Below are 144,179 nucleotides of genomic sequence, written 5' to 3' on the forward strand. Positions count from 1 at the left end.
TCTCTCTTTTGGTAGCATGCGCATGGATTAAGAGGGTCAAGGATCATTAAGAATTGATCCTTGAACCTTAACTATATATTTAAGGCACATTGTCATCTGCAGCAGCCCTCAGCTAGGTTCCCAGAGGAGAGGGATCAATCACTTGACTGGACTGTGCACCTGCTCTTCCCAGTCCACTTCCAAGTGTAGGCCATGAGCCCAGGTTCCATTGGTTATTGATGAGATAAGATAGCTTTCGCTTTACACTGGGGAACTTAATGCACAAGACAGTCATCCTTGCATGTAGATGCCTTTGTTTTTTTTATTTTGTAGTCTTTATTTCTTGGCATTACAACTAGTGGATTACATATTTGAGAGGTTCCAATTCAGTGGATTTTGAGTTAAGAATTATTAGTTACACTTAAACAAGTTAAACTATGTAGGATTTATATTACCTTTCACTAAACCATGTGGGCTCTGCCTAATTACCTTGAGTTTTTTTTAAGTGCTCCACTCTTGTGTCTTGAATATGCCTGTGACAGACATGATACCAACTTTCTGTCTCCCGCATAGAGGAGTTACATTTGCTATTTTCCAACCTTAATGGAACCTTCCCGTCAGTGAAATTTGCCCAATAGGTTAGAGATCACAAAACACAGCTCGAAGTGAAATTGACAAACAGTTTATTGCAAGCAATATTGCTGGAAGAGAAATTGACTAGGTTGACATAGAACAGGTAGATCAGATTTCTCTTCCCAGAGCTGAGGAGGGGATCAGTTTTATGTAATGCTGCACAATGACACTGATTAAGAAATGGGAAACAACAGTGTATTTGGAATTGGAGTGATCTAGTTACAAGGATGCTAATTGGAAAACAGTTATCGGATGAATGTCCTGTTCCTTCACACAACGCAACATCCTGACAGTATCGATGGTTCTATTCACCTTCACAGGTAGGTGTTTAATGTCTCTTCTGAAGTGGTAAGGTGCTTCCATTGTCTTGTTCCTGGAGCATGACCTTGCTGGTGCCTGTCTGTCTGTCCTGCTCTTTGTGTGGATTTAGTATTGCGGGGTTGTGAAACTGCCCTTAGGGCTTTAAGATATCTGTGGTGCTCTGTCATATCCATGGGAGCTTAAAGTATGTTGTGGTTCTGTTTGCCGAGCTGGGAATTTGTGTTGCAGATGTTTCGTCCCCTGTCCAGGTGACATCCTCCGTGCTTGGGACCCTCCCGTGAAGTGCTTCTGTGATATTTCCTCCAGCATTTGTAATGGTTTGAATCTGTCGCTTCCGGTTGTCAGTTCCAACTGTCCACTGCAGTGGCCGGTATATTGGGTTCAGGTCGATATGCTTATTGATTGAATCTGTGGGTGAGTGCCATGCCTCTAGGAATTCCCTGGCTGTTCTCTGTTTGGCTTGTCCTATAATAGTAGTGTTGTCCCAGTCGAATTCATGTTGCTTGTCATCTGCGTGTGTGGCTACTAAAGATAGCTGGTCGTGTCGTTTCGTGGCTCGTTGGTGTTCATGGATGCGGATTGTTAGCTGTCTTCCTGTTTGTCCTATGTAGTGTTTTGTGCAGTCCTTGCATGGGATTTTGTACACTACATTGGTTTTGCTCATGCTGGGTATCGGATCCTTCATTCTGGTGAGTTGTTGTCTGAGAGTGGCTGTTGGTTTGTGTGCTGTTATGAGTCCTAGTGGTCGCAGCAGTCTGGCTGTCAGTTCAGAAATGCTCCTGATGTATGGTAGTGTGGCTAGTCCTTTGGGTTGCGGCATGTCCTCGTTCCATTGTCTTTCCCTTAGGCATCTGTTAATGAAATTGCGCGGGTATCTGTTTTTGGCGAATACATTGTATAGGTGTTCTTCTTCCTCTTTTTGCAGTTCTGGTGTACTGCAGTGTGTTGTGGCCCTTTTGAATAGTGTCTTTATGCAACTTCTTTTGTGTGTGTTGGGGTGGTTTCTTTCGTAGTTTAGGACTTGGTCTGTGTGTGTGGCTTTCCTGTATACTTTTGTGGTGAATTCTCCATTAGGTGTGCTCTGTACATCACGTCTAGGAATGGGAGTTGGTTGTCCTTTTATTCCTCTCTAGTGATTCAGATTCCTGTGAGTGTGGTGTTGATGATCCAGTGTGTGTTCTCTGTTTCTGTGTTTTTAATGATTACAAAGGTGTTTTCCACATATCTGACCCAGAGTTTGGGTTGAATTTGCGGTAAGGCTGTTTGTTCGAATCTTTGCATTTCCGCTTCTGCTATGAGCCTAGAGATGTGTGAGCCCATGGGTGTGCCGTTGATTTGTTCATATATTTGGTTGTTGAATGTGAAGTGTGTTGTGAGGCACAGGTCCAGTAGTTTGGGTATGCAGTCTTTGTTGATAGGTTCAACGTTCTGTTGTCTGTTCTGTATGTCCAGCAGGTTGGCTATTGTTTCTCTGGCTAGGGTTTTGTCAATAGAGGTGAACAGTGCCGTTACATCAAATGAGACCATGGTTTCTTCCTTGTCTATGTGTATATTTCTGATGATGTCTAAGAATTCCTGTGTTGATTGTATAGAGTGTCTGGATCCACTGATTAGGTGTTTCAGTTTCTGCTGTAGTTCTTTAGCCAGTTTGAGTGATGGTGTCCCTGGTAGTGATACTATGGGTCTGAGTGGGATGTCTGGTTTGCACACTTTAGGTATTCCATAGAATCTGGGGGTGTTGTTGTTTTCAGGTTTCATTCTTTGTAGATCAAACCTGCTTATCTGTCCGTTTTTTTGTAGGTTCCTCAGTGTGTTGTTTATCCTATTGGTGAGCTGTGGGGTGGGGTCAAACTCCCTCTTTTGGTAGGCGCAATTTCATCAACAGATGCCTAAGGGAAAGACAATGGAACAAAGACATGCCGCAACCCAAAGGACAAGCCACACTACCATACATCAAAAGCATTTCTGAACTGACAGCCAGACTACTGCGACCACTAGGACTCATAACAGCACACAAACCAACAGCCACTCTCAGAAAACAACTCACCAGACCGAAGGACCCGATACCCAGCATGTACAAAATCCCATGCAAGGACTGCACAAAACACTACATAGGGTAAACAGGAAGGCATCCGCATCCATGAACACCAACTAGCCACGAAACGACACGACCAGCTATCTTTAGTAGCCACACACGCAGATGACAAGCAACATGAATTTGACTGGGACAACACTACTATTATAGGACAAGCCAAACAGAGAACAGCCAGGGAATTCCTAGAGGCATGGCACTCATCCACAGATTCAATCAATAAGCATATCGACCTGGACCCAATATACCGACCACTGCAGCGGACAGCTGAAACTGACAACCGGAAGCGGCAGATTCAAACCACTACAAATGCTGGAGGAAAGATCACAGAAGCGCTTCACAGGAGGCTCCCAAGCACGGAGGATGTACCTAGACAGGGGACGAAATGTCTGCAACACAAATTCCCAGCTCAGCGACCAGAACCACAACAACGAGCACCCGAGCTACAAATCCTCTTCCAAACTTTGAGCTAAAAGTATATTCCCTTGTCTATGTGCTGTCTGATTCAGCTTGTGAGCTGCTTGGGAATTCTGGGTGTTCTAGTATAGTTTGGCCAATTTTGCCTTTGTGGGCCTATCGTGGGTTAGCAAATCTTTTCCCACATTTCCCAAAGCCAGGAATTTTTGAGAAATTAAAATCAACACATGAACGAGCCGATTCACCACTCTTTTTAAGATCCTAGGATGAAGGCTATTCGAGCATAAGAATTAATTAGCCTGCAAATTCAACCATTTGTTTATAACTAATTCTCTGGTATTTGTAATTTTCTTGCGTTGTTCTATCCCTTCCATTTTCTAAGTGTCTGCTACTTCTGGGATGTTATTTTTTATCTTGTATAGTGAAGACTAATGCAAAATGCTATATGACATTGTTGTGCCCATTGGAACTATCTGAGGGTTGGTTAACTGTCAATAATCTTTCTTATTGGTATTAGTTTAAGTTACCAATACAAATTAGAAAAGGATACCTACACGTAGTCTTCAGCAAAAGGATGTAAGGCCATGTTGAACAGAATTGTTTGGAAGAAAGTATTAATAATTATTTTTACTTCAAAAATGGATTGTGGCATTGCTCGCCAGCATTTATTATCTGTCCCTACTTGCCCTTGAAGAGACTTTGTAGAGGTTGGTACAACTGAGAGGCTTGTTAAGCAACTTCAAAGGGCAATTGAGAATCAACCACATTGCTGTCACATGTAGGCCAGACCAGGGGAGATTTCCTTCCCGGAAGGACATAGTGAACCAGATGGGTTTTTCCCAACAGTTGTTTCATGGTATTAGTAAAATTTTAATTCCAGATTTTCTTTATTATTAAATTCACATTCCACCATCTCCCGTGACAGGACTCAAACCCATGTCCCCAAAACATTTGGAGTAATAGTCCAGCAATAATACGATCGCTGAACTATCACCTCCCCTAAATTGTTACATTACATCTAAGTTACATGCCGGTCTCTTCTGAGACCTCAAGTTAGAGTCAGTTCACATGGTCACTGATGTCACTCGAAAAAGGCTGGTTCTTTGTCTCCTATCTGTGAACCAATTTTCTATCTGCATCAGTACATTACCCCAATTGCTTGTACTTAAGTTTTACATGCCAATCTCTAACATGAGACTTTTTTGAAAGCCTTCTAAAAGATGATGTAAACTACATCGTGAGCTATAGGGAGACGCTGAATAGGCTGGTGCTGTTTTCTCTGGAGCTTTGGAGATTGGGGGGTAGCCTTATAGAGGTTTACAAAATCATGAGGGGCAAGGGTAGGATAAACAGAAAATGTCTTTTCCCTGAGGTGGAGGAGAAAGATTTAAAAGGGACCGAAGGAGTAACTTTTTCATGCGAAGGTTGGTGCGTGTATGGAATGAGCTGCCAGAGGGAGTGGTGGAGGCTGGTGCAGTTACAATATTTGAAAAATGTGGTGCTGGAAAAACACAGCAGGCCAGGCAGCATCCGAGGAGCAGGAGAATTGACGTTTCGGGCATAAGCCCTTCTTCAGGAATAAGGCTGGTGTGCCAAGCGTCCTGAGATCTCAGTCCACTTAGCATATCAGCCTCATTCCTGAAGAAGGGCTTATGCCCGAAATGTCGATTCTCCTGCTCCTCGGATGCTGCCTGGCCTGGTGTATTTTTCCAGCACCACATTTTTCAACTTTGGTACTCCAGCATCTGCAGTCCTCACTTTCTCACAGTTACAATATTTAAAAGGCATCTCGGTAGGTATATGAATAGGAAGTGTTTAGAGGGATATGGGCCAAGTGCTGGCAAATGGGACTAGATTAGTTAAGGATATGTGGCCGGTGCGGACGAATTGGACCAGTGGGTCTGCTTCCATGCTGTACATCTCTATAACTCTATGACATTACTTTTTAGCTACATGGAACTTAGCACCAGAACAACAACTATCAAACTGGCAAGTTCCAGCCAGGAACATTCCTCATATCTGAATGGCTGAAGCTTACCTTGTAACGCAGTTAACCTTTACAGGTGTTCCAACTCATACAACACAAAATATATATTCAATTATAAGAGAGGGTTCAGAAGAGGGCTACCAGAATGTTGTCGGGTTTGAAAGTTTTGAGTTATGAAGAAAGAGCTGAAAAATGTGATGCTGGAAAAGCGCAGCAGGTCAGGCAGCATCCAAGGAGCAGGAGAATCGACGTTTCGGGCATAAGCCCTTCTTCAGGAAGAAAGTTATGAAGAAAGTCTGGATAGGCTGGGACTTCTTAACTAGAGAGTAGAAAGGTGAGAGGAAATCTGATAGAAGTTTACAAAATAGTGATGTGTATAGATAGAGTTAATGGTAGTTGTCTTTTCCCTAGGATGGAGGATTTCAAGACTAGTAGCACGTTTTAAGATGAGAGGAGAGATTTTAAAAAGACATAAAAGGTATTATTTTCACAGAGAGGGTCGTTCATATGTGGAATGAATTTCCTGAGAAAGTGGTAGATGTGGGTTCAATTACAACAATTAAAAGCCATTTGGATAAGTACAAGAATAGGAAGTGTTTGAAGGGATATGGGCCAGGAGCAAGCAGGTGGGACTAGTTTAATTTGGGATTATGTTCGGTCTGAACTAGTTGGACCGAAGGGTCTGTTTTCATGCTGTATGATTCTATGACTTTATTCTGACATCACTTTATTTTCCACTACTAATTTCTCAGAATTATTTTCTATAAGATTAACAATCACTTCGTTGACGCTTTTCATTTTAAAATATCTATAAGAACACTCTATGTTTTCATAACTCTACCTAACATTTTCTTATTCTGTACTTTTTCTTTCTTTTTAATGTTCCAGTCAAACTTCAACGTGTTTTTTTTAATATTCTGTCCAAACTACTGAACTTCTGTCCAACTGTGCACAATTGTGTTTTTTTCTTTAAGTTTGGTACTACCTTTAGAAATAGAATAAAGTTAAAAATCACACAACACCAAGTTATAGTCCAACAGGTTTATTTGGAAGCACTAGTTTTTAAAGTACTATTTCTTCATCAGGTGTTTATGGAGCAGAATCATAAGACACAGAATTTATAGCAACAGGATTGCAGTGTCATGGAATGTAATATTAAATAAAGTTAGCTTCAGTCTTTCATCTTTTAGAATGATCATGTTAGTTTTCATTCCTTCATATGTAAATCCCAAAACTTTTTAAAGTTACATTCTCAAGATAGCTTTAAACAAGAGGTGCCATCTCAGCTCAGATAATGCATTGAAGATGCATTATCGTGGGCGGCACGGTGGCACAGTGGTTAGCATTGCTGCCTCACAGCGCCTGTAGACCCGGGTTCAATTCCCGACTCAGGCGACTGACTGTGTGGAGTTTGCACGTTCTCCCCGTGTCTGCGTGGGTTTCCTCCGGGTGCTCCGGTTTCCTCCCACAGTCACAAAGATGTGCGGGTCAGGTGAATTGGCCAAGCTAAATTGCCCGTAGTGTTAGGTAAGGGGTAAAATGTAGGGGTATGGGTGGGTTGCGCTTCGGTGGGTCGGTGTGGACTTGTTGGGCCGAAGGGCCTGTTTCCACACTGTAAGTCTAATCTAATCTAAAAAAAAAGATATAAACGTAAAGTCTGTCTGTGTCCCAATGTTAGGTCAGACTGATTCTATTTCTAAAGTGGGACTTAAAGAAGCTTACATGGAGTTATGTAGTTTTTGAGCAAATTAAAATGTAATTCTGCAAGTACAAGTTCACCCCACAAACCTATATGTGTGTGCAGGGGAGATGAGTGAGTGTGTGCATGTAGATGTGTGTATAGGGGTGTGAGTGTCTTTGAGAGTGTGTCTGTATGTAAGTGTAATCGGGTATAAGTCTGTGAGAGGGTGCTTGTGTGAGTGAGAGTGCTGGGAATGTATGTGTGAGAGAGCTTGTGCATGAGAGAGGGTCTGTGTGAGTGTGTGTGGTCCAGAACATTCGGCCTCAGACCTTTGGGTGACCATTCTCTAAGGTGGACTTTGGAACAGATGACAAAACAAAGTGGCTGAGCAGAGGCTGATAGCCAAGTTCAGTACCCGTATGGATGGCCTCAACCAGGACCTTGGATTCATGTCACATTACAGGTGACCACTATTGCACTATACCCACACATACTCTATCATGCACAAGTTCTGAGTAGATTAGTGAAGACCAAAGTCTTGGATATAAAGCACAGATACAGCTATAATGAGGAGTTTTAGGGATATTCTGGTTTGGTGAGCTATGAAAGATCAAATGACCTTCCTTACCAATATGATTATGGGATCTTGTAAATTGTAAATGATCTACTATCATATTCAAATCATGCTGGCAGAGTTGATAACAAAATTTAACACCTAAGAGCATGATAAATCCTTTAATAATCACATTGAAATTAATGTTATAGAAAGTTAGATTCAATATGCCAAAGTACAAGTCTACAAAGATTTTGTATTTTGTCTGAGAGTTGCTGCAAATACCAATTAATTGGAATCACTAGGGTTTACTTGGAAGGATGAAGCAGACTGAGCAGAAGCCCTTCATTATGTTTTGTAGAATTTTGAAAATGTTCTTAGTGTGAATTTGGATTGGCAAATCAATGCGACAAGCGATGTTATTACATTTCTCTGCTGATGGACATTAGGAAAATTAAAATCAATGAAGGGAATAATTGAATGCAATCCAATGATGATGACTCCAAAATCTTATGAAGCACATGGACAGATAAAAATTTATAATATCATCTGCTCTACCAAGATTTGCAATTTTCACTTTTCCACTCTTTCCTTATAACACCCAAAACCCATGTCCTCCACCACTTTTAAATGTCAAGGGCAATAGGTGCTTTGAAAAACTCATGATCTCATTTCAAGTATCCAATGCACCATCCTGAGTTAGACTTGCATTGCTGTATTGAGCATCTGAAAACCTATACTTCATAATACTGTTGGAGTATCTTTACCACATCAACTAAGGAGTTTATAAAAATATCCCTGAGCCACCAGCTTCTAAAGAGCAGTTCAAACTGGGGAAATACACTAACTTTCCCAGAAATGTCTGCATTCACAAAATTAACAAGTTAAAATGATAGGAGAAAATTCTCAATTAATGTGTTAAGCTTATTTCTATCAGAATTCCGTGGAATGAAGAAGATTGTTTAAAACATTTACCAATGATTATATTATTTCTCAACATACCATAAGTCAATTGAATAATCCAACTGTTAAGCAATACCAGCAAGAATACGAGTGAACCTCTGTCTGAATGCAGGAATGTGTGACTATGATTACTAGTTAAAAATTGATACTTTTGGAACCAGTCCTTAGCTAATCAAATAATGATTATTTTTCCCTTTAAATGAATGCTGGGAACATAATGTAGAAGAAAACAAATTGTCAATTTTCACTGTTAACATCTCCACAGTGTTGCTGATTGGCTTTTTTAGAAGGAAACTAAAAACACTATAAGGTTGCAGTTTCAGGACTTAAGAGACAATTTTTGAAAAGAATGTATTTATTCATTTTGCGAGATATAGGTATTGCTGACTGAGCCAGCATTTATTGCCAATCCCTAGTTGCCCCCTGAGAAGGTGGTGGTGAGCTGCCTTCTTGAACCACTGCAGTTTACGTGCTGTGGGTTGACCCACAATGCCCTCAAGGAGGGCATTCCAGGATTTTAACCCAGCAACACTGAAGGAACGGCGATATATTTCCAAGTCAGGATAGTGATTGGCGTGGAGGGGTGGTGTTCCATATATCTGCTGCCCTTGTCCTTCCAAACGGAAATGGTCATGGATTTGGAAGGTGCTGTCTGAGAATCTTTGGTGAATTTCTGTAGTGCATCTTGTAGATAAGTACACACTGCTTCTACTGAGCGTCAGCAGGAGAAGGAGTGGATGCTTGTGAATGTTGTGCCAATCAATTAGCAATTCTTATCAATGACCAGGATAAGAAAACTGGCAGCTACAGTTAACATAGCTTCAGGAGTATCCCTCCTTAAGTGGAACACCATGTAGGAGCACTTATAAAATAATTTCAATGATAACCAAATGTCCCATGTGGGTAAAGTTAACACATCACTGTCCATGTCAGATTATATCTTTAATAAAAGGTGTTATTGTTTACTTTACATTTCTCTATGTTTGATGGCATTCTGTTAGTGCAGAAGTGGCACGGCTCAACCAAAGACCATGGTTTGTGCAGTCATGTTTGGACCATGCAGAAACACCAGATGATGGTCGGAGAAGAAGCCTGGGTTTATACCGGAGCAAATAGCAATAGTGGATGTTGAACATGGAATTTTATTTGCTTGGATGGTTGCATTAGGAATGTTCATATGAATGAAGTACTTCCTGTGTCTGCCTTGCACCTACATCTTGGAGCCTGCCATTTGGTTCTATTTAAATCAGGACATAGTGGTAGGTCATCAGCTTCCTCCTCTCCTGGGGATGTCATGCACTTCATTAATTCCTCAGTGGCCATGGTCTCTCTCCTCTGCAGTGATAGCTTGTTTTATGCACAGTAAATCAGCATCATCCAGGGGACCATTACTGGACTATATTGAATTGACCAATTGGTGTGGTCCCAATACTACACCGCAGTAAAATGTTAGAATATTGGAGGAGGAGTTGAGAACCCAGGGAGGGATGCAGCCACTCCCCTGCAGTAAAGACCTGAGTAATATTCTGCACAATCGGCCAACAAACTAAAAGACATTCAGCGTCATGCAGTACATGAGTTTACGTGCCAGTATAATGCTACTTATGTAGGATTTATGTCTTTAAAACAAATAAACCATACCAAATAACAATCCCTCTGACTACAGTGGACAGCATATCAACTCTTGAAATTTATTTTTTAACATTGTCCATCCCACTCTCCTCTCAGGCTCCCTTTGACAGATCTCTGTGCCACAAGATGCGAGGTCACTAGGTTCTCAACTCTGCCTTCTCTACCCTAACCGCTCTGGCCATCTTACACCAGTTTCTGAGGGTGTAAGTTGTCTGGTCTCACAGCTGCCAAATGCAGTGGTGACCTCAGGTACTGTTCCCCTCCTGATATACCTAAAACACGAACATCTTTCACATCACTCACATCCCTCAACAAAATTTGAATGGACCTCTAAGATGCTGTTTAATTGGTCTTTTGATTGGTAGTTTTGAAATAACATACTATGGTCTCACTAGACTTGCTATTCCACTATTGGTGAGATGTAGAGCCACTGCAGTGAAGTCAGAGGTCCATCCTGACATTACATCATGATGCTCACATGGAGACATTTACAGACACAATGGGCCAAATTGCCTCCTTCTGTGTCGGAACACATCAGTGATTCTGTGACACAACCTTCTTGTATAAGGATATTTAAGGGACGGGAAAGGATAAGAATGAGAAATGTCTTAAGTAGCAAATGGCATCATGTAGACTTCTGAGATCTCAGAAGAGTGAGAGTTAAGATCCGGGTCCTGCTCACACAGTCCGTAACAATGTCTATCAAACCAGTGAATTGCTATCATGAAATAACTTTCATTTTGTTTAAGATAAGACACTCTTCTCATTGGATTATTAAGTATTTTCCCTCTGTCACATTGAGGAAAGTCAGCATGGTTTTGTGAAGGGGAAATTATACCTGATAAATTTATTACAGTTCATGAGGAGCTAACTAGCAAGACAGATAAAGTGGAACATATTTGGATTTCCAAAATGTAAATCATAAGATACAGCCCAAAAATCTACTTAACAGAGTAAGAGTCCATGGTGTTGAGGGTAGTATATCAGTATGGGTAGAGGATTGGTTAATTAATAGAAAACAGACAGTTTGAGATAAATGGGGCATTTTCAGGAAGGATGGAGTGCCACATGATCAGTTCTGTGACCATAATTATTTACAATAACTATCAATAACTTGGATGAGGGAAGGGAAGGTACAACTGCCAAGTTTGACCAATGATACAAAAATAGGTGGGAAGGTAGGTTATGAGGAGGATACAAAGAACCTACAGTGGGAAGATACAGACTAAGTGAAAAGAATATAATATGGGAAAATATGGCTACGTGCTTTGGCAGCAAGATTAGAAGAGCCAAATATTACTGCAGCAAAGAAGCCTTCATGCAGCTAAATCACAAGTTATCATCCAAGCTCATTGGGTAATAGAGAAGGCAAATAGACTGTTGGACTTTATTTCAAAGGGAATGGAATATAGTCATAGGGAATCTTGATAAAAATTGTGCAAGACACCAGCCAGAACACACCAGGAATAATGTGAACAATTTGTGACTCCTTATCTAAGGATAGGTATATTGGCATTGGAGGCAGTTCAGAGAAGGGTCACTAGATTGATTCTGGGTCCAGAGAGATTGTCTTGAGGAGGGGTTAAGTAGACTAGGCCCGTACTCATTACAGTTTAGAAAAATGACAGGCAGCCTTATGGAAACATACAACTTTCTTAGGGAGCTCGACAGAGTAGATACTGAGAGATTGTTTCCCAGGTGAGGGAATCTAGGACCAGAGCACGTGAACCTAGAATGAAAGATTGCCAATTTAAGACAGAGGAGAGCTGGAATTATTTTCTGTCACAGGGTAGTTAATCAGTGGAATTATTTACTACAGAAGGGAATTGAGGCTGGGTCATTGAGTATGTTTAAGACTGATAGATTTTTAACTAGCAAAAAGTTTGAGGTTATGGTTGTAATTCAGGAACGTGGATTTGAGAATCATTTGACCAGGTTCAATGTCATGGAGTGGTGGAGTAGACTCGATGGGTCGAATGTCCTGTTTCTGCTCCTAGATCTCAAGCTCAGTACAACAATCAAATGGACACCAACACACAAAGCTCACAGGGACCTGCATTCTTCAGTCACTGAAAAATAATGTGTTTTCTGTAAAACAGTTAATCATTTTCAGAAACCGTGCTGCATTGGGACATGGTCAAAGAGTAGCAAAATGTCAAGCAACTGCTCACACAAAGAATTCCACAAAGTTGCACAGTCTACCAATGAAAGAAAATCCAATTGGATTCTTAGGTGAAATAGATGATCCAGACCTAACTTTCTGGCAATAATATGTTTTTGTTAATGGACATCTTACCAGTTTTAAGATTTATACAGGTTGAGGGTCACAATGTTATCTGAAAGTGGGCCATGGTGAAGCAAAACAGCATCCAGTTGACAGCATTGCGACTATTTTGCCCACAGGCTTAGCTATTAAGATTGACGATAGGCTACAAACAATTCTCCACCACAAGGGTGTCAGATAGTTGTTGAGAAGTTACACTTAGGTCACAATCAAGCGTTCTTCCTTGTGTGTGCATGATATCTTGACCTAATGTTTTTCAAATGGCTGAAGGAGTCAAATAAATTAAGTCGAAGAAACAATTTGTCCTGGAACAGCCAGCCACATGACAACAGATCAAGCAACTTTTGGGTAAAGAACAGCTGATTATGGAACATCTGATTAAATGACAGCTGGTAGAGGATTTCAGAGCGCTCTCTAGAAGTATGGTACAACACAAACTGAAGGCAACATCCAAGTGAGATTAGCTGTGTTGCCATGCAAAAAAAAAGCTTCATGTTGCAAGTTAAATGGAAACCTGCGACTACTAAGTTGTCAGTAATGTTTTCAACTGCTATCAATACTGAAGAGAGTTCTGCTGTGAGAGGCTGAAAGATTTTTAAGAAAACATAGTCAAGTTGCTGAAGAGTAGCACATAGCAGGATTTACACATATCGGGAAAAGCAAGGACTGATTAGAGATAGACAATATAGCTTTGTGCTTGGGAAGTCATATCTCACAAACTTGATTGAGTTTTTGAAGAAGTAATGAAGAGGATTTATGTGGACAGAGTGATGGGCGTGATCTATATGGACTTCAGTAAGGCATTCAACAAGGTTCCCTGTGGGAGGCTGGTTCACAAGGTTAGACTTCACGGAATACAGGGAGAATGAGCCATTTGGATACAGAACTGGCTCAAGAGTAGTAGACAGAAGGTGGTGGTGGAGAGTTGTTTTTCAGACTGGAGACCTGTGACCAGTGGACTGCCCCAAGGATCAGTGCTGTGTCCACTACATTTCATTATTTATATAAATGATTTGGATGTGAGTGTAAGAGGTAATGTTAGTAAGTTTGCAGATGACACCAAAATTGGAGGTGAAGTGGACAGCGAAGAAGATTACCTCAAATTACAACAAGATCTTGATCAGATGGGCTGAGGAGTGGCAGATGGAGTTTAATTTAGATAAATGCAAGGTGCTGCATTTTGTGAAAGCTAATCTTAGCAGGACTTATATACTTAACGGTAAGGTCCTAGGGAGTGTTGCTGAACAAAGAGACCTTGGAGTACTGGTTCGTTATCTCCTTGAAAGTAGAGCCACAGTTAGATAGGATAGTGAAGAAGGTGTTTGGTATGCTTTTCTTTATTGGTCAGAATATTGAGTACAGTAGTTGGGCAGTCACGTTGTGGCTGTACAGGACATTGGTTAGCCCACTGTTGGAATATTGCATGCAATCCACAGGGAACCTTGTTGAATGCCTTACTGAAGTCCATATAGATCACGCCCATCGCTCTGTCCACATAAATCCTCTTCATTACTTCTTCAAAAACTCAATCAAGTTTGTGAGATATGACTTCCCAAGCACAAAGCTATGTTGTCTATCTCTAATCAGTCCTTGCTTTTCCCGATATGTGTAAATCCTGCTATGTGCTACTCTTCAGCAACTTGACTATGTTTTCTTAAAAATCTTTCAGCTTCTCACAGCAGAACTCTCTTCAGTATTGATAGCAGTTGAAAACATTACTGACAAATTAGTAGTCGCAGGTTTCCATTTAACTTGCAACATGAAGCATTTTTTTTTGCATGGCAACACAGCTAATCTCACTTGGATGTTGCCTTCAGTTTGTGTTGTACCATACTTCTAGAGAGCGCTCTGAAATCCTCTACCAGCTGTCATTTAATCAGATGTTCCATAATCAGCTGTTCTTTACCCAAAAGTTGCTTGATCTGTTGTCATGTGGCTGGCTGTTCCAGGACAAATTGTTTCTTCGACTTAATTTATTTGACTCCTTCAGCCATTTGAAAAACATTAGGTCAAGATATCATGCACACACAAGGAAGAACGCTTGATTGTGACCTAAGTGTAACTTCTCAACAACTATCTGACACCCTTGTGGTGGAGAATTGTTTGTAGCCTATCGTCAATCTTAATAGCTAAGCCTGTGGGCAAAATAGTCGCAATGCTGTCAACTGGATGCTGTTTTGCTTCACCATGGCCCACTTTCAGATAACATTGTGACCCTCAACCTGTATCAATCTCAAAACTGGTAAGATGTCCATCAACAAAAACATATTATTGCCAGAAAGTTAGGTCTGGATCATCTATTTCACCTAAGAATCCAATTGGATTTTCTTCCATTGGTAGACTGTGCAACTTTGTGGAATTCTTTGTGTGAGCAGTTGCTTGACATTTTGCTACTCTTTGACCATGTCCCAATGCAGCACGGTTTCTGAAAATGATTAACTGTTTTACAGAAAACACATTATTTTTCAGTGACTGAAGAATGCAGGTCCCTGTGAGCTTTGTGTGTTGGTGTCCATTTGATTGTTGTACTGAGCTTGAGATCTAGGAGCAGAAGGACATTGTGAAACTTGAAAGGGTTTGGAAAAGATTTACAAGGGTGTTGCCAGGGTTGGAGGATTTGAGCTATAGGTAGAGGTTGAATAGGCTAGGGCTGTTTTCCCTGGAGTGTCGGAGGTTGAGTGGTGACCTTATAGAGGTTTATCAAATCATAAAGGGCAGGGATAGGATAAATAGACAAAGTTTCTTCCCTGGGTTGGTGGTGTCCAGAACTAGAGGGCATAGGTTTAGGGTGAGAGAGGAATGATATAAAAGAGACCTAAGGGGCAACTTTTTCACGCAGAGGGTGGTGCGTGTATGGAATGAGCTGCCAGAGGAAGTGGTGGAGGCTGGTACAATTACAACATTTAAGAGGCATTTGGATGGAATAGGAAGGGTTTAGAGGGAAATGAGCCCAGTGCTGGCAGGTGGGACTACATTGGGTTGGGATATCTGGTCGGCATGGAAAAGTTGGACCGAAGGGTCCGTTTCCGTGCTGTACATCTGTATGACTCTATGATCTCATTGAGTATTCTTATCTTATTTGATGAATCTTTAACTGTTCTAATCAATACAACACAGCTTGGTGAACAAATAGCATTGGCAGATTTAATTCTAATGTCAGATGTTGAGGTGATTCAGAAAACACAAGTGCAACCAAAGAATTATTATGTTCCTAAAGGAACCCTCAGTATCAGGGCCAGGGATTATGCCAAGCAGGAAGTAGTCTTCAAATTGTGTGACTGATTCAGTGAACATGTTGGTTTAACCAATAAGGCAATCACTGAGGCCAAATGAAAGTATCCAAGATGAAGTAAAATGTTTACACAGACCACCGCAGGTTTAACAGCAGATGGAGAATAATAATCTGTTGATACAGGTTAGCAGAAATAACATGTCCAACTCCATGAAAGCTATCACTGAGAGTGAATGATCAGTTCTCAGAGATTCAGAACACAGCCAAGAAGGAATTGGGAAATCTGATGATCCAAAATATTTCAACAAAGTAACAGTGCAACTGTGCTCCACAAAAAGATTTCATGAAATTAAATTACCTCCAGATTCTGTCCCAGAGTGTATTTCACGATGTCCTCCAAGAAGGAAATCCATGAGATGAAATATTTTAACACACTTCCAGCCCTCACACATTCAGGAACTGAATCAAGTCAAAGATCTGCCAACCTTCCAAGTTCAAAGAGAGAGTGTTTTGGGAGAACAATGAACACATGAATGTGTGAAGTCAAAGACTTGATGGGTTGCCAACTGGTGAATGTAATAACATAAGCAATGTGTAAATATGAACTAGAAGCAGAAATATCGGGGTGGGGGACGAAGAGATGTTGCAATGTTAAGGTCTCAAAGAGTCAAAGCTAAATATACCACCATGAGGTGAGCATATGAGCTTGTTGGGAGCAGAGCTCAGTAGGTGAAAGAAGTAAGACCTCCCAACGGAGTGTCACTTATAGTTTAAATATAACAATGTCTGCCAAATTATTGTAACTGTTTATAGTTGTTATCATGCAACAAATTATGTCTTGTTTAAGACAGAACTTCTTCTCATTCAAGTACAAAAACAGATAGGCCCTGTGTATGACCAAGCTAGAAAAGGATGGTAGCAGAAAATCAAACATCCAGTGAGCAATAGTACAGAGAGCTCATCCTTGATGAGCAATGGTATGCTCATGCAATACATCCACACTGTTTTGCATCTTTCTTCAGAGCTTCAAATTCCCTGTCAGCCTTCTGCCTCATTTATAGCAAATGAAGCAAGAGTAACTCAGGAAATTCCCATTATGTCAAGCAAGTCAAAAACAAGCAAAATTTATCAATCTAGAGAGACCAAAATTTCCTTGGATTTGCCAGTAAATGGAAAATGTTTTGACTGGAACCAAGTCTCACTATTTTCCTTTAGTCATTTGGTATCATCACTTGTCCTAGCAGCTCATGTTGTATTATAAAACCTTCTCCCATTAACGAGAATCTCCATAAGCCCAGGTTTTTTGGCCAAGCCTTTAGCTGCTCCCAAGTATCATCCTTCTTTTGTTCGTGCTTGTATTTCTGTGAAAAGACTGGGTTTTGGCCTGTTGCATATTAATTCAGGCTAAGTATATCTCAGACCGCCTGATGAAAAAGGAATGATAGCAAGTTAAGACTCTGTCCATTCTATGTTGCGATAATTATCAATATTTTCTTTAAACATATGTCTTGATCTTCTTACTAGAAACTTTCTTCCTCAGTAATTCCTCTCATAAGTTCAGTACATGGAATTTCCTTTGTATAAATGTGAGGTGTTAGATTTTGATAAGGCAAACCAGGGCAGGACGTGAACAGTTAATTAGCAGGGCCCTCAGGAGTGTTGCTGAACAAAGGGATGCAAGGATACAGGTGGATAGTTCCTTGAAAGTGGAATCACAGGTAGGCAAGGTGGTGAAGATGGTGTTTTGCATACTTGCCTTCATTGGTCAGAACATTGAGTATAAGAATTGGGTTATCATGTTGCAGCTGTACAGGACATTGATGAGGTCACTTTTAGAATGCTGCCTACAATTCTGGCCACATTTTTAAAGAAAGAAAGTTGTTAAATTTAAGAGGGTGCGGAAAAGATTTACAAGGATGTAGTTGGGGCTGGAGAGTTTGAGCTATAGGGTGAGGCTGAATAGGTTGGGGCTGTTTTCCCTGGAACGTTGGAGGCTGAGGGGTGACCTTATAGAGGTTTATAAAATCATGGGGAGCATGGATAGGGTAAATAGACAAAGTCTTTTCTCTGGGGTGTGGGAGTCCAGAATTAGAGGGCATAGGTTTAGTGTGGCAGGGGAAAGATATAAAAGAGACCTAAGGGGTAACTTCGTCATGCAGAGGATGGAACGTGTATGGAATGAGCTGCCAGAGGAAGTGGTGGAGGCTGATACAATTATAACATTTAAAAGGCATTTGGATGGGTGTACAAATAGGAAGGCTTTGGAGGGATATGTGCCAAGTGCTGGCAAATAGTGCTACATTAGGTTAGGGTATCTAGTCGGCATGGACGAGTTGGACTGAAGGGTCTGTTTCCATGTTGTACATCTCTTTGACTCTATGACTCTATAATGCATTCAAGTTCACTTAACTGTTTTTATCTTGAGTGCTTTTCCAATGACTCAGGCACATAATCCAGACTGGCACTTCAGTGTAATAGTAAGGTAGGGCTGCACTTTTGGAAATATTGTCTTTCAGACAAAGGAAGGCTAAGTGACCTGCAGATCTATCCTCTCAATCACCTGCTCCACAACCACATGATAAAGAAGTAGCACTTCAAAAGCTAGTGCTTCCAAATAAACCTGTTGGACTATAGGCTGGTGTTGTGTGATTTTTAATGTTGTCCATCCCAGTCCAACATTGACACCTCCACATTATATCTTCTTAACAGTGGTATTTTAACTCATGCTTTCAATCAATTCTGCTACCTGCACATGACTATACTGTCTGGAGTATCTTAGGCTATGGATGTCAACACATACATTGTCCCTGAGGCTGTTTAGTCCTTATCTCTAAGACTGATTCTTCAACTCCTTATGTACAGTAAATAAAGGAATATGACATCAGTACATGATAGGCTATCACATACACTTCTCTAGTGCAATTTTTGAAGATGTCTCTCTTCACTAGCTCTTACTAGGCTGGTTCTTCTCTCTTACTGTTGTCAAAGTCACATGCTGAGTTCCATCATTATGATTTTCATGAATCTCAATATACTAAACCCACCTTGCCTCTGCTTTTCCATGGCACATATAAATTAGTGAAGGGAAGGAATGAAGCCTTATGGCTTTGTAAGGGTCACAAACAGGCCTTAGGGTGGGTGACTTCTTTTTATTTTAAAAATAGATTTTATTCACTAAAAAAAAAGTCTTTATAAATATAGTCACTGAAGCCGTTTGGTTCTGTGCAGGAGCATATGAGGAAACATGCAAACATTGGAGTTTGACTCTATCCAATGAACAAAGCAAAGGCATCTATTACTGTACAAGATTATGTTTACATGTATTTGAGGCACTGGGAGGGCCTAATAACTGAATGGATTCCATTTAACTTCCTGGGAGAACTTCTTTTTTTATTTCGAAAATATACTTAATTCATAATAAATGTAACAAAGTAACTAAAACAGTTCAATTTTGGACAGTAATGCCTTCCTGGTCAACTGTAACATGGGAGACAGATTTGGGGGTGAGGTGTAGATTGGCAAGTAGTGGCAAGGCTGCCCACTCTGCTTTATGAGCCCCCACACCTTCAAATAGAGCATAAAACTCAGTCCCATTCCGAATGTGCAAATGCCTACTATGAGTACTCAAGAGCTATTTAAGCATTGTGCAACCAAATTATTATGTATGCACATCACAACAAACAGGCAAATTAAATACCAGTCAAACTGCCTGAAACAAGTACCAGTTAATCTGTTTTGTGACTCCTGTTTCACCTTTATCAATGGCAGACATCTCTGGTCTTTTTCACAAATTGCTTTATTTATTCTGACACCATAGCAATATTAAAAAGGCCAATTAATTTGCGGTTGTAAGCAAGGACTGTAATAACATTCAACCCCAAATAAATCTGTTTACTTGTATTGATGATGAATTCATTGTCTGATGGTTTGGGTGTCAGAAGTCTTGCTCACCTCTTTGTGATGCTTATTTCAGCATATTAAAGAGCAGCTCCTCTGTAAATAAATTAAGTTGGCTCTGTTTTCTGCCCTGCAAGGTTTTCAGTGAATAAAACTAATTATCCAATTTTCCCATGCTCACTGCTGAGATAAACAATTCACCTGCAAATTTTATAATACCAGTAAACACTCTGCAATCCCTTCACTTCATTTCACTTGAGCTAAAGAATTCCTGATTGATGTAAGAAACAACCTATTTTTCTTACTTCTCTGTTAAGCAAATATTGTCATGGTTTAAGATTAATAATGGGCTCTTGGATATTTTAACATTAAAAGGAATTAGTTTTGGATGTGTGTTGGAACATGCAGTCACTTTAGAATTCTCTGTCTCTCCAGTAACGTGTTTAATACACAATATGTACTCTGTGATTACACTTCAGTTATGAGGATCGATTGAGGAATTTGGGACGGTTCTTCTTAGAGAGAACGTTGTTGAGAGGAGGTTTTTCGGAGGCTTTAATAATCATGAGTGTGCTGGATTGGGAGAAGCTGTTCCCACTCGTAAAAGAAAAAAAAGCATGAGGGTTTGGATTTACAGTGATGTCAGAAAAAAAAGTTTCATGTAGGGAGTAGTTAAAGTATGGAATGTATTGCCTGAATGTGTGGTGGAGGCAGGTTCTACTGAGGCATTCAAGAGGACATTGGAGAGAATAATGGGTAGGGATATGGGGAAAAGGCAAGAGACTACGATTAGGTAATAGAACTGACACAGACACAATAAGCATAATGGATTCCTTTTGCATCACAACAATTCTATGATTCTGCTTAACTGTTGCAAATGGTGGAAAACAAGTGAAATCAAATTGCTTGCCCATTATACACTGTTGAAAATGTGTTGCTGGTTAAAGCGCAGCAGGTCAGACAGCATCCAAGGAACAGGAAATTCGACGTAACGGGCACAAGCCCTTCATCAGGAAACCAAAACGTCGAATTTCCTGTTCCTTGGATGCTGCCTGACCTGCTGCGCTTTAACCAGCAACACATTTTCAGCTCTGATCTCCAGCATCTGCAGACCTCACTTTTTACCCCATTATACACTGTCCCAAATTGGAAAAGATATATTTCAGGTAACTAATCAAATATGACCTGCTTCATTGGAGGACATCAGTTGTCTTTTCTTTTGACTTAACTTATGATTTGCCCAAATCAGCTCTGACCACAGAAGTCCATTCAAGCATTTTCTTGTTTCTCAAAACAGGGCAGACATCAGGAAGTGGCAGAGGATTCTTTAAAAGGCACAGGTATCCATCTTGTAGGGAAGGGGACTAGGACAAAATTATGCTATTGCTGTTTTTGCAAGTATTGTGTGAGTTTTGCATTTGGCAGAGAGTATTGCTGCATCCAGACAAGGAGCGCAGATGTGTACAAGGAGCATAGACATGTACAAGGAGCATAGACGTGTACAGGGAGAGTAGACGTAAAGGCTACCTTGGGGTTGGAGGCTGCAGTTGCAGTATCTCCAGATCTATAACACAACAGGGAAATGGAGCAGAGATAGCAGACAGGGGAAGTTCCGTGTCATGCCCAGAGGACAAGACAGTTTTGGTTAAAAACAAACAATATTATCTTTGTTTTCAAATGCACACATTGCAGGACTAATAGAACAACTACCACTGATTACATGATACTGATCAAACACAATTTTTGGAAAATTTTGATCAATAATATATGAATACATAGATAGATAGATAGATATACATAAATATATACTTATACCAACATATATATATAGTTTATAAAATAATGAGGGATTTTGATAAAGTGAATGCAGGTGTCTCCTCCCTAGGTTGAGGGATTTCAAGAGCCAGGGACATATTTTTAAGGGGACAGCAGAACTTCAAGAGAAAATGGTGAATGCAGATACAGTTACTTACCTAAATGTCATTTAAATGTACATGAGTAGGAAATGTTTGGAGAGATATGGGCCAAGCTCAGGCAGGTGGGAATAGTTTAGTTTGGGATTATGGTTGGCCTGGACTGATTGGACTGAAGGGTCTGTTTCCGTGCTGTATGACTCCATGACTCTAGTAACTAGAGGAAAAAGTTCACATCATCTTGCTGAAATGTCACAGTCCTTGCTTTGCAAATACATTTCAGCCAGGGCAGCATAAAGCAATCACAAACAACATTTCTACACCAGCCAGTCAGAACAAAGGGAAATATTGAAACACGTTAGAGATGGCAATAGTGTATCCACAATTCTCTGTTATGATACACAATGCATTTTGATGAAGAGCATCAAATTCACTTTTGGCAGCATTTGGGTTTCTCCAGAATTACTCTTTCTTTGAGATTTCCAGCATCATTAATATTTTGCTTTTATCAAATTCACTTCATTAGCTCAGTGTGCCTCAACCTAAAACCCAGCTAGGTATCTCAAATTGTTGGGTTTTGAACAGCTTCATAATACAGCTTTGACTGTGTTTTTGTCACTCTGCTTGTACCACTAGGGAAAAAAAAACACATCATCAAGCACTTCCAGGATTAGTTAATACCTGTGTCTGGTCTGAATCTCTCACAGAAGGAGAATGCTATATTTCATCTTATTTTATAAATTCCTACTTTAGAAATAGAACCAGTCTGGCTCAAGATTGGGATACAGACAGACTCTAACCTCACACCTTTAATATATTGTCTGAGATGAGATGTGACTTTTTAAAATAAAACCTTAAGTTATCTCAAAAATGTGACTTAAAAGAAGTTCTGGGATTTACATATTAATGAACTGAAACTTGCAACCTATTCTAAAAGATGAAACACTTAAGAGCAATCTAGGTTTGTTCAATATATCGTTTTAGTTGCATGACACTGTGATCTTTTGCGATACATTTTGTGTCCTATGATCCTGCTCCGTAGCTACCTGATGAAGGAACAGTGCTCCGAAAGCTTGTGCTTCTGAATAAACCCGTTGGACGATAATTTGGTGTCGTGTGATTTTTAACTTTGTCCACCCAGTCCAACACGGGCACCTCCACATCATATTTCATCTGCAAAGTGAACCCAATCCCAGTTTACAATTACTTACCTTCACCTTAAATTTGATAGCATCTGAGCTCCTGTGAAAGGAACTTATATACACAAACAACAAAAACAACATGAACCAGATATCAATACCCTTGGGACCTTAATTGCTTGAACTAGTACCAATATCTTCAATTTTAAGGAATTTATTTTTTTTTCCTTTTTGGTCTCTTTGCTTTCTTTCTTGGATGCATTTGTGCATGAATGAAGCAGTCATAACAGTGCCTCTTCTTCCTCAGGAAGCTACGGAAATTCAGTATGTCCATAAGGACCATCACTAAAATTTCCAGAAGCACCATGGAAAGCATTCTGTTTGGGTGCATCATGGATTGGTACGGCAACTGCTTTGCTAGGACCGTAAGAAATTACAGAAGGTTGTGAGCACAGCCCAGACCATCACACAAGTCAACCTTCCATCCAGTGACTCCACCTACACTTCTCGCTGCCTTGGAAAGACAGCCAGCATCATCTAAGATCCCTCCCATCCAACCTCTTCAGTCATGCAGAAGATACAAAAGCTTAAACACACGGACCAATAGGTTCAAGAACGACTTCTTCCCTGCTATTATTAGATTTCTGAGTGGACCTCTAATTTCAAATCTAATGTTGATCTTGTTTTTTGTGCACTTTCTTCCCGGATATAACTTTGTATTCCTTACTCTGTTCAATCACCTTATCATCTTTGTGTCTTTGTATGTTATAACCTGCCTGTACTGCATGCAAAAAACAAAACTTTTCACTGTGCTTAGGTACATGTGACAACAAAAAAAATCAAGTCAAGTATGTATTTCAAACCATTTCTCTGTATTGATTGAATTAATAAACTCTACTTCATTCTAACCCTACAGAATTTGTTATGAAGAATTTTAAAACCAATCTTAAAAATGTTGTGCCTACCTCAGGTTATCCTCGAAGGGCAAATTACCTCTACTACTCTCCTGCTCCCTGACAATTTTTTTGTATCTGCCAGCTGATCTTAGTCTAACAGCTGGAAGGGACACCAAGCGCCATATATCCGTATCCCCTCCCTACCTTGCTCTCTCGAGGTCAGGGCCCAGGTAAAGCTATTCGGTGGTGGAAGCATGAGTGGTGCTTTCCACTATCTAGATGCTGCTGGTGGGCAAAACATTCTACATATCACACAAATTAGTAATGTGGTTCAAAGCCAATGCAGGTAGTTCTTCTACAATGTGATGGTTACATTCTTGTGCAACCCCAGGTTAGAGAAAAATCAGGCTTTAGAGACAGTGCTTAAAGTGTTGGTGATGTAATCGCATTACAGCCAACACATGTTTCAAAAGTTTGCGCTTTAGAAACAGTGTCCCCAATTCATCAGTCACATTATAGCGAATTCATGTTAACAAAGCACCTGTTAACATAGCAGAATGCCTTTGTACACACAAGCTCTGTAAGCCAATGTATTATGTACTCCTGTATCATATTAATCACTTTGAATTATTTTTATTCGCTCGTGGGATGTTACACCAGCATTTATGGGCCTTCCCTAAATTCCCAGAGGACAGGTAAGAATCAACTACATTTGGGACTGGAATCACATGTAGGTCAGGCATGATAAGGATGGCAGATTTCCTTTCCTAAAAGGACATTGTGGTTATTTTTCCAACAATGATTTCATGATCACCTATAGACCCTTACTTCTAGATTCTTTGTTGCGCTGAAAATCTGCCATCTGCCTTGAACATGAGCTGAATTTCTGAATTAATAACATAGCAATGATACCACTGGGCCACTGAATCATGTAATTGTGCTTTTATTTCTTTCCCATTAATGAATGTAATCTGGTTGTGGTGAAGTTTCATGTGCTGGCTTTATCTCATAATGCTGAAATGGAACACAGAATAAATGGAACCCTGAATATTGTGGGTATGAAAACAGAAAGGCAGGATGAGGGGATTTTTGTCAAGTCAGACAATTGCTCAAAGTCTGAAACTGTATTTGAGTTGTGCTCTGTTCTTTCTGTGACTATAACGATAAGGGAGTTGAAAAATATATCCCAGACAACCACCAGCATTTCTCCAAACATTACCCTGAAGGAAGACCACAGAAAATATGTCTAGTGATGGCTTCAGACAGGATAGTGATGTAATTAAAAACCACTTAAATGGGCCAAAGCCAAAGTTGGCTTTATATGGCACACAGTCATAGCAAGGAAAAAGGTATAAACTCGGATTTGGACACCAGCTGCTGACAGATCGAGACAGATCTTGTTTGACATGATTTCAATCAACCAGCATCACTGATTGTGTGCTAGTGCTTCACAATGTAATAAAGGTGCTCCACATTACCTGGAATAGAATCCAGGTTGTTGTGTGCTATTGATACCTGGGCCAGACACTTTACATCCAGTCAACAGATTTTAAATTAGTAATATAGTGGATTAGTAATATAGTAACACTAAGTATTTAGACAACACATCCCAACAATTTGTGGATTGTATCATACAGCAAAATAGCTGTTCACAAAATGCAGCTGCTGAATGTATGTAATCAGCCTGCCCTTGAAAAGCTCAAGTGCAAGTTCAGTATAAGATCAGATTCTGCGATTGGAAAGCAGTTGTTAAATGATCCTCACCCACATGAAGAATTGTGCTGACAATGAATTTAGAGTCTTGATGTAGTGCACTGGAGTGCACTAGAAGCTATTTGAATTAATACCGAGGCCTCTGCTTTTTACAGACAGAAATGTATATTATGCCTGTGTCAACTCAACAAATAGGTGATAACCTGATTCATTTTACAAGGCAATCCCTTGACCAAGGTGAATCTGCTTTGTTTAAACTTTCAACACAATTTTGCAGTTAACTGTCAGTCATCATTAACTAGTACAATCTACATAACTTCACTTCTACTCAAGTCCATTTCCCAACCAATCAACACTCTCCTCTTATATATGGTATAAATATTGTCATCCCCTTTCCTTTGGTATTTCATGAGAATTCTCTCCATGGGTGCAAATGTTTTGGCAGTAATCAGTCAGCTATTCAGCCACCAAAGTCTGTTGTGTCATCCAAACAGATCATGGATGGCGTGTACCATTTACTTATCTTTGCACCATATTCATTGACACCCTTACCTAACATCATGTTCAAAAATGTATAAATTAAATCCAACTTCCTTTAACAGCTCTAAAGTAGATAAAAGTAACTCCAGGAAGAACTTATTTGCTAGAAATTGAAATAAGAATGAGTAAGAGCATGCAAACTAATTTGCAGCAGCCAAATAATAAATTGTGACAGCTTCTCAAAATCATCCATGAAGCACATTAGAAATGTTACTATTTTAATTTTAAAACCCACAGACAAAATGCATCAGAGAGGAACTGGGAATGAGACCTAATCAACATGCCTGATGGATCATTCACATTTAGTAAGCCAGGGGCTGTGCACTGATAATAAGATCCAGAAATCTGTAATTGTATTTTCTGTTTGGCAACGAAGGAGAGATGTTGTGTTAACGAGGTGGTGAAAGTTAAAAACAAAACCCAAAGGGATGAAAGCAAACTGGTAGCTTTACAGAAAGTCACAGATGGGGCAAACTTACATATGATTTGTCGATATACTACTGGGATTCACTCACATCTGTATTTGCATGCGTGATTATGCATAAGCAAAGCCAGTCTGCTCGGAGTTGCCTATCTCTAATTGAAATAGACAATAAGATCTCTTTCCCTCCTCCCTTGGTCGACATGAATTTATTATATTTTCACAACTAAATATTCCATATCTAAAATCATACTGTTACCATCTCTGTTGCTTCTGCAATGCTCAAATAATGAGCATGCAAGCCATGGTCTCCAGATTCCAACCTTGCACTGAATGGACACCAACTGAGTCTGTGGTGTTCATAAATATGAATTTAACACTCATCAAAATAATAGTTCCAACTTAGTTGAGAGTCTTCACTGTTCTAAACACTCATGAAACCCACATCCATCTTAAATTCCTCACAAGTCATCACAAGTGGTGTCCACCTTCCTCTGCTAGCCTTGGTGGAGAAAGGCTGTGATCTTGATGTCCTTATGGCCTGGGAGATTTTTATGATCCTCCTTCCATTCCCCAAAGTCCAGTGAGGACCAACATGTTGAGAGGAGTCCTGCACTGGAACTGGAGCCTTCCCTTAGCACCTTAAGTAGCTGTGGTGATGAGGAGGCACTAACCATATCAAAACATGCTCCCAGATGCAAAAAGGTTTACCTCTCCTGCTCCCTCACAATGCTTTTTTGTATCTGCCAGCTGATCTCAGGTCCAACAGCTGGAGGAGACACCCAACACCATATATCTGCATCCCCTCCCTACCCTTGCTCTCTCGAGGTCAGGGCCAAGCTTGCATACAGCTCTGATCTGCTGGATGTGGTTTCCAATGACAGTCCACAATCTCTCCAATGAGTAGGCCAGGCATGCAGACCAGAACTCAAAGCCTTCCCTGTTGTCCAACTCAGGATGAAGATACGTTCAGAAAGCTCTGCCAGACCTGGACCAGAACTCAGCAGATCAGAAGAGTGATATTGGACTCAAGATGTTAACTTTGTTTTCCTCTCTCCACACATGCTGAGTTGTGTTTGACCTGTTGAGTTTGTCCAGCAATTTCTCTTTTTATTTTTGATTTTCAGTATTTCCAGTTTTTAAAAAAATCTTTTACTAGAAGACTAAGGTTTCTTTCCTCCTCTAGGAGGAGATAGAAAACTTAAAACCCTTACAGTGTGGAAGCAGGCTATTCAGCCCATCAAGTCTACACCAACCTTCCAAAGAGCATCATTCCCAGACCTACTACCCCCAGGCTGCAACTCTGCATTTCCCATGGCCAATCTACCTTTGGGTTGGGAGGAAACCAGACCACTCAATGGAAATCCATGCAGAATGTGCAAACTCCACACAGACAGTTGCCCCAGGGTAGAATCGAGGCAGGATTCCTGGTACTATGAGGCAGCTGTGCTAACCACTGAGTCACCATGGCACTCAACTTTTGTTCCAACTTTTCTCCACAGGGCACCTGGACTTACACAGCTGCAATTCCTTTTAGCTTTTTAAGATTTAAATTACATTTAAAAGAATTTTTACTGAATATCCAACCTAATTGTGCATTTCCAAAGGAAACTGATCATTATTATTTCAGAAGCTGAAATTACTCTATTCATTTCAAGGCCTATTCCATCAGGATTAATTGTCCTGACGTATATTTAGTCACTATGGTGCTAAACATGAAGCATTTCAGAGTTCTGTGCATCTTTTTAAGTACCTTTGAGGATTCATTAAATTCAGGAAAATCTGGGCTCACTGCATCAGCTATTTATTTATCCAGCTTTCACCTTTTACATTTTAAAGCTAAAACCAGTCTGAATATTATTGTTACGTCAAATATGCAATGACCGAGCTACATCATTGAAGCTACATTTGCAATAATACGGTTACGTGAGATATTATCACCTGATGATTGAGAGTTCAGGCTTCATATCAGAGGCTGGGGTGGGATTTTTACCATCAAGACAGGCAGCTCAAGTCATAAATTTCCCAAATTGGCAGACCCACCTCAGCTTAAAGAGGACTATATCGTAAGATTTTCCTTCTAGGAAGTTGGGTAGCAGATAGAATCAGGTCTACTGACACTGGAAGCAGATCCTAAGTGACCATGGAGGTGCATGGGAGCTGGGTTGGGTGCAATAAGGCCCTTTATCCATCATTCCCCTACTCCCTATGACCCCTCATAGTCTTCCATGTTCATACACCAACTATTCTCTATGTATAGAGTCATAGAGTCATAGAGATGTACAGCATGGAAACAGACCCTTCGGTCCAACCCATCCATGCCGACCAGATATCCCAACTGAATCTAGTCCCACCTGCCAGCACCCGGCCCATATCCCTTCAAACCCTTTCTATTCACATACTTAGCTGAAAGATGTGTTGCTGGAAAAGCGCAGCAGGTCAGGCAGCATCCAAGGAGCAGGAGAATCGACGTTTCGGACATAAGCCCTTCTTCAGGGCCTATTCATATACTGATCCAAATGCCTTTTAAAGGTTGCAGTTTCTTTCTCTATCACTCTCCTGCACTGTCCTCACCATGTGACAATAGACAATAGACAATAGACAATAGGTGCAGGAGTAGGCCATTCAGCCCTTCGAGCCTGCACCGCCATTCAATATGATCATGGCTGATCATTCCTAATTAATATCCTCTTCCTGCCTTATCTCCATAACCCTTGATTCCACCATCTTTGAGAGCTCTATCCAACTCTTTCTTAAATGAATCCAGAGACTGGGCCTCCACTGCCCTCTGGGGCAGAGCATTCCACACAGCCACCACTCTCTGAGTGAAGAAGTTTCTCCTCATCTCTGTCCTAAATGGTCTACCCTGTATTTTTAAGCTGTGTCCTCTGGTTCGGCACTCACCCATCAGCGGAAACATGTTTCCTGCTGCCAGAGTGTCCAATCCTTTAATAATCTTAAATGTCTCAATCATATCCCCTCTCAGTCTTCTAAATTCAAGGGTATACAAGCCCAGTCGCTCCAGTCTTTCAGTGTAAGGTAATCCCGCCATTCCAGGAATTGACCTCGTGAACCTATGCTACCCTCGCTCAATAGCCAGAATGTCTTTCCTCAAACTTGGAGACCAGAACTGCACACAGTACTCCAGGTGTGGTCTCACCAAGGCTCTGTACAGCTGCAGAAGCACCTCTTTGCTTCCATACTCAATCCCTCTTGTTATGAAGGCCAGCATGCTATTAGCCTTCTTCACTACCTGCTGTACCTGCATGCTTGCCTTCATTGACTGGTGTACAAGAACACCCAGATCTCTCTGTCCTGCCCCTTTACCTAAATTAATTCCATTAAGGTAGTAATCTGCCTTCCTGTTCTTGCCACCAAAGTGGATAACCATACATTTATCTTCATTAAACTGCATCTGCCATGCATCTGCCCACTCACCTAACTTGTCCAGGTCACCCTGTAATCTCCTAACATCCTCATCACATTTCACCCTGCCACCCAGCTTTGTATCATCAGCAAATTTGCTAATGTTATTGCTGATACCATCTTCTATATCATTAACACATATTGTAAAAAGCTGCGGTCCCAGCACCGAGCCCTGCGGTATCCCACTGGTCACTGCCTGCCATTCCGAAATGGAGCCGTTTATCACTACCCTTTGTTTCCTATCAGCCAACCAATTTTCAATCCAATCTAGTACTTTGCCCCCAATACCATGCACCCTAAGTTTACTTACTAACCTCCTGTGTGGAACTTTATCAAAGGCTTTCTGAAAGTCCAGGTACACTACATCTACTGGATCTCCCTCATCCATCTTCAGAGTTACATCTCAAAAAATTCAAGAAGATTAGTCAAGCACGATTTCCCCTTCAAAATCCATGCTGACTCTGTCCCATCCTGTTACTACTATCCAGATGTGCCGTAATCTCATCCTTTATAATAGACTCCAGCATCTTTTCCACCACTGAGGTCAGACTAACTGGTCTATAATTTCCTGCTTTCTCTCTCACACCTTTCTTAAAAAGTGGTATAACATTAGCCACTCTCCAATCCTCAGGTACCGATCCCGAATCTATCGAATTCTGGAAAATAATCATCAACGCATCCATGATTTCCTGAGCCACCTCCTTCAGTACCCAGGGATGTAGACCATCAGGCCCCGGAGACTTATCAACCTTCAGACCTAACAGTCTCTCCAACACCAAATCCTGGCAAATACAGATTCCCTTAAGTTCAGGTCCTTCAGTCACTGTTACCTCAGGGAGATTGCTTGTGTCTTCCCCAGTGAACACAGATCTGAAGTACCCATTTAATTCTTCTGCCATTTCTTTGTTCCCCGTAATATATTCCCCTGTTTCTGTCTTCAAGGGCCCAATTTTAGTCCTAACCATTTTTTTGCCTTGCACATACTTGAAAAAACTTTTACTAACCTCCTTTATATTATTGGCCAGTTTACCTTCGTGCCTCATTTTTCCTCTGCGTATTTCCTTCTTAGTAATGTGCTTCCTTTGTCTGTTCTTCTCCCTTTTCAACCTACTGGTGTTTTGACTTTTTTTCCCCCAAATTTCCAAAACAATGCAACAGCATATAAAACAGTAATTGCTGCTCCTGGAATTCGAGGAAATCACCTCCAACACCTAAAATACCTCAAAAAAGGAGCAGGCGTTACATCCAGAAAGTTTTGCCATTCTCCATCTTGAATTACCCAGAATGTATGTACCAATGACAGTTGTGAAACTGCTGAGAAATAAAATATGTAGTCAGAAATATTCTTTGAGAAACAAACCTGCTATTTCTACAATCTTTTGAAAGTCAGATAGACAGTTAAAGTTATCAATAACAGTGTTTCAAATGCTTCTTAATTGTGTCCAAATAAACATTGCGACTTTGAAGAAAGGGAAAGGACAACATATCATCACCAATTAACTACCTAAAGTTGTCAATCAAGCAAAGTCAACAACTTACTTTTCTTGTCAAAACAGAATGCTTGCAGAGCTCTTGCTTGTACTGGGTCTGGGCTTTCAGCCAAGCACACAAAAAGAGGAAAGGAGAATAAACAGATGGCCTTGTCCTCAATTGGTTATATACCTGTTGGATACTCAGTGAATGGACATGGAATGGGTATGAATTGCTATTGGGTTGATGTAGAAAGGTGTGTGAAGTAGCTACGGCACTTAATTTGTCAATTAGTTGGCATGAAAGTTTAAAAGACCAAAGGGAATGACTGATGAACATGAGTTGGCAAACAGAGTCGGAGGATTCATGGGAAATGCCTGGAGATGTGAGTCGGTATGCAATACATAAGGGACCATAAGGAAGGGATTAGGAGGCATGGCTAAGAACTTTTGAAATTTACCTTTCAATAGATTACCAAATCCAGAGTCTGACTTATGATTTACTGTTGTACAATCAATGACCATGCACACAAGTGCCAGGCAATGACTAAAGAAAGACAGAGAAAAACACACACAAAGATAAACAAAAAGACAGAGAGAGAAAGAGAAACAGAGAGACAATCAAACCATTGTCCCTTGATATTCAATGGCATTACTATCACTGGATCCTCACTGTCAACATCCTGGGATTTACCACTGACCAGAAACTAAACTAGATGAGTCATTATAAATACAATGGTTAGAACAGCAGGTTAAGGGCTAGGAATCCTGCAGTAAATAACTCACCTTTTGACTCCCCAAAACCTGTCCATTAGCTACAAGGCACAAATGAGGAGTGTAATGGAATACCCTTCACTTGTCTGGATGAGAGCAGCTCCAACAACACTCGAGAAGAGTGACACCATCCCAGACAAAGCAGCCCATCTCATTGGCACAACATCCACAAACATTCATTCCATCTATCACTAATGTTCAGTCGCAGCAGTGTGTACCATTGACAAGATGCACTGCAGACAACACCTTCCAAATTCATGATCACTTCCATCTAGAAGGGCAAGGGCAGCAAATACATGAGAACACCACCACTTCCAAGTTCCCTTTCAAGGCACTCACCATCTTGACTTGGAAATGTATCACTGATCCTTAAAGCATCCCTCCATCAAAATCCTGGAGACCTCCACCTGTCCTTTTGGGTCTACCTGCAACAAATGGACCGCAGCAGTTCAAGACAACAGCTGACCACCATCCTCACAAGGGCAGCTAGGGATGGCAACAAATGCTGGCCTAACCAATGATGCCCACTTCTCATGATTGAATAAAATAATTAAAATACATTCCTGTATTTTCCAGAGCAGAAGATGGTATTTGTAATTCTGTCTCAAAGAAGGCAAAGCATCTCAAACAATGTTATTTGTCTCCTGATAGTGACCATGCTATTCTCTTAAAAGTTATATCACTTGATAATTTGAATTGTAAATATACAAAAGCAGGAATTCATGACTTTTCAATGATTTAAATTAGACAATATTGAGGTAAACAGAATAAATTGTATTTCATTTGATTGTTTTTCATCATTATGATTCTAACATTGTAATTTTATAATAAATGATCTGCAAACCTCAGTAAATGGTAACTAAAGGGAACTTTAGCCAAAGCCCTCACTGATTGAATACTGACTGATAAATTAAACCAAAGCAATTATTTTCTATTTTCAAAAGATGCTCATGCTGTTGCTATCATTTCTTCGAGTATTTAGGCATTCAAGTATTTATTTCCGAATACCTTGATGGGATTTTCTTATAGATGTTGGCAGATGAAAGCAAATGACATAAAATAATCCCACTGTCTTCCTCTCAGCTGATATATTATTATTGTTGAACACATAAGCAAGCACTTTGGCCTTTTTCAAAATTCAGAGACCTGGTTTGTCAGTTTGGATAATCAAATATCATTAAAACAAGACATGTGAAAATATTTGCTGCTGAAAATGTGTTGCTGGTTAAATCACAGCAGGTTAGGCAGCATCCAAGGAATAGGAAATTCGACCTTTCGGGCATAAGCCCTTCATCATGTGAAAATGTTTCCCAATAACCTGGAGAATTCAATCGGTGATAATCATATATGCTTTATATTCTCAGGCCAAGTGTGTTAACTGTGGTTCCATGTATTGACATCCCATTTCAATGGCTGAGTGTAATGTCCAATCCTGGGCACTAGCTGGACACCATGGTGGGGAGAGATATACTCTACATTTCATCAGGGTATCTGAAAATGGACACTGTTAATCGAGCTTTTAAACTACCTGCCATTAACACTCGTACACCTTGTGAAAGGAAGGTCTTGCCTTTAAGAGCTGCTGACACACCACTGACCTGCCTTCATTACCCCTTAAAATTCTATGCCCTACCAGCTATACACACTGCTCCACATCTGCTTCTTTGGGAGGAAGGGATTAAATTCTACTCCAAGAGTACAGAATTTGCCTTTAAGCCTCCATGTCTGTGCTGCACCAATCAGAACAATGCGATGGCCTCATGTCATTTAGGTATACAATGTGCTCTGCCAACTTTCTTTGCTATATCTTGGTTCAGGGCATAATCTTGTTAGTTTGTCTTCTGTACCATTACTACCAAAAGCTGGGTGTTGGTAGGCCGGGTTTTCTCTCCTGTCCTTTTCCAGAGATCTACTTTGATCCTTTCTATTTCTCCCCTGATGATACAAATTATCTGACACAGGTTTGCTGTTATTCAGAGGCTTGTAGTCAGCTATAACTGCTCCTGCCATGACGTTGATCATTCTTTGACCCTCAGTGTATTTTTAGGGATTTTGCAAGTAAAATTTTAACAATATGAATTGCTTTATCCCTTTGCAGGTACATTCTATTATCATGTGTGGACCCACTGTTCAAAAGCAATTTGTTTTAATCTTTCAAACTCCAAATATGTCTCTACAGATTTTCTTTGAAAATAGGGATTTGGGAATTGCAGATAACCCTTCGGGGACTCTGTAATTGTGTTTGTGACAGATTTGGTCTGTTTGTCCTTAACCATTATTCACAGGTTACACTTGATTACACGCGATTCTTGTGGCTGAAACTCCATCTTGAGAATAGAGTCCCTGGACCTTTCTGGTCAATTGACCCAGTATCATCAACATCTGCAATTCTGAAGCAAATGTAATGATTTTCAACCTTCTCAAAAGAGACAAAGACAGACTCCACTCTTCAAACCTGGCCACAAATTGATCATTTTAAGAGTTTTGAAACCCACGACTGGTTTCCCACTAGGCAACGTGATTCTTGTGGCTGAAACTCCATCTGCAACTTTTGTCACTGCACTAAACATTCTTCTCCAACATTTTTGGGTTTCCGTCTTTTTCGGGAAACAATAGTTCTGTTCGCTTTTGAAGACCTATTTTGTCTCAATGTAACCTGGTCTAGATTCAATTCAGCTTTTCAATCTGTTCCAAATCTAGGGCATTTCAAGCACTCAGCCAGCATTTTGAGAAACTCTTATCTCTTTGTCTTACTCTATATTTTAAGTGACAACTGCTTTATGATTTTATGATTACTTTTTGCCAAGCTCTCCAGTTCAATATAAACTTCTGCACATCAAAACATAGCTATAATAACTTCTATCCTTGGTACTTACAAAAGATTGCTGATGAAGCATTTCATTTGGTTTCAACCATTTTGGTTTGATTTTATTTTCCCTTTCACTTCCAATTTATTTAAAAATTAAGCCTGGCATGGGTTTATTGCCATATGCAGCCCGTAACTGTCTGGCATGAACAATTTCAAGGTGTTTTCTCAAAGTCAGTCATGATCAATGCATTTGTATGCAGATGTGTATATTTCGTACTCTTGGAATAAGTGAAACAGTTGAGTCATACAGTCCAACCATCAGTCCAACTCTTCCGGGCTGACTAGGCATCTCAATCTGACCGTGTGGGCGGCACGGTGGCACAGTGGTTAGAACTGCTGCCTCACAGCGCCAGAGACCCGGGTTCAATTCCCTACTCAAGCGGCTGACTGTGTGTGGAGTTTGCACGTTCTCCCTGTGTCTGCGTGGGTTTACTCCGTGAGCTCCGGTTTCCTCCCACAGTCCAAAGATGTGCGGGTCAGGTGAATTGGCCATGCTAAATTGTCCATAGTGTTAGGTAAAGGGGTAAATGTAGGGGAATGGGTGGGTTGCACTTCGGCGGGTCAGTGTGGACTTGTTGGGCCAAAGCACCTGTTTCTATACTGTAAGTAATCTAATCTAATCTAAATATGTCCCACTTGCTAGCATTTGGCCCATATCCCACTAAACCCTACCTATTCATATACTCATCCAAATGCCTTTGAACTGTTGTAATTGTACCCACCCCAGCCACCTCTTCTGACAGCTCATTCCATACATGCAGCATCCTTTGTGTGATAAGGCTAGCCCTCAGGTGCTTTTTAAATCTTTCCCCTCTCAATGTTAAACAGCCGAGCAGCAAAGCTTTGTGTATTTAAAATATAGTTTTCTTAAAAAATTCTTCTTTTGGAGGTTACTAAAGAAACTAATCTACTCACACACGACAGAAGATAAAAGCAATACTTTGGATTAAAATTAAGTTTAGACTCTTGTTCTGTGCAGACCTAATAGTTCAAATTCACATGGTTATCTGAAGTGAAAGTTTGGAACTGGCTGGTTTGCTTCAAACATCTGTAATAATTTCAAATTCAATTTCCAGAGATTTATTTCACACCAACTTTGTAAGTGGAACAAGATAAGGGAGAGAGAGTGCTATTTGTTCTCTGGTTCTAAGCAAGCCACTTTCAGCTGCCCAGCTAATTATAGCAGACAATGAGTTGTTCCTGAATGTCTGTGGGTTTATCTCTCAGCGCGTTCCTATCTCTGCAGATATCTCACTCGTGATGTCCCTGCGTTTTTGACAGCTTTCCCTATTTTTTCTACATTCTTGACAGGGAGGCAAAAAAAAGGCCACTGTTATGAACTGGACTAACTACTAAATCATAGAGAAAGTGAAGACTGCAGATGCTGGAGATCAGAATCGGACAGAGTGGCGCTGGAAAAGCACAGCAGGCCAAGTAGCATCTGAGGAGCAGGAGAGTCGAGTTTTCCTGCACATCCACCCACTTCATCTAATGCATCTGTTGCTCTCAATGTGGCTCCTCTACACTAGGGAGACAGGACACCAACTCGTGGAGCATTTTGGGGAACATCTCTGGGATACAAGCACCAAATAACCTCACCGCCCATGGCCTATCACCTCAACTCCCCCTCCCACTCCATCAAGAACATGTAAGTCCTGGTCCTCTTCCACTGCTAAATCCAAGCCATCTGACAAATGGAGGAAAAAATTCCTCATCTTCTGCCTTGGGACCCTTGGGCATTAGCATAGACTTCACTAGTTTCCAACTTTTCCCTTTCCCCACGTCAGCCAAAATCCAACTCTCCAACTCAACTTTGCCCTCTTGACCTGTCCTACCTGTCCATCTTCCTTCCCACCAACTGTTCATCCTCCCCGATGACCTATCACAATCACCCCCCACCTGCATGCACCTATCACCTTCCCATCTACCTTTCCCCTAGCCATAACACCCCACCCTCTATTTATCTCTCAGCGCCCTTCCCCTGCATATTCCTGAGGAAGGGCTTATGCCTGAATGATTGAATGTCCTGCTGCTCAGATGCTGCCTGTCCTGCTGCGTTTTTCCAGCACCACACTTTTTGACTCTAACTACTAAATCACTTCAAAACCCACCAATGCCCCCTGCAGGCATTAAATACTGTTGGATATTTCCATCAATTATGTTCAGCTTTTGAGGAACTCAAATTGATTCCTTCAAATGAAAAGTTTTTTTAAGAAAAACCTATGAATGCAATTTGCTTTAATTTTTAAAGAATCTCAATACTACTATAAATTGTTCTATGTGTTTTCTAAACAGATTTACAACTTAAACATGGGCTAATCAGAAACAAATTGAGATTTAATATTTAAGCAATTCACTTTTTAAAAATGTAATTCAATCTCAAGTTACCATAAATAATTTCCTTTACATTTAGGAAAAAATGCTTCTCATAAAAATGCAGTTTAAATTCAGAGCAGGTATGTGTTCAAGTTAGGGTGAAACGCTGGGAGATTGTTTCCGTCAGGCAGGGAGACTAGGACCCATGGGCACAGCTTTAAAATTAGAGAGGGTCAATTTAGAATGGAAATGAGGAAACATTTCTTCAGCCAGAGAGTGGTGGGACTGTGGAATTCATTGCCACAGGGCACAGTGGAGCCAGGATGTTGGGTGTCTTCAAGTCAGAGATTGATAAATTCTTGATCTTGCAAGAAATTAAGGGATACAGGGAGAGTGCGGGTAAGTGGAATGGAATGCCCATCAGCCATGATTAAGTGGGGGAGTGGACTCGATGTGTTGAATAACCTTGCTTCCACTCCTATGTCTTGTGGTGTTATGGTCTTATCATGATCATCTGAGGAAGGCAGACAGATACTTTTCAAAAATGGATCAGCTTTGAAGATGCTCCGATGTAGAGTCACCTGACCTGGAAAGACTAACTCTGATTTCTTCCCACAGATACTGGTGGACCTGCTGGGTTTCACTATCAATTTGTTCTTGTTTCAGATCTCCAGCCTCAGCAGATCTTTGATTTATTAAGATAAAATATAAACATTTAGTTTTTAAAATTCCAACTGTTCATTGTCTGAAAGCTTGAGGTCCCACACTTTAGGAGTCAGAAGTGTTGATTGGCAATTATTAACAAAATTATTCGTGTCATCAAGAGTCCGTTTGTGAATCAAAAATACATGTCAAAACAGCAAGATTGTCGGGACATACTGTTATTAATATACAAGACCTGGGGTAGCTTCAGGCCAAGGGAGAAGCCAGATCAAGTGTGGGAATCAAGCGAGGTCAGAGCTGTGTCACTCTACTGTTAACTGCAATTCCAATTGCATCTGACTGATCATTCAAATTCATTGAGTGCCATGGAATTTCTGTATTTGCACTGTAGGTATGAAAATTCGCCAGGTAATTAAAGACTATTTGGCCTTTTAACAAGTGTTAATGATTACTAGAGGTCAGCTGGCCACAAAACAAAATGTTGTCTCATTCCTTCAAGTTTAAATTGTTATGAGGGGTTTCTGTTTTCTCCCTCTCTTCATCAAAACTTTAATTTTCTTCTTATTTCTCAATATTGTATGAGATTGAATCCATTGTTCTAACTTACATTTCCTTCTTCAGAATCTGAACAGCTCATTTCACAATTCTGTAATTTCATTAAAGGAAGGAGTTCCACAAATTAACTTTGATCCAAGGTGCCCTGTTATACATTATTTCCACATCCCATTCACATCGACGTAGAAGATTACCTACCTTTAAACAAGGGGATGTCTTGTTAACACAGAGTTGTCCTGTTGCGGCACAGTTTTGGATCATTGGTCAGTATGTGGTAAGTTTAAAGGACAATTATTTTGTGAATGCAGAAGTCTCATGAAAATTAAAGGGACCATAATTGTGTGATGCTGTTGGAAGCTAATGGGAAAACAGCCAAAAATGAGCTGTAGCATGTGCCCATTAATCGCATACTTTCTTTTTACATTTCATTTATTTTATAAACAAATTCCAGCTCAAAATATTTTAGCCTCTACTGCTCTTTAATTGCAGACTAAGCCCTTAACAGGTACAGAGTAACTGTGGTGGACGGTTGCCAACAGTGCTCACACATTTCTACTGTGAAGATTAAGACAAATAGACTAAAAACCAAACAATATGTTGTGGATATTCCAGGCACAGGTTGAAAAGATCAAACATCTTTAGTGTCTGGTTAGCTCAGGCTAGTTACTTTCTGATAAACTTGTTCAGATGTTTTATGACACGCCTTGAGTGGATGGAACTTGAAACTGGGCCTCCTGGACCAAAGGTAGGGACAGTACCACTGTGCCACAAGAGTTCTACAACTTGACTCTGCTCAAGAACTGCAGGCAGATTATAAACAGCGTTCAATATGGTCCTTATGATGGATTGTGAACACATCAAGATGACTACTTCAACAGCAATCACTCTATTGTTTGTTTTAATCAATCTGATCAGAGGTTTTCCTCCACAACTCTAGATCAGATGAAAATTGAAACTAGGATACTACCGCTATCTCACAAAAATGCTTGGTTTCATTTTATTTTAGACCATTTTTGGATGTTGTTTGAGAGGCAAACACTCATCAGGACTGGGTGGGAAGATGTTTTACCTTCTGCAAGTAGTGTTATGAGATCTTTTATAATTTTTTTTAGATTACTTATGGTGTGGAAACAGGCCCTTCGGCCCAACAAGTCCACACTGACCCGCCGAAGCGCAACCCACCCATACCCCTACATTTACCCCTTACCTAACACTATGGGCAATTTAGAATGGCCAATTCACCTGACCCACACATCTTTGGACTGTGGGAGGAAACCGGAGTACCCGGAGGAAACCCACGCAGACATGGGGAGAACGTGCAAACTCCACACAGTCAGTCGCCTGAGGCGGGAATTGAACCCGGGTCTCTGGCGCTGTGAGGCAGCAGTGCTAACCACTGTGCCACCGTGCCGCCCACTAATGACCTAAGAGAAAATAATTCCTCAGTCTAGTGTCTCCTCTGAAAGACAGTGTCTCTGACTCTCCTGCATTTCCACAGTACTGTACTCCGTTGAGCTGTCATTTGCGGTGATTTGCTCAAAGATCTGAAATCGATCTTGAACTTACAACTTCCTGGTTTGGGGTGAATGTGTCACGAATAAGTTCCAGTTAACAAGGCGTTTTTAACTCCTGTGCACCAAATGGATTTTGCTTTTAATCTGTTTATACTTTCAAATCTCAACAAATACACAGATAAAGGAAGATATACAATTAAATCCTCATCAAGGTCAAACTCTACAGCTGAAAATTGGTAAAACATTGGTTAACCAGATCAATGTTCAGTTTTCATTGACAGTTGTGTCACAGACCAATAATCTGTCTAACTTAAATATAGATAGAAACAATAAGTAATTTGATAAAAAGAAACAAAATGTTGTTACTGAGAATTCTTCTAGTGAATGAATGGGTATATGAACTAACGGATGTGATTGTAACCAAGATGGCCCTGGAGTCTGATGACTTTGTGCACTTTTCACTGCACTCATGTGTTTCTATATTTGACTACATGTGACAATAAAATCTAATTGCAATTAAGAAACTATACAGACTGGGAAGCTTTGCAAACCAAGGAGTAAAGAAGAATTATTTCATGTTGTTTGGTTTTAAACTGTTGTTACCCGAAGGAAGGAAACTTTCAATTGCTTTGACACTCCTGATGCCTCTGCTGGAGAATGCACATGTGTAGACTTTGGGTGAAAGAAGTACTAGAATTAGCTGAGCTACTTCTGCTTACACCCAATAGCAGGCTGGCACAAGTGGCTGATTTGATATGAAGAATTGGATGCCACAGCAGCACCTAAAGAAATTTTGATGTGCAGCTGCCGGCGTTAGACTGGGCTGGACAGGGTCAGAAGTCACACAACGCCAGGTTATAGTCCAACCGGTATATTTGAAATCACTAGCTTTCAGAGCATTGGTCCTTGGTCAGGTGAAGCCACCTCATCTGAGGAAGAAATAGCACTTTGAAAGCTTGTGATTTCAAATAAACCAGTTGGACTCTAACCTGGTGTCAGCTGACATCTAACCTAAAGAAATTTTGACAGAAAGAGAGATTGGAAATAGGAGCGTTCTCACAAATAAATGTCAAGTTGAACTAAATTGCCACCTCCTGTAAAGTAATGGGCGGAATGAATAGTCAAAATCACTTCATTCAATGTAACTATGCTCTTCACTTTCCTTCCTGGAACTAATGAGATGTTGTGATTCTGTTGGTGCAAAATTACTTTTATTTTAAATATTGAGGTATGGAGTTTTTTTAACTGAAGTGTATTACGCCTTGCACTTGCAGGAGTAACAGAGTTACTCGTCAAATTCTTAATAAGTAAATTGTTCTTGAAGGATATGACGCGAGGTGGTGAGTGAGGTGTGTGGGAGCAGTAGGGGAACGGCTGGGATTATAAGTATTCAGAGCACGTTGTTGCCTACTGTAAGGAGACTGAACTTTTACACAGAGGGTCAGTGCGGAGCTGACACCATGGTAGAAACATCAGAAAAAGTGCCCATAGCCCTGGCAGGGCCAGCCGACCTGGAGCAATGCCTCCCGCCTGTAAGTCTTTTCAAGCTCAATGTACTGGCACTTTTGGAATGGTATTTTAAAGTAACCTCGATGCACACTTAGTCCAAACTTTCTATGTCCATACCTTATCACGAGAAAATGGATTGATTAGCAATTGAAAAGCATTGGTTTTGGTCCCATTTTTTGCAGGAAAAAAAGTGTTTATTTTCAAAAGGCCGGGGATTTTAAAATTGCAGGGCTGTGCAGAAACTCTGGGATCAGTACAAGTAGTAATGAAATAATCACCAGTTATAAACATCTGTTTTCTAATCAAACTCTGGAAGAGTGGGACCTGAACCCGGGTCTCTAGGCTCGGGAGCCGTTTTATCCGGCAGTCTTTGTTCAGTTGCATCGGATTGGGTCCAATAAAACTGGTCTGGAGGAATTTATTTTTTAAAAATGAACTTTTTTCTAATGATCAGTTTATAATGCATTCTGCTTTCCAAAGGTCATGGTCTCAGGAAGGGGCTGAGCGTTTCTTTGCTAGTTGTATTGTGTGTATTATATATATAGATATATAGTAATTGTTTTGAGGTGCCCGCTTTGTAAAGTGTTGCTGTGTGTGTTTTGAAGGCGTACGCCGTGGCTGTGACAGCCCCCGGGAGCAGCAGCAGCAGCAGCCGGAGTGGGCGCCTGCTCAAGGTCGGAGCCGTGATCCTCATCACCGGAGCTGCCTTGCTAGTCCTCGGAGCGATTGGAGCTTTCTACTTCTGGAAGGTCAATGACAAAAACGTAAGCATCTCACGCCCCGAATGCATTATCTGATTTGTGCCCGCGAATGGAAAACGTGAAAGCGGTCAGAGGTTCCTCGTTGGGTTTTGAGGGAACAAGCTGTCTGTCTGGAAGACTGGTGTGGTCTCTTGGCTGCATAGGACCGGCTGGTGTGCATCACCTTTTTTTTATTTCCATTCACAGAATCTCCTCCCAGTGCATCCCCACTTGCTCCAGTTAACTGTGCAGTCTCCTGCCCAAATCCCCATACCAGCTGCTCCATTGATTTTGCAAATTAGAAACTTTTGGGTGCATCAACATTGCTGCAGTGACCCAAGATGTGGTCCTTTTTTTAATTTGATTTGATTTGATTTATTGTAGTCACATGTAAAGTGAGGACTGCAGATCAGCGTCAGAAGCTGTGGTGTTGGAAAGCACAGCCGGTCAGGTAGCATCCTGATGAAGGGCTTATGTTCCAGAGGTCGACTCCTGCTCCTCGGATGCTGCCTGACCGGCTGTGCTTTTCCAGCATCACATTTCCTGACTCACATGCACCTCGGGACAGTAAAAGGTTCTGTTTTGCCAACAGTACACACAGATCGCAGGGTGCTCAGAGCAAGGCATGCAGTTTACAAAACAAGATCAACCCTTTTTGAAGTTAGAGAACTCTTATCAAGCAGGGAAGAAACTGTTTTTGAACCTGTTGGTGTGTATATAAAGAATGTCAGTCCAGGTTTTGTTCAGTGGGGTTAGAAGTGAGAAGGGGATGAGAGGTTTTAGAAAATGCTGGTGACCAAGCTGTTCAGAATTTCAGGAAAGTATCATCGAACAGTACAGGCCCTTCAGCCCTCTATGCTGTGCCGACCTTTTATTCCACTCTAAGATTAACCCTAAGTATGCACTGCTACTTGTTCTGTAACATTTTGTAGCATTTCCCATTTCCAAAACACAACCACATATGATGATCATTTTGCAATAAAAGTAATACTGAGCTAGGAAGACTCCCAATGTTTGTATTTGGTTTATTCAAGGTAAATGTGGATTTTCAGGAGCTAGTAAAATAAACTGTTTTGAGCCAAGGCTCCTGCAGAAGAATTTAGGAATCCAGGCTAAGACAAGGCTGTTCTTTTATAGTGTGAAATTCCATCAATATAAGAGTTTGCTCTGTTGGCCGTCATGCAGAATGTGAACACAAGATTTTCTGCTGCGCCAGAAATGAATACTTAAATTTTCTCGAGGACAGACACTTTCTGCTCTTGACAAAGGCATATTAATTGAGGAGGTTGGCAGCTTGTGGCAATGTCACTAGTAATTTAAAAGCCCCAAGCTAATGTTCTGGCCTAATGTCAATTGTAATTTCAAATAAGTCTTGTTCACTGCTGTTTTTAAGCCAGGGAAGCCCGCCTGCCTTACCCCCTCTGATTCCTGAGGTTGGCAGAGCTGGCGTGTGAAGGGATTCTACGATTATATCCACCGGAGTTTAGAAAAAAAAAGTGAGAATCCTGTAAAAGACCTAACAGGACTAGACAGAGTAAATGCAGGAAGGATGTTCCCAGTGAGTGAGGAGACCAGAACCAGGGATAGCAATCTAAGGATATGGGATAGGCCATTTCAGATTTGATATAAGGAAAATTTTCTTCCCCAGGAACTGGTGCGCCTGGAGAATCCTCCAGCAGAGAAAGCGGTTAAGGCCAAAACATTGAATGTTTTCAAGAAACTGAGTTGGAACATGATAATATTGATTGGCAGAGTGGCTGAATGGTCTACCCTGGCTCCAGTTTTCTATGGTCTTGCTCAATTCAGTGATAGCTGACTCAGTTCAGCAGTGTAGGCGAAAGTGAGGACTGCAGACGCTGGAGGTCAGAATCTAGATTAGAGTGGTGCTGGAAAAGCACAGCAGATCAGGCAGCATCCGAGGAGCAGGAAAATCAATGTTTTGGGCAGGGCTTTTGCCCGAAATGTCTATTTTTCTGCTCCTCAGATGCTGTCTGGCCTGCTGTGCTTTTCCAGCATCGCTCTAATCTAGACTCAGTTCAGCAATGTGGTTAGCTCTTGACTGTCGTCTGGGCAATAAATGCTAACCGTAATCTTGTCCTGTGTGTGAACTCTTATCAAAATCAATATGTTTCCTCCTGGTTTTGGGGTAGCACTGTCTGAAACCACAAGGAAGTGGACATGGAAGATTATTAGTTGTCGTCACGAGCAGGAGGAGAGTTTTCAGTTGCTCCGAGGAGACAATGAAATCAGCAGCAGTAAACCTGAACACACTCCTTTTGGACTTTTGTTCACACAAAGCGTGTGCACTCACCAAAAAACAGGTAACCTTATGAGCATGGTTAAAGCAGAATCCTATCCACAGCAATAGAATCAATAAGATTTGCAAAAGGAAATTGGGCTCAAGAAAAATAAGTGTGTAGGCTTCCAGGATAGCTTGGAGGAATAGTTCTGACATTGGTGCAAAGGCCAAGGGTTCTATAATCACCCTAAATGTGAGAATGGGTGTCTTCAGTGGCACTGATGGGCAACTCCATCGCTGGAGTGCGATTTGACGAGCTCTCGCCATCAGTTTAAGAGTGAACTGGTGGGCCTCAGAGTATCATAGGTCTTGCTGCTGAAGTCCCACCTTCCCAGAAGCTGCTAACCAGTTAGACTTCCTGTGTTGTTGGGAGCTTGGTCTGCAGGAAATCAGCAGCAAGAAGCTGAGTCATTTCTTTGCCTTTATGTGCTGCAGGGTGAGAGTTGTGGGGAGAGGGAAGCTCAGCGACAAGAGCAGAGAGGTATGACTCTCAGTCATCACCTCTCATTCCTGCCATGTGACTGATTAGCCTCAGATTGGAGCAAATGGAAACCCCTGACCCAAACAGTAGGCCGGTGGCCTGGTATCCCAGTTGGTATACCAACCACCTGCCTCACCTGGGAAGGTGAATAATTAGGTCAGTGAGGTGAAACACTTAGGTAGCCCTCAATTAATCACCTAATGGCCTGTAGTTGTGAGCAACTTGAGGAAATTGCCTATGGCTTTTCTTGCCCAGTGCTTTATTGCGAAGGTGGCAAGGAGAAGATGACTCACTCTGCAGGGTCAACTCGCTCGATTATTTGCCCATCTTGCCATCTTCCTCATCTTCAGGAAGGGGGAAAATTACACTGAGTCAATAACTCTGAACCTCTAAAATGTTATAGTGTGAGCTGAAGTCAGTTGTTCTGTACCAATTGGTAGCAAGGGTTGAGTAGCCTGACGTGATGCTTGATGGGAGTTTCAGGGGCCAAGTTACAGCCTGTCACTGAAAACCATCAGGACCACGACAATGAGAGGACTGGCCTAGTGTCTGTCTTGTCCATTGCCCACTCAGTGTGAATCCATTTAGTCCTTGACATGGTTTGAGTTTCTTTATTTCTAGATTGATTGAACTAATAATTATCCATTCATCTTCTCTAACTTCAATAATTTTAATAATGCAATTCTTGTGACAGGATTTCACCCTCATCCAAGACTAGGAATGCCAAGAAATCTAATGGGCAGGATAGGGCAGGGCTGTAAAATCGGGCACCCTGATATGGCGCTCTTCCTATTGCTTAGCTCCCTCTCCCCACCTTCATTGCAATTTTATCCGCAATGTGGCAGGGGTTCTGGGTTCAGGTGAGAAATTATTTTAATCTCTAATGGGAAGAGCAATCAGCCTTATGACTCACTTCTGTGTCTTGTCCACCCTGAAGATTGAAGCTTCTGAACATGACTTGTGCTGAATTAAATTCTTAAATGTCGAGCTGCAATGGTCCCTTCTCTGGGTGGATCTGCTGGAACCAGAGAATTGCTCTTTATAAGATTGGCTGACAGCTCCTACAGCCATTTAACAACTGCTGGAAATCAAAATATGCAATGCCCACAGGTTCCTTCTTACCCAAATTTCTTGTTAATTCCACAAGGAGTCTTAATGAATTAGTCAAACATGACTCCCATTTTAACTTCACTTAAGCCTATTGAGATTTTTCAATGCCTCACAATATCCTCCTCAATAATAGACCCCAGCATTTTCCTTATGGCAGATGTTAAACTATCTGGTCTGTAGTTTCCTACTTTCTGCATTTCTCCTTTTCCTGACTGGAGGAGCTAAATTTACTAATTTACAATCCGATGGAACCTTTCCAGAATCTAAGAATTCTGGAAATTTTGAATCTAATGAATCATTACATTAAAAGCCATTTCTTTTAGCACTACAAGGTGAAGACTTGGAGGCTTATCAGCGTTTTGTTCTAATAACTTGCTGACTCTCCTTTCACTGACGATTGTCATTATTTAAAGTTCCTCCCTCAATTCTTTTCTTGCTACACAACAATTTGTGTTATTTGTATCCTCCACAGATACAAAATGTCTGTTCACGTTATCCCCTGTTTCCCTAATTTTTCTTTCATCAGTAATTCATCAGATTATTCTCCAGAGAACCAATGTTTGCTTCTCATTTTCCTTTCCAGCTGGCTTTTCCTCCTGCTTGAATGGCTCTTTTCATTAATATGGTCGTCCTTTACTGTTTCTTAAATGTCCTTTCCAATCTCATGACCTGCTCATATCTTCATGAAATTGTTTTATTCTTTCAGTGGCAATTTGAAAGTTTAAATCCCTTTAAAAAAATCTAAAATTAAAACGTGGAATTGATAAACTGACTATGATACAATTGTAAAAACACAACTGCTTCACTAATACCCTTTAAAAACAAAACCTACCATCTTACTGTGGCCTATATATGCCTGAGTATTCATCCTAACATAACTAATCATTTGTGCCCTGCCTTCCAAAAGAAGGCCACTGAAATCTAGTGACAAATAAGGAAGGCAATAATTGCAGACTTTGATGCAAATCTTAATTCTCAAAACCAGCTTACTTTACGTCATTCTTCATACAGATGGTAATAAGGGATTTTGGAACATTAAAAATTATCGGAGCAATTCTTTATTGGATCTAACATTTCAGTGTCCTTTGTAGGGATTTGTTCCCAGTTCTTTATGTCTATACAAACACACGCAATGTTCACTTGTAACCTCTTTATAGAGTCATACAGCATGGAAACAGACCCTTTGGTCCAACCAGTCCATGCTAAACATAATCCCAAACTAATCTGGTTTTTTTATAAAATCTTAAAGTCTACTTCTTTGTCATCTGCCTAACATGTGGTTCAGTGTCAAATCTTTTCTGTACTCACATAAGCACAATTACGATGTTTTTGATCACAATAAGCTATTGCTGTTAACCTGAACTAGAATTTTAATTTGGTAACAATGCCTTCAGCAAGAGTACTAATGAACAAAATTTTTGAATTATTTCTAATACCTATAATTTCTGACTATGATAACTTGATCTAGGTTGCTCTTGCTTAAATTGCATTTTGCAACTTAGTGCCAATTACCTCGTGTGAAATAATTCAGTTCACATCTTGAACCCTTGCAAATTCATTTTATTAATTTAGGGTTCTAGCCTCCGATTTACCTCTTGTTTGAATAATTATGCTCCAATTTAAATAAAAGCTAAACACAAGTATAATGTGATTGGAACCAGTTGGATCTTACTGACAATGAGACCTTGTATTAGGGTTGTTAACCTGGGCCGATCAGGGCATCCTGGGTGATTTTAGATATGACCAGGAGGTTCATAGTCTTCTCAATTTAGGGGACTGGCTCTGTGCTGGCTAGGCCACAGTCAGGGTGTTGGTTTCTGCTTTTTTGGGGGGAGGGGGAAATAAACCTGATTCCTGATCTGGCTGAATTATTTAGCCAGTTTGTTAACTGGTATCCCTTTAGTGAGGACTGATTTCTAAACTCCTGGTGCACACAATGTGTTTCAGGTGTAACTCCGTTCTCATTAGGGGATTGTTATTTCACTGGCTGGTTACAGCCTGTGTGTTACTCTTTTCTCTTTCACCTTAGTTGGAGGGAATTTATTTCAACGTCAACATAATTGACCATGCAGGATAAATACATCCCCAACTGAAATAACCAATATGTCCCTCTCATTATCAGCAACAAGTTAAAAATGAGTAAGAGGGAAATTGATAAGTACAACTGCCAGAGGGAGAAAGAAGGGTTTCCTGAGGATGGTTACACAAATTGCAATGAAGGTGATTAGGAAAAAACAAGTGTTTGGGGTGGAGAATGATGATGGGTGTCTTAGCTGGAGCTAAGCAGAAGAATTTTCAAATGTATATTTCTGCATCATGACAGCAGGGCATGAAAATCACAAAAAGATGCAGTGTGCCTCAAACTCCTCCTGAGTATGAAGTATTAAATGTTCCAAATGGCTACTTTCTCTAAATATTCACAAAGCGAATCATGAAGAACGTGTGCTCCCCAAACCAATATATCCTAAGTAAAATCAGACTGTGTTACAAATAAAATGGGAATCCAGTTAATTGGGTTTAAAGCAAATGCCTACGGCTGAATCAGACCTTTTTTTGTCTTAATCAGAGTTGTCGAGTCTCTTGGAAAATGTGTCACTACAAGACCCAGTGAGCCCTCTTGCCCTATCATACCCAACCTGTCTTGTTAATTACCTATCACATCCCCCTATGATGTGTCTCAGCTGATTTTCACTCCATACTGCTGCCTGCTGTTCCCAGAAGAACTCCCCATTCTATGTATATCCTGGGATTGGCTCACATCTCTTGAGTTCATGCCAGCTTTTTTGTTAAAGTCCTCCTTCTCACCCAAATAAGCACTCAGTCTGGACCTGCCCTGAAGAGTTGCTGACATTTGTTTGAGACATGGCAAATACAGGGTAGGGATGGTTAGGGGTACATGGATTTTGGCATCCTGCTGTTTGGCACAGACCTGCTGGACACATGCCAATGAAGGACTTCCTCCCTCCGGACCAGCAGTGGAAGCCACAACACCAAACCATGCCAGCTTGGTCTGAGGTTGCCATCCAGTCAGTGCGCCCTCTGCTGCCTGGAAGAATGCCCAACACTGTATGGCGAAGGTCAATGGTCTCCACTCCACCATCTGCCACAATACGTTCCAGCACATTCTTTACGGTGCCTCAGGCTCCTTCTATCTCTGCTACAGTACCTACCTCCCATCAAAGCTCATACTGTACTACTCTCACTTCCATCTGCAACATCTTCCCCCACTCACTGCCACCTCCCCCAGTTTCCAACTAACCTTGCATGCATGTCCTCTGTGACTTCTCTCTCTCTCTCTCAGGCCACCAACCCACCCGCATTAAAAGTAACAGCTGTGTCACCCACTTTCATCTCCCTTGAACACTCTTCTCTCTCATATTTCAGAAGGTAAACTGCACACTGTAGGGCAGAAAGGGTCCAGACCGATGGTTGGCTGCCCACCATTTGGTTCCACACCCGTTATGAGAAGAGGATCCTGACTCTGCCCAGCCTAAGCAGGGCCTGCACTAGGATCAGATTACCGAACTCCTGAGCAAAGGCTATCCTCCTTGACTTGACTGACTCCTGCCAACAATAATGACAAGCTTCCTGACTTTGTGTCTGCACTTAACAACATGGCAAGACAGCAGTAATATCAGCTTGATATCAATAGCTGAAGGAGCAAAGCACAAAAAGGGATCTGCAGGGAGGGATACATTCTAGGTGTTACGGACTCGGCCAGACCCCCTCAAAACCTTTCAGCAAGGTAGCCCAGACCCTAGCTTTGCTGGTTGTTTTAAGCAGGTGTGAAGTGGATATTCCAGGAGAGATGCAGCAGGTCCAACCACTTAGTTTTAAACAAAACGCATTATTTACAAGATTACCAAATGAAACGCAAACAAAAGAGAAAGGTTAAGTTATTCTGTATTCCAATCTGAAAACCCAGCAGGTCATACCAACCAAATGATGTTGTTCCCAATACTTGCAACAATCCCCATAAACACCCCTTGGCACAAAAGGTAAAATCAAACACAGGGTCTTACTGGAGAGAAACCAGAGAGAGAGAGAGGGTCAGCCTGGACTTGCTTCTCTTGGGTCCAGCAGCTACACAACAGACTGCCAAAGCCAAATTAAACCAAATCAGGGAAAAGCTGAGCTGGCAGGACTGGCCACCCCCCTTTCACTGCACAAGAGTTTTTTTTTTAAAACCTTAAAAGCCTTTTACCTGAGGCAGTATCTGTTAGCTATAATTGAACTGGCCCTAAAACCCTTCAAATGTAGACTTTTTGGAGTCTGTGTCTTTTACAACCTCTTGGAAGAAAAAGCCAAGGACAACATAACCTTGTTAAAGAAGCATCATCATCACACAGGTCAGCAGTATGAAAACAAGTGGACAGCATGAAGATGCAGCCTGGTCTCAGTCCTGTGTACATTGTAACTAATTCCACAGTTTCCCTGCTGCAATACAGTAATCATCGTTGCCCATGCAGCATTGAAGCGCAGAGGCATCCAATAATTAGATCAAAGATATATCATGAGGGTTATTAGAAGCTTGTACATATTGGATGCCAATGTCCATGGCAATGGGATGCATCTATCCAGTGTCCATGGAGCATCCCTGAGATGTTGGTGTCTGGTTTCCAGCACTGAGGTAATTCACACAAGCTTTGAGATGAATCTCTTGGGTACCTACTCTGACTTCCATATTGGGGTTTCCCCATATCTAGCTCATTTGGTTAGCTTGATAAGATGGGAGCATATATATTAATGAAGCGAGTGGTCATTAACAAGGTACTTAACAAGTATTAGTTTGCGATTTTTGAGAAGATTTGTAGCCCAAGTTGGGGTTCAGGTTGTAAGTTTGCTCGCTGAGCTGGAAGGTTGTTCTCAGATGTTTCATCATGATGCTAGGTAACATCATCAGTGAGCGCCCAGTGAAGCACTGGTGTTCTGTCCTGCTTTCTATTCATGTGTCTTGGTCTGTTAAGGTGAATGATATCATTTGCGGTTCTCTTTCTCAGAGAGGTTGGTAAGTGGGGTCCAAATTGATGTGTTTATTGGTGGAGTTCCAGTTTGAATGCCAGGCTTCCAGGAATTCCTATTTGTGTCTCTGTTTAGCCTGTCCTAGAATGGATGTGTTGTCCCAGTCAAAGTGGTGTCCTTCTTTGTCTGTATGTAAGGATACGAGTGATAGTGGGTCATGTCTTTTGTGGCTATTTGGTGTTCGTGTATCCCAGTGGCTAGCTTCCTATCTGTCAGTCCGATATAGTGTTTGCTACAGTCCTCACGTGATACTTTGTAAATGACATTTGTTTTGCTGGTTGTTGCTATCGGGTTCTTTTAGGTTCATCAGTAGCTCTTTCATGGGTTAACATGATGCCAAGGGGTCAGAGTCGTCTCCGAGATGTATGATACTGTGGTTAGGCTTTCTCGATGTGTTGTATCTACTTGTTTCAGTTTGTTGTTTAAGAGTCGATGGGCTGTATTTATCGGGGACCATGGTTCCTGAGTACACTGTATAGTATTTTTCTTCTGCTGCTTATAGTTCCTGGGTGTTGCAGTGTGTTGTGGCCCATTTTAAATAATGTTCTGATGCAGCTCTGTTTGTGGGTGTTTGCATGATTGCTTCTCTAGTTAAGTATCAGATCTATGTGTGTTGTATTCCTGTAGGCGCTGGTCTGCAGTTCTCCATTAATTGTTCATTCCAGGAAGGGGTGTCAGTTGTCATTCTCTTCCTCTTATGAAATTTATACCAACAGCCAGCTAATTGAATGTCATTTACAAAATACCCTTCAAGGACTATAATAAACATTACATTGGACAGACAGGCAGAAAACTAGCCAGCAGAATACACTAATACCAACTAGCCACCAAAAGACATGAACCACTAATACTAGTATCCTTACGTACTTTGACTGGGACAACACATCCATTCTAGGACAGGCTAAACAGAGACACAAACAGGAATTCTTAGAAGCCTGGCATTCAAACTGGAACTCCATCAATAAACACATTGCTTTGGACCCCATTTACCAACCTCCGAGAAAAAGAACTGGAAATGATAGCATCCACCTTAACAGACCAAGACACACAAATAGAAAGCAGGACAGAACACCAGTGCTTCACCGGAGGCTCACTGATGATGTTACCTAGTATGGTGACGATATGTCTGAAAACAAACCTTTCAGCTCGGCGTGCAAACTTACAACTTGAACAAGTGTTAGTCCCTGTCAGTTGGCATCTTGCTACTTACTAGGAAGAATCTGGTTGCTTGGAGTAACCATAAAAGATGGAACAAAACAATCTTGACATTGAAATAGGCCTTGCCTCATTTGTCACCCAGTTCTGCCACACATATCTCCATAACCCATGCTGTTCAGGCCCCTATAAAATTCCATTCATAACTTGGGTAGATTGTGTTTCACACAGAATAGGTAAAGAAGCTAGAGAAGAGATTTTGAAGATTAATAATCGTGGAGAGAGTGACTGGACGGTGAATGCATAAGAAAATTGGAAGTAAGTTAATGTTACCATGTTCAAATTGGGCATCAAATATTTACAGGCAACCACACATTTGTCTTCAATTTTTTCTTACATAGTGGAGCTGTTCACCATGTTACTTGAGTATCATCTGTACACAATTAGTTATATAACTGTAGCTAGTGTGAATTCAGAAGTGAAAATTCAGTCTGATGGATCTCTCTAACTTCTTTGAGAATGCCTACTTGAATAGATATGAAGTAGGTTCAATGAATGGTGCACTGTGACCTTCAAAATGTGATTCTAATAGTTGAATTCAAAGGTATGCACAATTTTAGAGTATGGATATGGAACAGGTTAAATTAATGAATACAGTAGTTATGTTGAACTGAATTGGCGTGGGGAGTGGGCTGATGGTATTCAAAGTTGGTGATGAGAATTGTCATTTTTTATAGAGTACCTGAATCAGAAACTTATGTAAAGTTGCCAGATGTTTAAAACAGTACAGGTGGGGAGAGGCATTCAGAAGTTGAGATGAATTAGACAATGTACTGTGAATAGACAGCTCAAATAAGATAAAATTTGATGCAAGCAAAATAAGTGTCTGTACAGGAAGGAAAATATAGCTAAACTTACTCACAAGTGGTGATAAAATGGTTAAGAATTAAGTTGAAAAAGATTTGGGTACTCTTATTTAATTCAGTACGGTAATCAAAAGCTAATAAGACATTGAACTACATAGCTAAATGGTCATCAATTGGGTAAAATAATGGTCAAGTTTTAATACTGCTTTTGTCAGGCTGCATATTGATTACAGTATTTAGTTCTTATCACCAAGAAAGGAAAATATGTTCGGTGCTGGAGGTAATACAGCATAAGGTTGATTCCCAGAGTAAGGGGCTGGGTTCTGAGCAATAATTGAAGAATGTTGAGCTTATCATTAAAAAATAAATATTACCTGAGAGGTGATGTTACTGAGGGAAATAAGATTGTTAACTGTATTGGAAAAAGTGAAGCCAAAACATTAATTCAAGGAGAAAATTATAGAAAATACTTCATATTAAGTTTTAAGACTGAACTCAAGAAGTTTTTTCAGGATACAAAAAAGTTTGCTTCCACTTTGTGATGAGGAATCAGCAAATATTAATGCATGGAAATAAAAGTTGAAACAGATGAAGAAGGAGTTGCAAGTTTGCATGTATTATTTTACATTATTGGACAAAGTCAAAATCTGTCTCCAATAAATGATTAACATGGTATAAACTTCCAGATAAGAGTCAAGGCTTACTGCTTGCACCATTCAAAGAACAATTGGATGGTCCGGTGACATTAGGATCAATCTGAATGTATGAAACAAGCTGAAGGTGAATGGCCTTGCTCTCACAATGAATTGGATGAATGCCACACTAAATGTTCTCAATTCCTTTCAAAGGATTTTTACGACTACAGTGGTAAAACTAACATCTTTAATTTAATGTGTTGAAACATAAATGGAGCCCGGTGCTGATTACTTAATCTGGATAATGGTATTGAGAACAGTGGTGAATCTGAAACCGTGTTCAGCATTAACCTTTTTGATGTGAGAAATGATTGACTTCTGTTAACTGATGTAATTCACTTCAATTTCTGAATGCGCAACAATCTGATCTGGTTTATGTGACTCTTTCTTCTATGAAGACATCATGTTAGTGCTCTCAAGTAGAAGAAATGCTTTTTCAAGGACATTGCATTATCCCTGACATCCTCCCTCCCACTTTCACTTCAGTGTGAATAGACCTTCCTGGTTGGCTGTGTTTAGATAAATGGAAGTGGGCAGCCTTGCCAACATCTACAATTTATCTGAGAAACTACTCAATTCTCAAAAAGCCATTTGGACATATGATGGCCTCAGATGAACTGCAAAGAATCAAAACCATTGGACAATATACCGCACAGAAAAATGAATTAATTACTTTTAATGTTTGGTCCATCAACATTGCTGTTATGTTAACCCGAGGTTATTTAGTCAACAGCTTAACAAGTGGTAAAAACAATTCGAGTATGCTAACCTAGCAACCTAATGAATGATACCTTCATTTAATGCATTGACCACAAAGTATACCTTTCTCTTTATTAAGGTAACAGTTCAGTGGCTCACCTTTACCCACATTGCATTGAAAGATACTTCATAATTTTAATCCTCCTTAATTAGTTTAGCAAGTTCCAATTCTATTTATTTACTAAAGAAAACCAACTGACTTGGGTTTGTGTATACCATTTGCCCACACTGATGATGTTTGATTTTTGACTGCAACCAAACAGGAGCTGTGCAATGGATTGTAGCTTTCTTATGGCATTAATGACAAAGACTATAAAGGAGCTGTCTGTATGAGTATCTGCCGAATGTTGCATAGTAGCTGGTTTAAAAGCCTTTTGGGAGAAGTCTGAGAGCAAGTTTCACTCAGTAAATTATGGAGATTTTCTTCTTTAGCACTTGGATTTGGCTTAATGCCTGACTGAAATATATACAGCGAAATCAGACAGCACACTGCAGCGGTGACTGGAACCAAATTGGCCAAATGGGAAATTAGGCAATTTCCTGAAAGCCCCAATGAATGGTTTTAAAGTGCTTTATTATCTGCATCCTCCTTGATCCATGAGAGTGCCAGGGAATCCCAGTGCTTTTTGGGGGCAGCAGAAGTCCATCTCTGTTAGGCCGAAGTCAGTCCCATCTGACTCCCGTTTGTGCTTTCTCAACTAAAAACAAATGTCCCTCTTTCTCTTTTTTCTTTTCAAATTTGGCAGCATTGTACAGAATGTTCTGCACTTTGTATTTAACCATTTCCTCATAGTAATAATGTTGGTTTACAGATATACAATATGCATTATAGCATGAGCGTCAATGGAAAGGTTAAAGATGGATCTCTGGAAATTGACACTGAGAACAACCTTGAAACATTCAGGACTGGAAGTGGCAGTGAAGAGGCAGTGGAGATTCATGATTTTCAGACTGTAAGTCAAATACTGTGTCTTCAATCTTGAGAACCCTTTTTTCTTTTTGGCACAAGTATATTGTCATAATAATCTGGTACATTAAGCATCATGAATTACATTTTATTTGCTTTTGATTTAAACAATTTGTAACAATAGGCCTCATTAGAAATTATTCGCTATAAGATCAGTGTCCAAGACAATGCACTGATCAGGTGCTTGGACTTGTAACCTTCCAACTGAGGGGTCACTGAACTCTGGTTACTTAGTTAATGACTTGAGAACAAAATTAACAATGTGTGAATGTAATTTTTGTTTTGTTTTGTACCATGTTTCAGTGGAACTTGATAGGAAGTGTGGATGTGCTTGCAAGCTGTTTAATTGTCACTCATTGCTGTGTTACAGGGAATTACAGGAATTCACTTTGCTGGAGGAGGGAAGTGTTACATCAAAGCCCAAGCTAAAGCACACCTGCCTGATATTGAGAACATGAAAACTGAAGCAATTGCACTTGAGCTTGTAGGTGTTATGTGATTTTAATGTTTATGGTTTTAGAAGACTAACACCCAGGTAACATAATCTTTAAATGGAGAAAGCAAGCATTTTGATGCCATTTCGAGTTAGCGCTTGTAGAATCTTTCATTCGAACTGATGCATAATTTGCAGGTTCTCATTCAAGACCTCATTGCCTTGTCAATCAAGATGCAGTTTGCTGCAGGGCAGATTTTTTTTCCCCCTTGAGTATGACATTCTGATTCAGAAGAGAATCTGGCCTAGTTGCCCAGATACTGTGAAATTCATACAGTTGGACAGCTGAGAAAAACCATCTGAAGTCTACTCACCTACCGTCCCAGTGGGAAAGCAGGGAAATGAAAAAACAAGATCTGTGTGCAGGTATAAAATGTAGAAGATGTATTGCACAACTTAAATGAATGGCTTCATCAGCCAGATAAAATAGCACATAATTACTGAAAGCAGGGAGCAAATTCAACTTGGAAGTCTTTAATATTTGTCTTACCCGTTATTATATTATTTGCATATGCCAGCTCTGAGCTAAGTCTATTTTACCTGAATAGCTATGATATATTATACTTTCGTTCCTGTTTATTATCAGTGGGCCTAGTCCACCTGGGGTAATTAGTAAAATTACTGATGTGCAAATTAGGTTCAGATGAGGCAAACAGTCCCTTTAAATAATATGTATCAAGATAAATTGAGAACTGCAGACATGTTTTAATCTTGCATGTAGTATTTAATTAGACTTTAATTTTTGACCATACACGTAATATTTGACAGTTAAGTTCTTTGGACAAAAATGGAATTTGAAGGACTATGTTCAATTACAATTTTTAATGAAAAATTTAACGTGCTTTTTAAAAACCTGACAAGGTTTAAAGAGTTCCTGACTTGTGGTTGCAAATGCTGTTTAGAAGCTGATCCAAGTCTATATGCAGCATTATAACTTAACACAGGTAGTATTCTAGTTTGCTCTATTAATATACAACAAGAATAATCAGCTTTAGTACCTTTGTACAGCATAAAACTGGTGTCTAACCCCTTTTTAATTCACCAGAGAGAAGTTGCTTCAAACTGTTACCACAATCACAGAAGGGGTCAAAGCTCTAATTGTGATGGTGCCAGTGGCCAAGAGGATGTCCCTGTTGGTCTATGACCCCACACACTCAGCCCATGTATCAAAGGCATCAGAAAGAATTTATGTTGATCTTCGAGAAATAGGATGAATGTGGCTGCTAGTGAAGAAGTGACTTTCACAACAAAGGACATAAAGTAAATTGAATTGCATTTAGCCCACCAGACAAGAACAGCGACAGAAGGGACTCCTGGCAGTTTAAAAATGCCATTAGAAATAGAGATGAATGTGTCAAATATCTACTGCCTTGAATTAATAGATGTATAAAAGGCTGAGGATGTGGGCTTCCGCAACACGTATGGTAAGGGTCTTTTTTTCTTACCCTTCAATAATGCACCTCATTTTATGATTTTAATGATTAGCCAATGATATCAATGCTGAGTTCATATTAAAAGCAGCTCAGCATTTGTTCACCTCATATATTAGCTGTCCTGCAATGGTACTGAAAAGGTAGTTAATATGGATCATTGTTAATATGGATCTTCTCTCTTTGTGCAGATTAACCTGGGTTGTCTGAAGTCCAAGGACATGCACCACATGCACTGTCACAGCAAATGCAAGTGCTATTTTATACAGCCTCAAATGAAATTGAGGCACTCAAACTAATAATGATGACTGTATGATACATTAGTACACTGATCACTGAAGATGTAATACAGCCACTAGTCAAGGGCAAATTGAAATGACTGTTTCAAAGTCACAGGTAGTGCAAGATGGAGATGCTGACATAAAAGTAGCGGAGTATGGAACTGAGAAAGTTGGTTTTCATAATGTTTGAGCAAACACATCCCTCATCAGTTTTGTTGCACAAACAGGGAGTTGAAGATAAGTCTTCCTACCTAATGGATAGTTTTTGATTTGCCAATTCCTATGTTAGTAGTGTTTTGAAAAATTCTCTGATTCTCATTAAGATTTGATTCCAGGTCAAATACAATGTTCCACTAAGACTGATCAGTTTACTTAAAAAATATCCAGTAGTACAGCTTTTGTGGAAAATTAAGTCAGCCTAGAACACACGCAGAACTTTTGGAAATATGGCCCTGTGCTTAAAGCCTCCTTTTGGTTAGAATTCCATGGGCCATATCCGGGAAAAGCTGGAGAAACCTTTTGAGGGGATGTGCAAAAGCCAGTTCAAGAGCTTGATATTACTATATCCTTGTATTATGATTCAGTAGGGTTATATATTGAGTAATACTGACACATTTCTAACTGCAAGGCTCTTAGACTTCTTATTAGAAGGTGCATTGCAGTGCCTGCATTAGCGAAATGGACATTTAGGTATAATTGGGAATTCCTGTAAATTTCAAGAACAAAAATTAATTCAATGATGGATGAGGAGCTGTCTTTCATTCAGGAGCTATCTGTAAATCAGTCAAGAAGATATACTTAATTGAAGTGAGTGCTCAGAAGACATCTGTAAAAGTTCTAGCAGGATACTGTTTCCCCCTCTAGTACAATGTTTGAGCATTGAGGAAACGATTCGCCAATATTGAGCTTGATGCCTCTCTTTCTACTGATGTTAAAACAGGACCATGATTTCTGTTGTCTGGAAAGCTTTCTCAGCTATTAGATTATGTTATGTAATAGTCCACATGTGATTTACACCTGGAGTAAAGTACAGCAAACAGCCAGGTGGAATTGACATGGTGAAATAATTTTAAAATGTTACAATTTACAGCCCAGGAACAGGCTCTTCGACCCTCCAAGCCTGAGCCGATCCAAATCTACTGTTTAAACCTGTTGGTCAGTCCCTAAGCATCTGTATCCCTCTGCTCCCTACCTACTCATGCATCTGTCCAGTCACATCTTAAATGCTTGCCTCTACCACCTCTGCTGGAAATGCATTCCAAACACCCACCACCCTCTGTGTGAAGTACTTGCCACGTGTATCCCCCTTAAACTTTCCACCTCTCACCTTGAAAGTGTGATCTCTCGTTATTGAATCCTTCACCCTGGGAAAAAGCTTGTCTCTATCCACCCTGTCTATACCTTTTCATAATTTTGTAAACCTCAATCAGGTCCCCCCTCAATCTCCTTTTTCTAATGAAAATAAACCTAACCTACTCGACCTTTCTTCATAGCTAGCACCTTCCATACCAGACAACATCCTCATAAACCTTCTCTGCACCCTCTCCAAAGCATCCAAATCCTTTTGGAAGTGCGGCGATCAGATCTGTACACAGTATTTTAAATGTGACCAAACCAATGTCTTGTACAATTTTAACATGACTTGCCAGCTCTTATACTCAATACCCTGTCCAATGAAGGCAAGCATACTATATGCCTTCTTGACCATTCTATCCACCGGTGCAGAAACCTTCAGGGTACAATTGACCTGCACTCCCAGATCTCTCTGACCATCAACTTTTACCAAGGCTTTTCCGTTCATTATATAATTCACTTTAGGATTAGTCTTGCCTAAATGCATCACCTCACACTTGGCTGGATTGAAGCCATCTGCCACTTTTCTGCCCAACTCTAGTCTATCTATATCCTCCTGTATTCTCTGACAGTCCCTTATGCTTTCTGCTACTCCTCCACTCCATTTTGTAATAGTCCCACCTTCCCCAGAACCGGTCGCAATGTCCAACAGATCTGAACCCCTCCCTCCTACACTATCTCTCAAGCAAAATGTTTGTTCTGCCTATTTTTTCATTTCTACGCTGGTTAGCATGTGGTACTGGTAGTAATCCTGAGATCATTACCTTTGAGGTCCTCCTCTTTAACTTCTCTCCTCTCCCAGCTCCCTGAATTCTTCTTTCAGGACCTCATTTTGTTTTCTACTTATATTGTTGGTGCCTGTATGCACCAAGACAACTGACTGTTCACCCTTCCCTTTTAGAATGCTCTGCAGCAGATCGGTGACATCCCTGACTCGAGCACCTGGAAGGCAACGTACTATTCGGGAGTCCTATTTTCGGCCACAGAACCGCTTATCAGCCCCCCTCACAATAAAATCCCTTATGACCATGGCCCTACGAGTCTTTTTCCCGCCCTTCTGAACAGTAGTGCCCACCACAGTGCCATGAACCTGGCAACTGCAGCCCTCCCCTGGTGAGCCATCTCCCCCAACGGTATACTTGTTTTGAAGAGAGATGACACCTGCACTGCCTTCCTACTCTTTTTCTGTCTTTTGGTCACCCATTCACTGTCTCCCTCAACAATTCTAACCTGTGGTGCTATCCACGACCTCCTCAGCATTGTGGGTGCTCCACAGTGAGTCCATCCGCAGCTCCAGAGCCGTCATATGGTCAAACAAGTCAGACACGTTCCGGAGCTCCCACATCAAGCAAGAGGCACATGCCACGGGTCTGAGGTCCCCTGCCATTGTAAGCTTAGCTTTATATGAACTAACTAAAACCAAACAATGCACTTAAATATATGAAAAAGAAAGATAAAGAAAAAATAAAAGCCTTACCTTACAGCATCTTTTTCTTCCAGTTAGAGGAGGGGGAGTGGGAGGGAGATACTACACATGTAGTATCTCAGGTTTAGCCACTGCCCAAATATAAATTTAAGCCCTTACCTTCCCGGCAGCCCTCACTTCACTCCACCTTCTCTCCTCACTGCTCTTGTCAAAATGGAGCTTGGTGATTATCAGAATTTCAGGAAACATTATTGGATTTGAAATATAATAAGTGTTTGTTGACAGTGTTCGCATCTACATTCACTGCTTCCTGGGATGCAATTTCACAGCAAGCTCCTTTAAATAGTTCACCAAAGAAGACATGATCCATCTTTGCAGTGTCTACAACACATGCCACAGGGAATGTTCAAAATGATTTTAAATGTTACAGACCTGAGAAAAGATATTTGCAATGAGCTAAACCTGCAAAAAAAAAGAGGATCATGCAGCTCAACTTAAAGTTATGAAGGATTAAGAGGAATCAGGTCTTGTTGGTTGAGTGCAAATGAAGTCTACTGTTCACAAGAATAAGATTAAGTATACATAAAAAAAATTAAGCAGGAAACATTTAAGATCCACAAGCCATGCAAAACCTACCAACAAACTGGAACTGAAAAAAATACATGTATGGTTCAGATTAACAAAACTAATTTAAAATTTCAGTAATACAGACAAAATTCAATTTAGACAAATGTAACTTGTCTAAATTGAATACGTGTAATTTAATTGTGACTTCAGTGTTAAACAAATCCATGTATGAAATTCATTTAGAGTCACGTGGAAGCAGAGATGTTCTTTTCAAGTGATTTTTCTTCCTAAAACCTCAAATTGCAGCTTTTTAAAAAATCTGGATAAATTATATGATTTATGGGTTTGTTATCCACTGTACAATTTGAATAGCAAGTGCCAATCAATCACACCGCCCCATGGCCCAACATTTCAACTCCCCCTCCCACTCTGCCGAGGACATGGAGGTCCTGGGCCTCCTTCACCGCCGCTCCCTCACCACCAGATGCCTGGAGGAAGAACGCCTCATCTTCCGCCTCGGAATACTTCAACCCCAGGGCATCAATGTGGACTTCAACAGCTTCCTCATTTCCCCTTCCCCTACCTCATCCTAGTTTGAAACTTCCAGCTCAGCACTCTCCCCATGACTTGTCCGGACTTGTCCGACCTGCTTATTTTCTTTTCCACCTATCCACTCCACCCTCTCCTCCCTGACCTATCACCTTCCTCTCCTCCCCCACTCACCCATTGTACTATATGCTACTCTCTCCCCACCCCACCCTCCTCTAGCTTATCGCTCCATGCTTCCAGCTCACTGCCTTTATTCCTGATGAAGGGCTTTTGCCCGAAATGTCAATTTCGCTGCTCGTTGGATGCTGCCTGAACTGCTGTGCTCTTCCAGCACCACTGATCCAGAATCTGGTTTCCAGCATCTGCAGTCATTGTTTTTACCTAAATGTATTATCAGTCAAGGTCTTCCTTTCTAATGTTGAGAGGCAGAACCTAACTTGTAGAGAATCCAAACATGAACTTGGAGGTTAATACAATACTGAGAAAAGCAAGAAACTTTCTCTAATTGATATGGAGCTTTCATAACCCTCAAATTTACCATTCTAAAATGAGGTCTCCACTCTCCCTTCAATGGATCTAGAAGCCAAGGCAAAACAATAATATTGTTGTGCACAACAAGCATGTGCTGCAGAAAGTCTTCTCAGCTAAATATTTCATTTGGTCATGCTCTAAGTTACTGTGGTATATTGACGCAGCTAGCCTGAGTCATAAGGACAGCCTTCTGACTCCACTAACCCCTTCCACCTCCCCAGAACTCTTCTCAATTTCACTTCTTACAACACCAGAAACCAACAGCCACTCTATGCCAACAGTCTGAACCTCAGGATCTAACCTATCCACCTCCACTATTGGACATGACAAACCCCAGATGACATCTTCCCCTCCCTCTCTTGGCACCCAACCTGACAATTCACTTTCACAATGCCTAAGACCAACTTACACAAGACCAGAATCCTTAACCACTCCATCCATCTGGCAGTCTATCCACCTGACACCATAATTCCTTAAGCAAATGTCCCCATAACCTCACACTTACCTTTGTCAGCTCCTATGAATAGGTTAGTATCTAAACATTTAGCAGTGCTGCTGGACATGGAGATTTAAGCATGGCTTTCCGGCTGCTAGCTAAAGGAGTGTAATTGTCCTGTGCTTTCAGGGAGCTGTTTGATTTCAGGTACATTCCTCATTTCTGAAGGAGATGGAATTTTAACTCCAGGCTGGAAATGCAGACCCCTGCCCTAATAGGGAAAGAAAATGGGAGCAGAGTGGCAATTGGATTGCCAATCCTTGGAATTTCCAGATCAATCACAATCAGTCATTCAGATTCGCACAGAACCAACTCAGGGAAGACTTTGTGCAGGCAGACAGACTTTGTTATGTTGTGCTTCAAATTGCTCAATACTCTGGGGAAGCAATGCATTCAGCAGCAGTTCATAAAGGGGTTCCAGGGCAGGAGTGTTCAACATAAGGTTCTAGCATAGTTTGCACCTGAGAATAAGCAGTTGTTTGATGCTATTATAGCTCAGTTTCTCTTATACTGTTATACTGGCCTCGTGGACAAAATGGTACAAGATCATAAAGAGCAGAATTTCACATACAATATCACAAATATCTTGAGCCCGTCACATTAAGGTTAAGCTTAAGAAGACAAAATGTGTAAGGCACAGTGATACTGAGCCTCCTATCAAGTACTGTATTATAATGTTCACATTCTGCAGTGCTGTACCGTGAGAATGTCATTGAGGCACATTCTGACTTCAATAACTAGACAGAAAACATTAGGTCAATTGAAGAATTGCTTGAAAATGTTCTTTGCAAAATAAATTTTGAGCTTTTAGAAAGGAAGAATAGACTTCTTTCATGTACAGTTTCCTTAAGCATGTTAGTACCTCACAGTAATCTTACCACACAATCACACCTCTGCTAAGGCAAAGGAGTAAATGAACTTGTATTTACAATATGCCTATTATATCCTCACAACATGCTGGAACATGATAAATTATTTTTGAAATGCAGGCACAGTTATACAGGCAAACACAGCAACTAATTTGTAAGGTTCCACTAACAAGGAAAGAGTGAATGACAACATAATCTATTTTTCATGGTTTTACTTAAAGCAGAATTATCTCTATGAATCACTTATTTCCTGACACAATACGTTGCAAAGCTGGATTAGTATGAAGGTGTGTAATAACAGATATGAGGACAATTGTTACTCTGAAATCTGTCATGGTACACAATTCCTTTGTCGCAACTCATAATTACAATGAGTGTCTTATGTCATAAAGCATACTGCTGCTGCAAAAGTCAGGTGTGTAAATCAAAGGTGGTCTGTAAGCAGACCAACATGCTAGGTAAATGACAACCAATGTTCTTGCAGTAGAGATTCACAGATCTCAGTGTCCAACGTTCAGTTCTGACACAGAAGTCAAGAAGAGATGGTGCTCAGCAAAGTAGGAAAGGATTGTGTTTCTATCCCTCAAGACAACAAAGTTTCCAGTCCATCTCAACTCACATGTCAGTAGGTATGGCAGAGAGAGAGCAGGACTAAAACGTGATGACAAGTTTTTGAGTGAGCAATAGATAAGTGTGAGGCTTGCATTTTGGAAAGTCAAATCAAGGTAGGAGTTTCAGGGTGAATAGTAGTGCCATGTAGTAGAACAGAGGGATCTTGGAGATCAGGTCCACATTTCTCTGAAAATGAAGAAAGATTTTGGCACACCCTCCTTCATCAGTCAGGACATTGAGTATAGAAGTTGGGAAGTTATGTTGCAGTTATGTAGAGTGTTGTGAAGGCTGTACCTCGAGTATTTTGCTCAGTTTTGGTCCACTTGTTATAGGATGGATTTTATTAAACTAGAAAGGGTGTCCAAGAAATTTTATAAGGATGTTGCCTGGACTCAATGGTCTGAGTTATAGGGAGGGATTGGACAAGCTAAATTTTTTTCTTTAGAACGTAGGAGACTGAGGGAGTACTTTATCGAAGTTTTTTAGATCATGAGTGTCATGCATAAGGTGAATACACTCAGTCTTTTTCCCAGGGTTGGGGAATCGAGGATAAGAGGGCATCAGTTTAAGATGAGAGGGGAAAGAATAAAAGGGAAATGAGGGACATGGTTTTTACGCAGAGGGTGGTAGGCAGAAGTGGTTGAGGCCGGTACATTAACAACATTTAAAAGGCATTTGGGCAAATACATGGACAGGAAAGGATCAGAAGGATAAGAGCCAAGTGCAGGGAAATGAGGTTAGTGTGGACGGACATTTTGGTTGGCATGGACCAGTTTGGGCCAAAGGGCCTGTCTCTGTAATGTATAACTCTGTGAGCAGGATCAAACAACTGGTAGACCATCAGAAATTGAGGAGGATGCATAGAGTACAAGGGGGTACAGTGGAGCAAGTGCTACTGAAGTCAATATAGTCACTGGGTGGTGTTCCTGCATGATTCCTGTCTCTGTTACAGAAACTAAGGATTCAGCACTCAGTGGCTAACTGACATTCCTTTAAAATCCATTGTACATGGTAGTCTATGATTATCAGTATCCAAAAGAGACACCAGTGAAACCTTCCAGCTGGCCATCAATTTTACTCTTTTCATAATGTAATCAGTTTGGTGAAGTAGTTGAATGTTGTATATTATCCACAATGTAGCAACACAAAGGAGAGATGTATTTGCAGAGCCTACAACGATTTGATGAAATGTCTTGTATTTAATTAATCTGTTGCTGGGAGGATTCATCTGTAATTATTTCAAGAGCTGTGAGAGCACCATGGATTTCTGTTGATGGATATAGAGGAAGTGTGAAGAGAAGAAAATGATTTAAACAACTTTTTTTGTCCAAGTAGTTTAGGAATAAGTGCCTAAGCTTCCCAATTTAAGTGTCTGATGACGTGATATTTGAAATGTTATGTTAATGTTTCACCTATTCCTCCTTCATGGAATGCTGATTTTACCTTCCTATTCTAGCACGATACTGTATTCGTTGCTACTCAGGACAGTGAGATTTTGCAGAGCAAGTTTATATAGTGACTGACTGGTTTTGGTCTGTATTGCCATGTGCTTTCTGAAACGTTAAGAAACATGCATCAGAAACCATCCCATCACTTCTAAAACAGGGGTGCAACAGATAAAAGTATCATTAGAATTCACAGAAGAGGAATTAATGCATGATTGAGAGGGACCTTGACATTTGTGAGAATAGCATGAAATAGATGTGCTCAAACAGGTTGGTGTTAAGAAGGAGGATATGCTGAAAATTTTGAAAAACATAAGGATAGATCAGTCTCCGGGTCAGTCAGGATACACTGAAGGATATTGCAGGAAGCGAGGAAAGACATTGCTGCGCCTTTGGCAATGATCTTTGTGTCACTGTCCACTGGAGTAGTACCAGATGATTAGAGTGTGGCAAATGTTATTCCCTTGTTCAAGAAAGGGAATAGGGAAGATCCTGGGAAATACAGACCAGTCAGTCTCACGTCTGTGGTAGGCAAATTATTGGAGAGGATTCTGAGAGACAGGATTTATGATTACTTGGAAGACTGTAGTTTGGTTAGAGATAGTCAGCATGGCTTTGTGAGGGGCAGGTCATGCCTCACAAACCTTACTGAATTCTTTGAGGATGTGACATAACCCATTGATGAAGGTAGAGCAGTGGATGTGGTGTATATGGATTTTAGCAAGGTGTTTGATAAAGTTCCCCATGGTAGCCTTATTCAGATGGTAAGAGACATGGGATACAGGGAAATCCAGCTGTCTGGATAAAGAATTGGCTGGCCTGTAGAAGACAGAGCATGGTGGTAGATGGAAATTATTCAGCCTGGAGCTCGGTGACCATTGATGTTCCTCAGGATCAGTCTAGGACCTCTGCTGTTTGTGATTTTTATAAATTTCTTGAATAAGGAAGTGGAAGGGTAGGTTTGTAAATTTGCTGATGACATGAAGGTTGGTGGAGTTGTGGATTGTGTGGAAGGCTGTTGTACGTTGCAATGGGACATTGACAGGATGCAGAGCTGGGCTGATAAGTGGCGGGTGGAGTCCAACCTGAAAAGGTGTGAAGTGATGCATTTTGGAAAGTCAACTTTGAATACAGAATACAACTTTAAAGGCAGGATTCTTGGCAGAATTGAGAAACACAGGGATCTTGGGGATCATGTTCATAGATCCCTCACAGTTGTCACCCAAGTTGATAGGATTGTTAAGAAGACGTTTGGTGTGTCGTTGGCTTTCATTAGCAGGGAAGTTGAGTTTAAGTGCCGCAAGGTCATGTTGCAGCTCAATACAGCCCTAGTTAAACCTCACTTGGAATATTGTGTCCAGTTCTGGTCGCCTCATTATAGGAAATATGTAGGAGCTGTAGATAGGGTGCAGAGGAGATTTACCATGATGCTGCCTGGATTGAAGGGCATGCCTATTGACAAGAGGTTGAGGGAGCTAGTGCTTTTCTTATTGGAGCAAAGTAGGATGAGAGGTGATTGGATAGAGGTGTAAAAGGTGAGAGGTGTAGGCAGAGAATTTTTCCCAGGATGGAAACAGCAATCATGAGGAGACATAATTTTAAGGTGATTGGAGGAAGATTTTAGGGGAGATGTCAGAGGTAAGTTCTTTACACAGAGCGGTGGGTGCATGGAATGCACTGCCAGCGGTGGCAGTAGAGTCAGAGACATTAGGGACACTTAAGCGACTCTTGGATAGGCGCAAGGAAGTTAGTACAATGAAGGTATGTAGGTTCGTCTTAGAGTAGGGTAAAAGATTGGCACAACAGCGCACAGTACAGGCCCTTAGGCCCTCTATGTTCTGTGATTCTAGGATAAGTCCTCGCACCAGCTGCACAGAGCTTAAAAAGAAAAAGATCCAAATGACTACAATTAACAACCCGCCGTGACCAAGACCACAGCATTCTGATGGAATTGACCATCCTCTTCGTTCTACTCAGTGAGAAAGATAGCTGTACTGACTCTGACAGCCCCGAACCCCCAGATCACATTGTCATATGTTGTACTGAGCCTGCGGTTGTGGGCAGTGCTGCCTCAGTTTAAGGGACTGTCCAATTAGCAGTTGTGGAAGAAAAACTGATTTATTGAGCTTTTACAAGAGGCATTTTTTTTACACAATGCGGTGTCACTTATTGCATTGATAGCAAACCAGTACCAATTACATTGACTTGGTTGGCATGATTATAAGGCTGGCAAAGACACACCTGTCTTCATTGGCACCTTGTACTGAATTAACTTTACTCTAACATTGTGTGGCATCATTAGGTTGGATGGACCTTTAATGCAGCTTCAACATCAACTCTTTCAGAACCATTACCTTAAACAAGACCCATACTGAGAAAAATGGTTTGTTAGTATTCATTTGGAATGAGTTAGTTGCTTTGGGCGGCACGGTGGCACAGTGGTTAGCACTGCTGTCTCACAGCGCCTGAGACCCGGGTTCAATTCCCGACTCAGGCGACTGACTGTGTGGAGTTTGCACGTTCTCCCCGTGTCTGTGTGGGTTTCCTCTGGGTGCTCTGGTTTCCTCCCACAGTCCAAAGATGTGCGGGTCAGGTGAATTGGCCATGCTAAATTGCCCGTAGTGTTAGGTAAGGGGTAAATGTAGGGGTATGGGTGGGTTGTGCTTCGGCGGGTCGTTGTGGACTTGTTGGGCCGAAGGGCCTGTTTCCACACTGTAAGTAACCTAATCTTCAAGGTTGAAGCTGTAGAAATTTTGACACTGACAGCTGGCACTCTTCCCTGTTAAATCTTCCCCTCCTGAGGCACAGCCCTTGAGTCAATGCACCTGTGATAGTATGGTTGCTGTGGAGAATAGCAATAAGTTAGTACTGTCCAAATTATATGCCACCAGACACCTTTGGAAGCTGCTTTACTGTCATTTTTACTGGTATTCCTTAACTAAGTTCCATTCTGTGGAGGCATGAAATATATGCATTTTAAGCAGATCAGTATCATGAAACCCTACTATTTATTCCAGTTGTCATGACAAACAGGCAGAGTGCTGCTTATGCAAAGTCTATATCTTGAAAATATTTCTGTTCTGTTCGCCGCGCTGGGAATTTGTGTTGAAGATGTTTCATCCCCTGTCTAGGTGACATCCTCCGTACTTGGGAGTCTCCTGTGAAGCGCTTCTGTGATCTTTCCTCTGCCATTTGTAGTGTTTGAATCTGCCGCGTCCGGTTGTCAGTTTCAGCTGTCCGCTGCAGTGGTCAGTATATTGGGTCCAGGTCGATATGTTATTGATTGAATCTATGGATGAGTGCCATGCATCTAGCTATTCCCTGGCTGTTCTCAGTTTGGCTTGTCCTATAATAGTAGTGTTGTCCCAGTCAATTTCATGTTGTTTGTCATCTGCGTGTGTGGCTACTAAGGATAGCTGGTCGTGTTGTTTCGTGGCTAGTTGGTGTTCATGGATGCAGATCATTAGCTGTCTTCCACAAAGGTATACAGGAATTCACTACAAAGGTATACAGGAAAGCCACACACACAGACTAAGTCCTAAACTACGAAAGCAACCACCCCAACACACAAAAGAAGTTGCATCAAGACACTATTCAAAAGGGTCACAACACACTGCAGTACACCAGAACTGCAAAAAAAGGAAGAAGAACACCTATACAATGTATTCGCCAAAAAGGGATACCCGCGCAATTTCATCAACAGATGCCTAAGGGAAAGACAATGGAACGAGGACATGCCGCAACCCAAAGGACTAGCCACATTACCATACATCAAGAGCATTTCCGAACTGACAGCCAGACTACTGCGACCAATAGGACTCATAACAGCACACAAACCAACAGCCACTCTCAGACAACAACTCACCAGGACGAAGGACCCGATACCCAGCATGAGCAAAACCAATGTAATGTACAAAATCCCATGCAAGGACTGCACAAAACACTACCTAGGACAAACAGGAAGACATCCGCATCCATGAACACCAACTAGCCACGAAATGACACGACCAGCTATCCTTAGTAGCCACACACGCAGATGACAAGCAACATGAATTTGACTGGGACAACACTACTATTATAGGACAAGCCAAACTGAGAACAGCTAGGGAATTCCTAGAGACATGGCACTCATTCACAGATTCAATCAATAAACACATCAACCTGGACCCAATATACCAGCCACTGCAGCGGACAGCTGGACCTGATAACCGGAAGCGCCAGATTCAAATCACTACAAATGCCGCAGGAAAGATCACCAGAAGCGCTTCACAAGAGGCTCCCAAGCACTGAGGATGTCACCTGGACAGGGGACGAAATGTCTGCAACACAAATTCCCAGCTCGACGAACAGAACCACAACAACGCGCACCCAAGCTACAAATCTTCTCACAAACTTTGAATATTTTTGTTCATTTAGAAAAACATCAGAATAGTAACAGCTTACTGTCTCCAGCATGATGTTCGCATCCCCAACTCTCGACTACCCCAGGTTTTAACACTCTGGTCTGGAGTAATGCTTCCTTGAGTAAAGTATATACAGGTAGTTCGTCGATAACGTGATGGTTGCGTTCTTGTGCAACCCTGAATCATAGCGCAATTTTTCTTTAGAAACAGCACTTTAAAGTATTGACGATGTAATCGCATCACAGCCAACATGTTTTAAAAGTTTATGCAGTAGAAACAGTGTCCCACTTTCGTCAATCACCTTACAGCAAATTTGCGTTAACAAAACATGTGTTATCGCAGAATATATTGTTTATATGCAAATATTTTAATGCAACAGGTGAATCACTTGTGAAGATCACTTGGAATTCTGGAATACATATAGTAATCTAAGAAACAGGGAGATAGAAATATTCATCATGCTGAATCTAAAAATCCACGTAAGCAGTGTTTCAGGATGTCATCAAACAATGGAGCACAGCAGTAACCTGACAGGAAGCAAGGATTTAATGAATGATGGTGGGAACTTTTTTCCAAGGCAGTGGCCCTATCCCCCAAATTAACAAGTCAGTGAAGCCCCAGCTCCACTGCTTCAGGAAAACAACATCTAATTTTACAGTCATCAAGCTGCATAGTCGTTCAAGCTGTGGCTTCCAGCTCATCTCAGTGAATGCCCTGCCTCTAACAGTTGCTAATCAATCAGATGTTTAGCTGCTATTCAGAGCCAGCGGTGTCCTCGAGAATAGTAACCAGGACTGAAAGTGGTACGTTTCACCGGTGTCAGTCAGGCTGTCTTGAGTGAAGCTTTGGAGGCAGCAGTTAGGCATCAGAGTTTGGGGGGTGGGGAGGAGAATGGGGATAAAATGGGGCAGTGATTGGCAGTGGCAAGATACCTCTTGGGCACAGAGTATCTGAACAGATGCCGCCTGAATTGCTGAGTCTTTCTCTTTTAATTTTCAGCCTTTATTTCAGACTTTCAGCATCTGTGGTTTTTGTTTTGCTTTTGTCCCGTTGGAGGTTTCATGACATGAGGTAGAATTTTATATTTGTGACAATTACAGCATATTGAATAAGCTAAAAATGAGCTCATGAGCATCACTGACCAGAGGTGCAATGGTCAGCTATCAAGCAGAGGTATCACTGAATAAATCTGGGAAATCAAACCGAGCAGTCAGCCAAGTGTTACCTCGAAACACTGTATTTAATTAAAGTGCTTGGAGATGCAATATATATGCTAACACCTCTCTGGAAGGAAAGAGAGAGTGGATTGTATGCATGTATTCTAAAGTGTACTATTAAAATCAATTGATGTGAAATTAAGATCATTTATGAACTGTCCTCTCATACTTCAAGAGCTTGCAGTATGTTTTTTTTAGTGTGGGCTGCTGTAAGAGATTTTACAATATGGTTAATGACCATTCATTAATAAAGTATCAGCAAAATAAAAGCTGATTCCTTTGTGGCGGCATTAACCTTTTTCACGAGTCCCAGAAACATTAATTTCAATATGCTGTTTTTCATATGATTAATTATCTAGATTCTTTTGGCATTTTTAATTGAATTATTTCAGTTTATAATCAGTCAAGTATGTTAAAACTTGAAACCTATCACTGAACCATAATAATTGACATGGGTTACATTTGTACATAAATCTATAGAGCAGCTTCCACACCTAACATTTATTGTGTCTGAAATATATTTGAGAAACCTTGCGAAAAATAAATTCGGATGGTTGCTACCTTAACTTGAATTTTGTTTACATGAGATTGCCAAATAAATTGCCAACAGCTGACAATTGTACTTTTGGATATACGAGTGCAAGACCTTTAAGCAATAGCAAAGCAAGCTTGTATGCCTGTCTGAGCAGTACAAGGTGCCCTTTTCACAAGATGTTCTACCCAATCCCTTTTCAGAGATGCCTAAAGGGAAACACTTGGAAACCTCTCATCAATCAATTAGATTAGAGAATTTTCCTTGAAGAAGTGGCTTAGCAAGAGGTGGAAGTTTGCTCTTTCTGCACAATAGCTGTACACTTGTGTAACCGTGAAGGAATGATATCCGCGATAACTTCAGCATGAGCTTGTCTCTGAAGTACAGCAGGGAGTTTGTCAGAGTTTGATGATGATTCCACCATGTTCACATCGACAAGTGAATCCATGCAGAAGCACTTTTGTGCCAACAGTGCCATCATGTGGTAATGTTCATATAAATGCCAGTAATTCTCAGAGCCATTTTAAGAGGGGGAAAAGCACATTAAGCTGCCCATCTGCTTTTGGATTGTCTGACGGGGGGGGGGGGCACAATTGCTTTGTCTCTGGCATTTATGAAATGTAAGTCTTGATTGGAATATTGTTAAAAAACTGGAGTCTCTATCTGAAGTAATCAAATCCTAGTCATTACTAGCTGCAATAGGCCAGTGATGTAATATCACTAAATATCAAGCATAGCACAGTGCCACTGGTTTTATTAAATCTCAGTAAATGTTCCTGTTTGGTGATTTTGAGTTACATTTAAAGGAATAGGATTTCAAGAACAATTGCATCAGTCTTTGGAAATTAATATATTCAATATAAGACATAAAAGGCTCAGAACACTATTCCAACGAGCCACCTCACACTGCAGCACAGACGAATTTCAGACAACAGAGGAGAACCACCTATACAACATATTCAAGAAGAACGGATACTCAAAAAATACAGTCCGCAGATTCCTCAGGAACAAACCACGACAAGCAGACCAAACACAGCCAGAAACCCTAACCACCTTACCATACATCAAAAAGTTTCAGAAATGACAGCCAGACTACTAAGACCCCTCAGAATCCTAGTAGCACACAAACCCACCAACAATCTCAAGCAAAATCTAACAAACTTAAAAGACCCAGTACAACCCATGGACAAAACCAACGTCATCTACAAAATTCCATGCAAGGACTGCCACAAACACTACGTAGGACAAACAGGAAGAAAGTTAGCCATCAGGATACACGAACACCAGCTAGGCACAACCCTCTCTCTCTTGTAGCCCTAAACACATGGATGAAAAAAACCACTATTTCGACTGGGACAACACATCTATCCTGGGACAGGCTAAGCAAAAACATGCCAGAGAATTCCTAGAGGCCTGGCACTCCAACCACACCGCCATAAACAAACACATAGATCTAGGTACCATCTATCAACCCCTCAGAAAACGAACAGGAAATGACATCACCACAAACCCCAGGCACCCCATCCAGGAGAAAGATATAAATAGAAAGCAGGAGACAACAGCTTCGCTTCACTTGGAGGTTGCCACTGATGATGTTACCTAGCCAGGTAATGAAACGTCTGGATATCAAACCTACAGCTCAGCGAGCAAACCTACACCCTAAACCTCAACCTGAGCTACAAACCTTGCAGGCTCCACATATTTAAGTGATTACTTAAGTATTTGCAGTGAATAAAATTTGAATAAATATAGTTACTTTTCTGGGAAGACTGACCTTCCATCCATAAGGAAGGATTTTAAAAAAACTGGTCTCTGCTTTCAACAAATGTTTTAATTATTTTGGACAGTAAAAGCAAAACTCCCTCTAGGTTTTCTGTTGTATAACAGATGGTTGATGGCTGCACCGTTGTTTGAATAATTGATGAGCAATCTGTGATGCATTATCTACTATTCTCTTCTTTTAAGGAAGATGAAATCATGCCTGCGAAGTTTGAAGAAGAATCTCTCATCTGGGTTGCTGCAAAACAGCCAGTCAAAGATCATGGCTTCTTGAGTCCTAAGATTTTGGAATTGTGTGGTGCTCTGCCTATATACTGGCTGCGTCCAATGTATACAAAAGGTAACCTGTGATGTTGATGTTTGTTTGCAAAGTCTAGATAGCAAGATGTTCAGGTGAAAAAAAGCTGTGAATTTTCATTCTGAAGTTGGCAGGTCAGAGTCCAGGACAATTATCAACTTTGCAAATCCAACTCCGGCGAATGTGCTCTAGAGGTTCAGGTTTTTATTCTGGAAGGGAGTGTTTATTAGTAGAAGTTGAGCATGATTTCTGCAAAAAGTAAGATCAGAGGCAACAACAAGGGCTACACACATACCTCATCCTGGCAAATCCATGGCACATCATGTTCCACACCCACGTGCCATGGCCCCTTTTACATCCGATGATAACCTATGCCCCTGTGTGTATTGAGGATCTAATAACACAACCAAACTCGGCAGTGTTTGGGAAACCATTACAAAACCTGATTCATCCACATGTTTATGTTTATCTATTATATCCCCATGCCACTTTATAGCACCTGTGTCAATTAATGCCAACCCATGCCCACTACCTTCCAGCCATTGTCCTCCCATATTCCATGACAGCAATGCTTCCTGCTACTTGGCCAATCTTGTATCCATCCTGCTCCTAACCCTTTTATTCCTTGAGCTCCAACACAGCTGGCAGGCCTGGTATGCAGCAGTTTATGAAATGACTTTTGGAAGCCTACATGCATTACTTCGAGGAGAAAGTGAGGACTGCAGATGCTGGAGATCAGAGCTGAAAATGTGTTGCTGGAAAAGCGCAGCAGGTCAGGCAGCATCCAAAGAACAAGAGATTCGATGTTTCGGCATAAGCCCTTCTTCAGGAATCTGAAGAAGGGCTTATGCCCAAAACGTCGAATCTCCTGTTCCTTGGATGCTGCCTGACCTGCTGCGCTTTTCCAGCAACACATTTTCAGCTACATGCATAACTTCAATCACATTATCTTCATCCACCCTTGCTGTGACATCATCAAAAAGCTGAAGAAAGTTAATTAAGCATGAACAGCCTTATTTTTAATTCGGTATAAGGCCGGTGAGTGCAGAACGCAGTTGTCCCATTAATTTGAGCTGGATTCAACCCAGTGCGATAAATGGGTAATGTTGCTTTTAGTGTTTAAAAATAAAATTTGCTTGAGGCTAGTCAAATTGCCCTGTAATCGCTGCTTTGTTTACAGAAGGTCAAAGGAAGAGACGATCAGTGGATGATGAGAGACCTCGAATATTTGAACCTTACTACAATGAGTATGACTATGGCATTGGTGCTGTAGACGAATATGGCCAAGTTGTGGGCGCAGCTGCTGAAGTTGACATTGACACAGCTGATGTCCAAGCTCAGGATGCAAGAGCAGAACCAAGAGTAAATGACACAGCTCCAGAAGAAGGGGTTCCATCTACTTTCAATGCAGAAAACCCCTATCATGTAAGTATTGATTACCCTTGAGGCATTCAGGATTATTTTACAAGGCTTGTATGCGGCAGTTAATGAAATAGCAGAGCCTTGATGAGCATGGGTTACTGTGCCAGAAACTAATTTAACATTTTAAATAATGCATAAAAGAACTACAAGCATCCAGGAGATTTACAGTTTCACACTATACTGCCTGAGTCCCTGGAACATATAGGTACTTTACTATCAGGTTCAGATATTATGATCAGAGTCGAGAATGTAGTACTGGAAAAGCACAGCTGGGGAAAAACAATGACTGCAGATGTTGGAAACCAGATTTTGGATTAGTGGTGCTGGAAGAGCACAGCCGGTCAGGCAGCATCCGAGGAGCAGAAGAGTCAACATTTCCAACATAAGCTCTTCATTAGGAATCACCTTCTCCTCAGATATTACTATGTCTGGAGGGGCTGTTGATTGCCTGTAGTTGTTGGTGAAGTTCTTTCTGTTCTGTCTGTTCTTTCTGTGTATATTAAGGATCTAGAATCACAACCGAACTGGGCGGTGGTTGGGAAACCGTTACAAAACCTGATTCATCCGCAGTAGCATGACAAATCTATTATACACCTAAGCTGGGATTTGTGCTGTGAGAAAGATGGACAGTGTTTTCAAAAGGATTTAGACAGGCTTAGTGATTGTGAAAGAGTATGTCGGATGGAATGTAATGTGAGAAGATGTGAGGCTATCTGCTTTGGTTGGAAGAACACGTGCAGGTTATTACTTAAATGATGAGAGGTTGGAAAGTATAGATATGCATACGGACTTGTGTGTCTTTGTCAATGAGTCATTGAAGGCTACCACGCAAGTGCGGAAAACTATTAGAATGGCTAATGAAATGTTAGCTGTTAACAAAAGAGAACGTTAGTACAGGAGTAGTGAAGTTTTGCTTTAAATCTGTCAGAGCTTTGTTAGGACACATCTGGAGCACTGAGCATCTCAGTAAAGATATAATCATTGAGGGAGTGCAAAAATAGTTCACCAGACTTGTTCCTGGGATGGGAGGATTGCACTATAAGGAGGCATGAGTCAAACTGGACCTGATCAGTCATGATCATAATGAATGGTGGTGCTGGCTCGAAGGGCCGAATGGCCTACTCCTGCACCTATTGTCTATTGTATTCTTTTGAGTTTGGAAGATGAGACATGATCCCATTGAAACCTTCAAATTACTAAAAGGTAGATGTTTCCCTGTTGAGGTGAGATGTTTCCCTGTTGGAGAATCCCGAACCAGGGACACTATTTGAAAATAATGGAATGCCATTTAGGACCAAGGTAAAGAGACTTTTTTTTTCCACTCATAGGGTGGTGAATCTTTGGAATTCTCTACCTTCTAAAGCTGTGAAAGCTCAATCTCTAAGTATATTTAATGTAGAGATTAATACATATTTAATTATCAATGGCAGAAAGGGTTATGGTGATGGGGACAAAAGGCATTGATCAGCTATGACCGTACAGTGCAGGTTCGATGGTTTGATTGTTTTCTTTGTTCCTATGTTTAGTCTCACTATTGTGCCACCACATGGATGGATCTCACTGGATCTCTGTTCTGAGCACATTCTTGCGGCTTCTACCAATAGCCCTGTAACTTCTATGGGGTCCTGAATGCCCCATTTGTAATTTTGACAGTTCTGTATCTTTTTGTTGCGCATTGTGGTCACTTTCTCTTGCAGGTTTACAAGCTACTCTCAAATTCCAAAAGGAGTGCTTTGGTTTAGAATTTTAAAATTTCATGTGCAATGATCTGCCAGAGTTCCGCTGAATTAGAATGATAACATGCAGGGGTGTTTCTCTCATTGCAGTGTGCAAATGTGTCGATCTTGATTAGATTGCCAACCTCTGAGCATTAGATTTTTGAACCTGTGCATGATGAGTTCAGTTAGATGTTTGGACCCAGGACAACGTAGAGAAAACATAATGTGATTGATACGCTCTTTCTCATATATGTCCTATCCTTAATTATCTCTTTAGCGATGCTGAATGAATTAAAAATGAGTTTAGAGTATCTGCAACAGTTGTGTTTGTAATATAATGAAATCAATGAATGAGGAAGGACATGGTAAAGTAGTTAATGATGAGGATATAGTCACTTCCATGGACCTGATAAAGGCCAAGTATGATTTTAGACAAAGGATGGGCATGGACTTTGCAGTATGCATGGTACTTTGGTGCTGTCTTATACAATCTTCACATGCAACATGGCTTATAACAAGGATTTCGATGTCACTGCTGATGTCACTGGCTAATATTTGATTCTCTAGTGAGTTCCTTCTTACAGTCACTGACATTTACATGGTCTGAAATATACCAGTGCAAGTTGGAAAACATCTTCAAGTTCAGTGTTATTGAAAGTATATTTCAAATCCGAATTTCTTTACTTCTCCCCCTTGAACTTTGAACTGCAGAAGGAGATCAGAGCACCCAGATAGACACAGGGAGAATGTACAAACACCATACAGTTGCCCAAGGCTGGAATTGAACCTGGGACCCTGGTGCTGTGAGGCAGCAGTGCTAACCACTGAGCCACCATACTGCCCCTCAAGTTCAGTGTTAATGAAGTCGTTTTGAAGATGTAAGTGTGTGTCTTTTATTTTCACTGGGTTGAGTCACCTGCAAAGTGACCTGTTTTTGTACCTAATCGCATTGTTATTGGATCTCTATGAGGAGATGCTGCAAACTTGGAGCTGCATTTATCAATGATTTTTCACCAAACCTTCTGCAATGATTTGTGGTCAGCCTCTGCTACAAACCATTTTCCTGAATGGGTTTTTCTGAAAACACATGACTCCAAAAGCTAAAGCTAATGTCTCCCATTCAGCACTTGAGTAGTTGAACTATGATCGAATCAGTTTGCTTTTTTTGGAGGATGCACACTTCCGAACCTTTCTGTGAGGCATTGATTTCCAAGGTATTGATTTCCTAAGTTAATGTCATTGTCAGTTTGCTGTTTCCAATAATGACTGATTCAGTGCTTCAAAGAGGCACTGGTGATTCTCATTCCACAGGAAAGGCACATTCATGCTTAATCATTCCCTTGGTGTTAATGACTTTTGAGTAATGATTGGGAATGTATGGTAGCAAGAATTAAAGAGAATAAGGCATCTACAAAGACTGTACTTCTGTTAATGAGTTGCCTTGGTTTTGAGTCCTCTAGTTTAATTGGATCGAGACATATGGCCATCCTGGAATAAACGCGAGTATAAGCATTGATCCGAAATGCTGATGTGAAATTTTTGACTGGTGAAAACAATCTTCCATGTGCAGCAATAAGTGCAGATTATGGTTCTGCTCTTGCTTTGTTCTTCCTATGTCAACAATGCCATCAGCGATACAGATACTTCATGGTTCATTGGATGTGACCAGGTTGATGTGAGCTTGAAAAATCCCAGTGCAGCACAAAGCCCGAAGGGGAGTAATTGAAAATGGCATTGTTTCAGTGGGGAGTGCACTATAGTGAGCTGTTAGAACTCCACTGGGAATGTACTGACCAGTAACCATGCTTAAGCATCAAGCTTCAAAAAGAATTTCATACCTGAAAAGCTTGGATCTAGCTTTTCTAATGAGAGTATATTTAAAGGGCATTGTTTCAGAGATGCATTTAGGTGTTGTGGATTGATGTCCAATCTCAATAATCCATCCTTCTGATTGAGCTACATTAGTCGACATGCATCTGTATCATTTTGATGACTATCTCGTCTAACAATCTTCAGTTTGTCTTCTAAATGGACATCGCACTTATCAGAGGAGGTTTGCCTCCTTTTTCAAGTTCAATGCTGCAGTTCCCTTGAATCTGCCAATTTTATCCAAACGTTTTGGATATTTCGATGTTAGATCTTGAATTGTTGTATGATGTCTGATGGATTCCTTGGATTGTGACTGGTTTTCGGTCACAGGATGCTGGTGGACCATTGGCTCTGCAGTGTCTACAATCTAGAGTAATTGCAGTGTCTAAGTAGAGTATACTTGAGTTGCAGTATGACTGATCCTGCACACTGAGGTTGATGATATGTTGCACGCTGAAGGTTGTAGATTTAATCGTGGCTTCCACTCCCTGTGGGGTTGAGTTTTTAAATTTAAATTCCCAGAAACTGTATATTGATACCTTCGTTAATCTTAGCCAATTACAAAGTTTTCTGAGGACAGATTGTTTGAATTTTTGCAAACATTTCACATGGTGTGATGACATTGACATTTTCAACAAGATTAAAGGGGTGAAACAAGTTCACTGCATTGTGTCTCGTCATGTATGTCGTCAGATTCTGGCTTTTCAATCAGTTCATGTCTACGACTGTTGGCAGGATAAGAGGTTTCCTTAATTGGAGTTGGAACAGATGCTTTCTGTGCGGTATGTTTGGGTCACAGATCTTTGTAGCTGCATCAGCCTTTGCTTTGGTACACTGCTCCTGCCAAATGGCCTTTTTTAGCAAATGACTTTTTTTCTGCCATGTGCCACACAAAATTAATTGTAAGCTGCACATTTTCTTGGTGAATGCAGAAGGCTGTTCTAATTCTTGTGTTAGCTATCGAATTTGTACTTTGCACCTGTAAGCTCCATCACCCCACAAAGACCATTTCATTTTTAGGTACATAGAAGCTCTTTGCTACTGTAATTCTTGGATTGTCGAACAAATCTCTCTTGAAAGTTTCCATACACAGATGCAAACACCAATTCAAGGATTCTGTTTGCTAACTCCTCACATGAAAATCACATAATGCCCCCATTTCTTTTCTGAATCTGCTCACAAAGTAGTCTATGGCTCCTATCTGAATTATATCAGTTCTAGTCGATTAAAATGGAAATTTAATCTGGCTCTAAATTGATCTCCTAAAGTGCTTCGTATCTTTTCAGGGATCTTTTAGCTGTTCAGCTATTAATCTTGATGTATTGTGTCTGTGTAGACACAGTTGATCACTTGTCTTTTTCAAATGAATTAAATTAGCCTCTTGATAGGGATTTGTCTGCTTACCAGGAAACTGTTTTCAACACTCTCCAACATCGTGAAGAACAATAGTATTGAAGCTTGTCTCATGCACTTGAGCATTTTATTAATGTCAACCATGTTTTTCACCTGAACATTCACTAGCTTGCTGACTGTTCAATGCAACATTTTCCACTGCTGTTAATCATGTCCTTTCAATGATAACGATAAATAATCAATTGTTTGTCTGGTTTTGATTAACACTATGGGTCGGTTTGTTTTAACAGTGAAACACGTTACAACTTTATCAGGCATGACATAACATGATCTGATTTCTGGTTGTGCAGCTTGCAAGCCCCAAAGCAGACTAACCCACCAGCCAGAGTCATCAAAGCAGAACTGTATACATACACGCAAAGGAACCCTTTGATGTGAACTACCTTAAAGGAAAGCCACATAACAGCACATAGAGCATTGCAGGTTCGTTGGCCCTCAATGTTGTGCTGACCTTTTATCCTATTCTAAGATCAAACAAACCTACATACCCATTCGTTTTACTATCATCCATGTCCAAGAGTTGTATAAATGTCTCTAATGTCTCTGACTCTACTACCACTGTGGCATTGCATCCCATGCACCCACCACTCTCTGGGTAAAGAACCGACCTCTGACATCCCCCCCCCCAAACCTTCCTCCAATCACCTTAAAATTATGCCCCCTTGTGAAGTCATTTCCACTCTGAGAAAATATTCTCTGGCTATCCACTCTGTCTACACCTTTCATCATCTTGTACACCTCTATCAAGTCAACTGTCATCCTTCTTCACTCCAATGAGAAAGCTCTAGCTCCCTCCACTTTTCTTCATAAGATGTGCCCTCCAGCACAGGCAGCATCCTGGTAACTCTCCTCTACCCTCTCTCTAAAGCTTCCACATCCTTCCTATAATGAGGTGACCAGAAATGAACACAACATTCTAAGTGTGGTCTAACCAGGGCTCTACAGAGCTGCAGCATAATCTCACAGCTCTTAAAGTCAGTCCCCCTGCTAATGAAAGCCAACACACCATATGCCTTCTTAACAACCTTATCAACTTGGATGGCAACTTGCTATTTATGAACATGGATGCCAAGATCCCTCTATATATCAGTTAGCAGAAAAACCAGAGGCCATATGAATAAAGAAAAAGTACCAAAATTGAAGATTTGGATTGAACTGCTTGCACAATGAGTGAAAGGAAAGTCAATAATGACTTTCAAAGTGAAATTGGATAAATTTTTGGACAGGAAAAGTTTGCAGTTTGTGATGATGAAAGAATGTGATTATTTGGATGACTCATGCAAAATGCCAGCAAATGGTCAAATGCCCTCCTGTGCTGAATCATTTAATGATTCTTTCCTCCTAAACATGGAATTCTTTGTGCTTGTTGAGTTTTTGTATCCCATAATCCAGTTTCTGCACCTTCTCCACAAACTTCATTGTTACTGTAAATATTCATAAGTCATGACGTTGCTTGAAATGTATAAAGTGCTAAGTTACATTCTCGTGCAAACTGCGTGGAATTCAGATATTAGCTATAGATTCTGGGGAACAATAATATGTGCATTTGACAATCAGCCACCTCAACCTGAATTCCAAGCAAAATTAGAGCAAATGATGAGGGCCTTCTCCCAGGAGGTGACTACAAAGATAATAATAGTTACAATCAAATTAATAGGTGTCAGGGTTAGCACCTGTAATGTTTATAAAAGGGTGGCATGGTGGCTCAGTGGTTCACACTGCTGCCTCTCAGTGCTAGGGACCATGGTTCGATTCCAGCCTCGGCAACCATCTGTGTGGAGTTTGCACATTCACTCCATGTCTGCGTGGGTTTCCTCCTGTTACCTCCCACAGTCCAAAGATGTTCAGGGCAAGTGCTGAATTGCCCGTAGCATTAGGTACATTAGTCAGGGGTAAATGTAGGGATGTGGGTCTGGTTGGGTTACTCTTCAAAAGGGTTGGTGTGGACTTGTTGGGCCAAATGGCCTGTCTCCACACTGTAGGGAATCTAATCTAATTTAAAGAATGTTCCACCTCCAATAAAACGTGTAGTAGCCAACATCAAATGGGTAGAAATTAAGTAAACATTGTTCTGATGGAACAATAGCAAATCATTAGAATGTTTGGTTTTGGTATAAAAATGGAAGATTCGAGCCAGTAATAATGGGCCATTCTTTCAGCGTTAAAGATGGCAAAACTAGTGTGTGTATTCATTTCTCACAACCTCTTTTTTCATGGAGTCACAGTTTCTCAAATGAATAGGACTCACAATTCTGCTGCTTTTGATTGTTTTTTGAGTCAAAAGAAGCATTATGTAGGATCTGGCTGACAAATATTGCAAAAATTGGTAACATTTGTTAGAGATCAATTTCTAATCTTCCATCGTGGATTCCTGACTCCATAATGAGATGCTCACAGAATAAGATCAAAAGTTGGAAAACATGGAACTGAAAACAAATTGAAGCTAATACATGCTTCTCCAACTCCCACACCCTCGTAATGCTAAGCTTTTGGAAAAAAGCGTGTTTTTTGATATACAATAACTGACATACCCAGTGTTATCATATTTCAAGTTGATTTTTATCAATGGTGACAGTCCAAGAGTTTGTTCATCCTGGAGATTACCGTCAGTACTTCACAGCAGTCAGGTGAACTACTCTGATATAGGAAATAGTTAAAATAACAATGGATAAACAATTGTAAAAAGTAAGAGATCTACGAGGAGGAAATGTGTCAAAAAAGCAGGGATTGTTTTTAACATTACACTCAATCAAATGATACAAATCGTTCTTACAAATCACTTTATACGATCAACAACAAACAATATCTGAAATGCTCAAAATTTTACTTACAAAAATATTTGAACTGTTTATCTGGAAGCTAAATGCACACAATATCAGTAAGTCTACAATGCAAATCATTCTTAGTAACATTTCCAGAGGCAATATCAACACTCATAAACATCAAACCCTCACCATGGCTCAGAATCAAAGTATAGGAGAAACATTATTGTAATTGAACCAGACTCCAATGCTCAGTCCAACGCACTGAGAATGTTATTAGCATCTTGTGCAAAAGTTCACAAACAATTGTACTTTATCATAATTCCTAATGTTAGAGTATCACTGATGTTACATTGATGTGCAAAGGCATGACGGACAGAGGAGAATGGCACTAAGTCATGATTCTCATTCAGAGAATCAGTGCAGATGCAATGGACTGAATGGCCACTTTCTGCACTATAACATGTCTGTGATTCTGTGAACAGAAAATGTTTAACTATAAACAAAGCAACTGGTGTCTTTGGGTCAGCGTGGACAAGCTGATCCAAATAGCCCCCTTCACTCTGTGGTTCTGTGGGTGCAATTAAACAACTCATTATTTTTTCAATTTTGGGAACATGCTGTGATCTTTCATTAATCCCACAACCAATGGGTCAGATCTAAGCTTGGCAGTCCTTCCATGTTTAGTCAGGAATAGTGGTGGACAATTCAGCAACTCACTGGAGGAGGAAGCCCCACAAATATCCCCATCCTCAATAATGAAAGAGCCCATTGGAAAAGCATTTTGCACATACCTGAAGCATTTATGGGTATCTTCAGCCAGACATGCCGAGTGGAAGATCTATCATGGATGCCCACATCAAAAATAGACATTGCTGGAGAAAATCAGCAAGTCTGGTGCCATCAGTGGAGAGAAAGTAAAGTTAACATCACTGGACCTGAAGTATTAACTCCAATTCCTCTCCACAGATGCTGCCAGGTCTGCTGTGCCTTTCCAGCAATTTCTGTTTTGGTTTTAAATTTCAAGCATCCGCAGTCCTTTGTTTATATTATCATCGTGGATGCCTCCAGAGGTGCTTGGTACCACAGATGTGAGCATTCAGCCAATGTGATTCACTCCATGTGATATCAAGAAATAACTGAAGGCATTTAATACTGCAAAGGCTATGAGCCTTGACAATATCTCAGCAAAGTTAAAAGTCACATAACACCAAGTTATAGTCCCCAGTCCAACGCTGGCACTTCCACATCAATATTCCAGCAATAATACTGAGAGCTGGTGCTCCAGGCCTGGCTGCTCTCCTAGCGAAGTGTGCCAGTATGGTTAGACCACTTGCATCTGTCTGGCCATATGGAAAATGACTGAGGTACGTGTTGTCCATAAAAGGTAGGACTAATTAACACTCCGTCAGTCTACTCTAGATTGGCCATAGAGTGATGAAACTTGTCATTGACAGTGCTGTCAATTGTCATTTGTTCAGCAATAATTTGGTTACTGATGCTCAGTTTGAGTTCTGACAGGTCCATAAGCTCCTACCCTCATGCCAAACATCGACAAAAGAACTGAACTCAAGAAGGTGACTGCCTTCGCCATGAAGGCAGCATTTGATTGAGTGTAGCAAGAAAGAGCCTTAGCAAAACTGGATGGGAATCAAGGGAAATCCCTCCACTGTGTGGAAGTTAATCATCTCAGCCATAGGACATCTCTTCAGGAGTTCATTAGGGTACTGGCAAAGGCCCAATTGTCTTTGGCTGCTTCATCCATGACCTTCGCCCCCATCATTAAGTCAGAAGTGGGAATGTTCATTGCGATTGCAAACTGTGCGGCCCCTTTTGTAACTCCTCAGATACTGTGGACTGGACCAGTCATAGGTAGCTATAAGGGCCAGTTAGAATTCTGTGGCAAGTAACTCATCTCCTGATTCCTCAAAGCTTGTCCACTATTTACAATGTGGATGTGCCAGTGTCGGACTGGGGTGGACAAAGTCAGAAGGCATGCAACATCAGATTGTAGTCCAACAGGTTTCACAAGCTTTTGCAGCACTGTCCATTCATCAGGTGACATCAGTTCAACTGATGAAGGAGCAGCACTATGAAAGCTTGTGATTTCAAGTAAACTTATTGGACTATAATCTGTTCTCATGTGACTTCTGATTTTGTCCACTATCTACAAAGCACTGTTAGGAATGTGACGGAAATTTCCCCAGTTGTCTGAGTGAGTGCAGCTCCAACAACACTCATTTTGTTTGCTGAACTTTACAACTTCATGGATATGCACAGACAGTAGAATCTACCTGGTAGGATCATGAATAGCTGATTATCCTTACTCTGTTGGAGGAGATGGTGCTGACTATTATTGGAGCAGCTGTAACTGAGACCATGGACAACAGCAGGGGTGAAATCTAAAGGTGACGTAAACCATTTCTCCTGTTCCAACTTCCCATTGCTTGCACAAGTTACTCTAATTTGCAAACGGCAAATGCTTGCAGCTCCTCTACCCCCATCGCCCGACTCTACAAGACCAATCCCTTGTGCCGTTCATCTCAGAGAACCAGTAACTGCAATGTTACCATACAGGTGGATGAGCAGAAAGCATGACAATGAAGGAACTCTCTTGCTCATGGTCACAACTGTGTATGAGGTAAGGATAGTTTAGAGGCAGTGTCAGCACGTGATGAAACACTTAGCATGAGTGACCAAGGCAGGAGAAAAGATAACACATGTGCCAACCTCCATCAGAGGGCACAGTTGAGCTGCAGATGAAGCCTTACTTCAGACAGCCTGCTCCCGATACGGTCTCCTCTACATTGGGGGGACTGGACGCCTCCTAGCAGAGCGCTTTAAGGAACATCTCCGGGACATCCGCACCAATCAACCACACCGGCCTGTGGCCCAACATTTCAACTCGCCCTCCCACTCTGCCGAGGACATCGAGATCCTGGGCCTCCTTTACCGCCGCTCCCTCACCACCAGAGGAAGAACGCCTTGGAACACTTCAACCCCAGGGCATCAATGTGGACTCCAACAGTTTCCTCATTTCCCCTTCCCTCACCTCACCCTAGTTCCAAACTTCCAGCTCAGGACTGTCCCCATGACTTGTCCTACCTGCCTATCTCCTTTTCCACCTATCCACTCCACCCTCCTCCCTGACCTATCACCTTCATCCCCTCCCCCACTCATCTATTGTACTCCATGCTACTTTCTCCCCACCCTCACCCTCCTCTAGCTTATCTCTCCACCCTTCAGGCTCTCTGCCTTTATTCCTGATGAAGGGCTCTGGCCCGAAACGTCGAATTTCCTGTTCCTTGGATGCTGCCTAACCTGCTGTGCTTTAACCAGCAACACATTTTCAGCTTGACAGATTTCAGCAAACTTTTGTTGGCAGTTCACTAAGATTACTGGGGCACTAGCCCAAGAGAATGATGTGAATTTGGGGAGAACAAACCTGTTGTGCTTTCTAAGGTTGACAGTGTTCACCCAACAATCACTGCAGTTCTGTCAGTGCCCTGGTTTTGTGATTATCACCTTTACCATGGTGGTATAATCCAAACCCAGAAGCTGTAGTGTCAGAGCTGCTTGAAGTTGTGCTTGTGTGAGGTCAGCTATGATCTCATTCCCTGAAAATCACCCCCCCCCCCCCACCCTTCCCCAGCTAGCTCACAAGGGTGCTGTAGCCAGGTGAAGGAACCAGGAAGGCTAATATTAAAGAAGTGCAGAAAATGATTAATTGACTTGTTGGAGGGAATCCTGAGGGACAGGATGTACATGTATTTGGAAAGGCAAGGACTGAATAGGGATAGTCAACATGGCTTTGTACGTGGGAAATCATGTCTCACAAACTTGATTGAGTTAGATTAGATTACTTACAGTGTGGAAACAGGCCCTTCGGCCCAACAAGTCCACACCGACCCGTCGAAGCGCCACCCACCCATACCCCAACATATACCCCTTACCTAACACTATGGGCAATTTAGCATGGCCAATTCACCTGACACGCACATCTTTGGACTGTGGGAGGAAACCGGAGCACCCGGAGGAAACCCACGCAGACACGGGGAGAATGTGCAAACTCCACACAGTCAGTCACCTGAGGCGGGAATTGAACCCAGGTCCCTGGTGCTGTGAGGCAGCAGTGCTAACCACTGTGCCACCGTGCTTTTTTGAAAAAGTAACAAAGAAGATTGATGAGGGCAGAGCAGTAGATGTGATCTATGTGGACTTCAGTAAGGCGTTCGATAAGGTTCCCCGTGGGAGACTGATTAGCAAGGTTAGATCTCATGGAATACAGGGAGACCTAGCCATTTGGATACAGAACTGGCTGAAAGGTAGAAGACAGAGGGTAGTGGTAGAGGGTTGTTTTTCAGATTGGAGGCCTGTGGCCAATGGAGTGCCACAAGGATCGGTGCTGGGCCCTCTACTTTTTGTCATTTACTTAAATGATTTGGATGCAAGCATAAGAGGTATAGTTAGTAAGTTTGCAGATGACACCAAAATTGGAGGTGTAGTGGACAGTGAAGAGGGTTCCCTCAGATTACAACAGGATCTTGATCAGATGGGCCAATGGGCTGAGAAATGGCAGAAGGAGTTTAATTCAGATAAATGCAAGGTGCTGCATTTTGGGAAAGCAAATCTTAGCAGGACTTATACACTTAATAGTAAGGTCCTAGGGAGTGTGGCTGAACAAATAGACCTTGGAGTGCAGATTCATAGCTCCTTGAAAGTGGATTCGAGGTAGATAGGATAGCGAAAAGGCGTTTGGTATGGTTTCCTTTATTGGTCAGAGTATTGAGTACAGGAGTTGGGAGGTCATGTTGCGGCTGTACAGGACATTGGTTAGGCCACTGTTGGAATATTGCGTGCAATTCTGGTCTCCTTCCCATTGAAAAGATGTTGTGAAACTTGAAAGGGTTCCGAAAAGATTTACATAGATGTTGCCAGGGTTGGGGGATTTGAGCTATTGGGAGAGGCTGTACAGGCTGTGGCTGTTTTCCCTGGAGCGTCAGAGGCTGAAGGGTCACCTTATAGATGTTTACAAAATTATGAGAGGCATGGATATGATAAATAGACAAAGTCTTTTCCCTGGGGTCGGGGAGTCCAGAACTAGAGGGCATAGGTTTAGGGTGAGAGGGGAAAGATATAAAAGTGACCTAAGGGGCAACTTTTTCACACACAGGGTGGTATGTGTATGGAATGAGCTGCCAGAGGATGTGGTGGAGGCTGGTACAATTGCAACAGTTAAGAGGCATTTGGATAGGTATATGAATAGGAAGGGTTTGGAGGGATATGGGCCAGGTGCTGGCAGGTGGGACTAGATTAGGTTGACATATGTGGTCGGCGTGGACAGGTTGGACCGAAGGATCTGTTCCCATGCTGTACATCTCTGTGACTCTATGACTTCAATATGGAATATTAGATGTTTGATTTATAAAGTCAGTTTGGAATGTTCTGTGGTGACTTTTTTTGTATGTTCATGGTCCAGCTGTGATGGTGACAAGTGAGAAGGTACGGAGTGGGACTATTGGTGAATGGTAAAACAAGGACTGCAGATGCTGAAAACCAGAGTCTAGATTAGAGTGGTGCTGGAAAAGCGCAGCAGGTCAGGCAGCATCTGAGAAGCAGGAAAATCAACGTTTCGGTCAAAACCCTTCATCAGGAATAGAGGCAAGTGTCTGCAGAGTGCAGAGATGAATGAGAGGGTGGTGGGAGTGGGGAGAAAGTAGCATAGAGTACAATAGGTGAATGGGGGTGGGGATGGAGGTGATAGGTCAGAGAGGAGGGTGGAAAGAAGATAGGCAGGTAGAACAGGTCATGAGGGCGGTGCTGAGCTGGAAGGTTGGAGCTGGGGTAAGGTGGGGGAAGGGGAAATGAGGAAACTGGTGAAATCCACATTGATGCCCTGGGGTTGAAGTGTTCCAATGCGGATGATGAGGCATTCTTCCTCCCAGCGTCTGGTAGTGAGGGAGCGGTGGTGGAGGAGGCCCAGGACCTGCATGTCCTCGGAAGAGTGGGAGGGGGAGTTGAAATGTTGGGCCACGGGGCGGTGTGGTTGATTGTTGCGGGTGTCCCGGAGATATTCCCTAAAGTGCTCTGTTAGGAGGCGTCCAGTCTCCCCAATCGAGAGGAGACCACATCGGGAGCAACGTACACAATAAATGATATTGGTGGATGTGCAGGTAAAACTTTGATGGATGTGGAAGGCTTCTTTAGGGCCTTGGATGGAGGTGAGGGAGGAGGTGTGGGCACAGGTTTTACAGTTCCTGCAGTGGCATGGGAGGGTGCCAGGAAGGGAGGGTGGGTTGTAGGGGGGCGTGGACCTGACCAGGTAGTCACGGAGGGAACGGTCTTTGCGGAAAGTGGAAATGGGTGGGGAAGGAAATATATCCCTGGTGGTGGGGTCCGTTTGAAGATAGAGGAAATGTCGGCGAATGATTTGGTTTATGCGAAGGTTGGTAGGGTGGAAGGTGAGCACCGGGGGGGTTCTGTCCTTGTTACGGTTGGAGGGGTGGGGTCTGAGGGCGGAGGGGCGGGATGTTGGACGAGATGCATTGGAGGGCATCTTTAACCACATGGGAAGGGAATTTGTCTCTAAAGAAGGAGGCCATCTGGTGTGTTCTGTGGTGGAACTGGTCCTCCTGGGAGCAGATACTGTGGAGGCAGAGGAATTGGGAATGCAGGATGGCATTTTTGCAGGAAGTAGGGTGGAAAGAGGTGTAATCAGGAGCTGTGGGAATTGGTGAGTTTGTAAAAAATGTCAGTGTCAAGTCGGTCGTTATTAATAGAGATGGAGAGGTCCAGGAAGGGGAGGGAGGTGTCAAAGATGGTCCAGGTGAATTTAAAGCCAGGGTGGAATGTGTTGGTGAAGTTGATGAATTGCTCAATCTCCTCGCGGGAACACGAAGTGGTGCCAATGCAGTCATCAATGTAGTGAAGGAAGAGGTGGGGAGTGGTGCCACGGAAGATGGACTGTTCTACATAGCCAACAAAGAGACCGGCATAGCTGGGGCTCATACGTGTACCCATGGCTACCCCTTTGGTCTGAAAGAAGTGGGAGGATTCAAAGGAGAAATTGTTAAGGGTGAGGCCCATTTCAGCCAAACGAATGAGAGTGTCGGTGGAAGGGTACTGGTGGGATGTCTTGAAAGGAAGAAAAAGAGGACTTGGAGTTCCTGGTCTTGGCAGATGGAGGTGTAGAGGGATTGGATATCCATGGTGAAGATGAGGCATTGGGGGGAAAGGGAAGTCTTGGAGGAGGTGGAGGGCATGGGTGGTGTCTCGAATGTATGTGGAGAGTTCCTGGGGGGATAGGAAAGTGTCACGGTAGGTGGTGATGAGTTTGGTGGGGCAGGAGCATGTTGAGATAATGGGTCGGCCAGGGTGGTCCGGCTTGTGGATCTTGGGAAGGAGGTAGAACCAGGCAGTGTGGGGTATCCAGACTATGAGGTTGGAAGCCGTGGGTGGGAGATCTCCTGAGGTGATGAGGTTCTGTATAGTGTAGGAGATAATGGTTTGATGATGGGGGGTGGGATCATGGTCGAGGGGGCAGTAGAAGGAGGTGACTTTGAGTTGGCATCTGGCTTCAGAGGTCAGTGCGCCAAACTACCACTGCACCCCCTTTGATGGTGAGGTTGGGATTGGAGCAGAGGCAGTGGAGGGCTGCACGTTGTGAGGGTGAGAGGTTGGAGTGAGGGAGGGGGGTAGACAGGTTGAGGCGGTTAATGTCCTGGCGGCAGTTGGAAATGAAGAGATCAAAGGCGGGTAATAGGCCAGTGTGGGGTGTCCAGGTGGATGGAGTGTGTTGGAGGCAGATGAAGGGATCTTCGGAAGGTGGGCAGGAGTCCTGATTGTAAGAGTAAGCACGGAGGTGGAGGAAGAAGTGTTCGACGTCACAGCGTGTATTAAATTCATCGATGCATGGGCGGAGGGGGATAAAGGTAGGGCCTTTGCTGAGGACTGATTGTTCGTCCTCAGTGAGGGGGAGGTCAAGAGGAATGGTAAAAACTCGGCAGGGCTGGGATGGGCCAATGGGGTTGTATTCACTAGTATCATTGTTGGATGATGCCATGTCTAAGAATGGGCGGCATGGTGGCTCAGTGGTTAGCACTGCTGCCTCACAGCACTAAGGACCCAGCTTCAATTCCCACCTCGGGCGCCTGCGTGGAGTTTGCACATTCTCCCTGTGTCTGCGTGGGTTTCCTCCAGGTGCTCCGGTTTCCTCCCACAATCCAAAGATGTGCAGGTCAGGTGATTTGGCCAGTGTAAATTGCCTGTAGTTTTAGCTGCGTTAGTCAGGGGTAAATATATGGTAGGGGAATAGGATCTGAGTGGGTTACCCTTCAGAGGGTTGGTGTGGACTTGTTGGGCCGAATGGGCCTGTTTCCACACTGTAGGGAATCTAGTCTAAAAACAAAGAACAGGAATTGATCATTTCGCTGCTTGACCTTGTACCACAGCTCAGTGAGATCACAGCTGTTATAACCTAGCTCCACATATTTGGTGTTTTCTTCCTATATTTCGTCGTAGTGCTGGAAAAGAAAGATCTATTAGACGCAAATTTCAAATTGATGTATTCATTCTAGGATCAATTGTCATTGCAGAAGGATGCCCCAAGTTCCTTCTACACTTGGTGTATAGAAATATTCCCCAATTTTATTCCTGAAGTGCCTGACTCTAATTTTAATGTGTCCCTTATTCCCCGACTCTCTAGGGCTGGAAACAATACCATTCTGTCTAACTCATTTACTCCCTTCTACCTTTTGGAAATGTGTTCAGATTACCCATTAATTTTCTAAATTAGGGATCACAGCCCTAGTTTATGTAATTCCTCCTTGAAATGGAAATGTTACAGTTCAGATGTCATTCTGCTGGATATATCTTGCGCTTCCTTTAAGTTCAAAATATCTTTTCTCAGACATTATGCCCAGAATCACTCTTTGTTCTCCTAATGAAGACTCATTATGAGCTTTGGAGAAGTTAAGCATGACCTAAGGGGTGACTCTTGCACACAGAAAGTGGTGCAAGTATGGAATGAGCTGCCAGAGAAAGTGATGGAGGCCGGTACAATTGCAACATTAAAAGGGCATTTGGATGGATACATGAATAAGGAGGGTTTAGAGAGGTAAGGGCGAATGCTGGCAAATGGGATGAGATTTGTCTGGGATATCTGGCATGGATGACTTGAACTGAAGGATCTGTTTCTGAGCTGTATAACTTTGTGACCCCATGATTTCTACCACCTTGCATTTTGTTTCTCTCTGTATAAAGTGAATATTCAATTAGCCTTTATATTATTTTCTATTAGGTTTTTGAGTTTTGAAAAATCACAGCTCCATGATTACCACTCTCTGGGTTGGGTGAGGTTGGAAGGAGGCTGCCAGTTCTCTCGGTGGCCTGCCCTGGGGCTGTTGTACCTTGTTCTAAGTTTAAACATAGAAATTAAAACAGAGAACACTCTTCCTGCTGTAATCTCCTAACTCCACTCAGTCTCCATGCCTCAGTCACCTTATTTCCTGTACCTATTCCCATGATCCATCATGCTCCCATGCCAATCTCTGCTCCTGTAGCTATCTCCCATGGCCCCTCACATCCCCAAGTAAATCCACTACTTGATCTCCTGTATCTCGTATGCCCCATATCATTCTCATAGACTTTTAGAGCCCAATTCTAACATAGTGCCAACTCATACTCTACCAACAACATTCCTTATCTCTTTCCTCTTCCTGCCAATTCACCTTTATCCAACATGGTCAGTGGTCAAGGAATCCTGACAAAAAAAAAGTCACCAGTTAATTGATAATGACACTAATGAAAAAAATACTGTCACTGACACAAAGAAGCATCCAATATTGAAATTACTTTAACAAATCCCTTACGTAAACATATCTGCCAATCAAGTGCTTTATCTCTCATATCACCAAGCATTTTGATTCAACAAGCAGTTAGATTTATCTAACTGGGACCATACCTGAAGTACCTCGGCTCTCCAAAGGGGTACCTTGTCTATCCGAAAGATATGCATTGAGAATAGACCTGCTCTTAATTGGTCTAACCTCCACACTCCATATTCCAGGCTTCAGAGAGTATCAAATCTGATTGCAGTTGGGGAAGGAATGGCAGCCCCAGAAATTCTGGGTTTGAGATGGGACTTATGATCCATAATAACTTTCCACAACAGAGACACCTTCTGCAACAGTGAAAATCAGAACCTAACTTTCCATATCAGCTTTTTGTTTTAACAAGTGGGGAGTATTCCATCACACTCCTGCCTTGTCCTTTGCAGATGATGGATAAGCTTTAAAGGGTAGGAGGTGAGTTTCTTGCTGTGAAGTTCCTAGCCTCTAACCTACTCCTGTAAGCACAATCTGTATATGGCTAGTCCAGTTCAGTTTCTGGTCAATGGTAACCCCAAGGAATTGATAGCGGGGATTTCATTATGATAATACCATTGAAAATCAAGGAGCAGTGGTTAGATTCTCTCGGTTGGTGATAACCAAATGTGTGTCATGAATGTTACTTGTGACTTATCAGTCTAAACCTGAATGTTGTCTAGGTTTTGCTGCATTTGGATATAGACTGCACCAGTATCTGAGGAGTTGTGAATGGCATTGAATATTTTGCAGTTATCAATGAACATCCCACTTCCGACCTTATGATGGATGGAAGGTCATTTCTGAAGCCGTTGAAGATGGGTGAAACTTAGATACTGCCTGAGACCTCCTGCAGAGATATTGTGTGGTTGAGGTGATTGATATTCAATAAGCATAACCATCTTCCTTGTGACTAAAAACAATAGACAGTTTTTCCTGAGTCCCATTTACTGGATTTGAGAGTGTGGTGCTGGAAAAGCATAGCAGGTCAGACAATATCCGAGGTGCAGGAGAATTGACTTTCTGGGCTTTTGCCTGATTCTCCTACTCCTCAGATGCTGCCTGACCTGCTGTGCTTTTCCAGCACCACACACACTTGCCTCTAATCTCCAGCATCTGCAGTCCTCACTTTCTCATTTATTCGAGTTTGGCTGGTGCTGCTTGATACCACAATCAGTCAAATGTTGCCTTCCAGTCGAGGGAGTCATTCTCACTTCACTCTGGAATTTAGCTCTTTTGTTCCTATTGAGCTAATTCTGTAATGAGTTCACATGCTGGAACCCAAACTGAACATCAGTGATCAGATTATTCCTTTGCAAGTGCCTCTTGCCTGCACAATTAACAATACCTTCCATCACTGTTCAATCTGACTGCATCAGCCAAGACAAAGACTAAATAGTCTGAGCAGAATTTTCAAAGTCAGTATCATAGCATTTACTTCACAACTCATTGCTCCCTTAGAAGTTTAGACAGTTGCACAATCTTCCACACTTATGAACTCAGCAGGCTCCATGAATACATGTTTATATATGTGATGAAAATAAGACATTAGTTGAAATGTTGAATCTAAAAGTGGCTGCCATGAAATCCATGTGCATGCTGACAGACACCACAATCTGCCACACCATACCTCTGCTGCTCCCAGCTCCCACAGTAGTGACCTGTCTCAAATGGAATTTGATAGGGGTCTCATTAACAATATGTACAGACAGTGAGGATCCTATTTCAACACCTCGAGGCCATCCATAGCCCTGAAAATATGGGTGCAATGTAACTATAAATATTTTTGATAGTGATCAAAAAAATATTTTTTACAAGTATTGGCATGGCCCTGGGGAGTCATACAGCATACCCTATGACCCAAATTGTCCATGCCAGCCACGGTTTCTAAACTGGACTAGTCCCATTTGCCTGTGTTTGGCCCATATCTCTCTTAAACCTTTGCTATCCAAGTACCTGTCCAAATGCCTTTTCAATTGTAATTGTACTCACCTCTACCACTTTCTCTGCCAGCTTGTTCTGTGTACATACCACCCTCTGCATGAAAAAGCTGCTCCTAAGTCCCTTTGTAAATCTTTCCTCTCTCACCTTAAACCTATGCCCTCTAGTTTTACAATCCCCTCCCCTGAGGAAAGGGCGTTGGCTGTTTACTTTATCTCTGCTTCTCATGATTTTATAAAACTTATACAAGGTCACCCCTCAACCTCCTATGCTTCAGGAAAACAGTCCCAGCTATCCAAACTCTCCTCATTACTTGAACCCTCCAGTCTTGGTAACATCTCTGGAAATCTTTTTTGCACCCTCCCTGGTTTATTCCAACAGCAGGCTGACCAGAATTATATACAGTTTTCTAAATGTGGACCAACCAATGTCTTGTACAGCCATAACATGATGTCCCAACTTCTGTAGTCAATGCTCTGACCAATAGGAACTTAGGAATTAGGAGCGGGATTTGGCAATTCAATCCTTCGAGCCATTTCCATCATTTAACATGATCATGACTGATCTTATTCTGGTCTCAACAGCCCTTACCTCCCTGCTTCTCATAGTTCTTTATCCATTTTTCATTGGAAACATATCTTTTTCTTTCTTGAATCTATTATATGATTCTACCTTCACTACATTCCAAGGTAGTGCGTTGCACAGATTCACAACCCTCTGAGAGAAGTCATTTCTCCTCCTCCCAGGTTTGAACCTATCTTCTCTTACTCTATACCTATGCTCTCTTATTCAAGATTGTTCCATGTCTACCTTGTCAGTTCCTTTAGCACTTCATGTACCTCAATCAGATCCCTCCAACATTCTTCTGAACTCCAGTGAGTATAAGCCCACGCTATTCAACCGCTCCTCATACAACAGCTCTTTATCCCTGCGACCTGTCTTGTGAAATTCCTCTGAACTGCTTACAGTGCCACTGCATACTTTATCAAGTAAGGAGACCAGAACTGGACACATTCCAGATGGGGTCTCACCAGTGCCTTATGTATTTTTTAACAACACTTCTTTACGGCCATAATTCCAATCCATTGACAATAAATGCCAGGATTCCATTTTCCTGCCTTATTTTATGTTAAACTTGCTTACCTATTTTCTGCAATTCATATACAAAGATTCCCAAATCCCTCTGCACTGATATACTTTGAATCTGCTTCCCATTTAAATAATAACTTGTCCTGTTGTTTTTCCAGCCAAAATGGACAACCTCACACTTACATGACATCCACTTGCCAGATTCTGCATCCTCCTAGCTTATCAATATCCATTTGTAAACTCTTCATCTCCTCATCACTGCCTGCTTTCCCATCTGTTTTAATATCGCCAGTGAATTTTGCTGTGTTACACTCGGTCCCTCTTTGCAGATCATTTATAAATATATATTGTAATTAGTTAGTTTCCAAGAATTGAACCTTGCGACACCCCACTAGTTATATTTCGTCACATTTATCCCGACTCTCTGCTTCCTATCAGTCACCCCATCCTCTAACCAAGCCAGTACTCTAATCCCCTGGGATCTAACATTCTGGATCAATCTTTTGTGTAGTACCTTATCAAATGTCTTCTGGAAGTCTAGATGTACCACATCCATTGGATCCCCATTATCGACCTTACTGATTACATCTTTAAAGAACTCCAGTAAGTTTGAAACTGTGCTGACAGTGGTGAATTGAGCTTTGTTTTACCAAATGTTCAGTTATCTCCTCCGTTATGATTGAGTCCAGCAATGCCCCCTCTACAGAGATCAAACTAATTGGTCTATAGATTCCCACTTTTTTCCTGTCTCCTTTTTTGAATATGGGTGCCACATTAGCATGTTTCCAATCCGCTGGTACCTTTCCAAAATCCATGGAATTTTGGAAAATCAATAACTGGTGAAAACAAGTGTTCCAAACGCCGCTTTCACCACCACTTTCAAGGTAGGATGTATCTGCTCCCAAAGCCTTTGTTAGGGTTTCTGTCAGTCCTGAATTTGTTTTAGATGTTGGTGCAGGTGTGTAGGAGATCATGTGGCCCAGTGAGAAACATCCCTGCCTTTGTGTTAATAATACCAGAAGTGTAAATGCTGATAACACGCACTAACAATTGTAGCAAAAATGAGATGAAATAATAATGGTGAGACAATAGACAATAGGTGCAGGAGTAGGCCATTCTCCCCTTCAAGCCTGCACCACCATTCAATATGATCATGGCTGATCATCCTTAATCAGTATCCTGTTCCTACCTTATCTCCATAACCCTTGATTCCACTGTCCTTGAGAGCTCTATCCAACTCTTCCTTAAATGCAGAGCATTCCACACAGCCACCACTCTCTGGGTGAAGAGGTTTCTCCTCATCTCTGTCCTAAATGGTCTACCCCATATTTTTAAGCTGTGTCCTCTGGTTCGGCACTCACCCATCAGCGGAGACATGTTTCCTGACTCCAGAGTGTCCAATCCTTTAATAATCTTACATGTCTCAATCAGATCCCCTCTCAGTCTTCTAAACTCAAGGTTATACAAGCCCAGTCACTCCAGTCTTTCAGTGTAAGGTAATCCCGCCATTCCAGGAATTGATCTCATGAACCTATGCTGCACTCCCTCAATAGCCAGAATGTCTTTCCTCAAATTTGGAGACCAGAACTGCACACAGTACTCCAGGTGTGGTCTCACCAGGGCCCTGTACAGCTGCAGAAGAACCTCTTTGCTTCTATACTCAATCCCTCTTGTTAGAAGGCCAGCATGCTATTGGCCTTCTTCACTACTTGCCGTACCTGCATGCTTACCTTCATTGACTGGTGTACAAGAACACTCAGATCTCTTTGGATTGCCCCTTTACCTGAATTGATTCCATTTAGGTAGTAATCTGCCTTCCTGTTCTTCCCACCAAGTGGATAACCATACATTTATCCACATTAATCTACATCTGCCATGCATCTGACCACTCACCTAACCTGTCCAGGTCACCCTGTAATCTCCTAACATCCTCCTCACATTTCACCCTGCCACCCAGCTTAGTATCATCAGCAAATTTGCTAATGTTATTACTAATACCATCTTCTATATCATTAATATATATTGTAAAAAGCTGCGGTCCCAGCACTGATCCCTGCGGTACCCCACTGGTCACTGCCTGCCATTCCGAAATGGAGCCGTTTATCACTACTCTTTGTTCCCTTTCAGCCAACCAACTTTCAATCCAAGTTAGTACTTTGCCCCCAATACCATGCACCCTAATTTTGCTCACTAACCTCCTATATTGGACTTTATCAAAAGCTTTCTGAAAGTCCAGGTACACTACATCTACTGGATCTCCCTCGTCCATCTTCAGAGTTACATCCTCAAAAAATTCCAGAAGATTAGTCAAGCATGATTTCCCCTTCATAAATCCATGCTAACTTTGACCAATCCTGTTACTACTATCCAGATGTGTCGTAATTTCATCCTTTATAATAGACTCCAGCATCTTTCCCACCACTGAGGTCAGACTAACTGGTCTATAATTTCCTGCTTTCTCTCTCCCACCTTTCTTAAAAAGTGGTACAACATTAACCACCCTCCAATCCGCAGGTACTGATCCCGAATCTATCGAATTCTAGAGAATAATCACCAATGCATCCATGATTTCTTGAGCCACCTCCTTCAGTACTCAGGGATGTAGACCATCAGGCCCCAGGGACTTATCAACCTTCAGACCTAACAGTCACTCCAGCACCAATTCCTGGCAAATATAAATTCCCTTCAGTTCAGGTCCTTCAGTCACTGTTACCTCAGGGAGATTGCTTATGTCTTCCCCAGTGAACACAGATCTGAAGTACCAATTTAATTCCTCTGCCATTTATTTGTTCCCCGTAATATATTCCCCTGTTTCTGTCTTCAAGGGCCCAATTTTAGTCTTAACCATTTTTTTGCCTTTCACATAGCTAAAAAAGCTTTTACTATCCTCCTTTATATTTTTGGCCAGTTTACCTTCATACCTAATTTTTTCTGTGCGTATTTCCTTCTTAGTAATCTGCTGTTGTTCTTTAAAAGCTTCCCAGTCCTCTGTTTTCCCACTTATCTTTGCTATGTTATACTTTTTCTCTTTTAACTTTATATGTTCCTTAACTTCCCTCATCAGCCACGACCACCCATGCCTCCTCCTAGGATCTTTCTTCCTTTTTGGAATGAACTGATCCTGCATCTTCTGCATTATACTCAGAAATATCTGCCATTGTTCCTCCACTGTCATCCCTGCTAAGGTATTGCACCATTGAACTTTGGCCAGCTCCTCCCTCATAACTCCATAGTTCCCTTTATTGTCACTTCCAATTGTACCCTCTCCCTCTCAAATTGCAGATTGAAGCTTATTGTATTATGGTCACTACCTCCTAATGGCTCCTTCACTTCGAGGTCCCTGAACAATTCTGGTTCGTTGCACAATACCAGATCCAGAATTGCCTTCTCCCTGGTCGGCTCCAGCACCAGCTGTTCTAAGAATCCATCTCGGAGGCACTCCACAAAGTCTCTTTCCTGAGATCCAATACCATCCTGATTCTCCCAGTCTACCTGCGTGTTGAAATCCCCATAACAACTGGAGTAACATCTTTGCGACAGGCCAATTTCAGCTCCTGATTTAACTTAAATCCGACATCCAGACTACTGTTTGGGGGCCCGTAGATAATTCCCTTTCAGCTGTATCCATACTGACTCTACATCCCCTGATTCTAGGTCTCCCACACAAGGGACTGAATATCATCCCTTACCAACATGGCCACCCCACCCCCTCTGCCCATCTGTCTGTCCTTACAATAGCATGTGTAGCCTTGAATATTCATTTCCCAGGCCCTGTCCACTTGAAGCCACGTCTCAGTTATCCCCACTGTATCGTATCTGCCAATTTCCAAATAAGCCTCAAGCTCATCCATCGTATTTCTAATGATTCGTGCATTGATGTATAGTGTTTTTAATTTGTTACTGCCCTCACCCTTCCCATCAACTCCTATTTCACTCAACCTTACAGCATGATTCCTTTTTGAGTTTTCTGCTCCATTGATACCGTTGTCTTTCTTTACTTCCCTTGTTCTAACTTTCCCTTCAATTTCCTTCTTAAACTTCCAGTGTGTCCCCTCCCCCCCACTACTTAGTTTAACCGCAGCTGTGTTGCAGTCTCCCCAACCTATTAAGGTGCAAATCATCTCTCTGTATAATTTATGCTTACCACAAAACATACCCCAGTGATCCAAGAATTTAAATCCTTGCTTCCTGCACCAGTTCCCCAGCCACACGTTCAAGTCCATTATCTCCCTGGTCCTGGCCTCTCCAGCCCGAGGAACTGGAAGCAAACTGGAGATAACCACCCTGGACGTCCTGCTTTTCAGCCTTCCTCCAAGTTCTCCGAAGTCCCGCTGTAGTATGTTCCTCCTCTTCTTCCCGACATCATTTGTGCCGACATGTACCACCACCTCTGGCTCTTCACCTTCGCCCTGGAGCATTTCCTGCACTTTGTCTGTGATGTCTTTAACCCTGGCACCAGGAAGGCAACACACCATCCTGAAGTCCCACCTGCTGCCACAAAAATCCCAGTCAGTTCCTCTCACTATGGAGTCTCCCATTACCACGGCTCTGTGCGATGTCCGACTCTTCTGCTCTGCCTCCACGCCAACTTTTGATTGACAGACCTGGCCGCCTCACGGACTGGCAGTGTTATCTGTTTCTACTGTTTCCAAAAGATTCAACTTGTTCCTGACAGGTACTTCCCCTGGGGTCTCTTGCACCTGTCTCCTCTCTGTCTTCCTCCTCGTCTGCTCTCTTCTGGTATGGTTGGTGTAATAACCTCGCTGAAGGTCTTGTCCAGAAAGATCTCGTTCTCTCGGATGAGCCTAAGGTCCTCGAGTTCTTTCATCAGTGCTGCAATATGCTCTGTCAGTAGCTGAACATGCACATACTTTCCACACTTACACGAGCCAGACACACCAGAAGAATGGAACCTCTCACATCACTGTCCCCTGAATGGATGCCACTACATTCTACTTATATAAGGTGCTACCTATTGAGATTGCTGAACATTTCCCCCAATCTGTCAGATGAATTGCTCTGTGATAATATGGAACAATGTGGGTGAAATATCATTTATGATATGCTAATACTGCAGTGCTCCACTTCCAAACTAATTCAGGGTCATATCTCTAATTAACCTCGACTATTCTTTCTAAATACTAGATATTACTTTTTAGTTTACATGTATTACTCTATTTCCTGACTAAAGTACCAATTCAAAATTCTCATAAAGGATGACTTTTATTTCTGTCTGTCTGGATGCCTGAGGAATGAAAGGAAAATTGACAGAAGACTGGAGCCTTCCTACGAAGTTTAAAGGCACCTGTGGAGGAAGATTTTTGACTTATGCTCTGCATCATAAAATTATACATCTGTTCACAAAGAACCAACAACAGATCCACTCACAACAGATGTTTTGAGGAAGTGGTCACTAGACCCGAAATGTTAACTCTGATATCTCTCCACAAGATGCTACCAGATCTGTTGAGCTTTTCCAGCAAATTCTGTTTTTGTTTCTGATTCCTAGCATCCACCGTTCTTTCATTACTTATCTACTTCTAAAGGTTTGATGAACGTATTATTACCCACATGATGTTGAAGAAAACGTCCTGGGTCAATTAATTAAGGAGTGGAATGATGACACTCATTAGCATTGGTGCCACTGACCACATCCCATTCTTTTAAAAAAAAGACCTGAAGAAGAATGCAGCAGGAAAAGGATAAAAATTTCGAGCATTTTTAAAAACACTGTATTATGCTATTCCTGATGATGAAGGGCATATGCTCAAAATGTCGACTCTCCTGCTTCTTGGATGCTGCCTGACTGGATTTGCTTTTTCAGCACCACACTCTTCGACGGCACTCAATACTGTCCATCTTAAATGTGTCATGCATTAGAATTGATTGATTGACTTGAAAATACTTTAATCTGGCAAATCTAGAGTCAGATAGTTATTATTAAGAGTTAGTACACATGACAGAAAAATTACTTTTTGGTGGAATAGTGCACATTTAGTATGATAACTTACAATAAAGTTTCAGGTAAAACGATGAATATTCATGTAGACGTAGCATGCATTCCTTATGTCAGTTAAAGTTTCTCTCCATATTTTATCTATTATTTAAATTAGCTGAGGATGTTTTTATTACCTTGGACTGTTTATCTATGCTTGGAACTGAATATCCTAATTATAATAATCATATCTAAACTAGTAAAAAGGCTTGACTGGTCGAGCAATACCATAATTCTATTCATTGCTAATCTGGTAGCAATATTTATTTAAATTGAAGTATATATTAATACACAGGGCCTTCTTTGCAAATGGAAAGAACACATACCAACACTGCTCTTATTTTAATGCAAGAAATGAGGTAACAGCTATTCTTTGAATCATTTCTCAGAGCAATGGCTTGACCAAACAAAGTCTTGGTTAAAATTTAAATAAATTCTGGCAGTTAATTATCAGTGATCGTTAATCAGTACATTCTCCAAGGTAACGCCTCTATCAATCAGAGCATACTTACTGGTCAATCATCGGTCTCCTCTAGCACAGTGTAAATGGTTTCATTTACTTTGGTATTTCTTGCAAATTATTTTGATGAGTAAAAGATCAAAAGATGTAACAAAATGTGCCTTTTGCAGCAATACTGACATTGACACTTGTTGGGCTTTTGAATATACTTAGTTGAAGTAGACCATTAGCCATAAAGAAGAATTAATGAACCCAGTTTGGGCAGATTTAGAGCTGGAAGCAAATCTCAGATAATCTAACACTTTACGTCCAAAACTGATTTTCTTTTAGAAGTGTTTGTACATAGACCATTTACGGGACAATTTATTGGTATGAAGTATAGTTACTCATCAATCAATTTCAGGTTGTGAACATTGCTGTAATATATTATCTGTTTCTGCTTACTCGAAGAAGGTGGTTGTGGGGTGCAGCCTGTATTCTTTGTAATAGTTTTATACAACTTTGTGGGCCACCTCAGAGTCAGCCTTATTTGTCCCACAGGCCAGATCTATCTGACAATCTCTTCATCACTTATGCTGACCCTAGTGTTCATTTCAGACCATCATGGTAGAGTTTGAACTAATGATCTACTAAGTTAATTGCCAAGTACCATAATTCATTATTCACCATACTAAAGTAGTGACACTGGATAGCAATTATAAATCACCATGTTTTAGAGGGCAGAAATGTTTAAATATCTCACAATGGCAATGTGTATTTTAGCACTTTTAATGCAATGAACTACTTCAAGGTGCCCCACAGGATTGTTATAAATCAAAATATGATACTAAGGCATGTAAGGAGATACACTCACAACAGCTTAATCAAAGAGATACATTTAAAGAACGGTCATAAAGGTGGAAAGCAAGGTAGTGGAGAACCAGAGAGGTGTAGGAAGGTTAGCCTGATCAGCTGGATGCAAAGCCACTCCCAGTTGAGTAATTAAAATTGGAGTTGCATAAGATACTAGAATTAATGGTGCGCAAATATTTCAGGAAGATTACAGAGATGGGGTTTGGGCATGGTCATGGAGGAGTTTAGACCAAGACCCATTGCAAGTCTGTGAACTCAGGGACAGTAGTGAAATAGGGGGAATTCATGTCTATTGAGATTACAGAATGATCCCAATTTTAAGAATTAATTGTGGGCGGCACGGTGGCACAGTGGTTAGCACTGCTGCCTCACAGCGCCTGAGACCCGGGTTCAATTCCCGACTCAGGCGACAGACTGTGTGGAGTTTGCACGTTCTCCCCGTGTCTGCGTGGGTTTCCTCTGGGTGCTCTGGTTTCCTCCCACAGTCCAAAGATGTGCGGGTCAGGTGAATTGGCCATGCTAAATTGCCCGTAGTGTTCGGTAAAGGGTAAATGTAGAGGTATGGATGGGTTGCGCTTCGGTGGGTCGGTGTGGACTTGTTGGGCCGAAGGGCCTGTTTCCACACTGTAAGTAATCTAATAATACAAATTTTCTGGTCATTTCCAAAGGCTTATTATTTTGTAGGTCTCTTCATATTCAAGTATTCATTTGACATGTGATTTTAATGTAAAATATGAATTTGGAATTTTTTGGAATATTGCATGCAATTCTGGTCTCCTATCGAAAGGATGTTGTGAAACTTGAGAGGGTTCAGAAAAAATTTACAAGGATGTTGTCAAGGTTGAAGGATTTGAGCTATAGAGAGAGGAAGAATAGCCTGGGGGTGTTTTCTCTGGAGCGTCAGAGGCTGAGGGGTGACCTTAGAGGTTTATAAAATCATGAGGGGCATGGATAGGGTAAATAGACAAAGTCTTTTACCTGGGGTGGGGGAGTCCAGAACTAGAGGGCATCAGTTTAGGGTGAGAGGGGAAAAATATAAAAAAGACCTAAGGGGCAACTTTTTCACACAGGGTGGTATGTGTGTGGAATGAACTGCCAGATGATGTGGTGGAGGCTGGTATAATTACAACATTTAAAAGGCATCTGGATGGGTATATGAATAGGAAGGGTTTGGAGGGATATCGGCCGGATGCTGGCAAGTGGGACTAGATTGGGTTGGGATATCTGGTTGGCTATGACGATTTGGACCAAGGGGCCTGTTTCTGTGCTGTACATCTCTATGACTCTATCAATGCAGAGAAATGTGAGGTAATGCACTTTGGTAGATGAATCACGGAGAAATGATACAGGTTCAATGGTACAACTGTGAAGGGACTACAGAAGCAGAGGGACTTCAAAAGTTCAAGTGCACAATTCTCTGAAGGTGACCAAGAAAATTGAAACATGCTAAGAAGGCTTTTAGGATCCTTTATAACTAGAGGCATAAGAGTATAAAAACAAGGAAATGATGCTACACCTCTACAAATCATTGGTGAGACCACATGTAGAATACAGTTGCATGTCAATTATCCAAACGAGATGGGCGGGGAATTTTTCTTTCAGATAATTGATTGAACAGGTAACCAATCTGATCGAAAACAAGCGGTAATTTATGAGTGCCAATTAGCCAAACATTTCTTGGTTATCCGGCAGTGCACACCACAATGCTGTTTAACTGATAAGTGAATGCTGAGTTGCCTAATGCCATTTTTACAGGACCTTGAGATCTTGTTCAGATAATCCAAAATTCGGATAATTGATGTTAGGATAACCGAGGTTGTACTATATTGTGTTCGGTTATTTATTTATTTAATTGAAGGAAGGATGTTTAAAATCCCGAAGAGAATGCAAAGGAGATTTACTAGAATGATATCTGAAGTGAGTGATCTTAGACATAAGAAAAGGTTAAAGAAATTAGGCTTATTCTTTGTCGAGCAGAGAAGATTACAAGGTGACCTTAGATTCGTTTTGACAGGATAAAGACAAATAATTTGCTTGCAGTAGTTGGTATGACAGTAGCTGGAGTTCATAATTTCAAGATTATCAACACCACAGCTCAGAGTGTGATGAGGGGAAACTTCTTTACTCAGTGTTGTTAAGGTTTGAAATGACGTGCCTGGGAAAGTGTTGGAGATGCATTCCATAAACAGTTTCAGAAAAGAGATGGTTATGTGTTTGAAAGTGATGAGTTTAGATGACTACAGAGATAGGGCTGGAGAACGGGACTAGCTGGATAGCTCTTTCAGGAGCTAGTACTGACATGATCAGTCAAATAGCCTCCTTCTATTCTATGAAATTTTATAATAATAAAATATAAGCCATGCTAGTATATTAGGAAATCAGATATTCTGCCTCTTTGAAAGGCTACATTAATAAACCTGTTTCCCTGCTTGACGATGTTAGCTCATTGAAGCAGTGTGAACCACACTGTAGACAGCCGTGCTGTCCACTGAGGCAAAGTACATGTTCACAGATTGACGCTCTACTCAGTACCATCCATACACGTGTGGTATTACATGACATGTTGGCTACAGAATAAGAATTAAGCACTTGAGGAAATGTTTCTGAACCTATAAATCACCAGATCAGATTATTATTATTATTGTCTTGTACTTGGTATGAAATCCCAGTAGCAGGAGCTGCAAGATAGCCATATGTTTGTTCCCTCAAGTTTTATTGTCACTGCATGCTGGTCACAAATTCAAGATCAAAGAATATTATAACATCGATAAAGGAATCATTAAGTCAGCTCTTTGAAAGAGTTATTTGTTAAGTCTCTCTTTTCTACTCATAGTGCTACAAGTTATTTTTTTTCTTTTCAAATATTTAGCAATATTTGTTTGGAAATTTACCATTGAATTTGCTTCCCCCACCCTGTTAGACTATGTCTCCCGTCCAATTTGCCATTTGTCTTAAACCTGGTGTGACTTGTCTACTGACCCTCATAATCACTGAAAGCTTTTTTCTGCCTTTCCACTCCATCAAAGCTCTTTGTAACTTTTAAAGTATTTCATTTTTTTTTGCCCATAAAAGTTGATATCACAGAATATTGTAACAATTCTGAACATGCCCTTCAACTTTGTTGATCTTGACATTTTGTGAACCTTTTATGAGGAGTTAATGGGGGTGCATGTTAGCGGTGCAGTGATTGATTTAAGTTTTCAGCTGAATGAACTGTAATCTCAATCTCAGGAGACATACCACGAAGACTTGCCAACGGTTACATTTTTCATAAACCTTTCAATAAAATCTTTTGGGACCATCACTATGAAAGCAACTTCTGTGGAGAAAACTGTAAATTTTCACCTTCTGATGCTAACTGTATTGGAATTACAACTGTCATGCGATGCTGGGGAAGTAACAAAGAAGACCCTGTTAACAAGTAGAGCACAGTCGAGCCACAGAGGTGAATGTGGTAGATATTCTCCCCAAGACATTTTTTCTCTGAAAGCTAATTAGTAGCTTTCTAAAAACAATTATGTAAATCTTACACCCTAGCTGCCAATCAAACAAATGCTTTTTCTTCCATTAAATACAATTAATACACGAGGGTAGAAATTACTCATGGGAATGTTAATATATGGTGATTTAATCGTCTGCTACCTCTGTCTAAGTAGCAGCATAAGGAATTTAATACCAATGCTTTAAAAATTGACATAACACCATCATCATAAATTTCCTCATGGTGTTAAGTGAATTTTCTCAGACAGTCTCTGATTCATTCATCAGAATTGGCAAATAAGTAGTCAGAAATTATGAGACAAATGCCCAAAAACTGTGAAGGATGAACGGGAGAAACTCCCATGCAAGTTTGCTTCATCAGAATTTTACAAGTACACTACTCAAAGTGCAACACAAGCTTCACATGAAAGCTATTAATTGTAAGAATTACTGAAATTCTACTCAGTTATTATTTTGATTTGATTTTTTACTCCACTTTGAAACAGATGAAGTCTTTTTCTGAAACTGGGCGGGTTTTGGTCAGGTTAAGGTTGAAGTGTTAGAAATCTGAAATACAGGTCCATAATATCCAAATCAGATTTTATTGGAGATGGTTTAGGGGCTAAGAACAGCCAACCTGCTTGAGACAAACAAGTTGCTAATTTCGACATTAGAATGAGACTGTAGATCTAAGGAAAGGAGGGACAAGAGTCTGTTGATGAGTCAAGATGAGTGAAAAGTCACATGGATGAGAGTGACATTCATTCTCTTCTCTTTGATGATGTCTCTTCCCTCATCCCTCCCTATCTCTCTACCCCACACACCTCTTTCTTTCTCAGCCCAACCCTCTCTTCTCTCTCTTTCACATCTATCTCTTCATATCTCCCTCAAGCCCTACAATTGCTCTCCCCCCAATCTCTCTCACACTGCCATACCTCATTTTCCTCACTTCTCCTTCTCACTCTGTCCCTGTCTCCTTGTCTCTCTCTTACTCACTCTTCATCTCCCCACCCATATCCCCCCTCCCTCTCTCTCTCCACAATCTCCCTTTCTCTCTACTGATTGCATCCTTCTCTTCTCTCTACCCCTCCCTTTCCTTGGTTTCCTCCCTCCCATCCTCTAACACTCACTGCTTTCTTCATGGTGACAGCCACATTCTGGACATTTCTGCTCCCCAGTTCCTGTTGGGGTTACAGACTGTGCTAGGCCATGGGGCAATTCTCAGATCCTCACAGAAATTCACGTTTGACAATATGGTACTTCTCATTTTCAAAGGGCTCACCAGGCAACTAATGGGCTGATACAAACCTTTGGCAGGTCAGACTGTGCCGAACAGAACATATGTTGGACAATCCAGATTTCAAAAGTTGTAGAACAATGGATCAGGCTGATTAAAGATCCTACACATGAAGCTCAGAAGAAAACATTTTTAAATGAGCATAGGCTAAACAGGTTATGACTTAACTCACTGGAGTTCAGAAGAATGAGAGGCGATCTCATTGAAACATATGTGAATCTTAAGGGGTTCAACTGGGTAAATGCTAAGATGATGTTTTCCTTCATGGGAAAGTCTAGAACCAGAAAGCATGATTCCAGGATAAAGGAGCACCAGTTTAAGACTGAAGTGAGGAGGCATTTCTTCTCTCAGAGGATTGAGTGTCTTTGGAACACGTGGGCAGAATTCTTCTATTTACTTAAGGCTGAAATAGATAGATCCTTGATCAGTCAGGGAATCATGGCTTATGGGAAAGTTCAGAAAGTGAACATAAAGAATTTCGGCTGAAAATGTGTTGCTGTTTAAAGCACAGCAGGCTAGGCAGCATCCAAGGAACAGGAAATTCGACGTTTCAGGCCAGAGCCCTTCATCAGGAATTTCGGCTCAGCCAGTCGAGTGGAATGGCAGATCAGGCTTGAGGGACCAAATGGCCTGCACTTGTTCCTATTTCTTATGGTCTTAATCTTGTGCTGTTATGATGTTGAGCTGCATTGGCGAAGTTTTGCACCCAATGACTTTCCTGACAATACTCAACAACTTTGTAATTTTTTAAGTGCAGTCAACTTATGAGACATGGGCTAACAGACTAACAAATTTGGTGCCTGTTTGTGTACATTAATTTTGTTTTATAACGAAGCAATTCTGAAATCAGATGCAATGGGCAGAACCTTCCATTATTTGTTCTAAGTGTGATGGTCCATGTGAAAATGAGTGAGAGGTCTTTCACCAGAACCCACCAGACCATGTGTCTGTCAGGCACGTACATGGTCACCCAATGGTCTTTCTACGAGATATACTTCATGGGACACCAATGTGCTGTCCCTCCTGAGCCAATCACAGGCTTGCTACCAGCGTGAGAGTTGGAGCACTGAATAAGATGTCACAGCTGCTCACGGTACAGTGACTGGACGTTCAGGGGCAACGGGCAGAGCTAGATTCAGGGGATGGGGATGGGAGATTGGATGAGGCACACATGGAGAGGGTGGGGAGTCAGAAGGATTAGCTTTTAACTGCCAGCTTCCTGCTCCTACATTTGCCTCTTATCAACCCAAAATTGGAATAGGTCAAGGTTCTCCCTCACCAAACCTAAAGGACAGGTCTCTTAATTGTACCAACCAAGAAGGCTGCCAGTGTTCTTGCATGTTGGGAATAAAGTTAATCAGAGTGGTGGCACGAAGAGATCTTTAATTGGTTATTGTCCACTTAAGAGTCTCAATTGATAGCAAGGCATTAAAACCTTTGCACTTCGAACATAATTCTTGTGATACACAGAGGTGCCATGGATTTCCCCAGTACTAATCACTGTATGATCTTCTTCTTCTGGCACTTTCTCCATTGTTTTTAGGAAGGGGAGGCTTCTGCACAGTGTCTTTCCTCGTGTTTACCCTTCTGAAAATGTTAACATGTGGCTGTTGTTATGATGTCTTGCTTTACCAAAAGCTCTAGTTTAGAAGAAAAAAGGATTCTGAACACAAGCAATACTAAAATGTCTTTCTTGCTTTTTCAGCGAATCTTAGAAGGTGAGAGTGGCACCATGACCTTTGACCCTATGCTGGATCACAACGGAATCTGTTGTGCTGAGTGCAGGCGCAGTTATTCACATTGCCAGCGCATATGTGAACCCTTGCGTGGCTACATCCCCTGGCCTTATAATTATCGAGGTTGCCGTGTTGTTTGTAGATTAATCATGCCATGCTCCTGGTGGGTAGGACGCATACTTGGTTTGGTATAAGCTGCTGAAGGAGCCCCATTTTTGAAAGTGGAACCCAATGGATAATAATTATTGGCTATGAATTTTCATACATGATTATTGTTGGAAGGAATTTCTGAGAAGAGTTGCAATTTAAAGTGCCTTTGTTAAAAACTATCCATTAATGCACCTCAGTGTCTGACCACATATTTTCTGCAGATGTAATGTTTATAGAGTTTGGTTTAAAAATTGAAATATTCCAAACCCATCTAAATTGTGTAAAGCTACATGTGGTTAGACCAAAAGTATAATTACTTAAAATGATCCTGTTTATTTAGAACATTGTACAGACATTAGAAATTGTGCAATAAAGCATGCAGCAACATGTATGTGTGCTTAGATCCTTATCTGTACAGATAATATGATCCATTGGTGGTGTATATGTAACTCTAAGATTAAAAAGGCCAATGAATACAATAGAACTAGCTGACTAGGACTGTTAAATGCTTTTTGTTATTAAGTTTCTAAAATTTTCAATTCCAATTATTAAAGAATGTCATGCATTGTCGTGTGTTGGTTTTCAGTTAAATTCAACTTTCTCCACTATGTGCAGCGTAAATATTCAAAAGAAAAAAGAATCAACACTTGCTTATTTTTGGGAAATAAATCAAAATGTAAAGTTTTTCACTTTGACTGTTGGTAACAAAAAGAAAGTGTTTATTGAAGTGTGCAGTGATGGCGAGTTTTGTTTTCTCTGGGGTGCTCAGCTCTTGATATCAGCTGCATTGCTTTATATTAATAAAAGAAAATGGTTGAGGCCAGAAAGGAAAATGAACCTTTGGAGACACAAAAGGTTGCCCTTTGAAATAACTTCACAGAGGCTGATACGGATCACCAAATCCCCCTTTATTTACACGTGGAGAGTCCTTAACACTGATCCAACTCCCTCAGAATCAGCTCTCGGAGTGAACAGAACCCAGGACACTCCTGCTCTCTTTATCCTTTTCTCTTCCCACCCCTCCCCCCGCACTACCACTGCGCAACAATAGTGCTTATATTTCTGCACAACACCCATGTTTGAGTGTGCATGGTGACTCAGTGTGCAAGAACTTTATTCAATATTTCCACCACCAGGAAAAACACCCATTTGGATAGTGAACCATTAATAAGCAAGACCTGATAAAATTAAAATACACATTATTATGTTTGTGATTGGAAGTCTGCAGACTTGGTTAGTATGGTGATTGAACCCATGACCTTGGTATTATTAATGCCACACTCTAACCATCTGAACTAATAGACCAACATGCAGGCACTCTTGTTTTTATCTGTCATCCAGATTAACAGCTCCAATCAGGGAACTCTGTGAGGTCCACATGGCTAACCTCACTACAATTACTACACCCTTAAGCTCCTTTCAGCATCAAGCTTTACTGACTGTGGTTGACTGTGAGTATATGTTATCAGCCAATTGCCTACTCAGCCACATGAACGGATGGTTCTCACTGTGGAGTGAAATATCTGAGTTATAACTGTCAAGTAGTCCCAAAGCTAAAAATGAAACCAAAACATGTTGTGATGGATTATAACATCTCAGGTCTAGTTCGTTCTATTGAAAAGGCAGAAGGAAAGCACAGATTACCTGTCAGGGACAAAAGAGAAAAAAGAACAAATAATTGATAAAAGGAATAACGCAAATAGGCGTCATAAAAAAAATTCTTAGGTCGGACCTTTAGCCCCTGCTAGCCACTGGAATGGAAGTAAGTAGACACAGGAGTTTGAGTACCAGCCTGCACGCCAGTTCCTCAGCTCCATCATATCCTGGGTCATTATCCAAAAGATGAGATGGTTGGAGCAGCAGGAATACCCGCAGCAAATGCCAGGTCACCGATTGATCCTTTAAATGATTTTAAGGTTTCAAATTCAGTGGTTATTTCAGAGAAGGCTGAAGGTGAATCAAGTGATTGAATAACTCCATAAAACACCTATGTGCAATACATAGCCTGCTCCTATTTCTTCTCCTGAAAAAATCGGTAATGCATTTTTGGGCAACACATACATTTTTTGGCTACTATTGCTATTTTTGGCCTGACAGTGCAGCTGTTATCCTGGTGAAACTCTGTGCCTAGGATTTTCCAGTTGAGCATCCCAGGTCCCTGGGCACAGTGGAAAATAGCTCTGCTTCCCCAGTGCATTCAATCAGCAGGCCAAGGGATAGGGGGCTAGTTCCAGGGTGCTAGTTGGCAAAGGTTCAACACACTGGGCATTGACTATACATCACCCAGCTCACCATCCAACGTGAATGTGCACTCATAATAATCACTATGAGCTAAAGCCTGCCAACATAATTAATCAGAGTGGGCACAAAGCAATGCTGTTGCAACTGCATGAGCCATTTTCATAGAATCTCTACAATGTGGAAGCAGGCCATTCAGTCTGGGTCCACACCAGCTCTCTGAAGATCATCCCACCCAGACACTCCATCCTGCAGCTAATCATCCACATGCTAATCCATTTATCCTGCACATCCCTGGGCACTATGGGGCAATTTAGCAAAGCCAGTCCACCTAACCTGCACATCTTTGGACTGTCAGAGGAAACTGGAGCACCTGAAGGAAACCTATGCAGACACAGGGAGAATGTGCAAACTCCACACAGACAGTCACCCAAGGGTGGAATCGAACCCAGGTCCCTGACACTGTGAGGCTGCAGCGCTAACAACTGAGCCACCCTGCTGCCCATTTATTTTGGCAGCTGCTCTGTTACTAATGAAACCCTCGGCCAAAATTTTCTTGATGATGTTGAAGTAATGATTACAAATAATAACTGTACAAACTAATATATGAGATATAACTAATATATACTATAACAATGTCAACAATTGAAGCTAAAGTACTGACCATTGCATGGGATGACTAGTGGTTATACTTTTGTCTATCCCGAGTGGCAGTCTGAAGTTTTCTGTTCCATGACAACACATTGTACATGACCTCAGTTCTTCTGATTATATTGACGTGGGTCTGAGCTCTGGTTTCGCATTGCCTGTTTCACTCATTTCTCCAACTGGCAATCAATTTGAAGAAAATGCATTCTGTACAATTATTGCAGCAAAGGATGGAGAATAGCGAAGGGCTGGTTTTCTTTGTACTTGTAATTTTTATTTTCATGAGCTTTGCGGAAGGTTTTCAGGCACCTCTCCTCACTGGTCGAACAGTGATTCATCTCAGGGGAGGATATAACACTTTACACAATGCCAGTTTCTTCACACAACCCATCCATGTCAAACTCTTCAAAATTCCACACTTGAATACCACTGCAAAACTTTTCAAAGGGCACAGGATTTGCAAGGCTAATTTGGACCTTCAGCTGTGAAAACTGTTTTCAGGCAATTCATATCTGTCACTCAAGTACTTCATGAGTTTTGTGACAAGTCGAAAAGTCTCACTCATATCTTCCTGACATATCTGGTATTAATTTTTAGTCTGTCGGTTAATATGAGTCAAGGTAGCATATTCTGTATCAAGTCCCTAATCATGATGCTTACAAAACAGCCACAGTGTATAGAGTATCCTTAAATAATTATATGTCACAAGGTGTTTCCCAGGATCATTATTGGGTATGACACAAAAGAAGACATTAGGGTTGATGGGAAAAGCTTAATTGAAGAGGCAGATTTTAAGGACTGTCTCAATGACAAGATGAGCAAGGTAGAGAGGCAGGAAAATGATTAGAAACTTCAGAACTTGGAGTTCATGCTCAGAATGCTGAATGATTTTGCCTCCAAAGCTTAATTATAGTCCAAGAGTGTTGTTGCAAAAAATAAAGCTCAGGCGCTGGATTGGCAACCCTGTTCCCCTCCCCCCCTCCCCCCACCTTTCCCCAAAATGCTTCTCTGGTGTATTGATGCCCACTGTTCTCACTTACAGGAGAAAGTGAGGACTGCAGACGCTGGAGATCAGAGTCAAGAGTGTAGTGCTGGAAAAGCAGAGCAGATCAGGCAGCGTCCAACGAGCAGGAGAATCGTTGCTTCGGGCATAAGCCCTTCATCAGGAATGAGGCTTTTGGGCTGGGGGACTGAGAGATAAATGGGAGGGGGTGGGGCTGAGGGAAGGTAACTGGGAATGCAATAGGTAGGTGGAGGTGGGGGATAAGGTGAAAGGATGGAGCTAAGGAGCAGATAGATGGGAAATCCACATTAATCCCGTGTGGTTTTAGGGTCCCAAGGTGGAAGATGATGCGTTCTTCCTTCAGGCTTTGGGTGATTAGGGTTTGGAAATAGAGGAGGCCCAGGACCTTTATGTCCTTGTTGGAGTGGGAGGGAGAGTTGAAGTGTTCATCCATGGAGCAGTGGGGTTGGTTGGTGCAGGTTTCCCAGAGATGTTCTCTGAAATGATCTTCAAGTCAACCGCACCGCCCTGTAGCTGAACACTTCAACTCCCCCTCCCACTTCACCAAGGACATGCAAATCCTGGGCCTCCTCCATCACCAAACCGACACCTGGAGGAGGAATGCCTCATCTTCCACCTTGGGACCCTGCAACCACACAGGATTAATGTGGATTTCACCGCTTTCCCTTTTCCCTTTCCCCCACCTTATCCCAGTCCCAAGCCTCCAACTCAGCACAGCCCTCTTGATCTGTCCACTGACTTTCCCACCTATCCGCTCTACCCGCCTGTCCAACCTATCACCTTCACCCCCACCTTCATCAACCTATCACTTTCCCAGTTACCTTTTTCCCAGCCCCACCCCGCCTCCCATTTATCTCTCAGTCCCCTGGCACACAAGCCTCATTCCTGACGAAGGGTTTATGCCGAATCATCGATTCTCCTGCTCCTCAAATGCTGCCTGCCCTGCCATACTTTTCCAGCACCACACTCTCAATTCTGTTCTCACTTACATTGCTTATCATGGGTTTTCAGCTTTTCATCAATCTGACAATAGCTGACATAGAGAAAGTCACCTGATCACATTGTGTCTTCATACAATATATTCCTTCCTTTCAATTAAACCAGAGAATTCCTTCAATTGCTGTGGCTTGAATTTTCTACATCTATAAAATTATCTGTTTGCATTTGCAAAATATGAGACAAACAGTTGCCTGCAGCCTGTGATATGTTGATCAAGTTCAATTTTTGGCAAACTCTTGTATTTTCCATAATTAACACTTTTGTTGTTGTCTGAATATTTAGAATGTTTTTTCTGTATAGAGTTCAAAGGCACAGAGTTTGGGTAATATTTTTATTCTAATTACTTCTGAGGTTGCCTAGCTATGACTGTGGAAATCCAACAGCAAATGCTGGAAGACTTCCTCACATATTAGAGCCAAAGAAAAATAATAATTTGTTTTAATGTAATTTAAGTATTTCTGTGCTAAATATAAACATATGTCTGTAAAATGTAGGAGCAGATAAAGGCCAATCAGCCAAATGAGTCTTCTCTACCATTCAATAGGATTATGGCTGATCTGAAAATCCTTCAGTCTACTTTCTTGCCATTTCCTCGTACTGTTGATTCCTTTATTGGTTACATTTCTATGTAACTCAACCTCAACAGTTCTCTGTGGGACATAATTCCGCAGATTCACTACCCTCTGAAAGAGGAAATATCTCCTCATCCCTGTCCTAACTAGGTGACCTCATACTCTGAGATTATAGCCTTCTGGTCCTATATTCTCTCACAAGGTGAAATACTGTCTCTGCATCTGCTCTCCCCCTATCAATCTTTCATCCTTCAATAACGTTTCCTTTCACTCTTCTAATCGCAATGACAACATGCTCAACTTACTCAAGCTCTCATAAGATGATCCTCCATACCTGCAGTCAGTGTAGTGAACCTTCTCGGAACTCCTTCCAATGCTAGTCTATGTATCCTGAGATAAAACCATGCATAGTATGCCAGCTGTGGTGCGACTAGTGCCTGGTATAGTTTTAGCAAGTCCTCCCTATTTTTATACTCCATTCGCTTTGAAATAAAGGCCGACATTCCATTTTCCTTCTCCAATACCCCCTGAGGTTGTATGCTAACCTTTTTGTGATTCATGCACGAGGACTCCCAAAGTTGCAGATTTCTTCACTCTTCTTCCATGTGAATAATATCCAGCTCTTTTATTACTCCTGCCGAAGTACGTAATCTCACAGTTTCTCAAATTAGCTTCCATATGCCAAGCTTTTGCCCATTCACATCATCTGTCTATCACCATCTGCAGACTCTTTTGTGTCATCCTCACCATTGGTCTTCCTGACTATTTTTGTGTTATCTGCAACCTTATTGATTGTACATTTGCTTCTGTCATCCATGGCATGAACATATATTGGAAATAATTGTGTTTCTTTTCGTTATTTGCTATTCCTAGATAGCTTCCCTAATCCACAGATTTTGAACAATGCACGTTGTCTTGCAAATTTAATAAAGATTTGGGTTTGCTTTAACAGGTTCGCTGGATTGATCACAGCTTTGTAGTCTTAATAAGTTTTTCCCAACTTAACTCCCAGCTCAGAGCTGTTGCAGCACCAATAGTCTCCCTGCTTTCTTCTTTCCTTGTCTTATCAGGCATCAACTTAGGTACTAGAAGTGACAACATCGAACCTAGTTGGTCAATCACGCAGAGTCCTCCTTACTAACATTTGGGCTCTTGTGCCAGAATTGGGAAAGCTGTCCCACAAATTAGAATAGAATCCACATAGATAGTGTGGAAACAGGCCATTTGGCCCATCAAGTCCACACTGACCCTCCAAAGAACATCCTAGACTCAACTCCCAACTCTATGGCTCATCCACCTAACCCACACATCCATGTGAACTATAGCATGGTCAGTCCACCTAACCTGCACATGTTTGGATTGTGGGAGGAAACCAACACAGACACAGGGAAAATGTTCAAACTCCACATCAAGAATGGAATCGAACCTGGGTACCTGGGTCTGTGAGGCAGCAGTGTTAACCTTTGAGCTACCATGCTCTCCCCTTTTTATTTTTAAACATTCACCATCCTCTGCCTGAATAAATTCCTCATAGAATTAATCAACCACAACCTGACATAACTATACACATGGAATCATGCCTTACAGACAATGTCGCATACAACAACATCACCATCTTTGGTTGTGCCCTGTTACACCAGCAGGACAGATCCACCAGAAATGGAAGCACAGTCATACACAGTCAGGAGGGAGATATAGGAGTCTTCATCATCATTTCCAATTCTATGAAGTCCCATGGCATAAGGTCAAGCATGAAATTTCCTGATGCCTACCGCCAGCCACATCCCCCAGCAGTTAATGAAACAGTACTCCTCCATATTGAACACGCCTTGATGGATGCACTGAGGATGGAAAGGGCACAGAATGTATTCCAAGTTGAAGATTTCAATCCATCCTCAAAACTGGCTTGGCATCACTACTACTGAAAAAAGGTCAAATGTGAAAGGTCATGAATTTTAGACTGAGTCTGCAGCAGATGGCGAGGGAATGAGTAGAGAAAACGTTCTTTACTTTGCTCTCAAAAATCTATTTGTCACAGACATATTTGTGCCTGAAGGTACAATCATTGTGGGGATGAATTCTTATCTTCACGTTGATGATATCTTTTATTGCACTGTGTATTAGGAGCACTGTGCTAAATCTAGGAAGTCAAACCTATGTCTTTATAAAGTGCAGAAACAGCAGAATTATGTTCAACCATAATCTATATAATAATGGCCTGTCGTATCCCCCACTCTGGTATTTTCATCAAGCCAAGAGATCAACATTGGTTCAATGAAAAGTACAGGAGGGTGGGCCAGGCACAACGAAGGTGTTGATCGGGTGAAGAAGCTCCAAAATAGGATTACTACATTCCAAACAGTGAAAACAACATCAGAATTAAAAGAACCCACAAGAAATGGATCACATCTAGATTCTGTCAAACAATTAAACAATTAACAGAAGGAGGAAACTCCATAATTATCCCTATCCTCATCTAAGTTTCAACCAAAACATTGAAAATGTCATAGCATCTTTTAAAACATTTATTAGATCAGATTCCCTCCAGTGTGGAAACAGGCCCCTCAACCCAACAAGTCCACACCGACCCTTCGAAGAGTGACCCATCCAGACTCACTTCCCTCTGACTAATGCACCTAACACTATGGACAGTTTAGCATGGCCAATTCACCTGACCTGCATTTCTTTGGACTGTGGGAGGAAACTGGAGCACCCGGAGGAAACCCACACAGACACGGGGAGAATGTGCAAACTCCACACAGACCGTCGCCCAAGGCTGGAATCGAACCTGGGATTCTGGTACTGTGAGGTAGCAGTACTAACCACTGAGCCAACGTGCCGCCCCAAAATATATGGGATTTATAATTGGGATATAACTGCCATTGGTTGAGCCAGCACTCATGTCCACACCTACTTAGAATATAGAACATAGAAGAATACAACGCAGAACAAACCCTTCGACCCTCGATGTTGCGCCAACCTGTGAACTATTCTCAGCTCGACCCCTACACTATCCCAAAATCATCCATGTGCTTATCTAAGGATTGTTTAAATCTCCCTAATGTGGCTGAGTTGCCTACATTAGCAGGTAGATTAGATTCCCTACAGTGTGGAAACAGGCCCTTTGGCCCAACCAGTCCACACCGACCCTCTAAAGAGTAACCCACCCAAACCCATTTCCCTCTGACTGATGCACCTAACACTATGGGCAATTTAGCATAGCCAAGTCACCTGACCTGCACATCTTTGGACTGTGAGAGGAAACCGGGGCACCTGGAGGAAACCCATGCAGACACAGGGAGAATGTGCAAGCTCCACCCAGACAGTCACCCGAGACTCAGATCGAACCTGGGACCCTGTTGCTGTGAGGCAGCAGTGCTAACCACTGAGCCACTGTGCCACCCATTAAATGCAAAGAGGTAGGGCATTCCACGCCCTTACCACTCTCTGTGTAAAGAACCTATCACCCTTCAATTTGTAGTTGTGCCCCCTTGTACACGTTGACGTCATCATCCTAGGAAAAAGTTTCACTGTCTACCCTACCTAATCCTCTGATGATTTGGAGATGCCGGTGTTGGACTGGGGTGTACAAAGTTAAAAATCACACAACACCAGGTTATAATCCAATAGGTTTAATTGGAAGCACACTAGCTTTTGGAGCGACCTGATGAAGGAGCATCACTCGGAAAGCTAGTCTGCTTCCAATTCAACCTGTTGGACTATAACCTGGTGTTGTGTGATTTTTAACTTTGTAATCCTCTGATCATCTTGTATGTTCCTATCAAATCCCCTCTTAGCCTTCTGCTTGCCAATGAGAACAGGTTCTAGTCTCTCAGCCTTTCTTTATAAGGCCTTCCCTCCAGACCAGGCAACATCCTGGTAAATCTCCTCTGCACCTTTTCCAATGCTTCCACATTCTTCCTGTAATGGGGCAACCAGAACTGTACACAATATTCCAAGTGTGGCCGCACCAGCATTTTGTATAGTTGCAGCATGATATTGCAGCTCCGGAACTCAATCCCTCTACGAGTGAAACCTAACACATCGTATGCCTTCTTAATAGCACTATCCACCTGGGTAGCAACTTTCAGAGATCAATGCATAGGGACTCCAAGATCCCTCTGTACATCCACTTCTGCCAAGAATCTTTCCATTGACCAAGTACTCTGCCTTCCTGTTTTTCTTCCCCAAGTGCATCACCTCACATTTAGCTGCTTGAACTCCATTTGTCACCTCTCAGCCCAATTCTGCAGTTTATCCAAGTCCCCATACAACCTGCAACATTCTTCAACACTGTTAACTACTCTACCGACTTTACTGTCATCTGCAAATTTACTAACCCATCCACCGATGCCTGCATCTAAGTCATTTATAAAAATGACAAACAGCAGTGGTCCCAAAACAGATCCTTGTGGCACACCAGTAGTGACTGGAATCCAAGCTGAATATTTTCCATCAACCACCACTCGCTGCCTTATTTCAGAAAGCCAGTTTCTAATCCAAACTGCTAAATCACCCTCAATTCCATGCCTCTGCATTTTCTCCAACAGCCTATCATGTGGAACCTTATCAAAGGCTTTATTGAAGTCTAAGTATACCACACCAACTGCCTTACCCTCATCTACATGCTTGGTCACCTTCTCAAAAAACTCAATGAGGTTTGTGCAACACGACCTGCCCTTGACAAAATCATGTTGACTGTCTGAAATCAAATTGTTGTTTTCTTGATGATATTAAATGTTATCTCTTATAATCCTTTCCAACTACAAAAGTAAGGCTCACTGGTCTATAATTACCTGGGTTATCTCTACTGCCCCTCTTGAACAAGGGCACAACATTTGCAATCCTCTAGTCCTCTGGCACCGAACCTGTAGACATGATGACTCAAATATCAAAGCCAAAGGCTCTGCGAACTCCTCCCTAGCTTCCCAGAGAATCCTCGGATAAATCCCATCCAGCCCAGAGGACTTGTCTACTTTCACTCCTTCCAGAATTGATAACACCTGTTCGTAACTAGCCTCATTCCTTTCTAGTCTAATATCTCATACCTCATTCATCTCCTCTACAATATTGTCCTTTTCCAGAGTTAAAACCAATGAGAAATGTTCATTTAACGCCTCTCCGATCTCAACAGGGTCCATACTCAACTTCTCACTTCTGTCTTTGACGGCCCCTATTCCGACCCTAATTATCCTTTTATTCCTTACATACCTATAGAAAGCTTTAGAGTTCTCCGTTTTTCTATTTGCTAAAGACTGCTCATTTCCTCTCTTCGCTCTTCGTAACTCTCTCTTTAAATCCTTCCTAGCTGCTCTGTAACTCTCCATCACCTTATCTGAGCCATCTTGCCTCATCAACACATAAGCCTCCTTCTTCTTCGTAACAAGAGATGCAATTTCTGTTGTAAACCACGGTTCCCTTACCTTATCACTTCCTCCCTGCCTGACAGGGACATACCTATCAGGGACACACATTAGCTGTTCCTTAAACCAGCTCCACATTTCCATTGTCTACATCCCCTGCATTTTGCTACCCCATTCTATGCATCCTAATTTCTGCCTAATTGTATTATAATTGCCCTTGCCCCATCGATAACTCTTGACCTGTCTCTATATTGGTGAGACAGGATCTATTGCATCCGCTGCACCCGATGTGGCCTCCTCTATATTGGTGAGACAGGCCGCTTACTTGCGGAACGCTTCAGAGAACACCTCTGGACCGCCCGAACCAACCAACCCAATCACCCCGTGGCTCAACACTTTAACTCCCCCTCCCACTCCACCGAGGACATGCAGGTCCTTGGACTCCTCCACCGGCAGAACACAACTACACGACGGCTGGAGGAGGAGCGCCTCATCTTCCGCCTGGGAACCCTCCAACCACAAGGTATGAATTCAGATTTCTCCAGCTTCCTCATTTCCCCTCCCCCCACCTTGTCTCAGTCGGTTCCCTCAACTCAGCACCGCCCTCCTAACCTGCAATCCTCTTCCTGACCTCTCCGCCCCCACCCCACTCCGGCCTATCACCCTCACCTTGACCTCCTTCCACCTATCCCACCTCCATCGCCCCTCCCCCTAGTCCCTCCTCCCTACCTTTTATCTCAGCCTGCTTGGCTCTCTCTCTCTTATTCCTGATGAAGGGCTTATGCTCGAAACGTCGAATTCTCTATTCCTGAGATGCTGCCTAACCTGCTGTGCTTTGACCAGCAACACATTTGCAGCTGTGGCATGTACCTATCCCTTTCCATCGCTCAACTAAACATAACTGAATTATGGTCACTCTCTCCAAAGTGCTCGCCTACAACTAAATCAAACACCTGGCCTGGTTCATTACCAAGCACCAGATCCAATGTGGCCTCCCCTCTTGTCGGCCCTTCGACATACTGTGTAAGGAAACCCTCCTGTACACATTGGACAAAGATTGATCCATCTGACGTACTAGAGCTATACTTGTTTTTGTAAAACTCATAGTGAGTTGTCTTGTTGAATCACTGCTCTCCATTGGGTGTCTATTGACCCATTTGCTATTAGGGAAAGTGATCCAGGATGTTGGCCCAGTGTCACCGAAGAAACTGTGATATTTTTCCAAGACTGGATGCTAGGTGACTTGGAGGGAATTTGCAGGTGGTGGTGTTCCTAAGTACCTTGGCCTTCTGGATGTAAATGGAACTGGATTTGGAAGGTGGGAGAAAGTGAGGACTACAGATGTTGGAGATCAGAGTCAAAAAGTGTGGCGCTGGAAAAGCACAGCAGGTCAGGCAGCATCCGAGGAGCAGGTGAATTGACATTTTAGGCAAAAGACTTTAATCAGGAATGGAAGGTGCTGTGCAAGATGCCTTAGTGAATTTCTGCAGAGCTTCTTGTAGATGGAGCACAATGTTACTGTTAAACATTGATGAAAGAGAGTGAATGTTAATGGATCTGGACAATATCCGGACCTGGCTTGATATGGTGCAAATAACATTCATACCACACAAATGCTAAGCAATGCCCATCCCCAACAAAAGGGACTATAACCATTGCTCATTGATGTTCAGTGGTGTTGTTATCAATGAATCCCTCATTGTTATTATCCTGACCATTTACCAGGAATTGAACAGGACCAGTGCTATAAATAGAGTCTATAAAAGAAGGTCAGGGCTGGGAATTTCCAATGCCTGTCTATCATCCACAAGATGAAAGTCAAAAAATGTGGAGTGATGCCCTTTAATTGCCAAGGTGACTTATGCTCCAACAGCACACAAGAAGCTTGAATCCATCCAAAACAAAGCATCCCTTTGAATTGGCAACACCCCACCCACCAACACATTAAACATTCACTCTCTCCATCACTGATGTACATTGACAGCAATATGTGTTATCTATGAGAAACGCTGCTGTAACTCACCTTCCAAGCCTCTGACATCTACCATCCAGAAGAACAAGGGACCAGGGTTTGGAGGCTAATGCTCTGTGATCATGGACAACAGCAGCTGGCCAAATTTAGCATAATTAACCAATCCAGAAACGTGGAATTGAAAATTAGTCTCACTAATGGTGACCATGATGCTACTGTTGATTATTGTAAATTTCATCAATGTCCTTCAGCAAAGGAAATATGCTGCCCTTATGACTTACATGACCCATATGTCCTCCAGACCCAAAACAATGGCTCTGAACTGCGCTCTGAAATGGTCAGTCAGTCCAGGAACAATTAGAGACTGTCAACAAATGTTGCCCTTATCAATGAGGCTTAGATCCCAAGACAATAATAATGGAAGAAATTCACCGTGTGACTGCTCCCTAGCTGTTCATTGAACAAATCACGAATGCTTGACTATTTCCACACAATAGGGTTCTCCAGCTTGTACTAAACCCTGGTGGCAGCCTGTAGAAAATTTCTGCCTCCTGCTGTAGCTATTTTAATCAACCCGCTCTGACATGTTATCAAATATGTTCTGAAAGATTCTTCTGCAAGATTTAAGGATTCAAGGTAGCCACTCCGCAAGGCTGTCTGTATTACTATAAAGAACTGCAAATGAAGGGTTCCACTTCATTGAACTCACAAGATTTGGGAAGAGGCAAATGATTAAACTCCTAGAATGTATACTATTAAATTAACAAGTCGGTATCTGCAGAGAGCTTGCAGCGATTCTTTTTGAAGTGATTCCAAAGTCTAACAAGAGTAAATAAGTGATGCTTGGTGAAAATTCTAATCAAGCATTTGTTACTGATCTCAGTGACAGGAATGTTCATGGATTCATGGGCAGATGGGAAGTGTTGAATTGCAAATCAGACATGATTAGCTGTGAATTTAAGATTAACAAGGTGCAGAGTTTGGATTTTCTGCATTTGAATGTTAAGATTCAATAGGGTGATCCCATGGTTGGTTAGATAAAATGCTTATTTTCTCTTACTTATCAACATACATAATAGGCCCATTAAAATTTCACAAGGGATTAATGTATCCCTGCCAGGCCTCAGTGTAGGATGAAAACAAAATTTGCTGGAAAAACTCAGCAGGTTCTGGCAGTATCTGTAGTGAGAAAGCAAAGATAATGTCTTAGGTCCTATGAGCCTTCTTCAGAGCTCTGCTTTCTCTCCACAGATGCTGCCAGACCTGCTGAGTTTTTCCAGCAATTTTTGTTCCTGTTTCTGATTTCCATCATCCACAGTTCTTTAGATTTTTGTTCACCGCAGGAGAATTGCTGTATGATCAGAAACAAGATTTCTTTTCTCAGTTGTAGCTCTAAAATGAACAACAAGATAGAGAATAGTAATGTAATGAAAATGGAATTTTGCAACTGATGTTTGAGTGCTTCTTTCATTTCAATTGTTCAAGATCAGTGAATGTTCCGTTTGCCAATCCTAATCTTAGTAAAAGTAATATTAACTCCAGGGGTTATGTTGTTCATGTAGTTTATGTGTGGCCACATAGAATGAAGAAAAGATGTTCTTTTGTTTATCATTGACTGCAAACAGAATCCCCTGAGGTAAAATGAGATCAATGGCAGGAAAATGTTTTTGCTGACCTTAAAGTAATTCAATGTTTGGATTTTTTCATGGTAAATATTTTCAACATGATATTAATCTGAGTAAAGATATTTAAGTTGAAGTTAGAGACATTTGGTTGAAGTCATATCTGTCACATAGGACAATGTGGTTTTTTGGAGGTCAGTTATCTCAGCTCAAGGATATCTCTGTAGGAGATCCTCAGGCTAGTGTCCTAGTCCCCAATCATCTTCAGTTGCCTCAGCAATTACTTTCCCTCCAACATAAGATCAAAAATCTAAAGACATGTTTGCTGATATTTGTACAATGTTCAACATCATTCACAACTCCATACTGCTCCATACTGAAGCAGTCCATGTCCAATTGCAGCTCCACCTGGACAATATTCAGGCTTCAAAGTGTCAAGTAACAATCATGCCACACAAGTGCCAGGCAATGGCCAGCTACAATAACAGACATCTAACCAATACTCCTTGACAATCAATGGTATTACCATCTCCGAATCCCCCAATAACATCAACATCCTGGGATGACCATTGAACAAAAAGTGAACTGGTCTCACCTTATTAATAAAGTGGCTACATTAGCAGGTCAGAGGCTAGGAATATTGCAGTGAGTAATCACCTCCTGGCTCCCAAAAGCATGTCTGCCATCTACAAGGCATAAATCAGGATTGTGATAGAACACTCTCTGCCCGTGTGAATGGGTGTAGCTCTAACAATGAGCTAAGCTCAAAAGCTTAGCACCATCCCAGAGTAACTTGCCTGATTGGCACCAGACCCACAAATTTTCACTCTCACCACTGCTGGACACACAGTAGTAGCAGCAATGTGTCCCACCTAAAGATTCACTGCAGAAATTCACCAAGGCTTCTTAGTCAGCACCCTTCAAACCCAAGACGACTACCGTCTAGAAAGGCAAGGACCTCACCATCAGAATGTTACCCTCCAAACACACTATCCTGACATGGGAATATATTATTGTTCCCTCATTGTCACTGGACCAGCTCAGCACCACCTTCTCAAGGACAAGATCCTGTTGCAATCTGAGGTAACCCTCTTCAATGTCCACTACACCTCCAATTTTGGTATCATCTGCAAACTTACTAACTGTACCTCTTATGCTCGCATTCAAATCATTTATGTAAATAACAAAAAGTAGAAGACCCAGCACTGATCCTTGTGGCACAGGGCATAGGTTTAGGGTGAGAGGGGAAAGATATAAAAGAGACCTAAGGGGTAATTTTTTCACACAGAGGATGGTACGTGTAAGGAATGAGTTGCCAGAGGATGTGGTGAGGCTGGTATGATTGCAACATTTAAGAGGCATTTGGATGGGTATATGAATAGGAAGGGTTTGGAGGGATATGGGCTGGATGCTGACAGGTGGGACTAGATTAGGTTGGGATATCTGGTCGGCATGGACAGGTTGGACCGAAGTGTCTGTTTCCATGTTGTACATCTCTATGACTCTATGACTCTGTGACAGATAATAATGGGAAATAAATGCTTCTCCAGTCAGCAAGGTCCAACGTGAATGTAAGAAATGTACTTCAGGAAACAATGAGCTCTGCTCTACATAGAGCTCAACAAATTCATTGTAATTCAGACTCTATGAGTGATTCATTCTCTGAACACACGCTAACAACCAGAGGGTTGTTAATCTATGGAATTCCTTGCCCAGGGAACTCATTGATGCTACTTCATTAATCGCTTTTAAAGCTAGGGTAGATACTTTTTCAAAAAATAAAGGAGTTAATGGGATACGTTGAGAGCACAGGTAAGTGGATCTGAGTCCATGAAAAGATCAGCCATGATCTTATTGAATAGCGGAGGAGGCTTGAAGGACCTACTCTTGTTCCAAGTTCTTATGATCTTATGTTAGACAATAGACAATAGGTGCAGGAGTAGGCCTTTCTGTCCTTCAAGCCAGCATCACCATTCATTACAATCATGGCTGATCATCCTCAATCAGTATCCTGTTCCTGCCTTATCCCCATAACCCTTGATCCCACTATCCTTAAGAGCTCTATCCAACTCTTTTTTGAAAGTATCCAGAGAACTTGGCCTCCACAGCCTTCTGGGGCAGAGCATTCCATACACCGACCAATCTCTGGGTGAAGAAGTTTCTACTCAAATCTGTTCTAAATGGCCTATCCCTTATTTTTAAACTGTGTCCTCTGGTTCAGGATTCACCCATCAACGGAAACTTGCTTCCTGCCTCCAGAGTGTCCAATCCTTTAATAATCTCAAACATCTCAATCAGATTCCCTCTCAGCCTTCTAAACTCAAGGGTATACAAGCCCAGTTGCTCCAATCTTTCAATGTAAGATAGTCCCGCCATTCTATGTAAATGGAACTCTACTCACAGCACTTCTTAGGCTTTAATGTTGCCCTCATAATGGATATCTAACCGTAATTTCCAAAGGCAAATAAAGCTATCATTGGAGAAAAGTTTGTAATGATAAATCAGCATCAGTGAGGCTGGATTAATGAGGGTGTAGTCACAGAGTAAGACCCTTACAAACTGTGAGAACCTTTCATTGCATCAAGTAAGAAATGCTTGATCGATGTGGTCAGCAGGCCCTAGATTTTCAGAAACCTAATTCTAGCTTCTCTATTGCTACATGAAATACATAATGCTAGAATGTTTCACTCAATCTGGCCTTGATGAAACAAATTAGGACTTTGCATCTATCAATATTGGCCTATCATCTTCTGCTTAGCAGTAAAATCAAGCAAATTGCCCCTGTGCTTGTCAATTTTCCTGACTTGCCTTGCTGCACATTTCTTATGGGATCTGACCTTCATAGCAATATGCAATGGAACATAAGAGCAGGAATAGGCCATTCAGCCTTCACGCCTGCCACACCATTCAGTATGATCATGGCTGATTGAACACTTCAATGGGTTTTCATCACCCCATCCTCATATCCTTGTATGGCACCAGTAATCAAAAATATCTCAATATCTACCTTAAGTATCCTCTCTAAGTTTTCACAGCCCTTTGGGATAGAGAATTCCAAATGTCCATAGCTCGCTGAGTTTACTTAGTCTCCTTACTTTGGACCCCAGCAGAATCCCCTTTAATTTGAAATTAATTTCCCAAACAGAGAAAACATTTTACCTGCATACATCCTATGTATTTCCCTTTAAGTATTTTATAAGTTTCAGTGACATCCCAATGCAGGCACAACATGACTAATTTCTTTTTATCTGACAATCCTGCAGAGCTTCCTCTCTCGCATCTTATCACTTCTAAAACAGAGACCAAAATACCAGATACAGTCTAACCAAACTCCCATACAATTGTGGCAAGACCTCTCTAGTCCTTTACTCAAATTCACTTGCATTAAAGACTAATATTCCTTTAGCCAGCGTAATAACTTGTTGCACCTGCATGTTAGCCCTTGGTGACTTATTGACAAGGATCTAGATCCCTTGAGACAATTACACATCTTACCATTTACAAAGTACTCTCCTACTAAAATAGATAATCTTACTTTTTGGTACGTTATATTCTATTTGCCTTTGTTTTGCCCATTCACCTTGCAGCGTCTATTTGGGAAAGCCATTACAGTAGTGTTGTGTTTGAGGGGAGATTAGACATGCACTCTTTTTACAGCAGCAACTTCCAAATGGTAAGTTCAAAGGTCCAGTTTTTCATGAATGGATGAATGAATGGGGTGAGAGAGTGAATGGGTAGGTGTGAGGGTAGGGATGTGCATGAGATCAGGAGTGGGATTGTGGGTAAGGTGGGATTTCATAAATGAGTGGGTGAGATGGGTAATGCGTTGGGTAGAAGCAGTAGTTAAGGTAGGTGAGATCAATAGGACAGTATTTAGGAAGCCAGGTTCAGAGGACTAATCAGGTCAGGCCAGCAATTTGACAGATTGTGTTGGGGAGGGTCGTCAGGTCAGATGTGGAGGGTAGTCAGGTTGGGGGAGATTTGGGGGTCAGTTAGGTTAGGGAGTAGTCAGTGCATCAGAGGTTAGTGGGAGGGTCAGAGTAAGTACGAGGAGAAAGTGAGGACTGCAGATGCTGGAGATCAGAGCTTAAAAATGTGTTGCTGGAAAAGTGCAGCAGGTCAGGCAGCATCCAAGGTACAGGAGAATCGATGTTTCGGGCATAAGCCCTTCTTCGGGAATGAGTAAGTACTGCTGATCTGTCCAAACTCTCCAAAACTAACTCAGAGTCAGGGACATGCGCTGAGTGTCCTAAGGAGTAAGGGGATTGCACATCAGAATTTAAAATTTGCCAAATTTCCTCCATGTAACACTGTCAGAACTGTGAGAGCATTGTGAGACCGATTTTCCTCTGATCCAGAGACTGAACGATTTGAGTCAATTATGTTTGAAAGTTCAAAATAGGTTTTTTTTGTCATTTTAGCATAGCTGCATCTTCATTATCTTTGTTGCATTATTTCCCACTATAGAGCACAGCTGTGTTTTGGCATTGCAAGAACTTGATCTTCTACTCATATAGGTAACATCAATCTCGCATGTTTCTAGTACCTGTAACTTTAACTTTTGATCAAAAGACATTTGACATAGTGCTGCACAACAAACATCTGAGCAAAGTGAATAGCTAATAGACAACAGATGCAGGAGTAGGCCATTCTGCCCTTCAAGCCTGCACCACCATTCAATATGATCATGGCTGATCATCCTTAATCAGTATCCTATTCCTGCCTTATCTCCGTAACCCTTGATTCCACTGTCCTTGAGAGCTCTATCCAACTCTTTCTTAAATGAATCCAGAGACTGGACCTCCACTGCCTTCTGGGGCAGAGCATTCCACACACCCACCACTCTCTGGGTGAAGAAGTTTCTCCTCATCTCTGTCCTAAATGGTCTACCCCATATTTTTAAGCTGTGTCCTCTGGTTCGGCACTCATCCATCAGCGGAAACATGTTTCTGCCTCCTGAGTGTCCAATCCTTTAATAATCTTATATGTCTCAATCAGATCCCCTCTCAGTCTTCTAAACTCAAGGGTATACAAGCCCAGTCGCTCCAGTCTTTCACCATAAGGTAGGTCCCGCTATTCCAGGAATTGACCTCGTGAACCTACGCTGCACTCCCTCAATAGCCAGAATGTCTTTCCTCAAATTTGGAGACCAGAACTGCACACAATATTCCAGGTGTGGTCTCACCAGGGCCCTATACAGCTGCAGAAGAACCTCTTTGTTTCTATACTCAATCCCTCTCGTTATGAAGGCCAGCATGCTATTAGCCTTCTTCACTGCCTGCTGTACCTGCATGCTTACCTTCATTGACTGGTGCACAAGAACACCCAGATCTCTTTGTACTGCCCCTTTACCTAAATTGATTCCATTTAGGTAGTAATCTGCCTTCCTGTTCTTGCCACCAAAGTGGATAAGCATACATTTATCCACATTAAACTGCATCTGCCATGCACCTGACCACTCACCTAACCTGTCCAGGTCACCTTGTAATCTCTTAACATTCTCCTCAAATTTCACCTTCCCATCCAGCTTAGTCTCATCAGCAAAATTGCTAATGTTATTACTAATACCATCTTCTATGTCATTAATATATATTGTAAAAAGCTGTGGTCCCAGCACAGATCCCTGCGGTACCCCACTGGTCACTGTCTGCCATTCCAAAATGGAGCCATTTATCACTACTCTTTGTTTCCTGTCAGCCAACCAACTTTCAATCCAAGTCAGTACTTTGCCCCTAATACCATGCGCCCTAATTTTGCTCACTAACCTCCTATGTGGGACTTTATCAAAAGCTTTCTGAAAGTCCAGATACACTACATCTACTGGATCTGCCTCATCCATCTTCAGAGTTATATCCTCAAAAAATTCCAGAAGATTAGTCAAGCACGATTTCCCCTTCATAAATCCATGCTGACTCTGACCTATCCTGTTACTACTATCCAGATGTGTCATAATTTCATCCTTTATAATAGACTCCAGCATCTTTCCCATCACTGAGGTCAGACTAACTGGTCTATAATTTCCTGCTTTCTCTCTCCCACCTTTCTTAAAAAGTGGTACAACATTAGCCACCCTCCAATCCATAGGAACTGATCACAAATTTATCGAACTCTAGAAAATAATCACCAACGCATCCATGATTTCTTGAGCCAGCTCCTTCAGTACCCTGGGATGTAGACCATCAGGCCCTGGAGACTTATCAACCTTTAGACCTAACAGTCTCTCCAACACCAATTCCTGGCAAATGTAAATTCCCTTCAGTTCAGGTCCTTCAGCCACTGTTACCTCTGGGAGGTTGCTTGTGTCTTCCCCAGTGAACACAGATCTGAAGTACCAATTCAACTCTTCTGCCATTTCTTTGATCCCCGTAATATATTCCCCTGTTTCTGTCTTTAGTTTTTAGTTTTTAATTTTAGTCTTAACCATTTTTTTGCCTTTCACATACCTAAAAAAGCTTTTACTATCCTCCTTTGTATTCTTGACCAGTTTACCTTCGTACCTCATTTTTTCTCTGCGTATTTCCTTCTTAGTAATCTGCTGTTGTTCTTTAAAAGCTTCCCAGTCCTCTGTTTTCCCACTTATCTTTGCGATGTTATACATTTTCTCTTTTAACTTTATATGTTTCTTAACTTCCCTCATCAGCCTTGGCCACCCCTGCCTCCTCCTACGATCTTTCTTCCTTTTGGAATGAACTGATCCTGCATCTTCTGCATTATACACAGAAATATCTGCCATTGTTCCTCCACTGTCATCCCTGCTAAGGTATTGCACCATTGAACTTTGGCCAGCTCCTCCCTCATAACTCCATAGTTCCCTTTAGATACTTTTTCAAGTTAGCAACATGTTTATAGTGGAGTTCCCAGGGGTCAGTTGTGGGATGCTTTTCCTCATAGTCTTCGGCTACAGGATACAATTTCAAAATTTGCAGACACACAAAATTTGGAAATATATAAAGCATAGTTGTAGAGTCATAGAGTCATACAGCACTGAAACACACCTTTTGGTCCAACCAGTCCATGCTGATCATAATCCCAAACATTTCTTATTCATGTACTTATTCAAATGTCTTATGAATATTTTAACTATACCCACATCCATCGCTTCCCCTGAAAGTTCATTCCATACACTAACCACTGTCTATTAAAAGAAGTTACTTCTCATGTATTTTTTAAACCTTTCTCCTCTCACCTTAAAATTATGCCCCCTACTCCTGAAATCCCTATAGGGAAAAGACACCTGTCATTAATCTTACCCAAACCCCTCACAATTTTATAAACCTCTGTGAGGTCACCTCTTAACATCCTACACTCCAATGAAAAAAGTCCCAGCCTCCCGTTTTAACTTAAACCGGGAACATTCTGGTAAATCTTTTCTGAACCCTTTCAAACTTGATTAGACCTCTCCTATAAACAGAAAAAAATACCCTTAACATGGCAACCAGAACTGCTCACTGTAGAACTTCAGAATAACATAAGCAAATGGGTGGAGAGGTGTCAGATCAAGTTCAATAGAGAGGTGTGTGAGGTAATGCATTTTGGTCGGAAGAATATGAACAGACAACATAGAATAAAGGATATAAACTGAAAAAGCAAAACCTGAAAGGCCATACTCTCTGCAGTATTACCTTAGCCATGTCCAAATTAGCAAAGGACAATTCAGGTTACAGAGACTGTCACATACTGTAAAGATGTAAAAAAACGTATTCTGGTCCATAACATACTGGCAGCAGGGTACTGGGGATCTGTATCGATGATCTACTCCTGGACTGTGCTGGGGGCCAGTGTTCTTGCTGATCGCATAACTGGGAAGTAGAGTAGATTTTAAACTAATTGACAGTGAAAAGGTATCAACTATGACAAATTACAGAGTAGAGTCAAGGCCAAAGAGAAAGGTATTAATACAGGAAATGATCAATCATGATAGTCAACCAGTAGATAATATTTGAATTTGTAAGAAAAGTAAAAGGATAAAACTAGAGACTCCATGAACCCTCTCAGCTGCACAGCCACAAAACCACTCTGACATTCCTTCAAGGTATCGCTACTGACAGTTGGCTGGCAGATGTATGGATCTTGTAGATCTGTGCACTGAATGTTTCTTTCAGTGCATTCAAAACATTCAGGGAGTTTTGAATGCACATCCAGGTGTTTTCGATAAAGCAATGGCAATCCTCTGCTGAAGAAAAATCACATTTTAGAAGCAACGTTTAAAGTTTTGGCGATGTAATCTTGCTACAGCCAACAAACATTTTAAAAGTTTGCGCTATAATTCTAATTCAGCATTACAGCGAATTCATGTGAATGAAGCACACTGTAGAACTTCAGAATAACATAGGCAAGTGGGTGGAGAGGTGTCAAATCAAGTTCAACGGAGAGATATGTGGGATAATACATATATGACCTGTAGAATTTAAAGCAAACCAATGAACTGTGCGTGCATAAAGGTATGGCTGCTGGATTTGAACATGAATCTTAAAGGGTACAGGACATTTAGGTATGGAAGGAAACTAAGAAATGTAGAGGGGCGGTTCTCCTCGTTCCTGATGGTGTTATCGTGACAGAGAAGGTGAAGTTCAGGAAACCAAGCTGTGGAAACAAGTTGAGTAAAAATGATAAAGGTACAACGCCTTGTAGGTGTGGTGTACAGGTTCCTAACCGAAACCGTATGGGAGGGTGGAGTATAATAAATAATGACAGCTTGCCAGAAAAGCACAGAGATAATTGGAAAAGGTTTTAATCTTGTCGTGACCCACTGGAGTCACGTACTTGAAATTAAGCCTCACTATTCCCAGTCACAACAAAAGTTAAAATTTAATGAAACTGAAATGAATCCCAAATGCATGCTGCACTGTGATTGAGGATTGAAAAGGAAACCACATCAGGGTTCTTTAGGAACAAATAAATATAACCAGTTGTTGAAACGGTCTTAACTATTAATACTTCTTAACAAGAACAGTAAAAGAACAGGATTTCTACTTTATGTATCTGAATTTGACTCCCTTTAAACTCCCATATGTGCATCCAGACACACCAAAGAGAAAGATAAAGACAAAACATCAATATTGTAAGTGGAAGGCAAAAAAAGGTGTCAGAGGAACAACAGTGTTGAATCACTCAACCAAGATCACAAAACTTGATGGATTCATTCCACAATCCTTTTCCTTTCTTCACTGATGCCTTGAAGTTATTTGCAGTGACGATCAGTGTTTAGTTCACTGCTTGCTTGTTTGGTCAAATGGTCTTTCTTTGTTCTGTGTGCCTGAATATTATTCGTTTCAGCAATTCTGAATGTGTTTTTTTCAGATTAGATTCCCTACAGTGTGGAAATAGGCCATTCGGCCCAGCAAGTCCACACCGACCCTCCGAAGAGTAACCCATCCAAACCCATTTCCCTCTGACAAATGCATCTAACACGACGGGCAATTTAGCATGGCCAATTCACCTAACTTGCACATCTTTGGACTGTGGGAGGAAACCGGAGCACCTGGAGGAAACCCACGCAGACACAGGGAGAATGTGCAAACTCCACACAGACAGTCACCCGAGGCTGGAATTGAACCCGGGACCCTGGTGCTGTGAGGCAGCAGTGCTAACCACTGAGCCACCGTGCCATTTCTTTATTCCTACTTTGATGGAAAGCTGGAGAAGGCAATTTTCCAGAGAAAGGGAACAGGGGTGACTTGATTAAAACATACGATCCTGAGAAGTCTTGACAGGGCTGATTTGGGGAGGATCGTTCCTCGTGGGAGATTTTATAACTAGGTATCATTGTTTAAAAATCAGGAGTTGCCGATTTTTTCTCAGAGGGTCATGAGTTTTTGGAATTGCCTCTCTCTGAAAACGTGATGGAAGCAGAGTCCTCAAATATTTTTAAGGCACAGGTAATTGGATTCTCACCATGCATGGGGCGTAAGGTTATCAGGATAGGTGGGAATGCAGTTTTGAGGTTACATTCAAATCAACCATGACTTTATTCATAGAATCATAGAATTATAGAGTCATAGAGATGTACAGAATGGATACAGACCTTTAGGTCCAACCTGTCCATGCTGACCAGATATCCCAACCCAATCTAGTCCCACCCGCCAGCACCCGGCCCAAATCACTCCAAACCCTTCCTATTCACATATCCATCCAGATGCCTTTTAAATGTTGTAATTGTACAGCCTCCACCATCTGGCATCTCATTCCATACCCGTATCACCCTCTGCATGAAAAGGTTGCCCTGTAGGTCTCTTTTATATTTTTCCTCTCACTCTAAACCTATGCCCTCTAGTTCTGGACTCCCCCACCCCAGGGGAAAGACTTTGTCTATTTATCCTATCCATGCCCCTCATGATTTTACAAATCTCTATAAGGTCACCCCTCAGCCTCCGATGCTCCAGGGAAAACAGCCCGAGTCTATTCAATCTCTCTCTATCACTCAAATTCTTTAACCCTGGCAACACCCTTGTAAATCTTTTTTGAACACCTTCAAGTTTCACAATATCTTTCTGATAGGAAGGAGACCAGAATTCCACACAATATTCCAACCAACGTCCTGTACAGCCACAACATGACCTCCCAACTCCTGTACTCAATACTCTGACCAATAAAAGAAAGCATACCAAACGCCTTCTTCACTATCCTACCTACCTGCAACTCTACTTTCAAGGAGCTATGAACCTGCACTCCAAGGTCTCTTTGTTCAGCAACACTCCCTAGGGCCTTACCATTAAGTATATAAGTCCTGCTAACATTTGCTTTCCCAAACTGCAGCATCTCACATTTATCTGAATTAAACTCCTTCTGCCACTTCTCAGCCCATTGACCCATCTGATCAAGATCCCATTCTAATCTGAGGTAACCCTCTTCACTGTCCACTACACCTCCAATTTTGGTGTCATCTGCAAACTTACTAATTGTACCTCTTATGCTTGCATCCAAATCATTTACATAAATGACAAAAAGTCAAGGACCCAGCACCGATCCTTGTGGCACTCCACTGGTCACAGGCCTCCAGTCTGAAAAACAACCCTCCATCACCACCCTCTGTTTTCTACCTTTGAGCCAGTTCAAATGGCTAGTTCTTCCTGTATTCTATGAGATCTAACCTTGCTAATCAGTCTCCCATGGGGAACCTTGTTGAACGCCTTACAGAAGTCCATATAGATCATGTTTACTACTTTGTCCTAATAAATCCTCTTTATTACTTCTTCAAAAAACTCAATCAAGCTTGTGAGACATGATTTCCCACACACAGAGCCATGTTGACTATCCCTAATCAGTCCTTGCCTTTCCAAATACATGTACATCCTGTCTCTCAGGATTCCCTCCAACAATTTGCCCACAACCCATGTCAGGCTCACTGGTCTATAGTTCCCTGGATTGTCCTTACCACCTTTCTTAAACAGTGGCACCACGTCAGCCAACCTCCAGTCTTCTGGTACCTCACCTGTGGCTATCGATGATACAAATATCTCAGCAAGAGGCTCAGCAATCACTTCTCCAGCTTCCCACAGAGTGATGAGGTCCTGCGGATTTATCCACTTTAATGCATTTCAAGACATCCAGCACTTCCTCTTCTGTAATATGGACATTTTTCAAGATGTCACCATCTATTTCCCTACATTCTATGTCTTCTATATCCTTTTCCACAGTAAATACAGATGCAAAATACACATTTAGTATCTCACCCATCTCCTGCGGCTCCACACAAAGGCTGCCTTGCTGATCTTTGAGGGGCCCTATTCTCTCCCTAGTTACCCTTGTGTCCTTTATGTATTTGTAAAAACCCTTTGGATTCTCCTTAACTCTATTTGCCAAATCTATCACATGTCACCTTTTTGTCCTCCTGATTTCTCTCTTAAGTGTATTTCTATTTTATACCTTTGTACTCTTTCTTCTAAGGATTCACTCGATCTATCCTGTCTGTACCTGACATATGCTTTCTTCTTTTTCTTAACCTAACCCTCAATTTCTTTAGTCATCCAGCATTTCCTGTACCTACCAGTCTTTCCTTTCACCCTAACAGGAATATGCTATGCCTGGACGCTCGTTTCTGAAGGCTTCCCATTTTCCAGCCGTCCCTTTACCTGCGAACATCAGTCCCCAGTCAGCTTTTGAAGGTTCTTGCTTAATACTGTCAAAATTGGCCTTTCTCCAATTTAGAAGTTCAACTTTTAGATCTGGCCTATTCTTTTCCATCACTATGGTAGAATAGCTAAGGGGCTGAATTGCCTAATTCTGCCTCTAATTCATTTATTTGTACATACGCACCCAAAATCTTAAATTAAATATAATCATCACAGCCTATCCTTTTCACTAAATTGCATTTCCTGCTTCTGCCCTGCTTTTATCAGACTTATGTACAGAGCTCTCATGCATTAACGTTGTTCTTTCTCTCCATCTTTGCTGTAGCTGTAATACTATACTCTGCATTCTGTTCTATTTCTCTGATGTACTTAAGTAAGGTATGTTTTGTCTGGATAGTATGCAAAATAGTTTCACTGCATCTGATTATATGTGACAGTAATTAACCAAATCAAATCAAATCTATTACCTATTATCAAAGGATCAGTGTAATAGGTCTCCACTATGCTCAGTGCACGCTTTATAGCATTGAGTTAATTTGCGGTAGAAAACCATTAATGACTTTACATTGACATTAATCCCCGGGTTGAGGAACTTCTTCCTCACCTACCCTCCCAACTTAGACATGTAAGATAGCATCAAATTGCACAGCCACCTCTGGGATGGTACATGAAGAGTTAACTCCTACGTTTAATCTCTAGCTTCTCTCAGCAGAGCTTTCGAACTGCAGGGCACAAGTTGAATACTTCATTGTCATGTGCCCTTGATGGTTCTATACTGCTGCTGTTCAATGCAATCAAAGCCATCAGCCAAAATAAAATAAACTATCAGCCACTTATGAAATACTTCACTCAACCATTCTTCTCCCTTCTAACCACAGTGTGCCTGAATTCAGAGCAAATGTTCAGGAAACACATTGAAAATGTTACAACCAGCAACTTCATTAAATGAGAATAAATCCTTTTTTTCTCACATGCTGAATTAGGAATTGAAGATTGAAAGATTATGAGATAATGAGCTTGATTTTAATCCGCCCCCTCCCCACACAGAATTGCTTAATTATATTGAATCAACACTTGCTTTGAGAAGATTGTAACACAAAGTTGAGTACATATCACAGCAAGGTTCGCCTGCTCTGAGGCAACCAGCTTAGTCAGCCCTGACCTTCCTCTTTTCAGGCTGTTTCTCTCCCTCAATAAACTGTGCGGCATTCTGATGTTCGCTGTGGCCCAGTCTTCAAAGGAGCTTTATCTCTGAGCTAAACAAAAATCTGAAAGAACTGCGGATGCTGAAAATCAGAAACGAAAACTGAAATTGCTGGAAAAGCTCAGCACCTCTGTCTGACCAGTTACCCTGTGTCCAAGTCCACTGGCCCTTCTTCAGAAATGAATCTTCTGTTAAGAAGAAGGATTTCCAATTCCCTGGTAAGCCCACCGTGAAGACATTGTGCACCTCTCTCCAACGGGATTTTAGTTCTAATCCTTTCTCTTGCTCACCATCATTAATTTTGCCGTTGCTCCTGGTGTTTTACATGGCATTTTCAAAACACATCTCCACAGCCACGTCACCAGTTCTGAAGAAGGGTCACTGGACTGAAGCATTAGCTCTGATTTCCCTTCACAGGTGCTGTCTAACCTGCTGGTTCTTTCCAGCAATTTCTGTTTTTGTTTTTTATCTGTGCGCTATCATGTACTCGATGTAGAGTCCTCAAGACCAAGAATGAGGGTGTTGCTATGTTGCTATGCCCTCCCCCTGTTCTTGAGGCAGCGCATATTCAGTTCTGCACTCTCTAAGAAAAAAGGATTTGCACCTGCTCCTCCCTCACCAGGTTTTCTGGGTTCCCATAGCCTGTGTCTCCTGTGCTGATGAAGGGCTTTTGCCTGAAACGTTGATTTTTCTGCGCCTCGGATGCTGCCTGAACTGCTGCGCTTTTCCAGCAACTCACTTTTTCTCCTCAGATGCTGCCAGACCGTCTAAGCTATTCCAACAATTTCCACTTTAATGTTGCCGTGTTAATGGAATCTGTAATCTCATTCAACATTCGAATATTTGGTTTAGCAGCATGTCTGGTGTGACCTGTGGTGCCTCCCTCGACTTCCAGACTCTCTATTTGTGGACTTCCCTCTTTTCCAATCTCTGATTCGCAGTCTCTCCCCTTTCCAAACTTCTGGCTGCTGACTACTTTCCTCCCTCTCTGTAATAGCCCCAGTCCCTCCAAGACTCCAGGACTTATGCCTTCACAACATTGGAGCTGCAGCTTTGGCCTAGATCTGGATCTTGAATGAAAACACAAGTTCAGAAAAAGGATACAGCAAGAGGGCAGGCCACAACTTGGAGCTGACAGGTGGAAAAAGGATACATCTCAGAGGAGCGGGGAATAATGCAAGTTCACAATCCTGCGGATCAAGGAACTTGGAAGATCCACAGCAACCAGAAGGATCAGGAAGCAGGAAGCTCAGGAAGCAGGAAGCTCAGGAAGCAGGAAGTTCAGGAAGCAGGAAGTTCAGGAAGCAAAATTGCCAACAAAAAAGGGGATATTTTACATAGCTAGCTACGTTCTCCTTTCATGCTTTTAAACTTATTTTATTCTAGAGGGTATTACATTTCCAAAGTAAAGATTCAGCAAAGTTGTCACATTTTCTCAAGCAAAGATTGAGCAATGTAAAATATTTCAACTTAGAGAGTATAACTTTATGTTATTTGTCATTTTTTCTCATAATGAAGATCCTACAGAACCAAAATACAGTTTTAATATTGGTTTATTTGGGAACTATTGCTTCACCTAAAGTCATTCAATTTTAAAGTGGTAATTGTCAGAATACAAACAACTTTAATTGAGAACTGTGGATATTTTTCTTCTAGTGACACAGAAGTCAATTTTACAGCCTTACCGCAATCTATTGAACACAGCAGTTAACTTAAGATTATTTTTAGATTTTAACTTTTCCTGACTTATATCTGAATTATCAATTTATTTCCCTTATATATGTAAACAGAAAAAAAGATTCAAAATAGTTGTGCAAAAGGGAAGAAACACCAAAGTAAAAGTTCTAATCTTTGCAATTTTTCAATCATGTATGCTTTACTTATCCAGTGGGATCAATTTTAAACCCTCCCAGAATGGAACGGGGCTAAATGTAGTGAAGGGTTAAAATTTCAGAGGTCAGCGACCAGACCACTAACCCCCTTTTTGAATTTTGATGAAGACTATTAGAGAATGGTGTTCCCTGCTAGATTTCTAGGATCTGGAAGGAGACAGAAGTAGTTGGATTCAGCTGTAAAAGGCCTGTGAGCCAAAAGGAAACAGAAATATTTCCCGTGGCCTGCCAAACTACTCTGCATCTCGCCATGTAATTGAATTGCTCTCGCCTCGATCAGTCTGCAGCATCTCACTCCCCACAACCTTTGCTGATATGCTATGACCTTTAAACATTAAAACCTTAAATTATACCTTAAAAATGGCACCTTTGACTGTGCAGTACTCTCTCATCACTGTGTTGTAAGACATATGTAGAGAGCTAATATTAAAGTGTATAAGACCTTAAACTTTTGAAGCACTGTACATTATTTTTGGTCATACATTACATAAAAGATTTAAGAGCAATGAGATAGATGGAATATAGACTCACAGGGGTATTTCAGGGATTCAATACTAGCGTTATGAAAAGGTATTATCTTTCACTGATGCTGAGCAGGTTAAGAGATCACCTGATAAACACTTCTAAATTATGGCAGATTATTCAAGTATAAATGGTGACACTTTTTTTTTCCATTGGTCAGTAAGACAGTAAGAAAAGTATGCAAATTTAAGATAAAATGAGATGAAGCGCAGATAAGAAAAATTCTTTACATGGGATAATTATAATACAAAATTCACTGCTACAGACTATTGCTAAAGCAGAGTGAATAAATCTCCTTAATGGGAATTAGAAAGGGAAAATTAAATATTTAAGGGCATGGGGCAAATAACAGAATAAACTGAACGAGATAATGCAGGAAGGAATAACCACTGATACAGGCTGAATGATCTTAAACTCTGGGGTAATTTTGCCCCAGTCAATAAATCTTCAAGTCAATTCTTAAGATTTCTACATTTTCTAAATCCTCAAAATCCTCTGAAAATGGAGTCATAGAGTCATACAACATGGAAAGTGACCCTTCAGTTCAACTAGTCCACATCCACTATGTTCCCAAACTATAACCATCCCACCTGCTGTGCTTGGCCCATCTCCCTTTTCTATTCATATCCTTATCTAAATGTCTTTTAAACATTGTAGCTGTACCTGCATTCATGACTTCCTCTGGCGGTTCATTCCCCACTTTAACCACTCTCTGTGTAAAAAAGTTGTCCCTCGTCCTTTTTAAGTCCTTCTCCTCTCACCTAAAAAAATGCCCCCTCAGTTTGAACTCTCACATAGGTTCATTCAATATTTTTGAAAGTTGAATGCCTTATCAAACCAACCAGAAAATTTTTTAAATTGCTAAAGAGAAACTTATATAGTGCCTTTCAGCAACACGGGATGCTTTAATGTACTTTACAGCCAAATAATTACTTTTAAAGTTATACAGTGTGGGAATTGTGGCAGTCAATTTGATTGCAGTAAATTCTCTCAAATAGAAATGTAATAATGACCAGAGAATCTATTTTTATGATGCTGACTCAGGGTAAATGTTGTCTCAGACAGCAGGGGTAACTCATTGAAATAGTGCAATAGGTCCACCTTAAAGGGCAGACGCAGCCTTCATTAAATATTTCAGCTAAAAGACAGTACCTTCAACAATATGGCACACCCTCAATACCACAATGGAGCGTCCGTTTTGCTTTCTCGAGTCTTGATGCAAATACTTGAGGCCACACATTTTGGAGACAGAGGTAAGAGTACGCTTGAGGCTGACACACACACACACACACACCAAGTGGGTTATTGCTCAAAATTTTCAGAAATGAATTAGTACGGGAACAGTATTGTTCGAATTATGTACACCGTGGAAATATTACTGTGAATGAACACAAAGAAATATAGCACAAATCATAAAAGATAAAGTTCATATAGTTGATATGCTGCCTAAAGGCAGGAAAATATAAATGTGTGAATAAATGAATTACAGATCATAAAGCTTTGGTACATGACATTAAACTTGCAATGAAACACTGATGATACTGTGCAAGTGTACTGGCTGGGGCTGCATAAACAAAACAAGTGAAATGGGAAAGGGGCTTAACGTTTTGGGTTTAGAGTAGTTTTGGCTGTGTTGCGGCTGTCTGAACAGCATTCCAATCAATTTTCTGAAATGTAGCCAATTAAGTCAGTTGCCTCTTGATTTGTTGCCTTAGGGACGCTTTGAAGTTGAAAAGAAAGAGAGGCTCAATCAGTTCACCAGCATCCTTCACAGCACTTTAGCATGAGCATGCAGCTGAGTCAAATACTTCAAAAGAGGAAAAGGTGAAATAGCTGCTGGAAAAGTCTGAGTAAACAGTAACCATCGCTGCCTCCTGAGCACCATCGGTGAGAATAGTCTCCAGAAGCTGCTTTTGCAATAGCTAGCCTCTGCCGGTGGATACCTCAGATTTGGATCATTAAACAGGAAGATTACATTTTATGTGCACACTGCTTCAAATTTCCACTGGTGCAATCACCTTTTCTGAACTTCAATTAGAACATCCTGATGGTATCAAAATTACATCGTATATTTGTTGTTAGTTGCCCAGTTAACGAATGCTTTCCCTTGTGGCATACAGGCACTGTGTAGCACAGATACATACAAATGGGAGCAGGCCATTTGTCCTTCAAGTGGAGCCACCATTCAAGAGAACATGGTTGATCATTGACCTTACTTTCCTGTGCTAACCTCTGATCCCTTGATGTTAGTAGCAATTAGAAATGTATCCACCTCTATCACTGGCGTAGAGAATTCCAAAAATTCACTACCTTCTGAGTGAAGAAACTCTTGTTCGCCTCAGTTCTAAATGGTTTTTCATTTAATCTTTGACTGTGTTCCCTCATTCCAGACTCCCTAACCTGGATCAATACCCTTTCTGCATTCACCCTGTCCAGCCCTTTAAGAATTGCATAAGTTTCAAAGGGATGGTCTCTGTAGTGACTGTAACAAAGTCTGCCAAGTTGATCTCATAAAGTATGAGTTCCCTGATTGGGGCTGTTAATCTGGTCCAATCAGAGACCACTGGCTGATTGGTAAGAACTAGGATGTCAGACACCTTGACAGCTGGCTCTGAGGGAGTTGGATCAGTGTCATGGACTGTCCACATGTAAATAAAAGGTGCCCTGGCGACCAGATATCAGCCTCTATGGAGCTATTTCAGACTCATTCTCCTCAACTCCAGACAATAGTAGGCCCCCATGTTTCAAATTGTCCTCACTGGGCAGTCCAGCATTCTGGGAATTGGTTTAGTGAACCTCCACTACAGCGAATATGGAAAGCCCATTCTTCCTGAGGTGGATTAAAGTTATTCCAGGAAGCCACCTCTGAAAAAAGCATCAGGAGGGCAACAAAATGTTCAGACATTGACAAAACATATTTTTCGTCAAATGTTACAATCTCCCACATTCCAATAGGTCTCATCTATTTCAATTACCAGGAGAATTGGTTTGTATCAGTTGGAAGCACCATGGAATAAAGTCTATTTATAATCAATCACATCGAAACAGATAATATTAAGCTATGTTTTAATATAGTGGAAGTGTTGGTAATAAACTGAATTTTATCCTCAATATTTGAAGTAGCAGTAGTAATGACATTATGTGACAATTTAAAATTGATGACAGCAACTTAGCGGATATTTCACACTCGCCCACTGGATTTAAAATGGACTTCTGATTCACTATTTTGAACTATCACTTAAAATCAAAACATACATCTTCCCAACATGGATCACTGCCTGACTTATTTAGATTTATTTAATGAAATAAACAAAAATTGAATATTTTTATTATTTAACTATTATTGCAATGGTGAAACAGTATTCAACACAAATAAACAGCAGCTCCAACAGAAAATTACTAGGCTAATTTGGTTTACAGGTTTTGAGAATGAACAAGGGAAAGGAGGGTCAGTGGTGTAATAATAAATTGCAGTTGCTTTTGGAAGATAGGTGCATTACTTGGTTGGTGAGACTATATTGAATTCTCTGTCAAGGATCACACACTAAACCTCTATGCATCATAAGGAAATAGATAATTACTGAACAAATTTGGACACTTCATTTTAGATCCTAAACCTTCTGAAAATATTTGTCCCATTTCTTGCTCCCTTACTTGTAGTGACTCATACACAACAGGATAGAGTCATAGAGATGTGCAGCATGGAAACAAACCCTTCGGTCCAACCCATCCATGCTGACCAGATATCCCAACCCAATCTAGTCCCAACTGCCAACACTCAGCCCTTATCCCTCCAAACCCTTCCTATTCGTATACCTATCCAAATGTCTCTTAAATGTTGTAATTGTACCAGCCTCCACCACTTCCTCTGGCAGCTCATTCCATACTCGTACCACCCTCTGTGTGAAAAAGTTTCCCCTTAGGTTTCTTTTATATCTTTCCCTTCTCACCCTAAACCTATGCCCTCTAGTTCTGGACTCCCTGACCCCAGGGAAAAGACTTTGCTAATTTACCCTATCCGTGCCCCTCATAATTTTGTAAACTTCTATAAGGTCACCCCTCAGCCTCCGACGCTCCAGGGAAAACAGCCCCAGGCTGTTCAGCCTCTCCCTATAGCTCTACAAAACAAAAACTTGCCAACTCCACTATAAAAAGGTTGTTATAAAACAGAAATAGGTATTTGTTCCAACATGTATATGGAGCATTTTACTGGATTTTTCAAACACAGTCAAAATGCATTTT

The 144,179-nt window shown here is 41.4% G+C and overlaps 1 protein-coding gene across 1 annotated transcript; it reads left to right on the forward strand.

The window, feature by feature from the left end:
- Positions 1–41,278: 41,278 nt before the first annotated feature.
- cnmd (chondromodulin) lies at positions 41,279–110,376 on the forward strand. Its single transcript, XM_060826456.1, has 7 exons — positions 41,279–41,411; positions 41,994–42,152; positions 55,328–55,468; positions 55,853–55,966; positions 73,652–73,805; positions 74,944–75,188; positions 109,630–110,376. Exons 1-7 carry the CDS (start codon positions 41,340–41,342, stop codon positions 109,852–109,854), a joined length of 1,110 nt encoding a protein of 369 aa, XP_060682439.1. The 5' UTR covers positions 41,279–41,339; the 3' UTR covers positions 109,855–110,376.
- The last annotated feature ends 33,803 nt before the right edge of the window (positions 110,377–144,179 follow it).

The sequence above is a fragment of the Hemiscyllium ocellatum genome, chromosome 6 (genome assembly GCF_020745735.1).
Source record: "Hemiscyllium ocellatum isolate sHemOce1 chromosome 6, sHemOce1.pat.X.cur, whole genome shotgun sequence".
NCBI classification, from domain to species: Eukaryota; Metazoa; Chordata; class Chondrichthyes; order Orectolobiformes; family Hemiscylliidae; genus Hemiscyllium; species Hemiscyllium ocellatum.

What these genes read in the sequence shown, in the direction of transcription:
- cnmd (XM_060826456.1), top strand. Translation starts at nt 41,340, where the DNA reads ATGGTAGAAACATCAGAAAAAGTGCCCATAGCCCTGGCAGGGCCAGCC. An exon ending in GGAAGGTCAATGACAAAAAC is followed by an intron (nt 42,153 to 55,327) that starts GTAAGCATCTCA and finishes GTTGGTTTACAG; the next exon opens with ATATACAATATGCATTATAG. An exon ending in GCGTCCAATGTATACAAAAG is followed by an intron (nt 73,806 to 74,943) that starts GTAACCTGTGAT and finishes CTTTGTTTACAG; the next exon opens with AAGGTCAAAGGAAGAGACGA.